Source organism: Sceloporus occidentalis, unplaced genomic scaffold (genome assembly GCF_023333645.1).
Source record: "Sceloporus occidentalis isolate IW3139 unplaced genomic scaffold, rSceOcc1.0.p SCAF_35, whole genome shotgun sequence".
In the NCBI taxonomy this organism is placed as follows: Eukaryota; Metazoa; Chordata; class Lepidosauria; order Squamata; family Phrynosomatidae; genus Sceloporus; species Sceloporus occidentalis.
In genome coordinates, this window is record NW_028317015.1 from 8,472,286 (window position 1) to 8,590,056 (window position 117,771).

General features: G+C 41.8%; 7 protein-coding genes across 7 annotated transcripts in view; 6 read left to right on the top strand and 1 right to left on the bottom strand.

Annotated features, from left to right (window-relative positions):
- The window catches only part of LOC149298065 (phospholipid transfer protein C2CD2L-like), an 8,278-nt gene extending 5,744 nt beyond the window's left edge, over nucleotides 1–2,534 (top strand). The window contains exons 10-13 of the mRNA XM_089487914.1: nucleotides 755–853; nucleotides 1,599–1,732; nucleotides 1,830–2,094; nucleotides 2,335–2,534. Coding sequence (XP_089344040.1) covers nucleotides 755–853; nucleotides 1,599–1,732; nucleotides 1,830–2,094; nucleotides 2,335–2,534 — 698 coding nt within the window. The remainder of the gene's footprint in view (nucleotides 1–754; nucleotides 854–1,598; nucleotides 1,733–1,829; nucleotides 2,095–2,334) is intronic.
- Nucleotides 2,535–5,116: 2,582 nt separating this feature from the next.
- Nucleotides 5,117–12,236, top strand: LOC149298066 (histone H4 transcription factor-like). Its single transcript, XM_089487915.1, has 9 exons — nucleotides 5,117–5,273; nucleotides 6,237–6,463; nucleotides 7,581–7,680; nucleotides 7,849–8,001; nucleotides 8,142–8,219; nucleotides 8,382–8,502; nucleotides 9,009–9,147; nucleotides 9,644–9,768; nucleotides 12,011–12,236. Exons 1-9 carry the CDS (start codon nucleotides 5,117–5,119, stop codon nucleotides 12,234–12,236), a joined length of 1,326 nt encoding a protein of 441 aa, XP_089344041.1.
- A 9,390-nt stretch (nucleotides 12,237–21,626) lies between these two features.
- On the top strand, nucleotides 21,627–39,211 carry LOC149298067 (ATP-binding cassette sub-family G member 4-like). Its single transcript, XM_089487916.1, has 14 exons — nucleotides 21,627–21,849; nucleotides 25,500–25,617; nucleotides 28,644–28,776; nucleotides 29,252–29,302; nucleotides 33,397–33,542; nucleotides 34,742–34,865; nucleotides 34,977–35,091; nucleotides 35,182–35,312; nucleotides 35,951–36,052; nucleotides 36,383–36,551; nucleotides 37,676–37,776; nucleotides 38,355–38,513; nucleotides 38,672–38,790; nucleotides 38,986–39,211. The coding sequence occupies exons 1-14, from the start codon at nucleotides 21,627–21,629 to the stop codon at nucleotides 39,209–39,211; spliced, it is 1,917 nt and encodes a 638-aa protein (XP_089344042.1).
- Nucleotides 39,212–46,783: 7,572 nt separating this feature from the next.
- Nucleotides 46,784–56,421, top strand: LOC149298068 (NLR family member X1-like). Its single transcript, XM_089487917.1, has 9 exons — nucleotides 46,784–47,084; nucleotides 48,188–48,259; nucleotides 48,368–48,422; nucleotides 48,542–48,600; nucleotides 49,132–49,736; nucleotides 50,811–52,204; nucleotides 53,689–53,775; nucleotides 54,369–54,620; nucleotides 56,068–56,421. The coding sequence occupies exons 1-9, from the start codon at nucleotides 46,784–46,786 to the stop codon at nucleotides 56,372–56,374; spliced, it is 3,132 nt and encodes a 1,043-aa protein (XP_089344043.1). The 3' UTR covers nucleotides 56,375–56,421.
- Nucleotides 56,422–61,709: 5,288 nt separating this feature from the next.
- LOC149298069 (Na(+)/H(+) exchange regulatory cofactor NHE-RF4-like) lies at nucleotides 61,710–76,541 on the top strand. Its single transcript, XM_089487918.1, has 9 exons — nucleotides 61,710–61,801; nucleotides 66,419–66,483; nucleotides 67,997–68,208; nucleotides 72,031–72,232; nucleotides 72,706–72,842; nucleotides 73,206–73,407; nucleotides 73,805–74,001; nucleotides 74,578–74,673; nucleotides 76,464–76,541. Exons 1-9 carry the CDS (start codon nucleotides 61,710–61,712, stop codon nucleotides 76,539–76,541), a joined length of 1,281 nt encoding a protein of 426 aa, XP_089344044.1.
- An 849-nt stretch (nucleotides 76,542–77,390) lies between these two features.
- LOC149298070 (dynein regulatory complex protein 12-like) lies at nucleotides 77,391–81,048 on the bottom strand. Its single transcript, XM_089487919.1, has 6 exons — nucleotides 80,982–81,048; nucleotides 80,463–80,525; nucleotides 80,177–80,296; nucleotides 79,244–79,336; nucleotides 78,390–78,520; nucleotides 77,391–77,519 (listed from the first exon to the last, which is right to left on the bottom strand). The coding sequence occupies exons 1-6, from the start codon at nucleotides 81,046–81,048 to the stop codon at nucleotides 77,391–77,393; spliced, it is 603 nt and encodes a 200-aa protein (XP_089344045.1).
- Nucleotides 81,049–86,534: 5,486 nt separating this feature from the next.
- Nucleotides 86,535–108,817, top strand: LOC149298071 (E3 ubiquitin-protein ligase CBL-like). Its single transcript, XM_089487820.1, has 16 exons — nucleotides 86,535–86,672; nucleotides 91,573–91,820; nucleotides 98,369–98,515; nucleotides 99,693–99,849; nucleotides 100,734–100,855; nucleotides 101,442–101,579; nucleotides 101,824–101,911; nucleotides 102,325–102,456; nucleotides 102,602–102,802; nucleotides 103,256–103,387; nucleotides 103,573–103,938; nucleotides 104,288–104,382; nucleotides 105,458–105,607; nucleotides 105,753–105,850; nucleotides 106,886–107,053; nucleotides 108,558–108,817. Exons 1-16 carry the CDS (start codon nucleotides 86,535–86,537, stop codon nucleotides 108,815–108,817), a joined length of 2,640 nt encoding a protein of 879 aa, XP_089343946.1.
- Nucleotides 108,818–117,771: the final 8,954 nt, after the last annotated feature.

Sequence of the window (117,771 nt, forward strand, 5' to 3'; positions counted from 1 at the left end):
GGGAGTCCAAGATATGAGGGACTATAACTGCTTATTAAGGGCAATGCCTAGTTAAACCCTCAGTATTATAACCGCTTACTGAAGAAGGCATTACCAAGCTACTGATTTTTCTCCTTGCATTTTTAAAACAGTGGCCGAAATGTATATGGCATAAAATAATTCATTACTATACACTTAGACACTTTGTAAAGATAGAATGATGGCCCTTTCTTCGCTATTGTCAGATCTCTCTCTTAGCCCCTGTGTTTCATTGTAATGCATCTGCCCTCTTCAGCCTGCTGGGCAATCATAGGGGAGTTGGGTCAGTGAAAGCGACTAGAGGTCCGGCTATGGCGGTTGGGCTTAAATGAAAGGTCCTGTCGCATCACACTGATTGCACCGTGCATCGCCGAGCGTGAGCGACAGTCCCCGCGGTCACAAGGCTTTTACATATAAAGATTATTACATTTGATTTAACTTGCGCCCGTTGAGTTTGTATCACAACGCTCGTGTGAAGCTTACCTTTAAAATCGGGGGCAAACGCTGAGCTGCGGAGTCGATATAAATAAATAATTACAATATCCGAAGTGACTTAACAATGCGTGCTGCCAGAACATCAATCAAATGTAACTCATTCATTCAATATGATGGCTAGGAGAGCAAGGAGAACCTCTTGTGTTGTGGTTGGAACTCATTTGTATTAACATTATTTTCTATAATTGTCTCCCCCAAATGTATTATCACGGCTTCCCATACGGCTCATTCTCTGGCCTAGACTCTCCATCCAGGTCCCCGTCAAAGGTTGAAGTGACTGAAAACAAGCCCGTTGTCCTGCGGCGCACATGCTCCATTGGCTCCTCGCCGAGTGGAAGCGGTAAGTGCTTCTGCTCATCCTCACGGAATTGTAAGATGAGTGAAAACATCTGATGTTAGAAAGCTGGTTATCCATGTTAAGAGTAGGAAATGTTTTATAAATGGCAGAAGGAAAATCCATGCTTGGGACGTGCATCGGCTCGATCTTGTATAAAAATTAAGGCTTCTGTGTCCCTGAAAACATATAATTTGAATGAAAATGATTATGGGGCATTCTGGTGGAACACATATGGTGAAAATCCCGTGCTTTAATTATCTATGAGAAACGTTTGACTACAGGTTTTTGGATCTGAAGGGGTGATGACTTTTTCTCCCCAGGCATGAAAATTTATGTGGTAATCTGCAGTAATCAGATACAGTTGCCTGTCTTTATTTAAAATGCATTCTTATAAATAATAAAACCCTTCCCAGGCCTAGACGTTGCAGCCCTATTTCTGCAGCTGCCCTCCTCCTTTGTAATCCGACCTTTCTTGCCACTGTTTGGCGCATGCACAAGGGAAATGCGTAATCCCTTGAATCCAAAAGGGACACCGACAATATGAATCAGTGATGTCTGCCCCACTACCTTTATTTTGTGATGCCATATGGACCTACTTTTGTGCTTTCTCAAAGTAGAAAATGTGTACAACGCTTCATCACCTTCTGCCATTTACAGTTAAACTGCACGTGTCATGCATTCTAAGCACATACGTGCACATGTGTATGAGACGCTTTGTGTATATTCAGTTTTTGTTGTCTTTCTGCAGGTGGTTCTCCAACTTCTCTCAAGTTGGATCCAGTGGCTGAGACTGCTATTAGGCAACTGACAGAACCAAGTAATAAGCCGACCAAGAAGACGCCCACAAAACGCAGTACTCTGATTATTTCTGGGGTCTCCAAGGTGAAGCGGCGTCCATAAATAAAGGGCTTGTGCTTCTGGCAGATTCTAGACCCGGATCTCTACATTCACTGACACTGCGCCTTCCCTCTCTTTCCAGGTCCCGATCGGGCAGGATGAGATGGCGCTCTCTCTTGGGTACGCAGCCTCTATGGATGCTTCATTGCAAGAATATCCGGTAAGTTCCAATGATCCTGTCTTGGAGGCATCTGATCAACTGCCTTCTGAGGTGACACCACCTTTTGGGCCAGACACTGATGACACCACACGATCAGATATCTCAGATCGACCTTCTGTAGAGGACCTCGAGTCTGAAACGGGATCTACCGGGGCTTTGGAGACACGAAGCTTAAAGGATCATAAAGGTGAGATGTTTGGAGCATGTGTCTTAAGGGAGCAGTGCATGATGGTTCACCTGTCTTTCATTCTGCCTATTGTCTGGGTTTTTGTTTTTTTTGTAGTATCCTGATTTAGGATTATACTTAGGAAATGTATTTGGGGTAAATCTGCCCTTATGTGATGTCTGTGGTAGACTGTCTCAAGTTCCTCCCAGATCTCTCCATTGTTTACTGGGAAACTTCAAAGTGTGATCTGTTCTGTTTCAGTGGGATTCCTCCGCAGTGGTACAAAAATGCTCTTCCGTCGGCGCCATCGTGAACCGGGCCTTAGTCAGTCACATGATGACCTGACAGATGCTGCCTCTCGCAAAAAAATGAACAGCTTTCCCCGGCGATTGCTTAAACGATTTTCTTTGAAGACCAAGTCCAAGCCTACTGTGAATGGAAGCGCCCAAGGGGCGGAATAATGATAGGTGCCAACCCAGAATTGAGGTTTCTCCTGTCTACCTCTAGCCCGACCCAGCATGAACAGGTGTACCCACTTTCCAAAACTGATGCTGGACTCTGTGTCTGTGAGTGACGTGGACAGAAAGCAAATGTGGCCAGGAGTCTAAACCAAGGGTGCATGAAGGAAGTTAACTCTTTGAAGCTGAACTTTGATGTAGGAATATGTAAGGTGCTAGTATGTGAGACATTCAGGGATGGTTTGATCCTTAAACTTGAGATAGATATGGAATTCTTCTTCTTCTGTATGTGACTTTTGCTGTATAGACAGAACAGCACCTATTTAAATATGAAATCTTCTGTCTTTTTTCATTAATTGCTTAGAACCTTCTACAGCTCTGCTTCCCAAAGCGTGTGTTTACTTTTAGGAAAGCTGCTAAATTACTTCTTTGTTTTTTTTCTTTCTTCTTAAAGACCGTCATGGGAAATTCCGCTATATCTACATTTCTGATAAGCGTTTTAATATCTCTGGAAGTGGATGAGTTAAGAAGTGTTATTTATTTATGAAGGCATTTTGTTATTTAAGAGATGACTGTGAGATGTGTCCTTTATGCGACATCTCCCATATCTGGTTTCTATACGGATATATAAAAATTAGGTGTTAAAACAATTACTCCTGGTATGTAATGCTTTATAGCTAAATCAAAAGTGAAAATGTCATTTATTTAAAGTTGCTGAGGGGAGAACAAATACTTCATGTACCAAGAAACTTGATTTGTCTTTCGTTTTTTTGACTGGGAAACTATTGCATTGAGGATAACGGGTAGAAAGGTGATGAGTGATGTCATGGCCACAAGTTTGATGCCGCTAAGGATCGATCGAAGCAATGTAACTCTTTATAGACCATGCTTGTAAATATGTAAATGACCCTCTATTTATAAACCTGATCCCACTTGTTTACAAACCAAAAGTGGAGGCGGCTGTCCTCCTCCTGTCCTTACATGCCTTTCGTGAGGTTAATTGCACAGTTTTTCCCTTGAAAATATGTTTAGCAGCCTAATTACATCTGGATGCTTGGACTAAAAACGTTATATATATATTATTTATAGTCCGAGACATTAAAATGAAATGCTCTTGGTACATGAAGACTCTGTGTGCACAAAAAATGAAGTAAAGAAATATATTCAGCATTAATAAAATGATGTGCTGATCATGTTTTAACTTATTAAAATACAAGAACATACCGATGTGTCTCATTCTTTTTCTAGTCTAGTGAGGTGATAAATGAAAAGCTAAACAAACAAAGGAATTGGTCTGGCACTCATACTTTCCTTTATTCCATCAAATAATCCATCGGTTGGAGATAAAACCAACTTAAAAGCACTGCATCGTTGTGTAAAATGTAATACAGCCATGAAATTTTTTTTTTTAAAAAAAAAGCTTTTTTTCATGTTTATCCGTACCTTATTCTCTGATATCTGTTACCATAATGACCGTGTTAAATGTTTATTGTACGGTGTTGTGCTGGGCAAAGTGACGGCATTGTGCTTCCAAACTCTCTGTTCAAAGAATCCTCTACATGTCACTAACTGCATTAAATACACCGTTATTCCAATCGCATCCTTAGGACAAACTATTCCTCCCCATACATGCATCCTGAGGATTTGGCATTGGTGGGGAGATATACGGTAACTGCCGACACACTGGAGATCAGGATGATGACTGCCTAGACTCTTCCCATTAGCAGGGCCCAGTGCTACTCGGTCAGGGTGACTGATCATGTGACACGGACATTAATAAAATATAGTAATAAAAAAGCGTTACATGGACCACACTAATGCCATGACATCATGGCGGGGGCAGTCTGGTTACAAAAGATACCCCAGACTTCTGTTAAAACTCCAAAAAGATCTCAAGATTAAAAATAGTTAAAGAGTAACAAAGCAACAACATTTTTTAAAACTTTTAGCCTCCAACTGGTATTCGAAAAAGGCCATTAGCTGCCTACCAACCCAAACATATAATAATATTATACTATTTTATATATATATATTATCATATAAGGTAGATTGTTTTACCAGCAGTGCAATTAAACCGGCGGATGTTTTTATATTTTACTGCTAGCAAATGTTATGTGGAAATGTTGTTTAAACCAAAATAAACAATTCTTATAATATAATTTAAAATAAATAAATAATAATACAAAAAAGCCTCTTTCAGGTAAGCTAGACATGGACAGAATAGGGCCGAACGCACTAGAACACCTGTTGTCTGTTTCCGGGGGTACATTTAAGACACTGCACAACTTCCTTGGAGAGGAGCTGTACACTTCCGTTTTGGATTCCGCTAATTTACTAAAGCAATGTGATGGGCGTGGCTTTTCAACGCGACTGTTATGACTGGTCTGCTTGTTCCGGAAGAAGTATTCTAATTGGTTGTCTAGCGAAGGCTTTTTGAGCAGAGTGAAGGGCTCCGGAATTCTATGTACATCTAGCGTTAGGCAGTTGGTTATAAACCGGCCCCGGTAATACGAGTTAGCGGGAAAAGTTATTGTAGATTAGGCCCGTGATCAGATCCGTTAGCTGAGTCTAACAAGTGCTGTAGCATGACCGGGAAAGGCGTGAAGCGCAGCGTGAATCTCTCGTTACAGTGTGAATGGGGGTCCTGCAATTACGTCTCTTCCATGATGGAGGATTTCTGCTCTCACGTCTCCGGTCACCTCCGTCTGCACCATCTCCCGAAACAAGAGGAGGGCGGCGAAGGTGAGTGGGGTCCTCCGAGCCGCATGACGTCTGGCTCGGGAAAGCGTCAGGGATCGCAGCGCTTACAGAGAAACGCGGGAAATCCTACATTAAAATGAACGTACTTACCCCCGATTAATAGGGAGGGGCTAAACCGTGATATCATCACGGGAGAGAGCGGCCCGTAATAACTAACATGGAGCTGGCTGCCAAGCCCTTTATATGCGCTGCGCGGTAGTGTCACGGCAGCTGCTGGGCGTAGCGAGCGCTCCGTCCTGAGACTCTCCGTCTAGAGGCATTGCTCTGCAGGGAGAGTACTTCATTATACTCTACGAAGGGCCAAGGCGGTGAGCTTCTGCAGCAGGCTGACCTCCGATAGTCCTGTGTCATGCATAGTAAACAGCAGTCGACCTCTTCCAACTATCGGTTATACATTGTACAGGGCCAGCAGAGCCCTTCCTGCCCTTGGTAAATAATAGCGAGAGAGGGACATGAAACCACAACTCCCCTTTATTGAATAACCTTAAAGGGCGATGTATCGCAAACCGAGAGCAACGGGGCTTTCTCTACAGTTACTAATTTTTTTATTTTTTGTTGTTGACATTTTAATTCATTAAGTTCTAAGAAGAGACCGTGGTGGTGTCTTTCTCCTCTCGTTTTTTTAAGTTTGGGCACCGCTGCAGGCGTGCGCGCATGGAGCCGAGAGCCGCTAGTGTTCCCCTGTCACCGGCTCATTCATTGCTTTGCCTCCAAAGCCCTTTAATTCCGCAGAGCGATCCCAATGATCTGCCGGCAATAGATAACTGATACGTTCTATGAGGTGCGTCTGATAATATCGAGGATAATATCCGTGTTCTGACGATTTTCCGAGAATTGCGGGGTTCTTATGGATTATAAGGAATGGATTTATTTATCTCTTGGCCGATTCCGAATGCGTTGTCTGTATAGAAGCGACCCGCCTCACTGTCTCTCTCTCCTTTCTAGATGAGTTTTGCTGCTTGTGGCAGGGCTGCGGCTTCTTCTCTCCGGATAACCCGTTGGATCTCGCCCGCCATGTATTCTTCCACTGCTATCATACGAAGCTGAAGCAGATCGGGCTCCAGGCCCTGCAAGGTCAGCCAGACGTCAGCCCGTGCCAGCTGGACACTCAGACCCGCAACATGATCCCTGAAGTACACGACAGCTTTGTGTGTATGTGGGACCAATGTGAGGTGAGGACTTACAGGCATGTCACACGCATGTCCGTTAACATGACTTACATGTAACTAAACTGTACAAGTCTCACAAGTTACCGCGTGGATGTGATACAAGAGGGAAGCTTATACTTGCGGAAGGAATTCAATGAAACATGGTGGTTCTTCTGAGATCCTCACCGTCATTAATTAAAAATAATTTATTATTATTATTTATTGTTTAATATAGCGCCATCAAATTCTGTAGCGCTGTACAATGGGTAGACAAGACATAACAAGTAGTCCATAACAAAACAAATTGACAACAGGTGAGGATCAGTTTAAACCAGTAGTCAGGACTCAATTTAAATCATGATTTTTTAAATGTAAAGACTCATTCTTGCATGTTTAATATTGAAGATTTCATATTTAGAACAACCTGTCAGATTAGTAAAACCGCTAAATCAGAATATCAAATTTGGAGAGCTACTTAAATTGAATTATTTAACTGAAAAAATAACTATTTCATGCTGAATAACGACTTAACTATAATATATCTGAAACAGAAAACTATCTTAAATAACATTTTCATCCAGAAGCATTTCATTAAAACATATTTGATTAAAATCAATTTAATTATTATCATTGATTTTAATCCCTCCTGGTACAATGTCATTTGAACACTGCTTCTCTTATCAGAGATAAAGAACACAGTTTCCGGGGTGTTGTATAAACGCTTCTGTGTGACCCTAATAAATCCTGCTGGTATTCAAAGATTCTGATCTCATCGTCAAAGATTTGGATATAGTGGGTCTGTCGTTTTTACAATTCTTTATACTCATCTAACCCCTATAAAAACATGATATTAAAAACCCACCTTATGTATATCAGACCAGCTGTCTCAACTGTGAGTGATTTATTCTTCCTAATCAAGAAGTCTCCTCTCTATGGCTGCGAATTGGGTCAGGAAGCGGATGAAGGGTGATAAGTCTGGCGCAGTAAATTGATTAGATGAAGCTAGATGTTACATTAAACCGTAGATCTCGTCTTTCACTGCCTGAAAAACCGGAATTCTAGCAAGTATTCCGTACGTTTGGTTCCACGGCTGGACAGTCCCTCGGTTGTAATAATTCCTTTTCATGTATCTTTCTCGTAGAGCTCCTTTGACAACGCTGAGTGGTATTACAGGCACGTGGACTCTCACGGGCTGGGTGCAGAATATGAAGAGAACAGGGTGCTGCTTTGCAGCTGGAAAGGTAAAAGCTTGAGCTGCTTATGTAGCGGCATCAGGTCCTCCCCAATAATCTGCTCCGCCTCTCAGATGGAGGTGATTTAGATACAAGGGGTCTCATTATGGTAATGTCGCTAAAGTAATTTATATAGCAGCATTAGTTGATGTTTTTTTCTTAACCCCTCTTGTTCAGACTGTGACTGCTCCTGCAAGAGTCGATGCAAGCTGAGGGAGCACCTGCGGAGTCATACACAAGAGAAAGTCGTGTCCTGCCCCAACTGCGGGGGGATGTTTTCTAACAACACCAAGTTCTATGACCACCTCAGACGCCAAACATCGTTGGACCGTAAGGCTCGCCTTGTCATGCTTTTTCAGTAAATGTTGTAGGAATCATGGTCCCGAATCGATGTTGGCTACACTCTATGTATGAGACATTCACTTCCGTCTCCATGATTGTGTGCTGTTCTTTTATCTCCCTATCTAAAGAGCATCGATTTCAATGTTCTCATTGTTCCAAGAGATTTGCGACTGAGCGGCTTTTGCGGGATCACATGCGCAACCACGGTGAGCTTCCTAACTTTTTTCACTTGGTTTTTCTCCAAGTGGGAAAAGTGGCTTCTTCTTTAGTGTCTAACGATATTAAATTGGAAAATAAACTATAAGATATGGCTTTTCGCATTGATTGTTTCCATGTTGTTTAATTTGATTAACGATCTGTTATGACAGTGAATCACTACAAGTGCCCTCTGTGTGATATGACGTGCCCGCTTCCTTCAACCCTGCGCACTCACATCCGATTTCGACACAGCGACGAGCGGCCGTACAAGTGTCAGCACTGTGACTACAGGTAAGAGATGGCATTCAGAAACGTTTCTGTACTTGTGGGTTCTCTTGCTCAAACCATATCAGAAATGAAGGCTTTCCAGAATGTCCTCGGAGGAGTGCGGGTCAATCACCCATATTGTCTGTGTTCTGTGTCCCCTCCCCTGTGACTTGTAGTCATGGCACAACTCCATGTGGCATGCAAGATATTTAGGGTTAAAGTCAGCGGGCGCTCCTATGGATCCTATAGACACTAACCAGTTTCAGAGTAGTACGGCTAAGACCCAGTCAGGCGTGGGGTAGGGGAAACGGGGATCCAACGGGGCTGGTAACATAAAGGTGTGATTATGTAGGAAGGGGAAACGGGAAAAACAACTCCAAATCAAGGCAAACCATCATCTGCAGCACAAGTTCTGTGACGGTTCTATTAACGCATCACAACTTTATTTCTAAGCATTTAGTTTTGTATTATTTTGCATGTAATTCTTCCTTATTACCTCCATTATCACCCCACTTTTTATCCCCCGCTAGCTGCAAGAATCTAGTGGACCTACGGAAGCATCTAGACACGCATAGCAAAATGCCAGCGTACTGCTGCGATTATGAAGATTGCACTTTCAGCGCTCGCTCCCTCTGCTCCATCAAGGCTCACTACAAGAAGGTACACGAGGTGAGTGAACATTTCCTTATAATAATCACCAGAACTGCACAAAGTGTTGTCATGTGTAGAGATCTTAGCTCAGTGTGTACTTCTACTCCCATGATTTTTCTGTATTGATGCAGAGTTTATTCGCTAAAGCTTGCAGGAGTGTTATGGGTTAAGCCTCCTAACTCCAACATTCATTATGAAAAGGCAAACACTGGTAGATTTCTTCCATAAGAATGACTGAGCTGGCCCTGCATAATGTGCGTTAATAAGTAAGGAGACTGGGAAAAAAATCCTGATTTAACAATACATGATACAGGGGTTGGACCTTTATATGATGTATTGGGAAGTCACAACATTACTGCAAACTCTCCCTGTAGTGGATAGACCCTGGCGGGTTCTTTCTCAGTCCGTTTGAGAAAAACGTAATAACATAACTAAACTGCAAAGACAATCTCAAAGCCTTTAGCCTTGTGTTCCAAAGTGATTTAACCTCTACGTTTTCTTATTTACTATACAGGGGGATTCAGAGCCCAGATACAAGTGTCATGTGTGTGAAAAATGCTTTACCCGTGGCAACAATCTGACTGTTCATCTGCGCAAGAAGCATCAGTTCAAATGGCCATCTGGGCACCCGCGCTTCAGGTGCTCGCCTCTACTTTTGTTGCACGCTTAGGCGCCTATGAGAATATTTTACTAAAATATGCTGTAGTGTCATGATACAGGACTTACTTATTTATTTTTTACTAAAGGAACAGTCAACCCCACCACCCAAAAATGTTATTCTTGTTTTATGGATGTGCGTTATACTGCATGGAAATTGAAACATGCATTTTTAGTTACTAAAAATCTAAAGAATGGATATCTTAATAGGGGTTTGGAATCTTTGTATATAGCGATGTCATGTGTGTATTGTCTAGCATTATTGGCGCCATTATGCCGACATACACTATTGTAAATAATTTGTATAGTGATTGTGAAATAAAAGTAAGCTGAAGTGTTGCACAAGCCACGCAGGGAATGTCGCACCCATAATAATAACTTCCTTCAGAGAAAACCAGTACTAATTATATTGAGTTAGTACATAAATTGCCCTTATTGATGAGAAATTGCTTATATGAATGACTATAGCAACTTGAACAATATTTTTAAGGTTTTTGAATGCATCTAAATTGCCTTCTGGAAGCAAAGATTCTGCTGAGCAGAGACTGATTGGGAGTTTTAGTGTTGTAATTATTCTCCACAATCAATTCTGTCCATTTTCCTGATGTAGAGACATTAATCAGTCCTTGGTCTTGTCTTAGGTGTGGAATAGCTTTATGCCTATCCCATGCGTGTTTAATTTCCCTCAGTGTATATGCTTTTCGCATGTCTGCTGGGAGGCTGTTCCATTTATCTACCACCCTTTAGGCAGGAACATGCTGCCTGCCTTTATGGGTCACCTCACAGGTTGGTCTATATTAGACTTGTGTGTGCAGAATTGTTTAAATTGCAGATTTACTGTGTCACGGTAACTCCCTGAGACTGAGGACGCATGGGGGGAGTGCAGATTTCTGTTTGTCTCGATATCTATTTTTGAAAATTAACCACATTTTCTCATAGTCCCCAAATATTTTACGGATCAGAGGCCTTATGGGGGCTCAAAGTTTTAGCAGACCAAGGCTGATTTGCGATCTGCCCGAGAGTTCTAGGTGATTCCGGTCAAACGGAAGTTACAGCGTTCTGCAATTCCCAACACCACCAGCAGGTGGAGCCAGAATTACAGCAAGCAGGAATTGGGGACCAGGGCCGTCTCGTAACAGCCCTCATAGCGGGTTAGTCTGTAGAAGTCTAGATTGGGCAAACCAGACGGGGTTCCCTGGTCACCCTGTGCCCCCCCCGTACGCACAGGGCAATTTACACATAAAGGGGGGCTCAGAAGTTGAGAAAGAAGCTTCCCCATGAATCTGCCACGGCTCCATTCCTAAACTCAAACCAGCGCCCGTGTGTCCTCAGTCTCAAAGAGTTACTCTGACCTTTGGCGATTCATACGAAGCAACAAAAACAAAGCAAAAACCGCAGAATTTTGGTCTGAAATTCGCAAGCCCTTTCTAACACTCGTTCACTCAAAGAGAAGGTAGGCTTTTCTACATTCTCTGCGACCGCTTCTGCTTCCACTTTGCATTACATTTATATAGTGCCAGGAGATTCTATAGCGCTTGCACATCTTCTTGTTCTTCACCTTCTTTTATCTTCTTCCTCTGCATCTACACGGACATAAACTTTTGCCAAAATGGTGGTGTTTTCTGTGATGCCCTCTTACCCAGTTGGAGGATTGGGACTTAACTTGGCGCAAACTTTCGCCAAAATGTCGGTGCTTCCAGTGACCACCTTTCCATCGGGGCAGAAGACATCACCAGAAGATCCATCGGTTGGGTGAAAGGACGTCACTGGAAGCTCCACCATTTGCCCTGAGGTGAACTTCCACCATGATGGCAGGGCTTCGATGATTTCCTCCTCCAGAGAGGACATCACCAGAAGCGCTGCCGTTTTGGCAAAAGTTTTGCTCCAGGTTATGTCTGCGAACATAGAAGATGCAGAAGTTTTCGTCAGAGAAGTTAGGGGAGAATGTGGTTCTCGTAATTTTGTCCGAAATAAATTTGGCAGAGAACGTAATTTTGTTGCCAGAACATGAATGGGCCAAAAATGGCAAAAGATGTGAGTTGGTCCTTTATTGTGTATAGAGAAATCTGTTAATTGAAACTGCAACTCCCACTTTTAGTGAATAAACTCCATTGTCTTGCTTACATTTGCGCTTGAGATACTGTACCCGTATTTACTATTTTATCCTTCTTACAATTTGTATAAACGTAACTTCACAAAGTTCTTTTTTGTGTTTTCAATTAAGGTACAAGGAGCATGATGATGGCTTTTTGCGCCTGCAGTTGGTGAGATACGAAAGCGTGGAGTTGACCGAGCAGTTGATGAAGGAACGTGAGAAGCAATGGGCACCCCTGGATTCTGTTTCTACATGCCTGGTGCTGAGCCCAGAGGGAAGCACTGGATCTGACGGAGAGGGTTACGAGAGGACTGATGCAGAGAGAGACCCAGGTCCGTTGCCAGGGTGCACATGAACCACGCACATTAAAGACTACTGTGCAAGTTTCACTTGGATCTGCCAGACCATCTAACTAACGAGGGTAGCCTGATATCAAAACTCGGTCTCAAATTGGAGTGAATTGTCTGCAAACAAACAGACCCGTCTTACCAATGAGATGTTTCCTGCAAGGACTCTCAAGCCAGCTCTATTCAGACGAAACATCAATGTTGTTTTGTGCATCAAGAAGACCATGTCTTATGTGAAATATATAGACTGCCTTACAGCATGGTGTATACAAACACATACATGTACATATATGTATAGCCTGAACATAACAGTCCAAGGACCAGATCATGTTTGGGGTTTTACAGCAAGTAGTAAGTAGACTAATAATACATTTCCAAGGTGTTTTTTTCCCTTGTATTGTTGGCTTGCCTCTGCAACACTTGTTGGAAGGCTGTTTCACTTATTCTAGTTTTACTCTATTGTACATAACATGGGGTGGATTTTATGAACTTGAGCCAATCAGTAAATGCTTTTAATAGTTCAGGCTGGATTTTTTTTATTATATATCCCAAAATTTTAGACTCACTGGCGATTGTACAAACTGTGGGGTGGAAGTCTGTTATCTGCATCAACAAGTCCATGTTTTTGTGGGTTTTAGTGCGTCACTTTCGCACTTTAAAAATGAAACAAACTTCTGAAGGTATTCACAAACTAGCCACTAAACAAGCCTAATAAGCACCCAAGTATACTTCCAAAACATCTACTCAATGCTGACTGGTTCAGGATAGAAAATTTACATTTCTTCTTATTTATTATCAGTTGAAAGTAAAATGGTTGTCTTTTGTTATTTTTTTTTAATTGCATTGTGTTTTTCTCCCTATTTAATGATGATCAATTTTATTTTGTTTCAACGCACATTTTCACCTTTTGAGAATGTTTCTAATTTCTTATGTAATAATGATTCTGTCTTAGTATGATTTGTATTCCTATTTGTAATTTATTGAGTTAGAAGTCTGTTTTAGCATGTATTGTGGAAAACCTCTTTTTTTTTTTTTTTTTTTATTTCCTTGCTCTGTCATCGTATAACTCTACTGATTGTGTTATAAAATGTAACGGCGCACAACATCTCGCCCGTTCTCGATTTATGGGACAATCAGCGGCCAATCGCAGCGATCGCATGACTGTTATTCCAGATGCTTTGCCTCTCCCCATATTTGATCTAGATGTGAAAGAAAAAAAATGTTGATTTAAATTGTATTAAAAATAGATTCCAGCTGTTACACACTATATATATATTATTATTTTTTTTAAGTTTAGGTTAGTTGGGTAGAGGGAATTGGGCTTAGTGTGGAGGGTTTTAAGGAGGGAGAAAACAAAATGCAAATTTCTTTTCCTTGTAATTTCTTGGTACCCTATGGCAGGAGGTAGCACTGCCTATCCAGGTAGGGTTAGAAATTATAAAACTCCCAAAACAAACACACACACACACACACACACACACCCTCTCCCTCTCCCATTAGGGTGGGTACTGTGCTGTCGGGAAATGATAAAGAAAGGATTTTCTGGTTCAGAAACATCGAACGCGTAGAGGCTGAATTCCTTCTCGTTCCATTGATACAATACTGGCAGGCAAGAAGCAGGGAGAGAGAAGCGGGCCAGTCCAGGCAAGAGGGCTGGAGAGATAAGTGGGTAAGCTCAGGACGGAGGCCTGGCAAAATAGGCAGGCAAGACCAGGCTGGCAGTAAGCAGGCAAGTTCAGGCAGGCGGCCTGGCAAAATAGGCTGAGCTCCCATCATCACCAACTGTGTCCACACCATTGCCAGAGTGGACACAGGGCTCCGGCAAACATTAAGTAATCAGCCTGCGCAAAAGGCTGTAACCTCTAAAGATCCCAAGCATCCGGGTAGTTGACAGGTCCTCCCAAGTACCCAACCAGGGCTTCACACAAGACTCCCCAAACCAACCGAGGCAGGGTACAGAGCCTGAGAAAAGAGCTCCCCCATGACTGCAATAAAACAACAAATGGGAGGAAGATATCCCACCTACCCAAAAGAGGCGGGAAAAAAACACGGGAAGGGGAAGGTTCCGTGATTACCTGCCTTACCTGGATAGCCGGCGTTCCCTTCTGCTACTGGGAATGACATGGAAAATGTTTTCTCCCCAATTTAAAATGAAACACCCTCCCAGCGCAGAAGCAGCATGTACTATTCTGTATATCCTGATAGTCTGAGTCAGTATTTGAAGTGCCAGATGAAGCTGATCCCGTCCCTGACCACTGTTGGGTGACCCCAAATACCTTCAAGCCGGAAAATCCTATTTATTGCGACTCCTGCCTTCACATGTAGTATTGATGGCAGGGAGCCAATTAATTTTTTTTGTTTTCCCAGTTCTTTTTTGAGCTGGTAACAACTCAAATTAACATTTGTAACCCCTATAATCTGCCACTCACTAATACGCAACAACAAACTTCAACATCCTAAGTGGTGGTATCGCCTCTGCCACACGCCGTTCCTCATACATATCTATATAGGATGACGGTTCTGGTTAAAAATACCCTATATAATCACAGACGTGTTTGTGGAAAAAGGTGCAGGAAAATGTTCCTGATGAAATACTCTGGATTTGTTATGTTTACAGAAATATATTTTTTGTGGGTGTTTTTTTTTTAACTTCTTTGTTCAAAATTCCAGTTACAAACCAGCATCCTAAAAGTAGAAAAACAAGCACTTTCACCGTAATGTACACCTTATAATATGTGCCCTATAACCGTTGGGAAATTATAGAAATTCAATTTATCTCAGTTAAAATCCACCTTGAATTGATACATTTTGAGGGTCTTGTCTGTGAATTTAACCAATTTAGTGAGGATTCAGAGAAGAAAATGTGTTTTTACTAACTTACTCATGCTAAATGTTCAACTAAACGTAACTTTAGTTGAAAAAAAAAAAAGCTATCTCCTCTTAGAAATAATATACTTTACACGTGTACACATTGAATTCCCACGAGGCTCAGCCACACATACTACTTCCATGATGCTGGCTGAGCATCATGGGAATTTGATGTGTTCTTTATTTTTAATATGCATGACTGTGCTGGCAAAAATGAAGCGTGTTTTAAGTAGCGATGCAAGCGCAGCATTGTAAAGTGCAATTGTATTGACGAGTTCCCCGAGAGCAATTTAAAAAAAGTGTCCCTCTTTTACATTTTGAAATGTTGGGAGGTACGTTATTGTAAGTGATCTGGAGGTACATCTTGTGTACCCGTCGTTCTGCTCCTCACCATTTAGTCCCGGTGGAGTAACATTGTAGGGTTACAATGTGTGCAGTAATTCTGATTGGCCGGCAATGAGGGGTGAGAGTATGTCCTGAATGAAGCTTTTGGTGGGAGTTTAATTCTCTGCGCGGGGCCTGTGCAGCACATCTCAGCCCCTTCCACCCCCCAATAAACACATGGGCACCCCCTGCATTCATTCATTCGCTCTCCGCTGCATGCTCTTCTCTTAAAGCTCTGCCCAGTACAGTAAAACCACTAGGACTGGTTTGACAACAGCCCTTTGGATTAGAGATGGCTCTCATCATGTTACAGAAAACAAACCATGAACTAGACTGAAAGCAGATCCATGCAGATTATTTTGGATTGTGTATTAATCTGTAAATCCCAAGATTTGGTTGATATGGAGATATAATATTACGGTATTGTCTTTTCTATACGCCGTACCGGCTATTCCGGTTTCTCTGCAGCATTGCCTGACCCGGAGTTACCTCACTGCAGCAGAGGCAGCAAGGAGAGTTAAAGAAACAGCACAGCAATACACGGCTCATTTAGTGGCTCGTTGACTTATTTGTTTATTTCAATGGTTTTATTATTTTCCGAGTATAAACTAAAAATAACTGACATTAGATTTGTATTTTTAAAATAAAATCCTTGCATATTCTCATGCAGTGATAAGAGGTAAAATATGTAGAGAGACAGAACGTAGAGGTAATAAAGCTCTGTGAATGTAAAGGAATTACTATGTAGGTAGTAGATCCCTCAAACCCAATAAATACATAGATAAAGCTTTCATAGAGAGGGAACCTTACTGGGCATCTACAAGTAGATCCACTGGATCTACAAATGATCAGAGGAGAACGACTTGATACTCTGTAGCGCCTGACACATGCGAGGTAATGTCAGGTTGAATCTAAGGTTTGCATGTGTGTATTAAAGGGGAACTATTCTAATTTATTAAAATGTATGCTTATGTTCTGGTTTGAGAAAGTAAGGCACTTCTGCTAATTGCATTTAAACATGGCTATTCTCAATCTAAGACAAATCTTTACATCAGGAAAAATGGTCAGATTACATGGGCTGAATGGTTCTCATTTGCTGTCAAATTCTATGTTTCTGTGGAAGCAGATATGCGGCAAAAGGTGGCAGAGCTAGCAGGTCTATCACCTGTCCCGTTATCTCCCATCTCATACAAAGACGGCCAGAACAATTCAGATACCACCAAAGAGTGATTGTAACTTAATTTCATTGAGAGGGATACTCACCCAACTGCTGTAAAGGAACACGACTGCTCTCTGGTATATACAGAATACAGGTTTCTACCACGTCTATGTGAATCAGTAAAACACCATTGCATGGTTCATTTGGTGTCTAAAATCTCAACATTGTATTTATTCATTAATTTTGACTGATTGATTTATCCACATTAAATGTCCGCCCCATTTGTAAATTAAAAAATCTTTACGTATGTTATTAATATAACATACACAATTATCAAAAGTAATAAAATGTAACACCCTGAAATGTGTTCCACCTTAATAAACCACTTCAAAGCACCACACGTGTTAATGGCTCCTTAGGCCTTCCTTCACATCAAATAGATAGCATTGTAAATTATTATAGGCATATACACTACAGTACATGGACAAAAGTATTGGGAAACACCTCTTAATTATCGAATTCAGGTGTTTCAATTAGACCCATTGGCAGATGCCAGGAGAGCGTTAGCTGCCTGTCTGCATTGTGCCAACTGTAAAGTCTGGTGAAGGAGAGATAATTCTATGGGGCTGTTTTTTAGGGGTTGGGTCCCTTACTACCAGTAAAGGGGAATCTTAATCCTTCAGCATACCAAGACGTTTTGGACAATGCTATGCTTCCACCTTTGTGGGAACAGTTTGGGGAAGGCCCTTTTCTATCCCAGCATGACTGCTCCCCACTGCACAAAGAAAGGTCCATAAAGACATGGTTGGAAGAACTTGACCGGCTGCACAGAGCCCTGACCTCAACCCCATCGAGCACCTTTGGGATGAACTGGAACGGAGATTGCGAGCCGGGCCTTCTTATCCAACATCAATGCCTGACTTCACAAATGCTCTACTGGATAAATGGGCAACAAGTCCCACAGAAAGCCTTCCCAGAAGAATGGAAGCTTTTATAGCTGCAAAGGGGGACCAACTACATTTAGAATGCAATGTCATGAAGGTCCATGGTGGTATGATGGTCAGATGTCCCAATACTTTCTTACATATAATGTATCTTCTCGTCTTTCACGGTGAACGTCAACTTCCAATGCTTAATATATTTTGGTCACTATTTTTTTGCCAAACCACCTAAAAATATGACTTTGAGGTAAAATTTTAGGTCAAACCTCTGCCCAATCAAACTGTATTTATATAATATTCAGATGTGTCAAAAAAAGGATGGAAACAAAATTGAAGACATTCACAACTGTACTTTTTCATTGTAGCCTTAGATTCGTTTTTGTTCTAATGTTAACCACTCACCCCTAAATCACCTCCATTCTAATCATGAAACTATACATCCAAGTAGGACATTCAAAAATCCCGCCGTCATATGCACATTATGTATAGAATCGTTCAGCAGTGTAAAATAGACTAATAATTCCAATGTTATTAGAAAGCACAACACCTATAGTATGCATTATGGGATCAGACAGATGCTTATATAGTAGTATTCAATAAGTACGGACCAGTTTAGTGCGCCAACGGCTAATTAGCAGGGGAAGCACAGTGGAGGTTTGAATTGTCAACCAGGGAATGTATTAGGTGTTTAATTGTGGTGTAATACTCACATGGGTTTATTTTTACTGTATACATATCCACCAGATTGTAATTAGTTCTCATTAATGTTTGTACATTGAATTCCCATGCAAAGCGTTCAACAAAAATCTTGTGAGATGAACTAGTTTTTCATTGAGTGGCAGAATTAAAGATGGCCGCTTATCTGACTTTCAACATTGGAAAGCAACAGCTCTATTATTGTTTATTGATCTGTCCCAATCTTCATTTTTTAAAGCCAATTTGTAAGCTGATATCGGTAACAAGGCAGGGTGTCAAAACATGGACATTGCCTTCTGTACCAAAGCTCTTATTTTGATAGAGCAGTATTGCTATTTATTTCGGATGGGGGGGGGGGGTAGCAGCTGACACATCCTCCATATCAGATTGTTGCAGTATTAGAATTAATTAGTATTAACTTCCGAAATGTCTCTCTCCAGCTCCGGAGCCATTCATGCCCCAGCTCCAGCTCTTTAAGCTATTTAGTACTTGACCGGAAAGGATGTGGAGTGCTCCTAGTATTCTAATGGTTCTATAGACTTACGGCCCAGGGCCCTGGAAAAACTATCCAGCTCTGGATGACATAGTCTTTGGGCAAGTTCCCTAGGTGCTGCAAGGCAAGGGACGCTCTTAAGCCACCCAGCGGCAATGGCCCTGTGCCACCTTCAGCCTCCAAAAGTGTGGCATCGCCGTGGGCTTCTGATCACGCCCTGGGCACCAAAATCCCTACTTATGGCTCTGGTCTTAAAGACAAACGACTACGGCAATTCCGCAGCAGACAGAGCAGGTCAGCCATCAGAAAATTTGAGGCCAAATTTTTACCTAGGGGCCCTGCTCCATCACAGTCAATGATGTTAATCGTGAAGGTGCCCTCCATATAAAAAAATGCCCTTTCCCCAGACTCCCCCACGTTACAAGCCCCTACCTTGGAAATGATGCATTGATAAGTAAGGTAAGGGTGCAGGGTGGGGGTATATGTGTGGGACTGGTGGGGGGGGGGTAAGGGCCCGGGGGGTGGGGCTTCATTCGGGTGGATTAGCTGCACACCTCTGACGGCTACCACCGCTTTGCTGGGAAGTGATCACATTTAGTTGGAGAATGATGTATAAACTGTTTGTCACGTGATTAAAGAGTAACGCTAGCGGGAGATAATATACACTAAAGATCTGTCCAATCAGCGCGCACACTCCTCTGTTCCCCAGCAGTTAAATGGTTAAAAACACTGAATGGAGGTAAGAGGGAGCCACTGCTTTTGCTGCGTTTGTCTGCGACCAACAACACGGCAAGCCTGCAATTCTAATGCTAGCCTCATGTAAAAGTCTGCATGCTGTTAAGACCCCCATAGCGTATATACAGTATGACTGCATAGCGCTGTGTTAAAGGGGCTCAGTATGTCTGTGCTGTGTCTTTAAGAGATGCTGCGAGAAGCCCAGCCTCTCCGCCGTCTGCCAGAAGATGGATCTGCATCAGTACCGAGGAGCTGCGAGCGCTGGATGTCTGCATCAGAACCGCGCATTCCCAGGCCGCCCATCCCCAGCATGAAGCCGCAGGAGAATTCCTTCATACGGGCCGCTGGTTCTTCTCCTCTGTCCTGAGAAACCCTCCGCCGATCCCCGGAGGTGGCTGCCCCGGGTAAGGAATAGAAGCGGGGGAAGCGCTGACCTCCCGCATCCTCGGAAGGTGAGACGCGGTGGCCGAGGGTGCTGGGTGGGGGCAATGTATGGATGAGGGTGCTGTGCAGTGTATGCATGAGGGTGCTGGGTGGGGGCAATGTATGGATGAGGGTGCTGTGCAGTGTATGCATGAGGGTGGGGGTCAGTGTATGGATGAGGGTGGGGGGCCGTGTATGCATGAGGGTGCTGGGTGGGGGGCCGTGTATGGATGAGGGTGCTGTGCAGTGTATGGATGAGGGTGGGGGGCAGGGGGTGCGGAATATGGCACGGTGTAGAACGCGTTGGTTTAGCCCAAGTCCGCACATATCGGACGGATCGGCGGGGATCGGCGTTCCTGTAAACGGCCCGAGGCGGCAGGGGAGGGGCAGCTGCTGGACAGACACCTGTTCGGGGCACAATGCGAGGGGCAGATATAGGGGCCGGGCGGGGCTCATTCCAATGGAGAGGACAATGCCTGGCACAGGTCTGGCAAATCCGAACACCAAGGATGGGAAACATTAAATAGGTTTATTCTTTCTGATCTGGTTATCTAAATGTGTTCCAGTATTAGGCTTGTGTGCAGCTCTGTTCTTGCTTTTAAATTGTGGGTGATGTCATAGGTGTGAATCATAGCCTAACAAGGCCAGCTGTGTCATCAACCTTGAGTGCCAGGGGGTGGCACCTAAAAGGTTAATTTGCACATATACATTACTTCCGTCGCCGTCATCAGCGTTTGTATATTCTGGATGATTAGACTGTATGTTCATCAGCGCAGTCACTGGAAAAGGTTCCTGCCTCTGGCTTTAGTGAAACGACAGGATAGACAGACATTGGAATTCTACATATTAGAGGCTGATTGCTATGATCTATCCACTGATACTATGCTGCATTATAATAATGATATGACAGATCATCGGTGCTTAAGCAATTTGTGTAGAGTGTATGTATAGATATATATATATATATATATATATATATATACAGGGAGAGAGATTATCATATTATCTGTTATGAACACAAAGGTTTAAACCGATGCTGTTAATCTATCCGTTTGGGGGTCCAGGTGAATCTATAGTTTCTTTTCTATAGCCGGCGATATAATTGCTTTGTAATACTATCGTCGTGTGATCAGACACGGCTCCGGTACTTTGATTGCAATCCAAAGCAAAAATCCAGGGCAGAATAAAGAGCTTCTCTGTACTGTTAGTGAATAGCAATCCACAGAATGAGAGCCATTCACTTGATAAGAGGTGCCGGTGGAACTGAAGCTTGAAAACAGTTTTTAGCTACATACATTTCTAGTTTTCTGCGCTGCGTTCGCTTTATTATAAACATAGGATGATTAATAAATAAAAAAATACTGAGAAGGGGTAAATAATGTTTTCTACAACTGGCGGTGAGTTCTTCTGTGCAAAAGGAAATTATTTGCTATGCTGGTTTAGACACGTTGTACCATATATTTCTCCTTCCCCAATGTAAAATACTCCATTAGAAACCAAATATCGCCACAACTATTACACTTACTGAAAGATAAAAAAAATAGCTAAAATATTTATCATAAATTCAGTTTGGTAACAGTTCCCGTTGTTCTTGTATTTTTACACAAACAAGAAGTTAGTCAGTATGATGACGTTGGGTTTCTCTGTTCATAGACCACTTGGATATCTGTGTACCGGCGCTGTCCTCCTCCTCGTGCAAATGGCAGAAAAGGGGCTTCCCGCACAGACCACAAGCACAGCTGAAGATGGATCCTGCCACCATCTTCAAGACACAACACTTCTCGCCACTCACTTGAAGAAAGTGGAGAATCACATCACGGATGCGCGACGTTTTTCCCACCTTCCAAAACGATCCGCCGTGGACATTGAGTTTAAGGATCTTTCTTACTCGGTGAGAGAGGGGCCATGCTGGAAGAAAAGAGGTGAGCAGGGGCAACATACTGGGAAGAGGGAGGGAGGGCAGGAGCAAGGCACAAACACGTGGGTTTCAGACTGAGTAGGAGGTGCATCAGTTAGGATTAAAGATAAAGAGCAGATGTTACAGAGTGCAATGAGGATAAATAGTTACGCTTTCATTTTCCTTTTTTGATAGCTCATTAACTATGTAGTAGGAAGGCTAGTAAGAAGGATACTGAGGTGCCTTATCAGACGTGTACTTGCTGCTGAGCCTCTCCTAGATAAGTAGGCATGCGCTCTCCAGTAAAAGCCCCAGAGTAATCTCCTTAGTGCATATGGATGATTGCTGATAAAGGACTTCGTCCTAGAACGGAAACTCACAAGAGTCTCTAACATCCTCAGATACTGCAGGCATGCATTGAGAGCTTTCATGAGTGTTTCCTCTTGTTGCAGTGTGTCACGGTAACTCCCTGAGGACATATGGGGGTAGGTTTGAGTTTGAGAGGGGGCCGTGGCAGATTCATAGGGCAGCTCGTTTCTCAGCTTTCCAGTCCCTTTGTACGTCTAACTTGCTATGCGTGCTCCATGGGCCTGACTGGGATAAACAGAGAAATTCTACGGAGCTGCCGAGCACATAGGAACTTTGCCCCTGTATGTTATTTAATTCTTCCCACAGGCTTAGTTTCACCACACTGTCCTTATCCCTATTTCCCGTTCCCTGCAACTCTTGCTCTACCTGCTGGCGGCATTGGGAATTGTGGAACACCGGCACTTACGCCTGACCGGGAGGACAGCAGGATTCCCCCGGAACTCTCGGGCTCATTGCAAATCTGCTGTGGTCTTCTAAAACCTTAATCAGTTTTCCCTCCCCTATGAAGCTCTCCATTGGTATGCTATGTGGGGACAAGGGAGGCAATTGTTAAAGACATCCAAAGATATACAGGGTTTGGGGTCACCCCATAAGGGGATCCTGATGCACCATGTTTTCCATACACCAGCGTATTTCACAGCAGGGGCCAGGGAGAAGGGCGCCAGGCCGACGGCTGAAATGTGGCACGACAGTGGAGTGGAGGATATTTAAAGGACTTGTTGGAGGCTCGAGGGTGAGGGGAAAGCGACAACTCCAAATCTGCGACCATCTTAGAGCTCATGGAGAGCGATCGTCCTTCAAAAGGACATGCGAAAGAGACAATCCCTGTTGGGTCCCAACCAGAGATAATACTTCAAGTTATGGCACAAGCTACTGAGGCGATAAAAAGCAGATTGGACCCTCAGCAGGAGGGATCACATCATTGCAAGGTTCGGCAGAAGGAGGTTGGGAAAATTGCCCTACTCCGCGTTCAAGATCTTTGTAGATGGAGAGGACAATATTGTTGGCTACCTCCAGGAATTTGAGAGGCAGCGTGCCTGGACCTGGATACGGCAGGCTCGGTAACAGTAGCAGCCAATTAACTGGACGGGCCGTGTGGTTCCCGACATGGACATTACAAACTACGAGAGGGCTAAAGGGAAACTTTTAGCTCAGTACGCCATAACCACCAAAGCCTACAGGATAAAGTTATGAGGCCTGCAAAAGTGGGGCAAAGACTCGCATGCAGAATGGGCATACTGCATGCCACGGGCAGCCCAGACTTGGATGCCGGAGACACTGGCACAGCTCGATGAACTTGGTTCAACAAAGGACAAGCTAGTTGGTACCTTCCAGGAGCTGTGGTGGGAGGCTTTCCAATGGGAGTAGGACTACCATGGAGAGTTCCTCCCAACCCCTAAGGGAAGGTAGTGGCTCCAGCTGGACTTGCGAATGCTGTTCCTTGGACAGCAGGGCAAGGAGGAAAGGGTATCCGAGTTGGAGGAGCTGATCCAGGCAGAAATGATGGTGGATGACAGATACAGGGCTCTGGGGTGGTACACAGCCCAGGTATGTTTGTGGCTGGGGAATGATGATCCAACAGAGGACTGTCACTGTTATTATTTGAAAGTCTTCAAGGAGATCCTGACTTTGGTAACACAGCGGAGTGGTGGAGGGAGGACATCCAGAGTTTCAGGGAGCTGGATATCCCAGACGAACATGGGCTGAGGGCTTATTTGGACTTTTAAATTACTCAAGAATAGGAGCTGGAAAAGTCATACAGAAAAGAGTTAGACCTCGCTGAATAGCATGCCCCAGAGATGCTATAACTCCAGCTGAAGTGATGGCAACAGGGCAGCTGGTCTCTGCCATGACGCAGCAAAAGGAAATTTTCCTGGAGAAGTGGATGGGACTGTGGTCTCCACTGGCACAGCCCCAGCAGGAGTGCTGGGATTGGGACAGAGCACTGCTTATCTCTGCCCCTCCTACCTATGGCCCTAGAGCCCAATTGGGTAGATCCAGAGCGTCCAGTCCGGCAGCCCCAAGCAAAGCACTGACATCAGGGTAGAATACCGCTGATCTCTGCCCCTCCTATTTGTCGCTCTAGAGCCTGACCAGCATACCTGGGAACTCTCTAAGTTTGACCCGGAGATCTCTGTGTGAAGCACCGGTTCTCTGGGTCAAGACCCGAATCCTCTGGGTTGCTGGAACGGGGCCTTGCCCCCCCTGCTCCCTGCCAATTTTTCCTTTAAATGGGGGTAGTTTAATGCTGATGTCAGCAGGAACGCCCCCAACATCAGCAGGAGCTCCCACCGACGAAAGTGGTGCCACCCACTGGCTTCAGCGGGAGCGCCCACTGACGTCAGCCCTGGGCTGTGTCCCGCAAGCGAAAGTGGAGCTCAGAAGTTCCCAGGTATGCTGACCAGCCCTGCAGAGTCTGGTCCAGCAGCCCCAACCAATGCCTGGCCTAGTGCCAGAGTCCCTCCCAGCATCTGGCCCCAACCACCAGCGACACCAGAACTCAGGATCAGAAAGTACATCTCTCCAGTGCCCTCCCTTATTGGGGGCCCTAGAGCCAGAGGATGTTATAAACCCAGCGGGAGCGCTAGCAGCTGGACTGAAGGATGTCGAGCTCTCTCCACCAGCCCTGGGGGATTTCTATCTAATACAGGTGGATGGGACTACGGCCTCCACCTGTGGTCCCCGGGAATGCCAGGCAGTCCGCCAAGATCCCCAACTCTGTGTCTGTGACCCCAGCTGCCCTGCCTTCTCTCCAGCGGCTGAAAGCACTCTGCATATGAGGGGGCACAGGGTGACCAGGAAACCCAGTCTGGTTTGCCCAATCCAGCCGTTTACCAACTAACCTGCTATGATAGCTCCGTGCGCATTAATGGGACAAACCAAGAAACTCTACGGAGCTGCCGAGCGCATAGGAACTTTGACCCATATGTTAGTTAATTCTCCTAACTGGTCCTGGGGGTACCATGTTTTCCATACCCCTAGTTTCTATTTCACCTAGTGCTGTGTGTATAAATACAAGTGTCCTGTTCAAAAACCTTGTTTTCCCCCTTCACCAAGTTTTAACGTTTGGGTGCGGAGCTATATATCACTGAACACTTAGCAAAAAATCTTGAGATACTCTGGTCAAATACAGTGCATTCATTCAGTCAAACATGGCATATTGGAAAAGTCATACAGAAAAGAGTTAGACCTCGCTGAATAGCATGCCCCATTTCCAGGATAAGGCAAGTTCGGTGTATAGGAAATTATAAAGACATGTGGGATGTTTGAGCTGTGGCTGTTATTCAACCTGTTTACCAATTTTAGGTTACAAAACTCTGCTAAAGTGCTTGTCGGGCATGTTCTGCAGTCGAGAACTTATTGGGATCATGGGACCATCTGGAGCTGGGAAGTCCACCCTAATGAATATTCTCGCAGGATACAGGTAAAATATTCAACATAATATATTACAAATGGGTATAAGTGAGTTTTGTGTTCTGTAAAATTATAATTTGTGCGACCTAATATACCTTTACATTATATGGGTAGCCAATCAGGAAGGGGAGGGAGCTGTGTGCGCAGATACAGAATATTCTCAATAGAACATGGAAGGTATCCTTTTATAGCAAATATCTCAAAACTTTCCTTGCAGTGATTTAAATGTTTATGCTGATGTGATAATGCAAACAATCTATTTTTCTGAAATTGGTTCTCGGGCCGTTGTCACTGGTTTTCTTCTCTCGGTAGGGCAGGAGAGTGCTGCTGCTTGCCAGTGCGCTGGAGGGTCCAGAAGTAGCTGATGGAATATAGGATAGTTCTGCAACTTTTAGGGCTGTAATGCGCTGTGATACATTCATGCTTAGTGATCATTCTGTACTCCAAGAGAGAGGTAAAAGAAGTGGTACAAAGAAGGATATGTGCAGTGGCGTATCCCGGCCTAGGCCGGATCCAGATCCAGGGGGACTTATCTCTCTCGAGCGAACAACCTCCCCAGTGTCTTATCACACAATGGGCTGGTTACAGGGAGATCTGCAGAGCCTCCATAGGCTTAATTAGAAGGCACTGTGTGCACCTTTAAGATACACTGCGACAGGATGGGATATATGGCAGCCCCAAAGATAAATAACAGCACTGGATACATGGCTGTAGATCATGCTGACATACTTATATACACCAAACATTCTAAGCACATAGAAAAGAGGGACATTGGGGGAAGAAAGGGGGACATAAAGATGGTCCCAAGAAAGGACAGTATCTCCTAAAGAGGGACATACCAGAGGTAAGGTTTGGGCCTATCGTTTAAAGATATAGAAAATGTTAACAATGGGAACTATGATCCAATCTACCCAGATATTCTTGGCACCGCTGGGATAGTCTGCCATGACTGTACATCTTACCTCACTGACAATAAGATGAATCGCATAGAGCAGAAACGCAATGTCGGCTCTGGGTGTTTACATATTTTTCCCATATCATGGAAGGATTACCTATTTGTGTAAATCCATTTTGTGCCTATATTATATACTTCATCATCATGATGTTTTTCTCTTTTTATAGTTTAATACATTTTTTATCAAAATAATATCTGGTTTTATGGACATTGTAGCTATTATTACACAACTTTTATGTAGCAGATAATATAATACTGTGATTAGTATCTCAGTACTGTGTGCATAAGGCTATATTTGCGTTAGAACTGGGTTGAATGCACACTTCTCTGTAAATAAGCTCTTATAGGCACCACCTTGTCCTTGGACTCTGGAAAATACTTAGGGAGTCTAGTCCACTAATAGACAGACAAAGTTAATTTTAGCTTTGTACATTTTTTGGCACGGCCCCAAAGACTCACATAGCATTCATGTCGTACGCCAGTCAAAGCATAATCTTCTCTCTGCTAGTGCGCAAGATGTATAATGTACGATCATGAAGTCGGTTGCCTATAGAAATGTTTCGAATAGTTGTCTATGAGGATGCAAATGTGTTTTACATCAAAACGTTTACTTTTCATTAATGATACATTAACTTGTACTGTAGCCCTGTTGTTGGAAGGGGCATCTTTAATATGGAATTGTGAAAAGGAGTACATAAATAGATACATACAAGTAGATACTATAGCGTCAAAAACTCTCTTTGTTCACGAATGTTTACAAATGTAAAATACATTAAACGTCTTTGAGCTTCTTTATTTTTGCTGTTATATGTAGTTCTAAAAGTTAAACCCCTACCTGGTTCACACACAGGCAGAATCAGAGATAGAACTGTGCTTGTGTTTTCCTAACCTCCATTTTGGCTTCTAGATTGCTATTTGTGGCATGTATGGTGTGAGATGTGACCTTACTGTCATTATTTAATATGTTCTTCTGTTGGGTGTATTTACCATATCAAGTAGAATGCTCTATTCCTTTAATCCAGAAGAAGAGAGCTTGTAGCTCCTCAGCTGCTACTGAACAAGTGCAGGACCATAGCTTTAACACTCTTACTGCCTAGATGTGGCTTTACTTGGGAAAAACAGAATGCTCGCCATATAGTGCATTATTCCAGAACATTTATTCCAGGGAATTAGAATATCCTTTCTATGGGTCACATGACACAGGAGGACCTTACCTGGGTACTGAGCACAGCTTCTGTCTTTCTACCTTTTATTGCTTTTAAGAAACCTTGCCCAGGCAAACTGGTTCCTATTCAATTACAAAGCGAATGCTATTTATTGAGTTGATGCAGATGGGGTAAAAAAGAATAGATAATTTGCACACGGGGATAGTGCTACATAATGCTGCTCATCTCGTAGGCCTGGCTGCGGTGAGATAGGTTTTTTTAACATGACTAAAGCCATAGTTATTATGATACCACATACCTCCCACAATTGCAAACGGCTAGGTTGTGGCTAGCAGCATGGCTAATGGCGAGGCGTTACTAAGACATTTTATCTGAATTTTTGGTTATTGAATAACTATTTATGTACTAAGGCATTTACTAGAATAATTATATATTTCGCACAATTTAAGTATCAGTTTCTATGGTTTCATTTAACATTAATGTGAACAGATTGTTCCTCATACGTAAGGAAACACTGATAGGTCTGATATGATGTGGCTCTTTTCTTCCCTTTTGTGCTTATCTTATTCAGTGTGAACAATTTTAATCTTATACAGATTCATATTTTCATATCTTTTCATCAAGATTTCACACTACATTGAATTATTACTGTATACGGATGAATGCTCCTTTGATAAGGAACGTAGATCAAGCTAACATTCCAGTGGGTGTTGGAACTAACAGGAGTTCATGCAGACTTTCAGAATTGAATATCATTCAATAAGGCAAAAGGAGCGCAAAAAGTTCAGAATCACAAAACAAATGTGCCTCTCTGTATACTGGACAATCTGCAGTACTACCTCATTGCTTCATATCATATAAGATGGCTCCTGAGTTTTAAATGAGTGATTTTAAAAGGTTCCGTGTATATTACAGGGAAAGTGGGATGACCGGACAAGTTCTGGTGAATGGGAAGCAACGTGAACTCCGCACTTTCAGGAAGATGTCATGCTATATCATGCAGGATGACATGTTATTACCACATCTCACTGTCAAGGAGGCAATGATGGTGAGAAGAGAAAATTGAGTAGATAAGTATTAATACTAATATGGATACTGAAACCAGCAACAATAGGTTGTTCCTAATAAGAAAAATGATTACATCACTCAGCGATATATATTTTTTAAAAGTACAGGAGAGGTGATAAAAGTAAAGTCAATTCTCGTCTTGTCATACCCCTTCAATATATGTAATAAGTTCTGCGTAAATTGTTGGTGCTATATCAATAAAAGATAATAATAAAGACTGGAATTTTGGCGTGGATTAACCATGGGGCAAGGACCCTGCTAGGAAAGGGGACAGCTTCTGCTTTCAAGACAGCATTATTTTTATAAATAGATTGCAGCCTCACAATTATAGGTGAAATACCTTCTTGGATACTTAGAGCTTAATTAATTAATATTAATATGTATTTTTGGTATAAGTGCCTGATGTGGAAAATGCTGGCTAAGTAGCTGATCTCATGAAATGTAATTTCCCCCAGGTCTCAACTAACCTGAAGCTCAACGAGAAGATGGATGTTAAGAGGGAACTGGTGAGTAAACATTTTACGGGCGCAGATGCAGAACTATTATTGCCCTTATTTACAGCATGTGGAATAAGTTTGGACCTTAATATTTGCGTGTAGTCAACCATTTAGGTCATACTGGGAACAAAACAATAAGGCTAAGGTAAAAAAAAAATTTATTACTAGTATCACATTAAATAAGGGCTTTTTCTTAATGTGGAGCTAATTTGACAATTCTTACCAAACTCATGGAAGGTAAATAGTCTTAGATTGTTACAATTTCAAAAGAGTTGGGGAAGCTACAAATGATAGCTTTGTCAACCAATATAGGCAACAATATGATTTAAGATGCAAACAGTGAAATTCACAATAGCAAATCACTTTCCCAAATTGGTATTTACCAAAGGCTTTATGGTTGCCTATTTTCATAATCCAATCTATCCAGCTCTTCAGAAATTCCTCACGGTACCCAACTCTTCTGGATTAGCCAAAATATCACTCAAAGGGGGGGGTGTTACCTACCTAGTTGTCAGGAACTGGGTCCATACAGACGACTGTAATGACCCAGAGTGCCCAAAGATGGTGTTCAGGAGTTATCGCGCTGTAGAGGAGATGGACAGGGCCTGGTGCAGGGCGACTGCACTTACCCGGGTGTTCAGCTCCTAGTGTTGTGCAGCCACATACCAGCGCCCTGACATAGCAGCCAATGTTGTCCAGAACAAAACAAAGTGATATCCTGCAGGCACCCTGAAGCAGGCATGAGACATAGTACTAGAATCATGTGCGGGATCCTGCAGGCTGGGAGTATGGAAGCTAACCAGAGCAACAGCTGAAACATAGCGAGCAAGGGGGACAGAGTGAATAAGGGACAGGGAGACACAACCAAGAAACATAGCCAGACAAGACATACATGGCACAACAAAGGACAGGGAACAAGGCAAGGAACACAGGGGATGGAGTGAGGAGCCAGAATCCTTGGATGCTTCTCCTTTAAGCAAGGATAGGATATCTTAACTGGGACATGGGGAGAGGAGAGAGGAACCAAACTTCAGGGAAAAGAGGACAAAGGTGCATAAGAGACAGACAAACATGAACACAGGAACTAGCCTAGGACTATGTGATAACAATTGGAGATTCTGTCACATCATATGGCCATAGTATGCTTAGCCCACCACTATGCCAAAGTACTCCAATATTTCAGTGGGTCCTAACAATAAACCCTGCCTACTGAATTACTAATAAACTGGAACAAAACATTGAATCTAAACACAAAGACCAGAACTGGAATCAAGGAATCAGAAGCACAGAACAGAGCATATGGAAATCCAGAAATGGATGACAGCAAGGGGGGAACTCTAGCGAGACGGGGGAAACTCTAGCGAGATGGGGGGAAACTCTAGCAAGACAGGGGGGGAACTCTACCGACACGGGGGGAACAAGAGAGAAGCAGCTCCGCAGCCTGGATGGAGTCTGACACTAGTTGATTGGCTACTCATAGCCTCCAGCCCAAGTTCTGCTGAGCCATATCTCTATTACCCCAGGGATCTTTCTATATTCTGAGCTTGGGAAAATCATGCCAGATGCCATGGCACAGACTAGAGTTCCTTAGTCTAATTCTTGTCTGCAAACTGGAGAAGATGTTTTTCCCTGCAGACATAAAGGTAATACTAAAATATATCTTCTTCTTGAAAAGCAGCAAGGCATCTTTCCGAAACGTTATAAGAACAACGGAGTGAGGGCTTAAACTATGTTCCTTGGCGACTTACAGTCGCTCAAATAATATTGACTGGAAACATGGGACAGAAACCCTTACTCTCTGGAAAATGTAGTTGTGCTTCCACGATATATAAAAGCTTCAATGATTTTGTTGCAAAAAGAGAATTATTTCAGAAAAAGACCCCCTTGGAGACTTTCTGTGGACATATCAGTTACAAAGATGCCAGCACTTAGGAAGAACATAATTCTGTTCAAGTGCCTGGAAATACAACCATTAGAAGCACTCTTCGACCTACAATGAGCTCCTGGCATGAAAAGTTATCAGCACAGGAGGATCAAATAAAAGAATGTCAAGATCCACTTCGGCAGTACGGCAGTGTTGATTTACATCAACAAAGAAGAACCAAAAGCCACAATCTTGGTGCATAGACAAAGTGTGCTCTTTTGCTCAAGGGCTGAATGGTCCCTAGAAAGTTGGACAGCAGTCTACAAGCCACCACAAGACATTACCTGGAGAAATGGATCTTGGTGTTTTTTCTGATTTGCCACACATTAGGCTAACTGGAGACTGATTTAATGCAGCTCAATGCAATGTGAAGCAGCTAAAACCTTATTTTCTGTGCCTGACAATAAACTATTCCTGGGATTATTAACTAGATTATGCTGTTATTTTGTATTGATTTCACAGAGAAGGAGCTTTAGTGGTCCTTATTGCTGGAAACTGTGGTATTCATAACTGGTGGAGATGCCAGGAGTGACGCCAGTCCTTTTAGGACCTGTAGTCTGTCCAGTTGCCCTTGGGTTGAAATTAACTGTGTGGTACTTGAAAGGGTGCTCTTAATTCAAAAAGTGCAATCTGAAAAGCTAGTTACCATCTGCTTGAAAGCTGGCCTGGTGTGAAGCTTGAGGATTCCTCTGTCCAATCTTAAATTCACTCTCTGCTGAAGTTTCCCCAGGAGGGTTTCAGTAAAGTTATGCAAAGTTACCTTCAAGCCTTTGGTCTTCATATAAGACGTTGTCTGGTCATCCCTGGATTTCCCAGATGATTAAATTAAATACTTAATAACCTGATGGAAATTACCTTTGTGCCATTAGGCAAGTCTCTTTGCTGCTTTTGACTTTAAAGTCTGTGTTACTTGTGGCAGTAAACTCAATGAGACAATGAGAGTTACAAGCCCTCTGCATGAATGTATTAACTTATTCCAAAGGTGGTCTCTAGATTCCATAGGCAACAGGAGATACATTTGTCTACATTTTGAGCAAACTCCGTAATGGAGATTGTAAAGTCTCCATACTGCATGGACTACACCTTGGAGAAAGGATCTCAGTCACTGGACCTATGGTCACTAGATTGATGACATAGGACATCTCCAAGACTTACATGGCTATAGGGAAAAAAACAACTCTGATATTGAGGGCCCATAGAACAAGCTGAGTTGCTATTTCTCAGACAGGAAGCTCATAAGTATGGCAACAAACCTACACATAATGTCCACATTTACACTGTAGATGTCTTATCATTAAAAAGAGGCAGTGTTTAGAACGAAGGTTCTTTGGGCAGTGACATTCTGATTCCACTCAATTTCTCCATATTCCTCACCTGATAAAATTAATTGCATTCTGTATTGGTGGTATGTCTCTTCAGTTACACATGGTTGAATAAGGAGAGGAGGGGGGTCTTGTATAATTTGTCTCTCTAAAATAATTGCTGCCACGAAATGAGCAAGGAAAAGGGATTTTTTTATTTTCCTAAAGGATTTTACTGCTGAGAAAAAGCAAAACCTGAGGCGGCGAAACAAAGGAAACGGTGCAAAGAAACCTTTTATTCTAAGAATTCTGTTCATGAGCCTCTAAAAATAACTAGATTTTCCACTAGTCAACAAGAATCCAGCAGCCAGTGAAATCGCAGAAGTAAAGGGCTTCGTTAAAAAGACTATCGAGTCAAACTCATATTGCTTTTTACTTGTGTACTGCTATAAGAGTGCAATTGGCACCCCCTTCATATGCAGTATGAAACCAACTAACTAGTAAAAGATTACCATAGATGTTTAGGCAGATGAGTATTACTATGAAATGACCTTTTAGCAGTTCTCCAATAAATTTCAGTATTCATAAGGAATTTTATAACATTATAAATTAATGAAGTATAATGTTCATACAAAATAATGTGAAATGCGTCTCTTCTGAAAAACATAATCTATTCACCGCTTGTAATAAATTATTTATTTGATAAAATATTAAAATCGTCTTTTCTGTTGCCTATTTTCTGCTGAACTGTCCTTCTGTCTGTCGCACACTGCATGTGTTATCACATAAATGTTTTATGTTTGTTATCTTCTACAACTAATGCACGAGACCCGTTCACTTTTGTAAAAATGATGCGTATTGTGGTATTTACTATGCAGGTGAATGAAATCTTAACAGCACTGGGTCTTCTGGAGTGCTCAGGAACACGCACTATATGTCTTTCTGGGGGGCAACGCAAGAGACTGGCTATTGCTTTGGAGTTGGTCAACAATCCACCTGTTATGTTCTTTGATGAGCCAACTAGGTGGGAAAGATGGAGTTTCAATTTCCTCCTATACAGATCACTTCTCTATTTCTATTTCTACACAATGAAAAATATATCTATCTAATCCTTCAATACCTGTACATCTACTTGTTTCCAGTTCAGGGGCAAAGGCACAACCATAAGATTAAAAACATTACTGGATTTATGTCCCAAGTACCCCTGGGCATAACTGCTACAGAAGCAAATATTTGACATTGACAAAAAGTGAGCCTGGGCCTGGACCGGCCATCGGGAAAGACGGGCAAATATTTTGTGAGCTGGTGCTCAATGAAGTCCCCGCATCCCTGTATTGCCGGTAGTGCAGCAGGTCCCGTTTTTCTAGTGTGTGCCCATTGACGGGAATGCATGCGGCTGCCCAATGCAATGTGTAGGGAGCACAGAGCATGTCTGCTGGCTGTAAAGTTCCAGGGGTTATTTTATTTCCGAGTCTATCCATAAGAAAGTTCACATGCAGAAAAAAACACAATAACTCTGCCTTAAAGTGGATCTGTCACTTTTCCTAAATCCAACATTTTACAGTTTAGTACCCGTGTAATGGTGTTTGAAGATAAGAATAAACACCCACTTTATGTTGTTTTAGATCTCAGTTCCCACAAGCTGCTTGATTTTTCCTCCACATGTAATTATTTCTAAAATGATCATCGCTGTTTATTCATTCTGGCAGCCTTTATATAATGAGAAGCGAGATAACTTCAGGACAGGATATCGTTTACATTATGCCAGCTGTGCCACATGTAGACACTGATCGCATGTTTAAAGAGACATCCAGCCATAATATGCACATTTAGTGAATGCCTAAGCCCTCCCTGTGCATTAGCCCTGCTAGCCTATGTGCACATGCACTCCAACACTGGCTCGCTCTAGAGATCCGGGGGTATAATGAGCTACAGCTTCTACTTCCTTACAGTTAAAGAGTGAATATTAAACACTCGCAATACGCTATAATATGCATTATTTATTGATGGGGCTGCATGGTGGCACTAAACCATCACTTAGCAAAGTAAGTAAATATCACTAAAACAATTACTCAATATCACAAACTATACATTGTTTCGATAAATAAATGTAGTTATTTACGTATCATTAGGTGCTGATACATTTTTATATTCTTGCCATATTTCTTATTGTTTATGTCTTAACCCTTATTCTTCTTTCTCTTCATTCACACTGTTTCACAGTGGCCTGGATAGTGCATCCTGCTTCCAGGTGGTCTCTCTATTAAATTCTCTAGCTCAAGGAGGACGTACTATTATTTGTACCATACACCAACCTAGTGCAAAGCTCTTTGAGATGTTTGACAAGGTCTGTATGATTACGCAACTGCTGGTTTATTTCATATATATTTGTGACAATGTGTAACATGTAGCAGGCATGTTTTACATAAAGGATTGTGTTTGTTTTGTCTGATTTCAGCTATATATTCTCAGTCAGGGGCAGTGTATATATCGGGGGGCTGTGACTCACCTCATTCCATACCTGAAGAAGCTGGGACTCCACTGTCCCACCTACCACAACCCAGCTGACTTCAGTGAGTCTTGTGGAATCTATTGCACATAATGCCTGTACGTTTTGCCATTCAAAGTAAATGCAAACCGTAACTACTTTTCTACCGCTACAGTTATCGAGCTGGCTTCAGGAGAGTATGGGGATCTGAACCCAGTGTTGTTCCGTGCAGTGGAAGATGGTATGTTACCCATTTCCAGAGAAAAGAGCAAGCCAGCCAAGAGAGACCTTGACCTCTGCCCAAATGTGAGTAACAATGACCTCAAGCAACTCCCAGCTTTAGTAATTAGTGTATGTTAACCCATCCTTCTGTTTATACCTACACATTATTCCAGTGTGGTTATAGCGCTCTCACTTTGGTATTGATTACGAATGGCCAACACTAGAATGTTTCTCCAATGTGAAGGGCTGAGCTGACCCTGTATAATGCATAATTCAGTGTGGGTCGGCAAGCTCTTGTTGAAGCAGAAGTTAACTGGAGTTGGCTCTTCATACTGTATAGAGAAGGACAGCTGATTATTAATATAGCAAACTGTAGAATCATTGGTGTCCATAAGGTAGTACTCTCTACTGTTCATAATTCAAGAGCACATCTCTGACGGCATCTGCAAAAGCTTCTAAGATACTTTAAATAATGCATATATAAAAGATACAGTAAGAGTTAGTTCAACATTTTACATGGCAAATTATGCACAATGTCCGTTGGGATTTCAATGAGATTATATGTTACAAAAACTCACCATGTGCAATCCTGGTGACTTTTGAGAAATGCTTGGAAGGAAATAAAACAGTTAAATAAATGTATGAATGTTATACACACAGTCATTATTTGTATGTGAGACATACACAGATACATCTACAGATAAATGTCACTGTTTCAACAGGATGTCTCCGGTCATGTTGAGAGCCACACGTTTGCTACCAGCTCATGGAACCAGTTCTGCATCCTTTTCAAACGAACATTCATCTCAATCTTCCGAGATACGGTATAAATGGAGGGAGTACCAATAAGTGGCCATCAGACGGACTAAATATTTAGTGGGGTTGAGAGACCTCATCTATATGGTTTGAAAACCCATTTGGGGGGGCAAGGCATCTTTACATAAAGCTATGCCCACTGTACTGGTTTCCAGGTCTGCTAGTCTACTTCACAGGGTCTAATATGTGATATTTGTCACCTTACAAAGCCATTCCCTTTTGTGTTTGATATGCCATTCTCCTCGTGGTATTTGGTGACTAACCCATACTGCTCCAGTTGAAGACCTCTTTATATATATATATAAAATAATGTTACCTTATCTTATTCTTTACCTCAGGTCCTGACCCACCTGCGCTTCATGTCTCACCTGTGTATCGGTGTTCTGATCGGGTTGCTTTACCTGCACATTGGAGATGATGCCAGCAAAGTGTTCAATAATACTGGCTTTCTTTTCTTCTCCATGCTCTTTCTGATGTTTGCAGCACTTATGCCCACCGTGCTGACCTGTAAGCAGATCTACTACCTTCCTGTCTTTGTTATTCCAATATTCTGATTTCTTCACATTACACCATATCCCCCATCTATATAAAACCAATCTATATGTAGTTTCATCGCTTTTCATTTTTTTTTTGGTTATGTGAGTTCGTTTCTTTTCTTTATCTCTTGTTTCTTTGTTATCTTTCACCTACTCTTGTTCCTTAAACATTCCTATCACGTATAATCTTAACCCCACATTGTGTGTGTGTGTGTGTGGGGGCATATTTAAATAGTATATCACGTAATCAGTATATCCTATAATTATCCTACCAACAGGGGTATAACAAAAGAACCTCAAGCTCAGGGGCACCCAAGGTTCCGTGTGCAGAACTGGGCCTAAAACTGTCCCTTATATGCTGTAATATTTAATTATCAAGCATACACAATGTGTTTGTTAACATACCACTGGCTCATATTTAGAGACTTTGCTTCATAATATATATTTCATATGTTCAATAACATGTTCCAAGCCACAGACATTAAGATCCAAAACAGGATATATATGGGGGCAGGTTTTTTTAGAGTGGGTTTTAGAGATGGTTCAAGGAGCCTATACATTTTAAGATACCTGTGTTTTCAAGATACAGCACGCAATAAGCACCTCCTGGTACACAACATCGGGAGAACTGTATAGGATAGGTACCAGTGACCGGTATTGGGTCATGTCCTGAGTATGTTTCACTTCCATAAGCAAAAATGTTTGTAAGCAACATCTATAGGTAATGGGCCTGCACATTCTGTATATAGTTTTTTATTCTTATTGTTGGTCTCAGAGGTCTGGCGCATACTTTTTGCCTTAACTTGTGGTTCCTGGAAATACCTGCGAAACAGCTACTTTTGCTAAATGAGAGAACACATCAGAAAATGTAAAACTACTTATATGTCTGTTGTTTGTCTGGCGGTACTTGCATCTCCCGCAGATAGTTGCGTAATCCAACATCAGTCATGGGCTGGTCCCACAAACTCCAATTATACTGCCATTTTTTCTCATTGCTTACCTTTCCCTTTCACATTTTCTCCCATTTTATTCCTCTCGTTTGTCTAACTACCTACCTGATTTTACCGTCCTACACTTTTCATTATTCTCCTACAGTTCCCCTGGAGATGTCTGTCTTTCTCAGAGAGCACCTTAATTACTGGTACAGTCTGAAAGCATATTATCTTGCCAAAACTATGGCAGATGTGCCCTTCCAGGTAATTGACATTAAAAATGTAATTTATGGTAACAGGGAATACACCTATGTGTTCATTACAGGGGAACTGTCGCTGTCACAGCTTTTAGGAAAACTAGATTCATGGCTACCCATAGCTTGTTGTTTTGTTTTTCTACCAGTGTAATTGTTTTGGAGATGTTTTGCTTAAACGCTAAGGTCATGGGAGCCGAGGTCAGTGGCAGCCTGTGTTCTTTCCCTTCTCCTCATCCAACCACTACAAATGTTGTATGAACCAATTAACAACAATTAGAAAATTAACAAGAGATAACCCAATGGGCAGGAATAACCATGTAGGTCTTCAGACAAGGATTTAAAGATGTTTCCTCATAGTATATACTGTAGCTAAGATGGTTTAATATATACATCCCTTAAAATTGCATATTTTTTGTAAACACAGTTACATGAGTTTATTTAGTATATGAAATCTTGTATGCCGACTGTGAACACCTATGCCCAACACTATGTCCTCGCCCCACTTCAGTGCACTCTTGGTATATACTGGCATTTCAAATTCATGACCTCTCAGGTGTGCTGACACTGTTTGTTTCCCTCTTGCAGATTGTTTGCCCGATGGCATATTGCAGTATTGTTTATTGGATGACTGGTCAACCCCCTGAAGCCACTCGTTTTCTCCTTTTCTCTGCTCTTGCCACTTCCACTGCTCTCGTGGCACAATCTCTGGGGCTCCTTATTGGTGCAGCATCCAACTCATTACAGGTAGAGCAGCCTGTTCAACTTTATTTATATATATATATATATATATATATATATATATATATATATATATATATATATATATATATATATATACATGGCTGTGTGTGTGCAGAATGGCCTCTTAATCACACATCATGGCTTTTTTTCTCTCTGGAAAGGTTGCAACTTTTGTTGGTCCAGTGACTGCAATCCCTGTACTGCTATTCTCAGGTTTCTTCGTCAGCTTTAAAACCATCCCAACATACCTCCAGTGGAGCTCTTACATCTCATATGTCAGGTAAAGATGAAAGGAATTATGTGCAGAAAAAAATGTACCACAAGATATTATTTATATATGAATTCTGTAGGTTTGTAAAAAAGACATAAAACAGAACGTCCTAGAAAGTAGGACAGACAATTGCATACTTGTGAGGATACGAAAATATAAATGTTACATTTGTTTTGTTTCTTTCCTGCTTATTTATGTTGTCAGATATGGCTTCGAAGGTGTTATCCTGGCAATCTACGGCATGGACCGTGCTCCCTTACAGTGCCGCGAGCCACCTTGTAACTTTCAGCTGCCTCAACAGGTCTTACAAGAACTGGATGTTGAGGAAGCCAAGCTGTATGTTGACTTCTTGGTGCTTGGAGGCTTCTTTATTGGATTACGTCTTCTTGCATATCTAGTGCTGCGTTATCGTGTCAAATCTGAAAGGTAGAGGACAAAAAAGGGGATAGAAAGGTGCCATTACTAGGACACTAATTTCAAACTTGCCACTGGAGGAAAAACTTGAGAAACAAAAACCATCAGGAAGAGGTCCATGTATGTTTAACATTCCTTGTCCAATTTACTATCATCATAGTAAATTTTGCTCTTAAAATGATTTACAAGATTTTTTTTTTCTTTTATTATTATGAATTTATTTTCATTTGTGTTTGTCATATCTCCAAATGTCTTTCCAAATAATTGACATTGTATTTACACTGAATGACCATTATTCTATCATTTTGTTCAGTCTTTCTGATATTTGTTTCTTCCCATTTTCGACTTCTAATTCTTACTTTATGTTTTGGTACAGCCTCAACATTTTCTGTGTATCTTTTCCTCTTTTTTTTCTCTTGATCATTCTATCTCTTTACGATTTGCACACTCTTGAGTGGATGTAAGCAATATTAAACCAAAATTCCTCTCTGCACCAGACACTCTCAAAAGACAAAAACATACAAAAATGGACAAGAAACCTACTGCCATGTTGTTAAGAATTACAGTTGAAATATAACCTTATCTTTATAATGCTTCTGCAGCGGTGTACACATGCTGTGTTTCGCAGTACTCAACACTTCTCAAGTGCTCAACTGGCAAAATACAACCGTTCAGATCTTCTAATCTAAAATTTGATGCCTGAAAGCCATGGATTTAATGCATCTGGATGCTTTTTTCTAGGACTCTGTGTCCAATATACTCAAATGGAGAATCTCACAATCTTTCTTCAAAGCACGTTCTTGATAAGTTCCCCTTTCCAACTGCTGCTAATATTTGCCTTCAAATCTTTGCTATGGATTGCTGCAATCCCAACCGATGGTGCTGCAGCTCGGCTCCAATTCTTTCTCATGCCATGTGTTATACGCAAGACAATTTTTAAGCTTCATGGTTGTCTTCTCACTATCATATTATGAAACAGGGTTTGTTATTATTTTATGAATGGTAATATTTTTCCAAATATACCACTGTATTTATGTCAGCTGCCTGTCATTACTTTTTTTGTCTGTACATGTTAGCTTTCACTGTTAATTTATACTAGAAGAGTAAAATGTTTTCTCTAGTAATCCTCTAAAATATTAAATGAAAAAATGCATTGGAGGCAGAGCATGCTTTAAATGATGTGGGGGAGAATGAAGATTTGGAGGCTCGGTAATCCATCATCCATTAAGTGTTTGGAAAACCAATTCCTGGGTAAAAGTAGAAATAATTTCAAGCCTCACAGTACATGCGATGTACATAATCATAACAGAAATAGAGACACAAATTTCAATTCCAGTAAAGGATTTCCCGTTTGTATGTTCCCATTCTGTTTAACACTGACAAGCACATCCTGCATATTCCATCCCATGGATGCATTATCACCGCCACTGAAAAAGGTAAAGGGGAATGGCAGGCCTTACATGTACGGTCATTTTCGGTCTTAAACACTTTTCATGTTCTCCTACCCCTTCACAGCTTGAGAGATATAAAGATATCTTTAAATGTATTAAATAAAATATATCTATATATCCAAGCTTCTGAATCCTAAGTCATTTGGAAAGGTGCTGGAACCTATGCATGTATATTTACTTTTATTGATTTAGTGCTTACAGGTGTACTTAGTATACAGTTTACAGTTTAATAAGGGGGCTGTAATAAGTGTAGTCATGTAATAAGTACAGTAGTCTACCGTATATACAGTTTGATCGGGGGAAGGTAGGTATGAATATATTAGGAAAGGAGGTCCCTGCCCCATAGAGCTTACAGTCTATCAAGTAGTAGGGAATGGGTTGTCCTAAAGATACTATCAGGAGAGGAGGTAAGTGCAATCTGTCTTGTCATTTCAAGTCAAAGTATGTGGGTTGCTGTGGTGCTACAATAAAAGTGTGTTTTACTTTTAATATTGTGGAGAGCTGAAGCTTGGTGAAATAAGGTGGTGGGAAGTTTTTAAAATATGGGGAAGGCATTTAGTCCAGACAGAGCAGTAGCTGTTAAAGGAGCAAAGATGCCCACTAGGCATGTAGGTAGATGGCAGGATATCAAAGATGATGAGAATGAGGGCAAGCGTTGAAGAGTCTATAAGGTACGAAAGGGGATTTTGAAGGTAATGCACTGATTTATAGAAATCCAATGTATCCATTTGTATGTGGGCTTGATTGGTGTTTAGGAGTGAGTGAGTGGATGAATACGTCTTAAAGGCAGAAATTGGACATGCAGGCTGCTAAAGGGGCTGAAATGGCACAGCCAGGTTGTTTCAGGGCAGGGGTGGCACTGGCAGGCTGTTTAGGGGACAGAGATCACACAGGCAGGCTCTTTAGGGGACATGGCACAGACAAGCTGCTTAGGGGCAAAGATGGCACAGACAAGCTAGGACAAAGGTAGCACTGTGGGGCATATTGCTTGTGAAGTAGGGGGGCCCTGTGGTTTATAATTAAACCCCTGATGTGGTGTTTGGGCAAATGAGCTTAACCACGCTTTAAAATATGTGGAGCTGATGTTCAAGTATTTCCAGAACGGCCTTTCATTCCCAATAGGGATTATACTGTCTGCTGCTAGAAGCCTACCACGTCAATGTCTGGCTTTAGTATACAGTATAGTGATGGAGGTTATGCTGCACTACTGTCAATGTCCTGCTCAGTGTATACTGATAAGAGTTACGCTGTACCACCATCAATGTCTTGCTCCTTATATAGTGATAGGAGTTATGCTGTACCATATGTGTTCAGTAAATGTTATTTATAAGTTAATCATTTACATTTTCCATTTGACATAGTGTTTACAGATTTGTGAAATAAATATTCTTGTCAACATTAATTTTTTCGGGGTGTCTTTACGTTTTAAAGTTTGTTAGGGAGTTCCAAAGACAGGATCTGCCCCAGGTGCCAAATACTGTAGGTATGCCCCTGCACGGAGGAAATAGATATAAGGAGGGGACAGCTGGGGCGCTGCCCTAGGCTGCACCACATTCCTGGTTCATACACTCTAACACTATTCGCTCAACACCATACACACCACATTGTATACTAACACACATAGTCTAACACTGTACATTGACAGCACACACAGTCTAGCATTGTACACTAACACACCTACACTCATTGTAGCACTGTACCCTGATGTTCTAACACCGCACACTGACACTCCCCTCACGCACACAAACAACATGCATTGTCACACGCAGTCTAACACTACACTGACACCTACAGAGTTGCACTTGTACACTGTCAACCCCCCCCACAAATTTTGGCAAAGGGAAAGGTTAATATCCAAGCATTTGAAATATCTTGGGGTGTCTAGTTTTCAAAAATATATGGTGGGGGTAAATTGCATTGGCCAGCTTCAAAGATGTCGCAAATAACACATGAGGCAGAATGACCAGATTTGGGGGGGAAATGGTTTTGAAATAGCAAAACGCTACTTGTACTTATTGCCCTATAACTTGCAAAAAGAAGCAAAAAAACATTGGGTATTTATAAACTCGGCACAAATAGTTGAATCTATTTAGCAGGTTTGTTCTTTAGTTTTTGTAGACGAGTAAAATATTTTTCGAGAAAAAGTGCTTTTTTTAAAAAACTTTCATCATAGTTTTTTTTGTTGTAGAAAATAAGATGATAGGGATCAAATATATGATCAACTTGTGTGGGTACACTAAATGGGAGAGGAGAAAATTACCGCTAGCCACGAGCACTGCAAAAGTTTTAAAACAGCCTTGGCCACGAAGGGCACAAAAAATAAAAAACAACCTGGTCTTTAACCCCTTAATGACAATTGCCGGTCCTGGCACGGCACGGAAAAGCATGTGCTTTACGACAATTGACGTGCCAGGACCGGCACGTCTTTAAACGGGTGCAGAAAGCGATCTACTATCGCTTTCTGCACCCAAAAAGCGTTGCTGAATGCCTCGACCTCGAGGCATTCAGCAACGCCGCGATCGGCACAAAGGGGCCATCTCTGGCTCCTCCACGGGGCGTCAACATCCGCCATACTTTGTATGGCGGCGGACGCCCGTTTTAAAAGCGTTTAGGAGGCGATCGACGATCGCCTCCTAAACTTAAATGGTGTCGCTGGAATGCCTCGATCAGGAGGCATCCAGCGACACCAAACACTAACCTTTTGATGGGCTGTGACCGCTCCGGAGAGCGGTCACAGCCGCAGCTGCCGGCAATCTTCGCCATCAAGGAAGATGGCCGCCGTCCTGTAACAGGAACCACAAATTTTAAAAGTTCGCTAGATAGTCCAGACCATCTAGAGAACTTTGGCTCCACTTGCAGGTTGAATACAGGTACTGCATTCACCATGCAAGTCAATGGAGCCCAGCTTTCTAATCACAGTGTGATTAGTAAAAATAAATTAAAAAATAAAATAAAATTAATAATAATTAGAAAAAAATAGTAAAAAAACAGTAAAATGTAAAAATCATTTCCCACTGATGTCACTATCAGGGGAACCTCCAAGTTGAAAAAAAATGTTAAATTTTTTTTTAAAAAAAATAAAAAAAAAATATATATATATATAAAAAATATATTTTTGTGAGCAAGTCCTAAAATTAGCATATTAGCTTAAAACAATTCTCGCATGGAAAGAGTTAAAATACTGGCATATTAAATGCCCGTGGGGTGTCTACTTTTAAAAAATGTATGATTTGATGGGGTAAATTGAATGGACCAGGTTCAACAACGTCCCAATTAACACGGGGGGAAGGATGGCCACACATCTAATTTCCAATTAGAAAAATGCACACGTACCAAATGTGGCCTTTTAGTTCCCCCAAAAAATGACACACCCATGCATGTGGGGTATCACTGCACTCAGGAGATGTTGCTGAACACATTATGGGGTGTCGTGTGACAGCGGCATATACCAGGAGCTGTAAATTCATACATAAAGTAGGTGTGTGTGGGAAAAATACACACACAAAAATATTACTGCAAACTTTGAAAAAATGCTGGTGGTAAAATATGTGAATGCAAAGAGTTAAAATACCAGCATTTAAAATACCCTGTGGTGTCTAGTTTTGAAAAATATATGGTTTTGTTGGGCACACTGAAATGGCCTGGCTCAAAGATGTACCAAATAGGGCATGGGCAGTGGATCCCCAAATGCCAAAGTTCAACATTGAAAAATGCGCATGCCCCAAATGTGGCCCTTTTGCCCCAAAACAGCCAGGCAAAATCATTCATGTGGGGTATCGCTGCGCTCAGGAGATGTTGCTGAACACATATTGGGGTGTTTTGTGGTTATTGGGGTGATAGTGACATAAACTAGAACATTTTAATTCATACCTGAAGTAAAATGTGTATGACAAAACAAATGCAAAAAAATGACTACCATAAAGTTTGACAAAGACTGGTGGTAGATATGGTGCATGGAAAGAGTTAAAATACTAGCATTTGGAATACCCTGGGCTGTCTAGTTTTCAAAAATATATGACTTGATGGGGTAAATTGCATTGGCCGGGTTCAAAGATACCCGAAATGGCACATGGGGGGAAGAATTACCAGATTTGGAAAAAATGGCTTTGAAATAGCAAAACGCTACCTGTACTTATTGCCCCATAATGGGTAGAAAAAAGCAAAAAAACATAAAAACATTGGGTATTTCTAAACTCAGGACAAATAGTAGAATCTATTTAGCAGGTTTTTTCATTACCTTTTATAGATGAGTAAAAGATTTTTCAACTAAAAGTTAGAAACAGTCATTTTTTTCTACATTTTTCACCATATTTTATAATTTTTTTAATAGTAAATAATATGATACAATCAAAACAATGTCATCTAAAGAAAGCCCTTCTTGTCCTGAAAAAAAAAATATCTAATGTGTGTGGGTTCAGTAAACGGGAAAGAAGAAAATTACAGCTAAACACAAGCAGCGCAGAAATGTTAAAAAGGCCATTGTCACAAAGGGTACAAAAAGTAAAATCAGCCTTTGTCTCGAAGGGGTTAAGGACTTCAATTCAAAACTATTCTAAACAGTGCCCCTGGGTTAAACGTGTATTAGAGTGAATCAGTCTATCTCCTTTAGGCCCAAAATATACAGTGCACACTGCCCTTACACGAGAGCTCGACAACCTCAAGAGGAGCTAGTTGCTAACAAAACATAAATGATATTTTGATCATAAAACACAGCGCTGTATACAGTAATGTAGGCTAGCACTAGCAAAAATCTAGTTTTATCTAATTTTGTTTCAGCCTTGGGCCTGCCATTGTTTTCAGTCATGTCAGATTTTGGGTGACCTTCTCTGCTCAAACACCACATTGAGGTGACTGTTTATGATAATTCTAATGAAGTTCCTCCATAGATTTTCAGAGTGTCCATGGTGAATAGGTCCTATTGCCCCCCTGAGATCTGACCAGAGCTTTTATTACCGAACCATATATTGCCACTAGAAGTTATAAAACGACTCATTGTTTTCTTACTACCGATTTCTATTTCAAGCCCTACTATGGTGTTTTCAAGATGGATGTAATAATCTAGCACCACTTCAACTTTTGGAAGACTAACAATGGTGACTAACTTCCATCGGGGCGGCAGGTCTGGAGGGGTATCAGCCCTCTTGCCGCAAGACTGGGGAGCAGAACGCCACCTTGCTGTGCCGCTGCTCAATGGGCCAGTTACAAGGGATATCTCCCCACCAGGGCAGTTTACACTATGACTGCTTTAAAGGCAGGTCTTCAAGTCAAGGAGCCCCATGGCAGCCATGGGGGGGCGGCTGGACGCACTGTCCTGGGTCAGACCAAGGGCAGCAAACAAGATAAATGTCATAAAAAGTTGTGTCAGCCCTAATTGGGTAAAAAAATGTGTTATTGGGATCGGCATTTGGTTGCTGAAGGCAGTAAGGGTTGAGCATGGCTGCCTGTACCGATCTGCATAGAATAACATGGCTGTCCTCTCCCCCCCATTAGGATCCACCTAATGTATCGGTTTGTCTTAGTCTGTCAGTTCTCGTCTTGTCAGACCCCTTGAATATATGTATTGTATTAAGCGCTGCGTAAACTGTTGGTGCTATATAAATAAAAGATAATAATAATAATTTGGGATGTTTTTGGTGGGAAAGCCATGATATTACGTCATGATATTTTTTACGCGTTTCCCTCATGAATATGCGGTTTTCTGTGCATCTGGCTGAATTTTTGTATTTAATATTTTTATGCAATACCAAAAAAACAACGTCATGGACACGGAACATGGACATTTTGATTTTGTGGATGCCACCCGAAGTGGCTCATTGTAGCGGGAGGGGTGGTGGTGATTCAGGCCTCCAACTCTCCTAAAAGACTTTAGTGGTCGCCCTCATTCCCCTTACGAAGCCGTCACCGTTCCCCGGGTTATCCCCGGCTCTGGCCCGGCACTTTAGTTTTGAGAGTTGTTCTTTATTCAGTAATACAGACAGCCATGTTTGGTGTGGACTTGCCTGTTAACTTTTTAATAACATCACCCCTGGCTGCAGCTTTAGTCTGTCTTTCGATCGGTGAATGCAGTTCTTTGACACTGGTTTTCGGGTTGTTTGCGGTACCGAGCTCTTCCTGTCTTCCGCATTCAGTCCGCACTGATGCCCGGCAGCCATGCCCTGCCCTGCCGCATCACTTCGCCTCGCCTCCCTGGCAGAGAACCTTTCCGTTCGCGTGAGGGGCGGGATCTCCCGAAGTTACACAGTCGGTTCTTCCCGATCCGGGCTGTAACCTCCCGCAAGTGCACGGAGGAGCTCCCGCCACAGCAGCAGATGGTAACGCAGCGCCGGCTCGTTGTCTCACCCCACCTGCCGCCTCCCTGCGTGTCACCGCTCGGCAGGTGGCGGCCACAAACATCGCGCTGCCGAGTCCGGCTACTGGTGGATAGTGCCGCCCGGCCTTGTGATGGGGGATAAGCAGTTGGTGCACAGGGCGCGCAGTGTATGTAAGGGGAGTGTTACTCTGTTGATCGCATCGGGGTGTTTATGGAAGAGAATATTGGGGTAATAGATGATCAGGACCCCCGGGCACATCCAGTGGTCGCTATGCAACCGCTGCATCTCAGCAGCTGTTGGACTGCAACTCATATCACCCTAAGCAGGGTTGGCTGAAGGAAGGAGTTTACCTGTGGCAGTAAAGTTTGGGTGCCGGTGAATTATTGTAGAGCTGTAGCTGTCTGGCTGGTAGCGCTTGTGACTGTTTGACTCTTTAGTATGATGCTCAGCCCCTAGTTGTCTATTTCCGAAGAGCCAGAGCTTGTAAAAACTGCAGACACCAAAAATATTTTTGGCTTCCCCTCCCATGTAGCAGACGCCTCCATCTCCCCTGTCATTCATCCTCGCCAAAACCGTCTGTTCTTACGTGAACGCTTTCGTTTTAACCCCAAAACAGTAATTATTATTCCTCGTCTTGTGGGACCAGTATGGTTTTTGTCTTCCCATCTGGGAGTGGTAGTAAGCGACGTGCATATACCTCGCCTGTCTCCTGCTGGGTGTTTCCCTTTAAGCCCAAAACAATGTGATCACCGCACCCATACACGTCTGACCTAATAGGCGTGAAGAATCCCTGAATTGCAGTACGTCCGTGTTACAGGGAAAGACTCCCGGTCCAGTGTGAAAGATAGAACGGCGGGGTTCCTTCCTTCTGTTTATGGACCAGTATCTAAAGAGCGATACCTTCTCCAGGTAACCTAACTTACATGTCACATGCCAGGTAACCTAACTTACATGTCACAGAGACATGTTTGACAATGATAGCTACGAGTTCTCCCAGCACACGGTACTACAGGGCTGGGAATCCGTTATATTCAGCTGTATGTGAAGAAAATACTGGTCACATCATCTTTTGGTTTGTGTGTAATTGTAAGAAATTGTATAATTTTCTGATAATAGCAGAGTCTCGCAAGTATGTATTTAAGAGCCACTGATAGATTATAGTCTGCTGCGGCACGCTAGATTTCCGGGGTCACCTGTAAAGTTTACGTGTATTTTGTGTTTTATATTTAGATCTACCATTGTTACCTTCTTTGTGGGGCTACCATGCAGTGTCCTCGTTCTTTGTCCCCGGTGAGGATATGGGTAAGGAAGAAGGGTCTGCTCCCCCAAACAGGTAGGACATGTTGGTTGTGTTGTCAGTCCGTCTCTTTTCCTTTCTGTCTGTCTCTCACATTCTGTTTTTTGCTCTAGACGGATTCCTTAAGAAACGTACGTACCATTCTCTGCACAGCAAATCCTCTTGCACGTGAGTTCTAGATTTCTTCTGTAGATATGTTTGCCCGGCGAAGAGTGCGTTTTTTGGGGGGCACCGTCTTGGCTCTTAATCTTTTTCACACGTCAGTTCCATGGTTTCCTTATTTCCAGGTCTCGTGGATTTTTTGAGCGGTTTACATCCCGGCGTTGTATGAGTGAGGCAGCAAAAGGTAGCAATCCCTCAACATTCTGTTCTATGCTTTCATAGGGAAATAATGTGAATTAATAAGATACTATAATATGTAAAGCACACTTTCCCACAAGTCACCTTTTTAAACGTTGCATGAGTACTAATTTCATTTACAGTAGTTTAAGAACTTGCCGCAGTTGAGACGTGTTCACTCAACTGCACAGTTGGTGAGTTGATTTATCTTAAACCATTTACTGCTCATTGTGAAGTGTAAACTTGGGCTTTCATAACTTAGTGAATGCAGCGAGGTGGAAAACACAAATTCTGTGTAAATGCTATAAAATCATCATCGACAAAATGATACACTTGGAAAAGAGAGCTGTGCCTGCAAGCTTTCTAGACAACATTATGGGGCAAGATTACCTTGTCTCTCTTAGCAAGTGGAAGCATAACCTGAGAAGGATGTTTTACAAGTGAATAAGAACATGGTCATTGATGAATGGATGAGCCCTTTGACACATTTGTATTATGTGACCTTAGTTAATATATCAAATCTGCTATCCTTTTGCAGATCCAATTCAGCAGCACCGTCAGCGTCTGTCTGCGTGGTTCAGCTGTTTACCCAATGAGGAGCGCCATTTTGGACCTTCTTTTGCACTGGATTCCATCCATGTGGACCCAGTTATCCGTGAAAGCACCTTGGATGAGATTCTGCGCCCTCAGTCTGATATCTCCTTGCGGAGCCCTCTGTGCCGAAGTAGTTTTTCTGTCTCACAGTTGTTTCAGGCAGATGCCTCTGGGCAGCCTGTCCGCAATGTGGTGCTGTATGGCACTGTGGGCACAGGTAAAAGTACCTTAATCCGGAAGCTGGTTCTAGACTGGTGCAATGGACGGAGGAATGAGTTCCAGCTGATAATCCCTTTGTCGTGTGAGGATCTGTCTCAGGTTACTGTACCGGTATCATTGTCCCGTCTAATCTCAAAGAAATACCACCACCTGCGGGAAATGTTACCGTCGCTTTCTCTGTATCCTGGTGTGCTGTTCATACTGAACAGTCTGGAGTGGATGAACTTAGATTTCAGGATGGCCAGTACAGAGCTGTGTAGTGACCCAAACGAACCTCTTCCGCCTTCAGCTATCTTGGTGAATTTGCTGAGAGGGTACCTCCTTCCAGAGGTGAGAGTTAGGTGGGGGTTATTATTTTTTTTTAAAAAAAGAGTGGAAGATGGGGAGAATCTTATCCACATTCAGATTTGATACGTTGCCGCTGCTCATGTCCACTGCTGGTCTTGTTGTACCTAGCCTACTAAAATATTTTCAATTTTCTTTGAATATTCCTGCTTCCTCCCTGTAAAATGTGGCCTTGATGGAGAACTCATACGACCTTCAAAATCCAAATCGTCGTTATACTACTGCTTAATTGAGGGTTTCTCCTCCAGCTCTGGGAGTAAACGTAACTTCAGTCCCTTCTCGCTTCCGTGTTTAACATTCTCCTTCCTAAAGGGACGGTAATGTCCTGTTTTATTGCTGGTATCATTGAGAGGAGCACTGTCTGCAGCCTGTTCATTATACTGGGTTGCCAGCCTAGACACGTTCTGGAGCGTGTGTGAGCGGGCTGTCCAAATGAATGCAGAAAAATGATAAATCTGTAAGCCCATACAAGTTAAAAGTATTCATTCTGTATTATGCCGGATCGGGCTGCTGTATTACGTGGAATCTGCTATGTTTTTTAGGTTGCTGACCCGATATCCTTTAATGATTTCATTATTTCATTGATTGCACGGCGTGAGGAGCAGCAACCTTCATCTCCTCTGTGTTTTCTCCATTCTGTTGGTTGTTGTTCAGGCCTCCTTTGTTAGAGCGGCGTAAGCAGATACATTCAGGACAGGACATTGATTAAATATGATATTATTGCCACCTATTTCCACCGATGCCAATTTAACTGAAGTAAAAGTCTCTCACTGTCACAGCAACGAGTGTGCTGTAAATAAAGAGCTAGAAAATGTTTTTTTAAGACAGGAAAACATAACAGCGGCTGAAGAGAACTGGCAGCAGTGTTGTGAAATAAGTTGGACTTTATATGTGGAAGATTGCAAGATACCCTCGTTACAATACTTTCTATATTTTGTAATATATTTATTGTTGACTATTTTAAGTGTCAAAATGTTTGTGTGTGTGTGTGTGCATTGTAGTATTCAGTCTTGGCATTTGCATTTTTAAATGAACATAACACTATTTTTCTTTTGCAAGGCTTGTGTACTAGTTACCACTCGACCTTCTGCATTGAATCGCATCCCTGGAAAGTACGTAGGACGCTATGCAGAGATTTGCGGCTTTTTAGACACGGAGCTACAGAAGATGTACTTCCATGTACGACTGGGACGCGGTGATGCAGATCCACGGGAGACGGAGAACTTGGCCGAAATGTTATCTCGCAACTTAGAACACCACAGTCAGCTATCTGCAGCCTGTTTCTTACCTTCCTATTGCTGGTTAACCTGTGCCACGTTACATCTGCTCTACTATACTAAGCCTGGCGAGCCTGTAAGGACTTTGACTAGTATATACACCAGCTTCCTGCGTCTGAACTTTGCAGGTGAGGTCCTGGACATCACGCACCCCACTAAGATCTCCCTTATGCGCTATGTCGCGCGCACTGTGGGAAAGCTGGCCTACGAGGGTTGCCGCTCCCGTCGTATTCGCTTCACAGAAGCAGACCTTGCCCGCTGTTTTCATGTGGAATTGAATAGCGAGGAGGAAGTAAATCTTCTCAATGTCTTCCGCTCTGACGCTTTCCGTTTCTTTATAACGCCTTGTGTCCAGCCAGGCCATGAGAACTTTTTTGTGTTCACAATACCTGCGATGCAGGAATATCTTGCTGCACTCTATGTAGTGCTGGGAGAGAACAAAACAACTCTGCAACGTCTCGGGAAAGAGGTCTCTGAGATAATTAGCAAGGCCGGAGAGGATGTGGTCGCGGTTGTCAATGTCCTGTCAAAGTTCCTCCCTCTGCGAGTGTTTGCACTTTTCAATTTATTACGCGTTGTTCCGAGGCTGTTTGGCAGAGTTACCGGGCAAAGCCGAGAGAACATTGCCCAAACAATGACCGTGGAAATGTTCAGGGAGGAGGATTCTTATAATGATGATGTACTAGATCAAATAAATTCTAGCATCCTAGGTGTGGAGGGTCCATCACCACTCTTTGTCGAAGAAGAAGTTGGCAAGCCGGAGGCATTTGAGTTGTTCCCTATTTTTATGGCTGGATTGCTGTCTCGTCAGAATCGAGCCTTGTTAGATCAGCTGGGCTGTTCCATCATGAACCTGTCGGCACTTGAGATTACACGGGCTCTCAAAAAGCATCTTTTACGCTGCAGTTTAAAGAGGCTCCCTCCCTCTGAGCTCATGGACTTCCTGTTCTTCTTGTATGAGTTTCAGAACGAGGGGTTCACTGCCGGATTGGTAACTTCGCTGCAGGATCTTGACCTTTCCACCGTGCGTATGACGCCCCTTAAGTGCACTGTTGTAGCTACAGTAATGGGTGGCATCAAAAAGCCTCTGTTTGAGGCAAACCTCAGTTCATGCCACCTTGATCCAGATGCCATCCACACGTTGACCACTGTACTACGAAAGTGCCAGACTGTAAAGTGAGTAGGACTTAATGAAATCACTTTATTTAGAGGTTCAGAAACACAACGTTTCAGGTAATCCTTGTCAAAATGTGAGCCAAAAGTTTTCTGTAAAGGCGACCCTAACATCCTCCTTTGAGAGAGTTGGCCCAAAAAAGTTAATGGCACAATTGTATTTATTTTAGATTTTTCGGTTTCACATTTAAAAAGAATATAGAGTAAATGCCTGCTTAAAGGAGCACCCCAACCTTATTTAAAAGGACACTCCAGCCATCATTTGCACTTCAATGCATGTGAGTTGCATGGTCCCTTTTAAATTGTCGTGTTCCATTTTGCAAATACATTTGCCCTTTCCCCACCCCACAGCTTAATGCTACTCTTCAAGTCAGCTCATATGCAAAGTCTTCCCAGTGATTTTAATGCAAGCACTGCCTGTCTTATTGAACCTGTGTTTCTTGCACATGTTCAGTAGGACTCCGCATCTGAACTCTGAGGATTTGCTAACGTACTCCTTACATTTAGTTGCATTGTTATGTTATTTACTTCTTGTTATGTCCTGTTTACTCATTGTACAGCGCTCTGGAATATGATGGCGCTGTATGAAACACATGTGATTGGCTGCAATAAAAGCTGTTACTGAGCATGCGCGGGGAGGTAATAACACTCCCTGGTTTCAGTAAAGGCAGTCAGTGGAGGAGGGATGCGAAACTCGTCTCTTTCTAATTCCAGTAGCTAAACAATGCATGCTGTAATATCCATTCAGTTACCCACTAACTGTATGTCCCGAAACAGGGAAAAATTGGTAGTTATACATGAGATTTAACAGAATCTTACAGAATAAAGTATAATATGGCACCTTCCTGAATAACAGTCATACGTGTTGAAACATTAATGAAATTACTGTGAAAATTCTCTTTAAATTGTTACTGAGAAGTTTTTCATCTGACATTGGTTTGTCTCTGAATGTTGTATATTCTGCAGTTTTTCAAGCATTTTTAGTTTGCACATATTACACCTTGAGGACATTACTAAGGTTTTCCTCCCTATATTGCGCTCCTTTTTAGCTTGATTTATGTAGCGTTTGCATGATCGATTAGCAGTTCAATTGCTGACATTGTATTGTTTGTGAAGGGCCATCCCTGGTGAGCTAATTCTGCTGTGTTGTATTGGCCCTGCACATGGCATAGTTAATATGTAAATATTTCTTGAAAATCATGGCCAGCTCAGATCCTCCTAAGGGTGCAGTTCGCAGTGGCTTGCAAATCCATCATTTAGTGAATTACTAATCTTGTCCTCTAATAATTTGGACTTCAATTTTGGAGAAATACTTTCTATGTTCTGGTCTTGTACTTTGAGGATTGGGCTAAACCACTACTTTTCTGATTTATAAGTTAACAATATCAAGAGCATTATTTTAACAAAATTGAGTGACTATAGTCAGCATTTATATGGTTAAAGAGCATGTATCTAAACGATATTGTGATCTTTCTTCATTCTTCCAGTTTGCAGATGAACTCGTTGGGACCAGACTCCTGCAGGGAATTAAAAGAGGTTCTGTTACATCCAGACTGCGCTATTACCAATCTGCGGTGAGGAGTAGGACGAGGGGCTGCACGGGGCTGGCACTGATCAGCATGTTCAATAATACCACATTTGCTGGATTATAAGACGACTTTGGCTCTTAAGAAAAAAAGAAAAGGCCTCAATATAAGACGACCCCATCAGAAAAAGTTCAAAACCACCGTGTTTGCTTTCGTTACTCTCATTCCCTCTCTCACACACTCACGCTCTGTCAATGTCTCCCTACCTTCTCTGCCGACCGCATCTGTTTCTTCTTGTTTTCCAAAGCTCAACTTCTTTTCTTGCCTCTCCTAGTTCTTCTGCCTTCTTTCTTCTTCCACTTTACCCCAGTATCAGCTGTGGGTTCTTCAGTTGGGTTTAATGCTGAGTAGTTGGTGAGCATATAAATATATTTCTGTTCTGTTACCCTGGTGCGGTCAATATAATTTATAGAAAAACAGGATATAGCTCTCTGACACAGTGACACAGCTACTCTTCTTCTCAGGATATGTTGTATTTACCTCTACTATTCTTTTTTATCATTAAGATTTTGCTATTCTATATGATTTTTCTTCCAAATATATCTCCCTCCTGCGTTTAACATAATTGTTCATACCCCTAGATTGTGTAATAATCCTCTAAAACCCGAGGGCGCTCGCTTGCTGGCAGAGGCACTAGCAGGAAACCGTTCTCTCACACACCTATCCCTTCTGCACACGGATTTGGGGGATGAAGGGGCAGAGGTGCTGGCTTCACACCTGGGGGAAAACCAACACCTGCAGGAACTGAACCTGGCCTACAATGGGATCCATGACAAGGCTGCTCTGAGGCTCGGGGAGGAAGCTGCACGCCACCCTACACTCGGCAGAGTCCAGTGAGTCTCTCGTCTGTATAACATGACTATTCAGGCAATAAAGTAATGGAGTTTTCAAAGTGACCCCAATATAAATCATAAGTAAGCATTAGAAACATAGAGATTGATGGTAGATAACTATTTGTGTCTCTCATGCATGTTTAAATTCCCTTACTTTATTAGCCTTTACCACCTCTGATGGAAGGTGGCTCCATTTTTCTACCACCCTCTCGGTAAAGTAAAGCTCGCTTACATGAAACCCTGGGCTCTCTAGTTTTAGACTATAACATGTCTCCCCTGGAATAAACTTTCCTCCCGTACTTTGTTCAATCCCTTTAAGTATTTAAATGTTTCTATCTCATCTCCTCTCTCTCTTCTTTCCTCCAAACTACATGTTGATATCCCGTAGTCTTTCTTTATAATTTCCTTATAACACAACCAATACTAATAGATAGAAGTGTAAAGGTGTTGCACAAACAACTCATCTAACAATATTCCAAAAGTCCCACTGGATTTGAATCAGCATAAAGACGTGAAAAAAAAATGAAACAAATAAAATAAGTGTGTAAATCTGTTTTCAATAATATAAATCCAGTGGTCTTGCACTCAAAAAAAGTACACACATTTTTTCATGTCTTTACGTCAATTCAAGTGCAGTTGGACTTCTGTAACATTTTCTATTCCCTCTATAAAAATGGGAGCGAACATACTGGAGTCCATACAAAATTTGTTTTAAAAAAATAAAATAAAAAAATCAGGGACTGGAGTGTCTTTTCAACAACGCGTAGCATAATAGTCAGGGTTTAGTATACGCTTGTGTAATATTCATGAACATGTCACCTAGAGGGCAGGATTTTTTTTGAACCCGTGTATAATATTCATAATTTTACAATTAACTGTTTTTGTTTCATTTTTTCCATAATCCCGAACATTTAACTTTAGAGTGTGTGGGAGAATTTTTGATTACAAGACAATAATGTGTAACCGAGGAACATTCAATATTTAAACGTACAACAAAGTAAAATAATATTATCAAAGATACACCGCAAGTCCTTTGCATTGAAATTAACAAAAGAATGACAATGTGCTTCTGAAAGTGATTGTTTATTCTGTCACTTTTCAGGTTTCTGTGACCTCATATGGATTCTTTAGGCGATTATCTTCTGGTAACATTTGCATAATATGCAATGGTCTATCACAAAATTGTAGACCATATATCTAACTAAATATGATTTTGCGATTTTGCCAAATATCTGCAGGTTTATGAAGGCATAGGGTGATATTTTGTAGCATAGTTTAAGCAGTCAAGGCAAGCGATACCAACCTTCATAATGGTGTATCCGCAAAGTGCGTACGATTGTGTGTGCTTCGGATCAGTATTGTTTGTCCTTGGTTGTGATTAGAACAATGTATTTTAAAGTGTGGTTTCAGTTCAGATATAGTATATTATGTGCTTATCTCTCGACAGCCTGTATTTTAATGAGCTGTCGGACAGCGGACTCCGTGATCTGCAGTCTCTTGGCGATGTTCGGGTGCTGGTTTCTCTCACAGAAGGGGCTGATGCCTCCCGTCACTGGGCTCTGATTCTACGAGAACTACGGGCCAATGCGGGTGGATGGAACCATGAGAAAATCAGTGCTCACCTCACTCTGCTCCTGCGAGACCTCCAGAGCAGCCGGGCGCTGACGGGAAACCTGTTCCGCAAGGCACGCATCCTGCGCGTCGAGAGAAAAGTCAAAAGCATGCTAAGTCGCATTCAGCAAGGCCTGCTCTGATGATATTTCTTTTGGAGTCTTTTCATAACACGGTTTTGATGGCACTTTTCTATTGTCCGTGCTCTAGTTGTACACGCACAAAGCTGTTATTGCACTACAGTAATTATGCTTTTTGGAAACTACTACACCCTTTGTTTACAAGTGCAAGAGGTCATCTCCTGCATGGAGCTAGAACTGAGGTACGGGAGAACACAGTGTGGTTCCGTGCCTCATGTGCACATATTCTGAAGAAATAAAAAGACCTTTTTTTTATTGCATAAAAGAGACACCTTTGGGCATTCATTGTTCTGCTTTATTCCTGGGGTTTGTAACTAATAGCTAGGTAAAAGTACATTTGACTTCTACTTCTTGCAGTACCTTCGGCAAACAAGATATAATTAAGATGACTCTTCAACGGCAAGTTGGCTGAGCTACTTTGAGAAGCTGGAATTACTTACCCAAACACAATAGTACATGTATGAAATATACACATTCATAATTAACTGGAGATATCTTAACAGACACACATAGTAAATAAGAATAAGGCTGACTTTCTCCTAAGAAGCAGTGGAAGCGTTCAGATCCTGGCAGATATATTGAGCTGTATTTTTCCCTCCATTACAGTTGAGTCATTAAATAGTATGGGTCAGCTGAGGTGAACGAAACATCTCAACAGACTAATTTACAAAAGTAAAAATGAAATGAGTCCGATCTTGTGTATTGGAAAAAGGACCTTTCTACCAGGAAGCTGTACTCTTCGGCAGTTTTATTATTAGCGTTATCTCAGTAGCTGTGGTTTTACTTGAGACATTTTGGTGAATGAGTGACAATTGTTTTGCATCTTCATAATTGTATGGTTACGATGTAACTTTAACTCTGCTTCTGACTAAAAATATGCAAAGACCCACTAACTTTTAAAAGAACGGTAATTTTTTTTTATAGGCACTGCAGTCTTGCAGATATGTTAGTTTAATATATTCTGGTCTGTGGAAAGAAATATGTTTTGGTATCCATATTTGCTACAAAACCATCTGCACTCCTCTTCAACCTCTCGTCCTCCCCCTGTCTGATGGACTGCTGGCCAGACCGAGCTCCCTGTTTTCCTGGAAGGTGTGGACATTTTATACATGTATTTGCCCTTTATGTTAATTCTCACAGGTTTATTTTAAAGAGAAACTCTTATCCATAACATCTGAGTCTTTCAGGAGAAAGTTCAGAGGCCTGCGGCATACCTCATTCAGTGGGCAACCCAGAATTGAATGCAGGGCTGCCAGGCCACCACCCTGACGGATGCTTTACTACAAATCCTCTGGGAGCATCTCTACCACCACGCTGCTCCGGAAGTCGGAGATTGAGTGAGAGACAGGCAACCTCTGATGGTGGAAGAAGTGGCCAGGCTGACGGACGAGTATCAAGACGGCAGAAGGGTAAAGCAGCAAAAAAGCTGCCACCACGTCAGCTGCTCCGACACAGCAAACCTCTACAGCGGAAAAGTGTCTCCAAACAAATATAGATCAGTCAACCAACCAGCCTACGGTGACTTATTTTTGTCTACATGGTCACCCAAGCTGCCCCACAACAAGGAATGATGGAGGAACCCGAGGAACGATGGATGGTCCTCCACGAAGCGGAACCTATACAAGCTGCCTGAGACAACCGACTGGTCAAGCTGAAAGGTTGGAACGCCCAAGGTCTGACACACACAGGGGCCACCCTAACTCTGGTACAGCCCCACAGGATTAGCGGCTTTGAACGACCTGGTCATACTGTGGCAGTAAGGGTAGCCGGAGGGACTATACACAGGCTCCCCACTGCCTTGGTTCATCTTGACTGGGGTACTGGATCCAGCTATCTGGAAGTAGGAGACACCTCCAAGAAAGGGAGCTCAGGCTGAGATGTTAAAGAGGGGTGCAGATCATATTTGGCAAGAGAGTGTAGTATTCTATTCTTTTTATGCAGGTGTGCTGGTTTTACCAGAGACTGCCGCAAAAAGCCACTTTCATGCAACATTCTAGAATTGTTCTGAATTAAAAATATACATACCCCCCCCCATCACCAAGCAGCTGACGTTAACTCACAGACTGTGTGAAGGTGTCACCTCCCTCCCCACTTAACTGGCACTCCCTGCGAGGTGAAGGGGGGGTAGTGGGTGCATTGTGTGCAGATAACAGGCGGAGAAGAGACTAATAAGAGAAGAGATTAAACATTAAGCTGGCTGTCTTGATGTAAAAAGGAGGAGTTGTAGGAGGTGTTATAAGAGGGGAGATGCACTTTGCACCTTTCAAAAGAACATCGCAGAAATTTGCAGACAGAATGAAGAAGCACTCAGGTACAGACCACCAAAAACTACTCTTGTGGTAGATTGACAAGCTTAATAAATGGGGCAAATGGGGAGGTACATATAGGATAAGTGGATTATCTGGGGAAAATGGCCATTATATGGAGGAAAAGGGGCAATTAGAGGAGGCATATAGGGGATCTTTAACAGTACAAGATGTTTTATCACTACCACTGATTTCAGGAGCTTGTGATTGATGAAATAAAGGTTTGTTGGCAATATTAACACTATAGAACACCCTATATTCTATTCCTAGCGTAAATCATACCTCGTTACCTCCGCATCAAATCAGTCCTTTTGGGTAAATATATGTGCTAGTTCTTGTTAATGCACTGTGTCTGCTGGTTTTGGTTGTAGACATTGGATATGCACTATATAACACTATATATTGTATATATAATATATTCGGACTCTGCATCTTTCACTGTTTAGTGCTGAAGAACATTCATAGCAGGAATAGTAGAGTTAATATGTTGAGTATACATGTGCTCTGTGAGCAAAATCACCTCGGACCAAATTTCCCTTTCTTTTTTGCTAAAGTTGTTTTCGTGCAACAAATTTTGTTTTCTTGCCATTTGGCTCGGATGAAACTTCGGTGCCTTTTTTTAATGACATTTGGGGGGCATTGGGGGGGTACCCAACAGTACATTTTCTGCACCAAAGTAAACAATTAACTTGCAGTATTGTATATGAGTAATGAGCATCACTCTCAGCCTCTGCTGACCCAACTGTCACTTTCTCACACTCAAACTCTCATCAGTCTGTAACTGCTGCTACTGACAAGTTAAAATGGCGTCAGCTCACTTATATATCTACCTCTTGTCCCTCCTTGTAAACGCTGATTGGTCAGAGTGAAAAAAGTAAGGAAGAACTCCCACAGGTTTTGGGGCCCATCAATCACAGCCATAACCATCAATGAAACACCCCCCCCCCTGTTTTTTTGGCTACTTCCACCTATCAGTCATTGATATGTACCCTCCTACACACAGCCCCTCCCACTTTACCTCATCAACGAGCGCCAAAACGGCTTGTAATGGCAGCGGCTAGACATGGCGAATCATGACGAACTTTCAGATCTTTCCCACTTTGTCTTCCTAACTTTGGCCTGAGATAAACCTCGTTTTCGTTGATTTGTTCGAACGCAATTTCATTAAAAATTAAAGTTCATACGAAAACAAATGCACAAGTCTAGTGTAGAGTGGGGGGTAGATGCTCTGGTTTACAGGACAGTGACCGAAAGTCATTGTAAACACCAAAATATGAATCTACGAAAGCACCATCGTCTACGGGCCCTCAAACCCTGAAGATCCCCGTCTTTCTTCTCACCAGTGTTACAGCCCTCTATGGGGCAATGTGTGCAGTTTCTTGTGAAAGCTACATTAAACAGCAAAAGTCTTGGGCAGTTTGGATTAGTCTTTAAGTGTAAATTTAGTTTTTTTGTAGCTTGAGAGCTGCACTGACTATTTTACTGGTGTGTGTAATGGAGCCATAACTTTACGGACTCCATGCAGTACACTAAGGCATCTTTGCTTTCTTATTGCTGTAAATGCTTTCTGAATGTAACTGCTGATCTTGCAAGTTCAAAGAACCATCCAATGAGTTTATATTGTGGAAGTACCACTCCCAGATTCTATATTATATAGTTCAACATCCTTGTTTAACCCTTGGAATAACATTTAGGTAAACTGGAAATGATTTAGCGATGTACCTTATTTGTATGCAGACGCAGACAGCGATTCTACCTTCCTGTTTTTGGAATTCACACGATTGTCCCTCCCCATTAAGTTATTCATACATCTTTGCTGAGTCTGGTTGTTAAGGTAACCTTGGAAAGTAAAAGGAGTACCGTTCTAAACAGAGAAAGTTTATATATTTGTTTACACCTAGTACCTCTGAACTGAGCTTTTTCGAAAAGTAGAATTTTAGTAAGTTCACTTAATGATATGAAAGGCTGAGTTGTTGACAGTTTCCTTTTAAAATATTTACTATATGGACAAAAGTATTGGAAGACCTGACCATTACACAGACAGGGACTTTTATGACATTGCCAGAGTCGTAACTACAAACCCTGCCCCCCCAACTTCAACAACTGGTCTGTGCCATCATTGCCCCTTGCCCCCCTTCCAACATATGTAACCACTTATTGGCCATTCATCCATTAGGGCATTTGTAAGGTAAGTTGGATGAGAAGGTCTCTATTGACCTTACATTTTGCACTGGGGCACAGTCATGCTGCTAACAAAAGAGCCTTCCCAAAATGCCTTGGTGCACTGAAGTGAATATGTGTACAGGGCTCATATTAAACCCCCAGTGTCATTTGCCGTGACAGCGCTGGTGCTGGTGGCATATCATTGTCCAAAATGTCTTGACATGCCCCCTTCAGCATACCAAGACCTTTTGGACAATTCCATGCTTCCAACTTTGTTGGAACAGTTTAAGAAAGCATGACTGTTTGTATTCCAGCATGACTGTGCCCCAATCCAAAAAGCAAGGTCCATAAAGACATGGTTGGATGATTTTGGTGTGGAAGAACTCAACTTGCCCCACAGAGCCCTGACCTCAACTTCATCGAACACCTTTGAGATTAACTGGTATGGAGATTGCAAGACAGGTCTTATTATCGCTCTACTAGGTGAATGGGCAAAAAATCTTGTGGAAAGCCTTCCCAGAAGAGTGACAGCTGTTATAGCTGCAAAAAGGGGGACCAACTACATATTAATGCATTTATAAAGCAATGTCATAAAAGTCCTTGTAGTTGTAATGGTCAGGTATCACAATACTTTTGTCCATATAGTGTATGTGTATACATAATTGTTCAAACTAGTAATCTTAAGTATAGAGTTCTCAGAAAATATATGATAAAGGAGAGTTAGTCGGCAGGTAAAGGAACAGTTTAGTATCGCAGGCACTCTTGCCAAAGAAGAGTGCATATTACATTGAAAGTACATATTTTACTACTTTAGGGGAAGCTGCAGCTCCCCATTTCCTCTGTGTTCTGATGAACTTTGTCAGTGATTAATGGCTCGTATTACACCCCCAAATGTCATTTGCTGTGTCAGTGCTGGTGCTGACTGCCGGGAAGTATATCACTTGTTTGGCCGACTATACCGGTATCTCCTGCACAAAAAATGGCTAGAGGACGGGGTAATCCCCAATGCATTTGCAAGGGGAATGCTACAGGCATACAAAGGGCGTTCTTAACTATTATATACGCATGCAGCAATCTATTATAAGTGCATATGTTGGCTGGAGTATAAGGAAGATATATTTAAGATCTCAGTTTGGTGATTTGCAGTTCTTGTTTTTTCAAATATAGAGTATAGTACTGGTATATACATAGGCCGCACAACCTGTATTTTTTTTAATTATGTAGCATTTGATAAAATGTAACAGTAATTGATTAACTTTCAACACTGTTACTACACCACCAACAAGTACCTGTTTTATGGCATTGTGGGCAAGGTTCAAGCAACTCAATCCTATATAAGAGGTGGAGCGCGCTACTCTACATTTTACTGCAACTATGATAAGGCCATTTCATATATTGTGATCTGTTTGCTCTGTCTGAAAAATATGTTTTTTTTTTATAGCGTGCCACATTTATAAATGACAAATCAGCCAATGTAATATGGCGGCCTTGTGTTACTTGAGTATTTTCGAATACTAGAAATGTGTTGCAAATGGGCACCAAAATGCAGAACCTAGGAATTCTTAATGATCTTTTACAACACTATAGTATTGACAATATCTCACTACATTGGGGTACAGAGTGTAATGTGAAATATGACATTATTTAGGGAAAGTCGTCGTATTCCTTTGAATACATAGAAACTGAGGAGTCCTGATAGGAAGGCATCTGCCATCTTTATTATTTTGATTGAAAATTATTTAAAATAACTTACAACAGCATTTTGTCCTGGCATTAGAGGATGAGACTTAAATCGTGGCTGCATTCTTTATGTGTAGTAGTGATTGTGAGTTTGTGTTGGTTATGTTATAGTCAACTATATAACTTGGATTACATCTTTTGTTTTTGATACATAACATACAAATGCCTTTCTTGGACAGCCTTAAGACTTAAGAAACTCCCCTTGGTATACACACACATCTCAGTTGGGTGGTATGCTTCATATATAAAAAGTGTACTTCGCAGATGAAGGCCAAAGTGAAAATATGCTGGGGTCCTTAATACTGTATGGATTGCTGAGTTTAGCTACATGTATTTTTAACCCCTTAAGGACAATGGGCGGTCCCTAAACCCATTGAAAACAATGCATTTTGAGCCCGTGCATGTACAGGCTTTGTCATTAAGGGGTTAATAAGTTCCGTGTTGGATGTAATGCTATTCCCTGATGAAGTATTGTCTAGATTAGAAACTGATATTGTGAGACAGACGACCCGCAGGTAACTGAGGTTCTACAACTGTTTGAAACTATGTTCTGCAATGGATCTAGCCTCACAGACGTAGTCATTTGTGCAAGGGGTGAGCCGTCGAGTAGTAATTTTGTGAAAAGGGTTGTGGCATCTGTGAATTACATAGGGGCGGTTTTAGATGTAGTCAGTGATTTTCCGCTTCTCTGATTTCTTTACTTTCTCTCTCTCCTCAAAATGCCTGAAGAAGACCTAGCTTGCAATCCAGTGGCGGAACTACCGGGGTCGCAGGGGTTGCGACTGCGACCGGGCCCCGGCGGCAGGGGGGCCCAAGCCAAGGGGCCGCCCGAAATCTTTTTTTTTTTTAAATAAGGCAGGGGCGTCCAACATGCGTCCCGCGGGCCAAATGCGGCCCGCGAGACCTCGAGGTGCGGCCCGCGTAAGATCGGCAGCCAGGGCAACCGATCTTACGCGAGCCGCACCTCAAGCCCTGCTACTTACTTGTGGGAGGGTCTTCTGGACTGCACAGAGGAAGCAGAGTTCACGTGACATCCTACTTCCTCTGTGCTTTAGCAGAGAAGGCAGAGGGAGGCCGCGCCCCCTGCTGAAGTCTGTGAGCGGCATCGAGGAGCTGCAGTGCAGGTAAGGGGGTGGAGAGGGTGTTTGAATGAGTGTGTGTGATTGAGGGAATGAATCTGTGAATGAATGATTATATGAATAAATGAGTGTGTGTGTGTGTGTGTGTGTGATAGCATGGATGTGTATGTGCTGGAACCTAGGCATGATGGGACTGTGTGCTGTTAGCAATCACACTCCTATCATGCCAAGTCAGCCAGTACATGCTGAAACCTGGCCAGCTGCCCCCCTTGTGTAGTGATGCTGCCAGCAGTATGGGGTCTGCACTTACAGCCACCCTGTACCAGCATGTACGGGCTGACTTGGCATGATAGGAGTGTGATTGCTAACAGCAATCACAGTCCCATAATGCCTAGGTTCCAGCATTTACTGGATGGATGTGTAAGTGCTGGAACCTAGGCATGATGGGACTGTGATTGCTGTTAGCAATCACACTCCTATCATGCCAAGTCAGCCAGTACATGCTGAAACCTGGCTAGCTGCCCCCCTTGTGTATTGATGCTGCCAGCAGTATGGGGTCTGCACATCACTTACAGCCACCCTGTACCAGCATGTACTGGCTGACTTGGCATGATAGGAGTGTGATTGCTAACAGCAATCGCAGCGAGCACAGTCCCATCATGCCTAGGTACCAGCATTTACTGGATGGATGTGTAAGTGCTGGAACCTAGGCATGATGGGACTGTGACTACTGTTAGCAATCACACTCCTATCATGCCAAGTCAGCCAGTACATGCTGAAACCTAGCTAGCTGCCCCCCTTGTGTAGTGATGCTGCCAGCAGTATGGGGTCTGCACATCACTTACAGCCACCCTGTACCAGCATGTACTGGCTGACTTGGCATGATAGGAGTGTGATTGCTAACAGCAATCACAGCGAGCACAGTCCCATCATGCCTAGGTACCAGCATTTACTGGTTGCCTGGGTATGATAGGAGTGTGATTGCTGTTAGCAATCACACTCCTATCATGCCAAGTCATATTGCTAATTTTGTCCAATTGTGTGTTACCTACTTTTATTAAACATGTGAGTTTTTATTATTATTTTTAAAGGTGGGGGTCATTTTCGGTTTTGGCTAAGTGAACCCTGAATGTTTTGGTCCAGAATTTTCATTTTAGTTCATCCCTAGAATAAATCTAGGGAATCCTGAATTTGTATTTGCAAAACTTTCAAGGCCCAGAAATCAGTGAGAGGAAGAGTAAAGGTTTTGTGTCATTTTACTTTATTTTAATCTGCATATTTTATTAAAGGCCATATTTTTTGTCACAGTGAAAAATGAGTGCGGCCCGCGCACGTATACAATTCTGATGAAGTGGCCCACTGCAGAAAAGACTTGGACACCCCTGGATTATGCCCTTTGTACATGCGCCCCTTTTTCTTTGATTTTTTTACAGATATGATTCAATATGTAAATTGAATTTGTTGAATTTGTTGAAAAAAAATTGTTGGGTAAAAATCATGGTTTTTTTTGGGGGGGGGTGAGGGGGTGGGGAGGCCCTTAACAGTTTCTCGCACCCGGGCCCTGAGGCGCCTAGTTATGCCCCAGTTGCAATCCATTATACGTCAGTTAGCTAGTTAAGATATCATCTTCAAATTCAGTTTAGTTTAGCAAATTCTTCCTGAACCAATCAGACACACAGGGCATATATTGGGCTATAGGAAGGAATAATCATGCACGTGCATTGAACAGATGCTTAACATACCGTAGATGTTTCCATGCTATACATATAATATGTTTTTGAATACATATACGTTACTTATTATCTGTAAACCCTATAATATAGGGTTATTTAGAGTATTGTACTGTAAAATTTAGGATTTGGGGAAAGTCACATGCACTTTCAAATTTTAATGGCATTGCTAATTGGAGTGATCTGTAAAACGTTTATTTTGTCTTGTAGGAACCGGCGAGGACTTTGCATTAACCATGTACGTATCACACTGAATAGAGGCGATATAGAGAGAGTACTTTAGCTGAAAACTAATATGTGCATTGAGCTATGTAATAAGGAGCTGTATGAAGACTGTTCAAATATAAAATCTCATATTACTACATTTCACATGAACTGAATGCTCATTTCCAGATTGAGTCATTAAGCCATTTAAATCTACAACATTGTAATGCAGTGTGATCCATAATTTACTACATTATTCATTTAAATCTCACATAAATATATGTCACGGTTAAGAATTAGTTTTTATATAGTACATATAGTGCGCATGCTCTGAAATGACTAAGTAGTGGCCGCCATTCACATGTCTGCTAGCAAAACATCTGTGTTTGGCTTCTGGAACTGGGCATCGCCATTTGTTTTCTCTAATAGTTTGTGCCGTCAGTGATGATGGACCCCTGGCTAATGCCCACGTTCTCCATTTGATGAGCGGCCCAGCATGTGAAAGAGTTAATTTACATCAAACAGTTACTGTATGCTTTACATCCCGAGGCCTGGCTCCGGAGAACACTTAGTCCTACGAGGAAGAAGTGCAGCAGCCCCACCAGACAGGTGTGTGGTCAGTGGAAGTTCTCTACAGGACAAAATTGTATGATGTCCTGGCTCCCAATCCCTGTCACGCTGAGCATTTCTAAAGGATAATATTTTTACAGAAATACAGAACACTGTCGTCAACCTGTCCGAAATGTGTTGAAATAAGCTGTACTATCTATAATCAGACACATACATTTTGTTTCTAAATATGTTTTTTTTATTTATTTTTCTAAGGAAATTCCCATTTAATCCCAAATTGGGAATCGATAATCCTGCTTTGTGCCTTGGAGAGGATACAGGTATGTTGAAGCACCTGCCTCTATATTGTGACACTATCCACGTGTAGTAAATGAAGAAACAGATTGCTGTTCCCACATTACTACTACTTTTCTACGTAGTAATGAAATTAAAGTGAATCTCTATATTAAATAATTTTACATTCAAACAGAATATTTTTTGGTAAGTCTCTTGTTGTAATTGTTTAGCACTTCTTATTTAAAATATATGATATGACCAAAAGTATTTTGTGTAAACCAGTGGTCTCTGCCGGCCAAGTTGCTGGACCAGGATTTTAAAAGTCTATACGAGCGACCCTATTGGTCGCCATAAGGGGGCTCGTCTGCCATCAACCAATGAAGTACAGGTGTTGGCAGTAGAAGGGTCGTACTGAAGAAGTCAGTGACTTTAAGCATGGAACTGTCATAGGATGCCACCTTTGCCACTAGACACGTCATGAAATATCTGCCCCCGGTCCACTGCAGGTGCTATTATTGTGAAGTGGATATGTCTAGTAGTGACAACAGCTCAGCCACCAAGTGAAGACCCCAGGCACTTACAGGGTTGCTGACTGCTGGAGGTAAAAAAAAAAATAGCCTGTCCATAATTGCTTGAATATCACTCACTACTATTTCCAAACTGTATGTAATGGCTGAGCAGCTGTACACAAGGCGAAGATCTGGAGCAGTGGAATTGTGTTCTCTGGAATGATGAATCAAATTTCATTTTCTGGACGTCTGATGGGTGAATCTGGGTTTGGAGGATGCCAGGAGAACATTTCCTATCAGAATACATTGTGCCTACTATAAACTTTGCTGGAGGAGGAGGAGGGCTAATGGTCTTGGACTGTTTTTTCCAGGTTTGGGCCCTTTAGTTCCATTGAAGGGTAATGTTAATGCAAATGCATACAAAGACATGTTGGTCAACTGTATGCTTCTAGCTTTGTGGTGCAAATGCTCTTTTTCTGAATGGGCACAAATTTCCACAAATGCAACCCAAAATCTTGTGTAAAGCATTTTCAGAAGAGTGGAGGCTGTTAGAACTACAAATGGGGGGTCAACTCCATATCAATGACTATGGTTTTAGAATGGGATGTCCAACAACACCATATATTTGCGATGATGAGGTATCCATATACTTTTGGTCATATAGGGTACTAGTGTAATATGTTTGTGCTTACGTTCCCTGCCCCTATTTATTTGGTGACAGGAGTGCTTTCATCTCTTCCTTTATAATTTTATATCACCATATACCTTGCATTAGTCATACCTTGCATTTTATAAATAGCACTTTATAAAGAAGACATTTTGTATCCTTCATTTTTCAAACCTCTTTGTTTACTTTTATTTGCTTTACCCCTTAAGGACAATGGGCGGTCCCTAAACCCATTGAAAACAATGCATTTTGAGCCCGTACATGTACGGGCTTTGTCATTAAGGGGTTAAACCAAGTACTTGATTATACCTAATGCACCATGGGATGACAAGAAGCCAATATTAATAATAATTTCTCTCCAATTATATGTTACCTTACCAGGCTCTGATCCGGAACCTGAGGCCCGATTCTGTGTCCTGAGGAAAGATCCTGGTGGCTCTTTTGGGTTCAGCTTGCAGATAGTGCAAGGAAGAGAAGGACATGTTATATATAAAGTGGTCCCTGGTGGTCCAGCTCATCTTGGAGGCCTGAGAGATGGAGATCTACTTCTCCAGATCAATGGAGAATATGTCCACGAACAGGAACACCTGAGGGTGAGATGAAAACTGTAGCATCATTTAATACAATAAACCAATACCTGAGTTGTCATATACAGTACAACAGTTTTAAGAATGAGAAAAAAATGCTGTAGAGTAAAAAATTGACATGTTTATTTCTATTATTTAAAAAAATACAAAGTGAGTGAACAGACGAAAGATCTAAATAAAATAAACAGCATTAATTCTTCTAGGCACACAAACACACAGGGATTTTGTAGGCATGTAGTTAGATGTATGATTATACCAAACAGGATCTAATGATCATCAATTTAATATGTAGGTTCAAACACAATCATTTACTTAAACAGAAACAGCTGTGAAGGAGGAATAACAATGGGAACAGCCAAACTTACTAACAAGGGAAGCTTGTTGAAGACAGTTTAAAGTCATACACCATGGCAAGACTGAGACAGCAAATGTACTGCATCAGCAAGGTCGTTTACAGGCAGAAATGTCAAGGCAGACAGGGGTTTCCAGATTTCTGACCAAGCTCTTTTGAAGAAGCACAAAGAAATGGGCAACGTTGAGGACCGTAGATGCGGTGGCCAGCCAATGAAACTTGCAGCAAATGAAAGACAAATCATGCTTACTTCGCTTTGCAATCAAAAGATGTCCAGCAGTGCCATCAGCTCAGGCTTGGCAGAAAACAGTGGGACCCTGGTACACCCATCTACTGTCTGGTGAGAAGTGGCCTTCATGGAAGTCTTGCGGCCAAAAAAAACCATACCTCCGAAGTGAAAACAAAGCCAAGTGACTCAGCTCTTCACATAAACACAGAAACTGGAGAAATATTTGGCTGTAGCAAAAGGCAGTTTGTTCGCCAAAGTGCCAGAGAGTGGTACAAGAATGAGTGTTTGCAGGCAACAGTGAAGCATGTTGGAGGTTCCTTGCAAATTTGGGGCTGCTGTTCTGCAAATAAGGTTGGGGAGGCACCTGAATGGTCCCAAATTTATTCTGTAGCATCACAACCTCAAACATAGAGCCAAAGTGATTAAGATATATCTTCAGTGTAAAGGAGAACAAGGAGTCCTGGAAGTCATGGCATGGCTCCCACAAAGCCCTGATCTCAACATCATTAAGTCTGACTGCCTAAATCCACAGAAGAACTGTGGTTGGTTCTCCAAGGTGTTTGGAACAACCAGGCCGGCCCAAAATTGTTTACAAAGGGCTGGTTTTAGAATGGGTGTATATTTGTAAGTGTGTGTGTGTTAGCATGAATGTTGTAGTGAGTCTGATTAAATATGTGTTAGGGTAAATATGCGTAAGCATGTGTATGTGTGCTAGCATGAGTATGTACGTTTGTGTAAGTGTGTTCCAGTGAACATGTTGGGGGGCAAGGGGCCAACTTGGCTTTACTTGCCCCCCACCTGGTGCCAGAAGGTGTCAACCCTCCCCTGGGGGCAACCTACTTGCCCAGTTCCTTAAAAAACTGTGTGCATCTTTATTCTGTTCACTCACTTTGCATTTTGTTAAATGCTAAAACTAAACTATCGACTATTTTTGAAAGCATTCTTACCTTACAGCATTTTTTCACACCTGCCTTACACGTTTACACAGTACTGTGTGTATACGGAGGTGTATTCAAGGCAGGGCTCATTATGGTGCCAGGAACCATAACACTAATGCAGAGGACAGCACTGGCACACAACAGGTAGCCCTCTGGATGGGGCGCACACAACAGGTAGCCCTCTGGATGGGGCGCACACAACAGGTAGCCCTCTGGATGGGGCGCACACAACAGGTAGCCCTCTGGATGGGCTCAAGGCAGAAACAAGTCAGGATCAGGAACTCAGGAAACCAAATAGTAATTCAGGAATCAGGATAACAGGGCCAAAGCAAACCGGTTCACTAACTACAATGCAAAGGCCCTGACTGCAGAGCTGGGCAGGTTTACATAGGCAGGCTTGATCAGGTAACATGGTGCAGCTGTACATGATGATGGTCTGAGTGGTTCAGAGTGACAAGGGTGGGCACTAGTGGTAGAGAAACAACATGAGCAGCACAAGGTTGTGTGTATTCCAGGCTGAGAAGGGTGGAATGTTACAGCACCTCAGTTGCAAAACACTTTAATTTAAGCTCTACAGTTTTATATTCAGCATAGTAATTTAAACAAATGAAAAATAAATAACTTTAGCAGATTTAACTTTAGATCACCTTATGTCCTGGGGAAATATTACCTCCCGAGAACCTTTTTCATATATCTCAGTTAAAAACCTTTTGAGTTGAAACCCTATAGGCCCACATTCTATTTTGGACAATTTGTTCAGGAACACCATAAATATCCAGACTAATGAAGCTATTATATTACACTTTCTGGGGGAGTAGGGGCCCCCACGAAACAAATTTAAATAAAACAAAGAGCTTAGAATTTTAGTTTGGATTTTGGTGGTTTTGTCGCTCTCACTCATTCTTAGTCACACTCTATCACTCTCATTCACACTCAACCTCATTTTCTCACCCGTCTCTTTTAATGTCTCCTTACCTTCTCAGTTGACTGCTTCCATATCCCTGTCTCCTTTCCCACATCTACACTTCTCTTGACTCTTCTTTTTCCTCATCCACTTCTTTCTGTATTGAAGATTCTTCATCCACTCTAATTCTTTCTCGGCTCCCAGTTAACTTCCGTAAAAGGGACACCCTTTCCCTGGTTGGAGGAACGGGGGGAGGCTGCCCCGATGGCTCCATCCATTTGGGGGGAGGGCACCGTAAGGCCAAAATAAGGCGGAAAGAATTGTGGAGAGAAGAGTTTCTGCACCTTTCTCTCCGTGAATCTATCTGACTTATTCTGGCCTTTGGTGCACTTCTGCAAAAGGGATGAACCACATGGACATCCTCTCCCCTGTTCCACCAATCAGGGGAAAGGGTGGCCAGACATTCTCCCCTTTTGTGGAAGTTCACTGGGAGACCAGATTCATGTAGAAGTGATGAATAAAGAAGACAGAAGAAAAAAGACAGAAGAACAAGAAAAGGGACCTGGAAGCAGTCGGCGGAGAAAGTAGGGAGACATTCAGAGAAAGAGTGAATGAGGGTGAGTGACAAAACATTTATTTTCCGTACGTAAAAAGTCCTGAATTTTGTCTCAGCCAAAAGGTCAGGAAACTAAATTTGTTGTGCGAAATGATTGGACCAAAAATGAAACAAAACATTTGTCCAAATCGGTTTTGGTCTATTTGCATAATTCTATTATGTAAAGGAGCTAGACAGTAGCTTTTACCACCCGTAAGGAAGAAATTGGAAAAAGGATTTTGACTCCTGGACTAAAGTCAGGAAAGCTGTGGTCCGGCGTGGTCTGAAACTACTAATTAACTTTCTTATTAGTGTAATTTGGAAAGGTACTTTTATTCCCTGCTTTCTAATGTATTAGTTTATAATATTATTCATTATTATTTAATAGATAATGTTATACCATACTATATGTTGTTGCCTTACCTGATGCATGCAGACAGATTTCCTACTATTTTACAACGTTCTGGCCCGTACCTACAACTGTCTCTGTGTGCCATTACTTGACCAGCCATCTTTGAAGCATCCTTTGAGCTTGGTTGAGTATATGTGCTTTGAAAGGCATGGCAGCAAAGGATATTTAAACAACTCAACCCCTTCAAACAATGGGAAGGACGAATTGTGATGATTTTTATGTATTACATATGCAGGTTTTTTTGTTTGATAAATATCTGGTGTATTTTCCAGCTGTGTAACATATCATTAAGTTTTAATGCCCTAGTTATAGTTGATGTTTTTTTCCAATATTTATGTACCATATTTGATGATGCTGCATGTTTTGTGCATGTATTGATGTATCGAATATCTTAACAGGTGGTACAAAAAGTGAAGTCCAGTGGCTCCCGTCTGTCACTTGCTGTTTTGGATGAGGCATCTTATGCAAAAGTGCACTCCAGTCACAAGACGCCAGCTTCAGTTCTTCCCAAGGGTCTCCCTGATTCTTGCCCACGCCCGCGGCTTTGTCTTATACGAAATGAAGGTCGAGGCTTTGGGTTCACTGCTAGTGCCACAGGTGGTAAGTGATCTGACAAGGTGACGCCCTCCATTAAATGCTATCACAAAATCTCATCTACTTATATTAAGCTCAAAGCTGCGACCCCTCTAAACCTTAACTAGGTTCAATGATGGTGACTAATAGATGGTTTCCAATTTAATGACCTTTCTAAACTAAATTGTCAAGTATCCAAACCAAACTGCTAAAAAATGCTACAATTAAAGTCAATGGAAATGTCTGCACTTAAGTGATTCAATGGGGTCCGTGGAAAAGTAGTTTCAGTTAAAAAAAGGCATTTTAAACAGATTTTGTAGACAAATAGCAGATCTAGAAATCCGGAGACAGGTCTTAACTCAATTAAAACAGCGTTAAAAGACTCCCTTCTATGCCCTTGCCCTCATTCTCAGACCCCCAATTCCTTGGCTTGCAAGGGGTGCATTCGGCCAAACAAGAACTCTTGTCACATTGCCGCTTTGATTTGATTTTTTTGCTAGGTGTACGAGGAACATTTTTGCTAACAGTAGAAGATGGGGGTCCGGCACATAAGGCTGGCGTTCCCCCTGGTGCCCGACTCCTGGAGGTGAATGCAGAGAGTGTGATCAGCATCACTCTGAGCCAGCTCACTAAGAAGGTAACATTGCTATGCGAGCCTACAACAGATATTTTTATTACACGTTGTGTAAAGCTGTCCATGTACATAGGGAACAGTGTTCCAGCATAAATTATCAAGTAATATAAACTAAGTTAAAAATAAAACTTTATGCAATGTGCATTATTTGCTGCAGACATTGCACACTTATGATTCAGACACAATAACATTTTCTCTCATTATTATATGCTTGACTACAATCATCTTGTAATTCCTCATCTCTTTTTAAACGGACAGTGCAGACCACTGAGTATAGTATGTAAATGTATTAATTGACACATACATTCATCTATAACTGTTTATATCCACGTTACAGCTCTGGTATCTTTTCCTCATCTCTTATAGTTGCAGAGCAATAATTCTCGAGTGGTCCTTCTAGTATTGGAAGCTTCTGCATGGGATGTATATGAATATCATGGCATTACCCCAAGTTCAGCACTTGCAGACACTTCTTTCCTTCCTTACCGAACACGCAAATTGCATCTAGTACGGGGTCCAGAAGGATATGGCTTTCTCTTAAGGCAAGAGAAGTGTCTAGGAGAATCAGGTGGGAATTAGGAAACATTTTAAATTGGCTCATAAGACAGAGGGCCTGCTTTCTCCAATTAAGAAAGAAACCCTTGGTAGATTACTTTTGATTATTCCTCCGAAGGGTTAAGCACATAACAGCACAGAAATGCCTTTTTTAAGAAGCCTTTTTCGGTTTCTTTGGCAACAACTTATACATGCCTGGTTTTGTGTCACATGATAATCGTCCCCACACCTTTAAAGTGAGGAGATACTAATATGTTTGTCTATCCACGCATTAGAAAATGTACCTGACATGATTAAATATGTCGATAATCATAATAATTATAATTAATTAAACCGGGAGTTGCTGGCCTTGGAGATATTCTGAAGTGCTCGACATTTGTAGGCCAAATGGACATCATGATTTCTTTTAGGTCAATACCTGCGTGAACTGGACCCAGGGCTACCTGCAGAGGTGGCTGGAATGCGAGAGGGAGATTGTTTATTGGGAGTCAATGGACACAACGTAGAAGGATTAGAACATGAAGACATTGTGTGTTTAATACAGGCTAGTGGCAAGCAAGTCACACTGATTGTCATCAGCAACGAAGGAGACAGGTTTTACAGAGAGGTGAGACATGCTAAAGACTATGGCAAAGTAAAGACTTAAAAGTTTGGTTTCGTGTTTTTTCAACAAACTTTATCTGCCGATCTTAAAGTATCCATTGTAGGCACAAATGTGATATTTTGATTACATTCCAAACTCAAAATACCACATTGATTGCATTCTTTATAACTGTTACGAAATCCTGCTTACGTTTTTAAATGCCCTTCCCCTTAAAGTTGTATTAGTCAATAGGTCCCTCTGGGTGATTAAAACCCATCTCCAGTGTTTACCACAGGAGAGTATGAGAAGAACATCGGGTGTTTGTCTAGATGTGTAGATGATTGGGCGAATAGAATAGACCTAAAAACATGGAGAAAAGAGAGATTTCCAGTGCACAAGAAGCCTAAGCCTGTGGAATTACATTCAAGAGACTTGAAATCTGATGAAGAACACAAATATTTGAGTTCTATAGTTATTTCAGGAGGACAAGGGGCTAGGGCTGTCCATCCATTGCCCCAACAGCTTATGCAGAAATGTGATGTATATAAAATTCTATACCAAGGTGTGGAACTTTCAATCTTTCTTGGTTCTTTACATTAGATTGGAATTTCCCCTCTGCTGTTCTATGAAGGTAATACCGATAATGGCGGCATGAAATTAGCTATTCCTGCACAGTCTGCATCTACAGATCCACAGGTGAGGTGATTTATTTTGTAGTACATTGTTAATAGCACAAGTATCGTGTATCTACTAACATTCAGGTAGTACTGCACTGAAGAATTCTGCCAAATTTACAGGACTTGGCCTTAGCGCTATAGCAAACTGTGATTTTATGTATAATTCAATTTATCTGGTATAATTTCTGCCAAAACGGTTGATTTTGCCAAACAGGTAGTCTACTAAAGAGAAACGTCACTTTGACCAAAATTCATAGAAAATGTAAACAAATCCTCCCCTCTTCTGCTGATTTGTTGACTTTTCAAGGAGCCAGAACTAAGATAGTTGAAAATTATATATCATCTTGAGTATACCGTTATGCTGTAGGGAATGTTTAACTATAAAATTCCCACTTTGTTAAAGATTAAATCGGATTTGTTACTTTTCCAAGATCCTTCTTCATTTCCTAAAGTTCAATAAAGCAATTTAGAATCGTTGATTGACATGGGACCAATATTTGCAACTTTCCTTGCTATTTGTATAAACTATTTAGCCCATTAAAACACTTCTCCCTTCTTGTTGAGCTTCTGATCGCCTTTGTAAGAGAGGGTGAGGAGATAATTTAAGCATAGAAAAAAATATTTAAATATTGTGTTCTTTGAAACAAGATCTCGGCTAACTAAAATTTTAAACTCTCCAACATGATTACACTCACTGACAAACCAAATGCACAAGCCATAGGACGTTTCAATAAATGTATTTTATTATTATTTATTGTTTTATATAGCGCCATCAAATTCTGTAGCGCTGTACAATGAATGGACAGGACAAAACAAGTAGTATGTAACATAACAATTTGACTTACAGAGACAACAGGTGAGGAGGGCCCTGCTCAAAAGGAGCTTACAATCTAGTTCATTATTGTAAAATTGTGAAAGTTCTCCTACACTCTTAAAGTGTTTATGAAATAGCTCACTGATTGCGTTTGGATAAAAGGTATGAAACCTAATATAGAACAATACACCTAATACAGAACAATACAATGACACTGAATATAGTGGCGCTATCCAAAATAGGAAATATTCTTGTATTATATACACTATTGTTTTCAGTTATATAGTACATATAGTTTTCACATTATTAAGATGTAATTTATCTGCGGATCATGTGGAATCCATTGTCCAATTTGAAAACACCACATAGAGGATTTTTTCCTTTCCTAGACAGTGTGTACCCGTGTCTGATAAAGACCTAGGCCTTCTATTGTTTACAATGCAGTATGATGAGACTTATGTGTGTTTATCTAGTTAATTGGGCCAAGATAACAGCCGTGCTCGTGACGCTCCGTCGTTTATCCAGCCCAGTATAGAGAAAGAAACGTGGTTAGCATTGTCATAAATGATCTGCTTGCTATGTTTCTGCAGGTAAAGTCACCCAAAATATCATTTAACTATCAACAATGGCAGCCACTAGGCTGGCAGATAAAGGACCTTTATTGGAACAAAAATGAGATTAAACTAGGTTTTTGTCAATGCTACAAAAAAGCAGGATATGAAAAAAAAAAACATATCCGAGGGGGATCACTAAGAGATCACACAATCCATGGATGGCCCCTCTCAGACATATTGTTGGCTATTTACTTGGAAGTTTGTTGGAGTTTATATGTCAGTTGGCTTTTATTCTTCACATGTTTTCTTTTAATATATAAGCAGGCACCTCCTCTTTGGGGTGCCCCCTTTAACTATGATAAATAAACTACAATGTTACCGTGGATATGGTAATGGCATTCATAAGAAACTATTCTTTTTTTTTTTTCTCCCCACCAACAGATGAAAGTAGATGCTTTACCTGAGAGAGACCATAAAGCTCAAATGATGCATACAGAAGTGCAAAGAAGTGAAGAATGACGAGTAACCAAAATAATCATAAAACTGCTAAAAAGATGACAGTCACCAAGAAAAACCCCATGGGCACTAATTGCAGCAACAATTGTATCCTCTAATTGTACATTTCAGAATGCCATGTGCACATCTGGGAATCAGCACTTTAATGGAATTATATTTTTATGAAGAGTATCTGCCCTACTAGTTGGGCTAACTGAATATATTAACTCAGAAATGAATGGCAAACAACATTTTTAATTAAGGTCCTAGACCAGATGGGACCCCGTGTGAAGTCTTCATGGCTTTTTTTCTCGTTTGCAGCAATATCGGTCAGATACATTTGGCTACATCGTGGAGGGCAGCGCTTAATGTTACGTAACCTCCGCACCACAATAACGAGCATGTTCAATGCATAAGAAAACCTAGGAAATAAGTACCAACGGGGCTCGCCCCAGGCAACTGGCTGGGATTCCTGGTACTAAAACTGGCCCTCATTTGCCAGCACAACAGCCCCACGTTCTCCCTGGTTGCTCACTTTGGCAGTTTTAGACCAATTTTATATCGGATGCAGCAATTATAAGAGGAATATAACTTAATAGTAATTAAATCGGAGTCCATTATGTCCATTAAATCCATTATGAAAAATATCTTAAAAGCTACTGACCAGTAGTTTGTAATAGCAAATTTACACCATCACTTGCTGTATTGACCGTGCAAGAGGGGAAGGGAATTAATCGAGTGTAAATATCTAAAATATACCCATGTCATTAAATCCACAGCCCATAAGATATGTAGGTACCACCAAATCAAGAATTTTACCAATGTTTGATACTCTTTAAAATATACCAAAACCCCTGTGTGTCATTCCGTTGCTTAAATATCTAGGGGGTTGAGGCCACAGTTCTGAAGCATCCCTTTGTACTGTTGATGGATGGAGAGGGCCTGCTTCTTCCAGCCGAATTCAGCCATATTGAGCTTATCAATCAGTTTATCTAGACAGGCCTGGAAAACAGGGAGAGTAATTTAGAGAGTACGTGCAAGCCTTGGGAGGTATAGTAAGGGGATACCAAGTACGGTTCAAGTATAAGCTTTCAAGACAACTTAGGTCATTGTTCAGTCATGTCACAAAATCATATCTGAAGTGTGTCTTTAAATACATTACATGGGAATACAAACATAGGATCAGATCAGTATTTGATGAGGCATTAGCAGTTGTGATTTAATGTGCATTTAGAGTTAAGGGAAAACAAAATATTGAGTATGAAAGCTTTAAACACAGAGATACAGAAGAGATTTGACCATAAAAGGATAATCATAATAATAAAACTGTGAGAAAGGGGAGGGAAATATAAAACAAAATTAAGAGTATCTTGGAAGAAAAATAAAACAGAAACGTTATATATATATACATACATATATATATATATATATATATATATATATCATGCTTTAAACTGAGTTTAAACGGACCTCAGCCAGCATATGCCACAGGAGTGTAAGGACATAAACAAAAAGCTAGTTGACCTGCATACAACTAAAATGACATAATTGGAGTAATTATATGCTAAAATGTTTAATTTAAAAAGTATTGGGGTGAAAGAAAAAAAAAATAAGCTACTATATTATAATGTATTCTCTGAATATGCCATATGGTAAAAGAATATTATGCAAAATACGTAAATTATACCAGAAAAGAAAAAAAAAAATGTGTTCACTTTTTGTCTGGTACTTTTTCTAAGACAAAAACAATTTATAAAATGTATATTACAAATGTGACAGGTGCTGTGCATCGCAGCTACTGTATCTAATGAGCTACAGTGAGTGATTATGTACAGGAGGCATATGCTCCCATGTAATGAAGTAGCCACTTACATGCAATAAAGTCTCATATTCTTTCTCCATATTCTCCATCTGAGCCCGGAGATCCATAATCTCTGCCTCTTTCTCTGCTGCCTTGCGCTCGGATTCCTCTTGAAGCTTTTGCAGTGCATTCTGGGAGTATGCTGTATGTGCATGAAAGATGACATATGTCTGACACAGTGAAGCATGGTGGTGGCAGCATCATGCTGCGAGGATATTTTTCATTATCAGGGACTGGGAGACTGGTCAGGATTGAAGAAATGATGGATGGCGCTAAATACAGGGAAATTCTTGAGGGAAACCTGTTTCAGTCTTTCAAAGATTTGGGACTGGGACGGAGGTTCACCTTCCACCAGGGCAATGACCCCCAGGCATACTGCTAAAGCAACACTCAAGTGGTTTAAGAGGAAACATTTAAATGGTCAAGTCAAAGCCTAGACCTCAATCCAATTGAGAATCTGTGGTATGACAGATTGCTGTACACCAGCAGAACCCATCCAACTTGAAGGAGCTGGAGCAGTTTTGCCTTGAAGAATGGGCAAAAATTCCAGCGGCTAGATGTATCTAAGCTTATAGAGAGGACTCCCAAGAAACGTGGAGCTGTAATTGCTGCAAAAGGTGGTTCTATAAAGTATTGACTTTGGGGGCGTGAATGCACGCTTACATTTTCTGCATCTTCAAAGTGGTAGGCATGTTGTGTAAATCAAATGATACAAACCCCCAACAAATCCATTTTAATTCCAGGTTTTAATGCAAAAACATAGGAAAAATGGCAAGGGGAGTGAATACATTTGCAAGGCACTGTACCTGTGGCATTAGAGCAAAACGCTCTACAGTCCTACAGATCCAAACATACATTCACCCACCAAGTTTTATTTTCAGTTCTGTCACCTCTTCCTCAAGGGATCTAATACGAGCCGAGCTTTCCTGTTCCAGGCTCCGATGCTGACGTGTCATTTCTGGGGAATTAATAGACATATATGTTACATGAGGGAAGAAAGGGATTTTTCCTTTATTCGTCACACCAAGTTTTACAATCTGAGGGTATCTTTTAAATGATACTTCTGTCACATTTTGGCATCATAGCTTCCAGTAGGCCCTTCTAAACAAAAGATATCATAGACAATCAAGTTAGTTATAAGTAAATGTACTTATGCTAAAAGCTTTGACAATTGCAGTTCCCAGTTAAGCACAGGTTAAGTTCCTTACCCAACAGGGAAAGTTTCTTGGAAGTTCTAATTTGTGAAATTGCTGCACCGGTTACATATAGTACATACACGGTAGGGTATTGTCCCAGTTCTACCTCATTACATGCACAGTGCTAGAAAAACCATAGGTTAAATTTGATATTGATTAGATAATGCCCACATAGTCTTTCTGAGACAGATCTCAGATTAAAGCCACGCTCTGGTAATTCTAATGCAAATCAGTACATGGTGTTCTTTGCTATTAGAGTAAGATCTGCGACCTCCACCTGCTCCTCTCTATTGAATGCAGGGAAGAACACTTAATACACATTTAGTGATTAAATCAATGTGGCCTCAGCTAGCAGCTAGGATGTGTACGCAAGTAGACATCCTACTTTCAGTAGAGAGAGACAGGAATACTAAAATAAGAATTCTAATTTTCTGGATTCAAATGCAAAGGAAAGCATGTAGTCAAATGCATTGGAGTCCGAGGAAAGCAGACTCTAGTTTGCATTTTACTTCAATTTATGAAGCGGGTAGCATTGATTAAAAAAAAATAAAAAAAATAAAAATTAAAAGTTGAGGCAGCAATCGTTCAACCATAAGACTTACCGCTGTATATAGCTTGTTTATCATCTCTCTCGCCTTGCAGATCTCCTTCGAGCTCTTGTAGTTTCTCTCTAAGTTCTTTTTTAAGCCCCTGTGCCTGACGGGCTATCTGTCTGCGAAGAGCTGTTGATGAATGGAAGTAGAAGGGATTCACATTATACACAACACAGCAATGAGGGGCACATAATTAAAATAGCAGTTCAATAATAACCAAACAGCATGTATAATTACATAAATAGCAGTGAGAAACACCAGTATAAATGGGCTTCTTTCTGTGTTTTCTACTTACCCAAATGGTCCTGCAAAACATCCACCTCCAGCACTGCCCTCCGATACTGTTCTTCAACCAACCCTAGAAAAAGACAAACAAGGTTTGGATTACTATTATTCTTTATTGATTAAGCGCCAACGTATTACAATGGAAAGATGGGGTGGTTAACAAATACAACAGGAGATGAGGTCCCAACCCATGAGCTGTCCATCTAGCCTTATAGGACTTTCATAAAAGGTTACTGAGAAGAATAGCGGTCCTATGAGGGCCCCGCTTGTGAACTTACAATCAAAAATGAATTTTACAGGTAATTGTATAAGATAATATCCTGGTACTAAATCCCAATAAAAAGATTACAAGACCACTTATAAAAGACCAATAAAATGTGGTCCTTGCGGTTTGAGTAGGTTTGCTGGTAAGTAAAGCGTGCTGCTGTGAGCTCCATGATCTCCTGGCCGTGTTATAGCACCAAATTTAGGTAGTAAATCGAGATTAGCAATATTTCTTCTCAGTGACCCCATCTAAAGCTTGTCTCACCTGATTCATCCTTTGACCTTTTTATTTTCTTCTTCTTCTGAGGCTTTCCCTTCAGCTTGGGAGGCATCCCTTAAAGACAGACACCGTGAGTTAACAGGGTTCTTTGAAATTGTGTTTTTTCTTCTTCTAGGGAACATTGCAAATGAAAAGAAACCTCTGATGTCATAGTGGGCTTTACATACGTTGTCCATGTTTGTTGACATAACCATTTTAAGACTATAATTGGTAAAAGAAATACAAAATATGGGCGCTGACATTTCTCAAGAGACCAGACAGGGCCAGATTTATTCTCAATCAAGGGCTCGCACCCACAGATGTTCTGCCTCTCTCCTTTGTGATCTGGAGAAGAGAGAGAAAAAGTTTTGTGGTTGTGAGATTGTGAGTGTGCCTGCTGTTACACCCTGTGATACCTAGTCCTATTTAACCTTTCCCTCGCCCCCTTGATCTATAGGCTAGGTTAGTATGGTGGGTGGTTAGAGGGAATTGGGTATGCAGTATAGCTTAGCTTTTTTTGTGAAAAACACCGACAGCGTCGGATGACGCGGATGCCCACATTCCATCTCCTAAAATGATGTGTATGAAACCAGGCCATGTCCAATGATGGGTACCCGCAAATATGTTTGAGCCAGAAATCACCCCCCCCAATTTATTACGACTCCTAGCATTGATGCCAGTGAGTCTAAATGTTAAAAAAAAAAAAAGTCTTAAAACCGTAATGTACACCTTATAACACATCACCCGAAAAATATAGAAATTCTATATAACGCAGATATTTCCAAAACTGAATGATTTAGAGGGTATTTTCTGTCAACTAATTTGGTGAGGGTTCGGAGAAGAAAATATATGAAAAATGGAGGGGGGGTGTTTCTATTTTTTGCTCTCTCTCGTTTTTAACTAAATTACTAAATATTCGGCTAATCGTGTAACTATGGTATCAAAAGAAAGCGCTAGTCCTCCTTAAAAATATATATAGTTTTCGTGGGTGTGTTATTCACAGGAAAGGGGAATAAAGGGGTAAAAAGTGGAGCGATCACATCAGAGAACGCCGTACTGAAATCCAGCCGTTAAAGCATTCACTTCTCGTGTTCTCGTTATCTCCTTATTTAGAATTGTATTTTTTAGCTCTGGGAAATGCGGGGTCATTTCATGTAAACCCTCCTCCATTTGCCGTTATCCCTCGTGTCATTGGCATCCTACACTTCATGCATAAACTTCCTGTGCCCTGTGTGCACTTTGTGCGTGTTTTAGCCGTGTGTCATGAAACAGCGTCCACTGTTGGCGAAGGGCCAGTTACAAGGAAGGTCTCTCCCCGACCAACCCATTTGCACCACGAAGGACTGTGCTGAGCTGGCATAGCATCCAAAGAATGACGCGGACGGCCACTACGCATCTCTAATAGGCAGATATGACATCATAACCTTGTGCTCAGCAGTAAGGGCAACTACAGGGATGCACTGAATAGATATATGTCACCGGGTCTCTCTCCAAATCACAATTACAGCAAAGACGAGAGAGGCAAAAAACAGAGACAATCGCGATCCTTACAAGCATTCCCTTTGCCATCTGACATTAACCGTGCAACGTGATTCCCTATGGAATAGATCAGAATTGCAGGGGGATTGGCTGTAGATGGACCCCTAGGGTCACGGACCCCTAGGGTCACGGACCAGCTAGCAACAGCGATGTCCCTGCGGCAATGTATATGAGTCACTGGCCATGAATGGGTTAAACAAATCTGTGTTATTTTGTTTTCTGATCACAACACATTAGTAAATATAATATGATATATATATATATATATATATATATACACACGCATTCAATGGGGAAACCTGGTAATGTTGTCACAGGGAGCACAACTGAGCCGGACTGGAACCACGTGAAAAAGTGATCAGCACCCAATATATATATATTTATATATATTAAGTATAATGAAAGCCCACAAAATATAGGAGACGCGATCTATAGATCACACCCGCCTCGCAGGAGAATGGTAGAATGGCATTAGATGAAGGCAGTAACTACGAGGTTAGATCGGTCACCTCAATACCGATACATTAAATTCAGACAGAACTCGGCCATGTCTGGAGGGAACGCAGAATAGACACTGCTTATAACTGTAAACGCAGTGGATATCGGTATATAATACAGACACCCCAAGCGGCATGAAGTCGCAGCCCCGGCGCCCTCGGAAGCTCACCTGAAGTCCCCGGTAGAACAGCTTATTAACAACCGTGCCCGCAAGCAAGATGCCGACTTCTTCCAAACAAGGGCGTGGTAAACGAAACGATTAGCCAATCGAGAAAGAAAGCGAACTCCGGCCGTTTAATCCTGGCCCAATGTGTGTAGAGAATTGGTTGCTAGGCTACTGCTATGGGAACCGAGTCTAACACGTATTTTAATATCTAACTTTTTTTTTCACATGAACAGATATAAAAATGGCATATTCATTGTCCAGGGCTGTGCATTTTCGAGAGGCTACATGTGTAACACGCCTTCACATATATATATATATATAGAATGTACTTGGATATTTAATCTGACATCTGTGTCATGTTGTACCTTGGGTGGTGCTTGTAGGTTAGGTGTTTGATTGTTCTTTTTGGCCTACATACATCTGCCCACCAGCATGCCTTCCAAAAACACAGCCTGTGCTGTAGGTGGCAAAAGACCATAAATCTAACATGCATGTTATATGTATACCTGCCAGGCAGCCTAGATGACAGCATGATCTAAGTCCAAACTGACTAAACACACTTCAAGTTTTGCTACTGTGTGATCTTACCTACAGCCGCACTCCCACTCATCATCCTTTCTTATTAGTATTCTTGTGCCAGACTCACACAGTAATTACTGTTAAGTGATCTGACGCTACAGCATCTTCAGAAGTCAGGACAGCTGGCCGGAGAGGGCACTGCTGTATAAACACATTAAACAGCAACCCGGAGGTTTCAGGTGTGGACCCGGAGAACCGGTGCTTTACCGGGAGATCTCTGGGTCACACCCGGTGAGTTCCCAGGTACGTGTACAGTATATTCCACGATAACCGTAATCGGTGCTGGATTATAAACATTTGTAGACCTGGAGCTGGAAATTTCCACAATATGCACATCCTCACATTGTGAAAAAAAAGTGGGCACAAAATGGAACAAGTCCTCTGTTTTCCTTTTAGCATTGTTTACACATTTTACATGCAACTGCAGAGAAACGTGTATTCTGCTGCATCTCCAGATTACAGAAACACCCCATATGTATGTTTTTTTTATGAGTTTTGGAAGTTGCGGGGCACAAAATGGAACATCCCCATACTTTATATTTTCAGATTCTATTTTGTGAGACCTATGTCTCATTTGGGACTGTTTAGCAGCCCACCAGCTCGAGATACCACAAAAGTATATATATTTGTGCACAGCAGACAGCCCAGGCTATTTCATTGAGAGATCTGGACACTTATCATGCAGAAATGTTGTCCCCAATGTCTGGCAAAGGGAGATGTAACATTATTTTTGTTGCTTTTTTCACCAACTTTTCCATGTTTTTAAGATTTTTTGCAGAGTGCATGCAACTGCAGAGAAACCCACTCATTATGTATTCAGCTGTTTCCAGATAACGGGAATAACCCACATTTATGGGCTTTTGTATATTTTTTCCAAGACATGACACTTTCATTTCACTGTGTAACAGCACACAGATTAGGGCAAATTATACATAGAGAAAATAGAGTGGTTAATGTCATAATATGCTATACAAACACAGTTTAGATACATTTTCACAAGGATGCCAGCCTTTTGCTTTTTTCCCCACAACTCCCACCACTCTTATCATCAGCCTGACTGGGGGTGGTGTGTGTTTTAATATTGAGGGTCATCAGCTCATTTACACAAAACAATGTTTATAAAATGTTTAGGGATCAGACAATAATAATGCTAACAAGTAATGAGCAGCGAGACATCTAGTGTTCACATTTTTATTATTTAAATATGGCATACAGTAATATGGCAGTGGAAAAGTTAAACATGCTGTGTGTCAAATGGAATCTCTCCTGCCAGTTAGCCTTGTGATGTCATAACGGAAGCTACATATGCTACTCTGGTTCTCCACACACAGAGTGCCATTTTGAAGGACCCCTTCCAAGACAGCAGACTTCCTGGCAAAGTGAACTGCAGAGTGTCGGCTACCCGGCAAAGAGATTTGCAGAGAGTCGGGATTCCAGCAAGAGATGTATGAACTCTTGAGAAGTGGATTTTTTATACGACATCTTAAAATCAATTAACCTATATATTTTTTTAATGTAGTCAGTTAACCTCTTAGTGCCCAGAGGGAAGGGCAGTTCTTTATGCCATGGTTCCCCAGAGGTTTCCTCCAGAAGAGGTTTTTCCTCTCCTACGTGCTGAAGAATGACTCTGTGTGAGTCCAGAGGTCCACTCGCCCCCACCCATACAATGTTTCTATTATATAATAAAGCTTTGGTGGTCCCCATAATCATTGTTGTCTATTAGTAATTCTTTCAAAATCCTAAAAGGCATTAATCACCTTTAGTTACATTATATTTTTGCCATAAGTCTGCGCTGATATGTTAATGAACATTCCTTAATAATCATAATAATACCTCTCAACCAGCACTGTGTCTGGAGAGCAGTCTCTGCTGCAGCACACCCTAGCGTTTCAGACCATGACTGTTCTGCAATGTGTGGATGTGAGCGCCTGCGTGGGCTCGTTAAGGTACTGTGGAGCTTCTGGGGTTTTTCGCTAATATAGTTTTTATTGCGCAATCAAAAGTGCTGATTCAGCACTGCAAAGTAGTAGGAACTTACTAAAGTCAATCACAACATAGCGTAGCCAATGTATACAAATAATGAATTGATACCCAGCAGCCACTCAGTGGCAGAAAAACGCGCTAATTGCATGCAACAGGAGCAACTGCCGTGCATGCGCAAATCGGGCAACACGGCAGTTTAAAGGGAGCACACAGCTATCATGTGTATTTAACCCCTTAATGACAAAGCGGGCTCACAATGCATTGTTTTTGGAGTGTCCATTTACAGGGGCTGCTGATATGTATTTATTTATAAAACATGAAAAGGAGGCCAGGCCCAGCCTGTCGTCTAATCGCTATGTAACCTTACATGCCACCCACCGCACTCCCCCCAAGAGGTTCCTGCGCCGCCGTGCACACTAGCCGTTTCAGTAGCTCGTTAACATCTGGACAGCTACCGCCCACACTCTACAGGGTCGCTTCCTCTTTCTCTGCGTCTGCGTAAAAACGCTTCAAGAAACAGGCTCGCCCTTGTTTCAACCAATCGCTAGTGTGTTTCCGAGCAGCCCCGCCTTTGGTGGGCACGTCGCTGTAAATACATGCAAGCTGCGTCGAGCGACCACCCTGCGCGCTCACGGCCGGTGAAAGGCGGAAGTGACGGCGACGAAGCGGTTCTCGGACTCGGGAGACCCTGCTCCCCCCTCCCCTCCCCGCCCGGCGCACATAGGGAGGGTAGTGCCCGGGGGCTGCCGCGCTCTCGGTACCAGTGAGAACCCTGCAGCTGTAACCCGGTCTCCATGGCGACCAATCTGCGGAAGGGCGGCGGGCTGATCGGGCTGGTGAAAGACGCTTTCCAGCCGCATCACCACCCGGCCGCACAGCCGGGGGCCGTGGACAGAAAGACGGTGGAAAAATGCTGGAAGCTGATGGACAAGGTACTGTATTTTTTACACGTTAACCGACACCGAGCTCAGAACGTGAATCTCTGCGACGTTCTCTTTATCCCTATGTGTGCTCTGCAGCCCCGTGCTCACCCCGCATCACCCGACAATCCCTGATTCTCGTTACCTACAGCACTGTCTCGCGTTAATGGAGTCATAGCTGTAGGTAAGACTTGCACATCCATCCTGACGTGTCCATACCTGTCAGTTTATTAATCCATGCTGCCCGGCATCTACTGCCCGAGATCACGGAGCAGTCTCCGGCACACGCCCTGCCCAACGGGCCGGAACCTTTCCCACAGACCCTTAATGACATCAGTGCTGCAGCTCTGTCCTCACAGGCTTCGTGACGTCACATGACGTCTAATGCCTCTGTTTTATTGACATTGGATGGACACTCTTAAAAGGGGGCCATGCTGGACAGCGCCCAGGTTACCACGCGATGTCGCAAAACTCAGGACAGCGTTCTTCAAGAAAAACCGTTTAACGTAAAATAAACAATCAATTTCCCAAAATATCAGGATGTTTAGTAACTTCCGTGTTCTGTTAGGTAATGGAGCAGAATATGCAGCGCGGTTATGTTTTATTTATACAGCGCCCACAATTTAGGCAGCGCTTTATACCATGCATACATTCATGGATATGACGTAACTGGAACGGACAGACAGACTGACGGACCGATGGGTAGAGAGGACTCGGCAGGCTTCGGCTCTAGAGATCAGTGCTGTGTGCGGATCTCTCCACGCTCCCGTACTCCGCAAAACTGCACGCAAACTGTGAGAAGCATGTTTCACGTTTCAGGGCGTTCGTCTATAGAATATATAACGTGTACCGCAGGACTGCTCCGTAATGAGCATTCATCTCCTAGAAACATCCTTAAAGGAATGGTCTTTTGTTACTTTCATTATATAAGCTCCGGACCATCCTCGTTGCGGAGACTGTTGTGCGGGGAGCATGTGTGAGAGCGCTGCTTGCGTACTAGTAAGAAGTCTCAGGGAAAGGAACACGAACACGATGCAGACAGAGGAGTCTCATAGTGAGAGACAAACAGACCGGTTCCTAGATTTAGGCTGTGATGGTCCCTTCAAAGCTTCCATTTGTTGCTATATGTACAGCTGAAACATTAAATGGCACATGCTGTCATTTAAAGGGACAATGGCCCCCATCCTTCCAGCTTTTTATTGCAGGGCAACAGAGGGGAAAGGCCATTGTAGCCCCCTGTGCTCGTACAGGACCATGGAGATAACTCAGCGAAACGCTGCTCGAATAGCACGGAAAGGGCAATCCGTGAAATGGTCGTAGTTTGTTTTAGTGAATCGTGAAAGAAAAGGACGCAGCTCCCCATAAGAAATACACTGTTGGAGGTGATCTGTGACTCTCCGCGCAGCCAGCACTTGGCTTGGTGGCTCAGTTGTTGTTCTTGTGTGATAACGGGCGGCACAGTGATGATCACTTTAGTTTGTAATGCCCGTTTGTGGGAGCTCGTTATTAAAATGGTATAAAAATGATATTTCTAATCAACCCACGAGCTCTGTAGTTTGTGTCTAAACCCGAAACAAAGGCCATCAAAGTCGTGATAGTGTGAGTGAGGATGCATGGTAGGCCGGATGTATCCGTGTTTTTACACAGTACTGTCACACAGTCATATTTAGTCCTCCTCGCCTTGTATCTTCAGTGCTTTGTGTTGCGTTCAGACCACAGTTACTCGCTAGAGGGTGATCGGTGAAACTCATGCTGACGGCTGTGGCTTTAATACAGTCTACGGTGCTAGAGAAAACCTCAAGCGTTCTACGTGGAGGCGCAGTTACTAGCTTAAAAATCGTGCCAGGGAGTTACACATTTTAATGCTATTTAGTAAAATGATGAAAGTGAAGATGCTCTCTGGATACTTTCTTTCCGTTTTCATTATTATCTGTGGAAGTAGCGTGTGGTCTATTAATTTAGTTTGAGTCTTACCGGGATCTTGATAGCCACCCCTCTGTTTTCTAGCATGTGAGTGAAATTTTAATATGAGCTATTCTGGCGTATCAGCACAGAAGTCTCAGGGTGTCTGTGAGGTCCAAACTACCTATATTTTCCATATGCACCTATATACTAATCCGCCTGGCTTAATTGTGAAGGTAAGAGACCTGTAGAATGTCAGTGGTTATCCTTTCTCACCGCATCACAGAGTAGTCTCACATTTCAGTGACATTTGTACATCTATCTATCTATCTATCTATCTATCTATATTAGTGGTCTTGAGATTGCTCTCCATGCTTGTTTATGCATGCACACTTCATTCAATTAACCCATGCCATTACCAAAGCTTGTATTTGGGAAATATTGTGATATTGCTTATCTAAATGAACCTTCTGGAATTACCAGCATGTTATCTATAAATGCGTCCTAAATATGATACAATCCTTATCGAAGTTGCAATAATGAACAAACACAATCCGTTTCAACTAATAACACACGCATTATTGCATTCTTGTCCATATTGAATACATCGTTCAAAAATTCACAGTGTGGGTTTGAGAAAGTTTGTGAATCCCTGGGCTAATCACTTCAACAAGTGAGTTAACAAACCTGTTAACCAATCAATGAAATGAGTGTAGAGGTGTTTTTTAAAGCTACTTTAAACAAATAAAATAAAAAAACACAAAGGTTTTGAGTGTGCAATTCAACAGAAGCATCTGCTGATGTGAACCATGCTTCACTGTCAGCCTGAAGTTTGCCGAAGAGCACTTCGATGATTCACAGGGAAAATGTTTAGTGGATGAAACTAAGGTTGAATTGTTCAGGAAGAACACACAGCACAACGTATGGCATAAAAGGCACCGCGTAGCCGCATGAAAATCATCTCAACGGTGGGGAGAAAATCTTTAGGGCTGCTTTTATGCCTCAGGTCCTGGACAGCTTGCCATCATTGATGGGGCAAATAATTTCCAGGTTTTCCAAGTTTATCCCAGAGTTATACAGAATAATGTCAGGGTGGCTGTTAGCCAGCTGAAGCTCAGTAGAAGTTGTGTAATGCAGCAGGACAGCGACCCTAAACATCAAAGTAAAAATCCTAAGGAAGAATGGCCTAAAACACCCGCTGAACGCTGTGCCGGTCTGATCCGCAGCTACCAGAAGTGCTTGTTTGAGGTTATTGCTGCCAAAGGAGGTTCGATCGCTTATCCAAGGGTTCACTTACTTTTTTCACCAGTGCTGTGAATGTTTCATGGGTGCGTTCAAGAAAGACACGACAGGTTATCATTGTGTGTTTGTTACTAGCTTAAGTACATTGTGTTTGTCTATACTTGTGGCTTAGATGTAGACCAGATCACATATTATGAACAATTTAATACCGAAAACCAGGTAATTCCAAAGGGTTCATTTACTTTTTCTTCGTTCTGTGTGGATGATAATCAATTCTTTGAGCCATTCATGATAGAGAGGGAGTGTTGTGGCCAAACAGGAACTGGCATGCCAAGTGAAATTGCATCCTTTTAACCAGCTGAAAACCACATCAACGATTGCGAGTCTTTTTTAAGAAGGAAATGTTTACAACACATTTCTGCTGTCTTGTCTGAATATTCTTTCTAGTGTTGTGCATATTTGTGTTCAGTGTTGTGTAGGTAGAATGGCGAGCTCTGTCTGCGAGTCTGGCGTGCAGACGGGGGAATACAAAATACGTTTTGAGCGTGCCGACTTCTATACACACACACACACACACACACACACACACACACACACGGGGAACTGCGGGCAACCTCAAAATGTTGTATGCAAGAAAAAAGGGGTCACTTTTTTGTTCTAGCATTGAAAAAAGTTATTCTATAGGGTATATTGGTACCGAATGGAAGGTATGCTTGGTTTCTCTTACATTAGCTTACCTGGAGGTTATCGCGTGATATTTGTAGCTCCAGTATGCCAAACCTGACTTTATGTCTAGACACCAGAATCACATTAACTTGTAGACACAGAGCTATTGCGTGCCTTAATACCCCATGTCCACTCCAACTCCTTGGCTTCCAGTATAATCGCTGTTGACCGGATAGAGCACTAAGTTGTGTCAAAGTTGTCCACATTTGCAGTGATCAGGAAAGTAGTGCGGCAGGGCTTGGTTGCTGGATCATTGTGCTATCTACCGAGTGTGTGATCAGAATGATTTACCTGTTATAAATTGTACACAGCTAATTCAAATAGCTCAAACATTTTTAATTATTTGGCCGTCATATGAGAAACATGAAAACCATTACGTAAAAGTATATGTTTCTGAAAAGTGGAGAAGCATACAGAAGCCCCTTGGGGGGGGGGGGGGTCTGCTTAGGGTCTCTTGCCCAGGTTATGTGCACCTGAAGAAACAAAACAAGAAAATGAACTTTTATAGCGAGGGGCGGTATTTGTTTTGGTATTAAGGTTTTTGTGTAATGTTAAACAATTCAAGATAAGACAATGTACAAAAGTGTCCTTTTAACATAGACACAAAAAAGGAAATTATGGTAAAACAAACATGGTTAAAATTGCAAAAAAAAAAAGTCTCTAGAAACATAGAATGTGTCTGCAGATAAGAACCGATCGGCCCTTTTCGTCTATCCATTATTCTGTCCTCCGTCTTGTGTTGTGTTCAGGATGGCTGAATCTCTATACTGTGCACGTCTTTACGGTATGAAATGCCCTTTGTCATGAGACAACAAATCTATGTATTTATCACAAGACTTCCCTTGTAAGTTACAGGTATATAGTTGGGCAGCATTTTTTATGTAGTTTACTGAAGAAGCAGGAAGACTGCAGGTTTATAGAGAAATTATGAAATGGGTCATTTTTAATTTGGTCTTTAGGAGGGTGTGTGTGTGTTTTTGTGTGTGGTTTGTTCTCCTCCACCTGCTTTCATTCACATTACCTGATCTCTTGTTTTGCATAGGTGGTCCGTCTGTGCCAGAATCAAAGGTTGGCTCTGAAAAACAGCCCCCCGTATATTCTGGACCTGCTTCCCGACACCTACCAACATCTTCGCACAATTATGTCTCGCTATGAGGGGAAAATGGAGACGCTGGGAGAAAATGAATATTTCCGGGTTTTCATGGAAAATCTCTTAAAGAAGACAAAGCAGACAATTAGTTTATTCAAGGAGGGGAAGGAGCGCATGTACGAGGAGAACTCTCAGCCTAGGTTAGTCCTGGATACGTTTTCATATTGTGGCTAATGAATGAAGTCTTTGGGGTATAAATCTCTTTGGGAACGTGACTTTTTTTGCCTCACCTTATTTTTATATGCTACATCTCCAGACTGTACGGGCTGTAGAATGGTGTTTCTTTACACTAGTGATATAAAACAATCCTACAGCTGCATATGTTGCTGAAGTATATGGAGTACAGTGCTAACCTTCCAATGACTTTATATATTCCACCTTCCTCTAACTCCTTCATCTAAAATACTTCTTTACACGTCTTACAATTCATGGAGCTAGTTATGTAGCTTAGGCTACCTTTTCTGACTGCTGCACTTGGTAAATGCTAAAGTACTATTAGGGACAAAGTTTATATTCCTCTTTTGGCTTCAGAGAAACTCGGATACACAAAGCTTATGGTGTAAAAAATAGGAAGTTTGTTGAAGACAGAGCGGCAAGTTACAGAAAAGAGGAAGTATGTAACGGCAGGAAGACGCAGTCAGCACGATGGTTATCGTTGCCAAGAGTAGCCTTAATTTTCTAAACTAAAGCACAAAGAAAACCAGCAGATTAACAGGTTGTTTTGCGTTGGTATCCAAGCTTAAAGCCAAAATGGAGTAGCTCAGAAAGCAGTAGAGAAATGTACTTAATTACCGTATTTGCTCGATAAGACAAGGTTTTATTTCAGAGCAAATGCGCTGCAAAATATCCCTCGTCTTATATTCGGGGTTGTCTTCTGATTGGACCTTTTAAATAGAGGTCTGACTCAAATGCAGATCCCCCGCAGCGGATCCTCCTCTCTGGCAGCCGGTGGGTGTCTTTGCGATGTGTTCAGACAACCTCCGCTGCTGCTGGCACTTCCGCCGGGGCATCTATGACAGAGCACCAGTGTCACATGACCTTCCGGTGCTCAGTCATAGAAGCCCTGGCGGAAGTACCGGCTTTCTGGAGGCAGAGTGGCATATATATGGGTGTATAACGCATATCTGGGGGCAGAATGGCAAATAGGGGGTTAAAGGCATCTCTGGGGCATTTTCTCAATCATAGCTTTTATTAAAAAACAAATTTCCCCTATAAGGTAGTCTTATATTTAGGCTTTTTCTCTTTTTCCTAAATAGTTATTCAAATTTTGGGGGGTCCTCTTATAATCGAGCAAATACGGCATATGACAGATCCTATATCATGTTTGTACGTAATAAAAAAAAAAAAAAACACAATAAAGAGCTGTACTGTATGAATAGAGCATTCACTGCCAAAGCCAAATGAGTGAGTGTATTATATATATTTTAATCTCAAAATAGGCTATATGTAATAGGATAAACATTTAGGCGAACATCATGGGGACAGCTGTTCCTTCTGTCATGATTATTCCTCGCTTCCCGCCCTGCTATCTGAATTGTGGTTAGTTATGGTAGCCTTTGAATAGGTGGGGTGAGGAGAACAGGTCATTTATTAGATGAGTTGCCTTGTTGTGGAGGTAAACCTGTAAACATCTTCCAAAAACCGAAACCTACGAGCTATAAATAGGTTGGATAAGCTGTAAAGGCAGCCGTTCCTCGTCTTTCCTGTTCCTTGGTTCAGATTGTTAATGGTATCTTACAAACAGGAAGGTAAAATGAGTCGGCCGTGTATCTTCCCACATTACACCTATCACATCTCTGAGAGATATACAAATACCCCAGGGATATAGAAATGTCTGCTGCGCTTCCCAAATCCTGTGTTACAGTGTAGTGCACAAAAGTTGTAGTAGACTATTGAAAATAAACCATAATATGGGTATATTTACAACAGCATATCGTGATATTTTTTAATGCTAGTATCTCAGTTTCTGTATCTATTCCCCCCCCCCCCAAAAAAAAAAACCTTTTTCAAGGTGCTGATACTCCAGGAGCATAGCCTTTTAGCATTTAAACATCAATCTTTCAGTTAGTTTTACTAATGGCAATTACATATTCTCAAGGCTTTGTGACCCCACTTTCTTTCCCACGGTGCCCTTATATTTGCATAATATTCCTTTTTTTATAACATCCCTCATGCATGAGACTGCAAGTTAATAGAGAGAGGGCAGCTGTGCATGCAGAATGCATTTTTATGTTAAATCAATCAAACATTACGTCTGTTTTGCATAATTGTCTATTGACCTACCTAATTACCTGTGTATGAGGCTTAAATCCTGTGTAATTCCATAATTCACTGGCCTTATGTCCAACACTGTAGCCTTAACTTCCATCGGAAACTGCTTTTGGGCCATGGAGCGGATATCTACTGTTATAAATGTCATGAAAACCGCCGCTTTGTGCTAGGGCTTTCCCGCTTCTAGTATTTTTTGTCGTATGACTTTTCTCATAGGATGGAATAGAAGAAAATTATGTTCCGCACTATTAACGGCTTACATTGATTCAGTTCATTCTGAAGATGAGCGTCACTCATGTCCTACCTTGATTACTGGAAGCCCCTTAATTTTTTATATGGTCCTGAAAAAATGTCAGGGCAAATACTTATTTGCCTCTCCTCGGTGATGCGCCACTCAAAGCATGCTACGTCACACTCTTTTACACACCGGAACTTTTCTGCTCGCTCTTCAGTGTGTTGTTTTTGCATTTATTTATTATCATTATCTTCCCAAATCACTTTCCATTCCTGTCCCAAAAAGAGCTCAAACATTACCATTATTAATGTATTAATTGAAAGAAAGGGGTTCACATGTTACAGGTTTTATATATGAATACAGATAGGAATTGTTATCTTTTTTGGCAACTATTGCCTTTTAGAGCCTAGTAAGTGCTGACAATTAGTTACTCGGTATCCTTTCACTGGTCATCAGCTGATTGTGTTGAAATCCGGCAGACTGTCAAAACTTGAAACTGTAACAACGAAACAATTACAAGATACTTCTCGGGCCAACAAAACTGCTTTACAGACTACTGAAAGAAGGCCTCGGAGCCGCGTGGGAGATGTCCGGCTTACGGCTTGGTTTTTTTCTTGGCGCAGATGAGTGGCTTTTTCCAGCGCTGCTATGGTGATAAGGGGTGCTTAGGCAATGTTTTCACACACACAGTAATATCAGAATTAATTTATTTTTTACGCACGTACTCGCCCACACATGACCCTTTGCTAGTTCTTGCAACCTGAAGGCTGCTTGTTGTTGGTAACTTAAGAGCAATTGTCACGTGTGTCGCCTACTGTGGCTGCCTGCCACCGTGCCATCAAACCCCATTCAAGTGTGCCCGATGAGATAGTAAAAACTATGCCTCAGACCCCCCCCCTCCACATGTACACTTTCTATACTATATTATGCCATTTAACTCTTTATTTTCTGTTCAAAACGCGGGCCACTTAAACCCTCCATGACAAAGCCCATACATTGTTTTTAATGGGTTTAAGGACAACTCATTGTCCTTAAGGGGTTAAAGTGGCATTATCACTATTGTATGATGGCATAATTTTCCATAAATGCATTTTTACTGTTTATCATACCAAATGTTTTATTTTTTTTTAAAATGATGCTTAATTTTTGTGAGCTCGGTAAAAGTGAAAAGAGCAATCACTGCTAAACAATGTCATTTTTCCAGGTTATACAGTCTGGGATTAATCTTAATTTGCTATTCTGTGTGGGAATTCCTCCCCTCCGTCCCTATATATTGGTTTGTGGTTGAGGAGAGGGGTTTATAATTTTAGGACAGGTAATGGTGGGTGTGCCACATCTCCCTTTTGATTTTAAAATGAAATATCTTAGAAACTGTTACACTGATGTGACAACAAGTACACCGTTACAACATAGTTATCCCGAAAGCTGCGGCTGCATCACTTCCCCTTTCCAGAGTCGCCTTTCGGCCATTAAGGTTGCTAAACCGTTATTTGAAAAAAGCAATTACTGCGTCGATACTTTGCGATACTAGTATCCTCTTACCTCCGCAATATGTACAAGGATGTAAATAAGGCCAGTCTTCCCTGTTACATGTGTATGCGTGTGTATTTCTCCTGTGCCAGTGCTGGAAAATACAGCAAACACACCTGATTGCGTAGAATTTTATTAACTGTTGCTTTCAAATGGTTACTGGTGCTGTTTATTTTCGTTTAGTGGCAGAGGAAGCAAACTAGGCAACCCCCCCATGTTTTTTCATCTCACGGATACACATTCTGCGACTTCCTTATTTATTCAGGTATCTGCTGATCATAATACAGCTCGCTGTGACGGCCACAACCGGAGTGATACATTGTGTTACCGTGAGTGCAAAGAATGCTTGTCACCTGTTTAACGCTGGCTACATATGAGTACGTGTGGTTAAAAACACTTTTAATCCAACATCGTACACTTCATGTTACTCCCTTATGCTGAATTAGTCAAAATAGCCATCAATTAATAATTAAGAGGAGAAGCCTTGTAGCTTCATGGGACCCTTTAACTTACCAGATCCTTGCATGGTTCCAGTACGAATCTAATTTTTTTTTGGGGGGGGGGCAACACAGCATCTGAAACATATTTATTATTTATTACATAACCAATGCAATCCAAATCCTTCTCCTTTTTGAAATACTTGGTGTACTTTCTCTTCTTTAATCTTTAAAGCAAAAGTCCAGATCCTATATTTTTTATTAATACAATAAACTAATTGTTAGATTGCGCACTATATGTGAATGAGTAACCCAGCCATCTAAACGTTAACTTCCTGTTCTACATTATTCTACTTCTGTATTTAAGTTGTTCCTCCCCTTTTTGTTTAAATCGGATACCATTGATGGCTGATTCATGAATCTTCCGTAAGGGTGGGGTGAGGAGAGAGGAGGACAGGAAATTGATTACAGATGCTAGTTAGGCACATTTTGCTGCAGATCTTAATTCCCTTGAGGTAAAGTAGACCCTTATAACATACAAGTAGTTTTAATGCTATTAAGGTAATGATTCCCCTTTAAGTTATTGAACAGCGTCCGCAAAAGTCGGTATCGGATTGCTCTGCAACATCTGTTAACAGATCATGATTGACTAAACTCCTTTCTTGATCTTAAGCTCTGTTAACTTTGTGATGGGTGACCTGACTTGTCAACGTTCTAATGCTGCCTGGAAACGGAGTTGGTGATTTGGTCAGAACTAGTGGACTCCTTGATGCTGAGAAGTACAGGCAGATACTTATCCATCATGCGATACCATCGGGGGGGCATCTGATTGGCCTCAAATTTATTTTGCAACATTACGATGACCCCAAACATACAAAGTCATTAAGAGCTATCTTAAGCGTAAAGACGTACAAGGAGTCCTGAAAGTAATGGTTTGTCCGCAACAGAGCCTGATCTCAACATCATCCAGTCTGTCTGGGATTACACGGAGAGGGAAGCAACTAAAGATGTCTAAAGCCACAGAAGGACTGTGATTAGTTCTCCATGATGTTTGGAACAACCTACTTTTTTTTCCATAAAAATAGAAAAACTGTGCCAGTGTACCTAGGAGAATTGATGCGGTTTTGAAGGCAATAGGTTTTCACGCCAAATATTCATTTGATTTTTCTTCACTTTCATGTTTTTGAAAGCAATATTATTTTACAGCATTCTCTCACACCTGCCTAAAATGTTCCACAGTACTGTTTATCTGGAGGCTGACATTGTCATGATATATTTTTGGGTGACTTTCCCTACTAATTGACCACATTGAATAGACTCTTGGCGAAGCTAATGTAGTCTGTTCCTCCGTAGACTTTCATTAGTCAGACTGGCAGACTAAGCATGAGCTTTTGTATTGTTTACCACAAGGTTTTTTCCAGCTATAGTTATATTTTCTTTTGGGGGGATTTTATATTTTCTGTATAAACTAGGGGGGGAAGTTGATGAGGGAAGTTGATGAGGCTGCCTTAGTTCCCATGGACTGGATGTTGGTGTTCCTGCCACCCTTATCCTTTTGCTTCCCCCTCCGCTGTCTTGGCCTGTTAATATTGTGGAATTGTCTTTTTAACTTTTTAACAAATTAACATTTTATTGTTGATCTGATGAACACAGGTGAAGAAATTGGTAGTGTACTTGTGTTTTTTTGCATGGGTCATAACTCCCGATTCCCGAGGCAAGTGGGTAACTGTTGCTGATTGTAAAAAAAAAAAAAACCCAAATGAAACATAGTTTGACAATGCGGTCCCGCGGGACCCGCCAAAAAACTTGCAGGCGGTCTTGCTGGTGCTGCGGGCGGCCAGGCACTGTACCTGCGGGTCCCGGTAATCCTGCGCAGTCCCGCAAGGCTGCCTTCTCGCTGCTCCCTTACAGTGTCTCCTCTCTTGCTCCGCCCAGGAACAAAACGGAGTCACGTGATGTGACGTCACTTCCCGTGACTCCGCCTTGTTCCCGGGGGAAGAGAAGAGACGCTGTGAGGGAGCAGCGAGAAGGCAGCCTTGCGGGAAATCTGCAGTTCAGGTAAGGAGGTGGGCGTGATTGGCCACAAATGTGGCGGGAGCGGGATTAAAAAAGCCGTCCCGCGCAGGGCTCTAATGCAGAGCATGTTTTGTATAACTTTTGTGAATGTATCTAAAATTCTGTTTCTCTCTCTCACTCTCTCTCACTCTCCCCGCAGGAGAAATCTGACCAAACTGTCCCTCATCTTCAGCCACATGCTGGCAGAGTTAAAAGGGATATTCCCCAGTGGTCTGTTCCAGGGAGATACCTTCCGGATAACGAAGGCAGATGCTGCTGAATTTTGGAGGAAAGCTTTTGGAGAGAAGTAAGGACCTGGAATTCTATAATTCTATAATATTTTTTTTATGTGTACGTTCTTCTGCCAGTAGTCGGGGTCTGTGCTTTGACATTTTTATTTTTAACAGTACTTGGGCACTTTTTAACTGAAATATGAAAATGACTTATTGTGGATGTCGCTTTCCCTGAATCTTACATGTTTACATCCTGTTTGCAAAACAAACCTAATGCCGTGGTTACAAATGAAAATGAACATTATATATGTATTTGGAAACCGAACGTTTAGGTGTACCGTGGAGATCTTTAACTTCCTTTTCTGTTTAGTTGGATTATGATTCCACTCTATCAAGGTATTGCCCCGATATTGTTGATTCAGTCAGGCTTTGTAACTGTGAATGCAGCGAAGGGAGATAACCTGGCTTTAGAGGTCAACTTTTCAACTACATACCCCGCAAAACAACAAGGGTATAGGCAGTTTTAATAAATTCTGCTAAAAGCTGTGATAACAGATCCCCTTTAAAACACATGTAAATGATCTTTTCTGCAATTTCCCTCTTCTGATCGTCAAGTATAGTCTGCTACAGAGTCTCAATGAAAATAATTGTTTTGAAATTTTCTTCATGACCTGAATCTCCTAGTTAAGAAAAGGACTTAAGCTGGTGCGCAGGATCCTCTTTACCTAATGTATCGGTTTGTCTTAGTCTTCCAAATCTAGTTTTGCTATACCCTTTAATGTATGTATTGTAAGAAGCGCTGTGTAAATCTTGGGCACTTTATAAATAAAACATAATAGGTGTACTCCTGCACCCCCTTTATAGAGCAGCTTGCGCTTTCCTCACGCTGTTTGTTCATCTAATAATTAAGAGCATATGGATTGCTTTAGGTATCCCTTTTAATAATGAACCATATAGTTCTGCCTCTTTAAAACCATATTTTCTTTTTTAAATTAATCTGTCTTTTTAAAACCGAAAAAAACATGCAAGGTTTCCGTTCGGTATCCTACTTCACCAGTACGTAATACACTACCCTGCACCTCTTATATTCTTTTTCAAGAAACTAGAGTCTTTTTAAGCTTGAATTTAAAGTGCACGTAAAAATCTTTATAAATTATCCAGCAATATTTCTTTAGCGATTGGCAATCAAAGAGCATTTTTGATGAAACTGTTTGTAGTAATTTTGCGTTTTACATCTTCTTCCTTTCTAAGAACGATTGTACCTTGGAAGATTTTCCGTCACGCTTTGCATGATGTCCATCCTATCTCATCTGGACTGGAAGCTATGGCTTTGAAGTCTACTATTGACCTTTCTTGTAACGATTACATCTCTGTTTTTGAGTTTGACATCTTTACACGTCTTTTTCAGGTAAGATGTTCAGGTGCATCTCCATTCACAGTTTCTGCAAGATGTATTAGGCCGCCGCTAGCTGATTGCCTTAGGTTGAAAATGCTATTAGACCCGTTTTTGAAAATTACTTTTTTGAAAAGAAAGGCACAGTTATGAATGTGATGTTTTTTTGCCTGAAATGAAAAGAGTTTGAGAGTTTATTTGGTGAGAGACTTATGGGTGTCTTTCAGAAGGATGTGTTATGGCATAGACATGAAAAGAGGTGGTTGCTACTGAAACAATTAAAGCACACCGTGTAATACATTACAGAGCCAGCATTCACTTTTTCAATGAGCTAAAGTAGCTAGTCTGTTGGATTTTACAACATGGGCCAGCTCCCCCCCCCCCCCCCCGCATGTACATCTGTGAGCCTTGGCCGCCCATGGCCCTATTGCCAGTTCACCACTCTTCCTTACTTGGACCACTTTTGATACTAACTCACTATTGTAGATGGGGAACAGCCCATAAGAGCTGCAGTAGTGCCAAAAAGTAGTGGTCTGTTAACTTTTGCAGGGGGTAACTCTCATAAATCAGCCAGAAAAGAAACCCCGCTAATTTGTAGAGGAAAACAGGGTCTGATTACATATTTCAGGATTAAATCAAAACTGGGTTGTAGATTGAGGAGAAATGTCGTATGGGACAGGGCTTGGCATGAAAAGGATTTAACGTAGGGAGAAAAATTAAGTCTGGATTTGTGTTAAATGGAACATTGTATACATTGATACTGGAATAACAATGTATGCTTGAGCCTGTCCTAAAACAGAACATTGAACTTCTGTTATGCCGCATGCTCCAATTGTTGGTTTTTGAATCGGATGATCTGCTTTCCATCTTAACCTTGATACCCATCTCAATTCTGGCAGCCATGGTCTTCCCTCCTGAGGAACTGGAACAGTCTAGCCGTGACACATCCTGGTTACATGGCGTTCCTGACCTATGATGAAGTCAAAGCTCGACTTCAGAAGTTCATCCACAAACCTGGCAGGTGATTACTTGTTGGAATTATTATTATTATTTCGAGAACTTATAATGTTAGTGTTGTGGAAAGCTGATCTGTTGTGTTCCTGGATCTCCATTTAGCAGCTCTATACATTAATTTAACACTGTTTACAAATTAAAATGTGTATTCTATACATATTGGGAAGCTACCTTGTGCATATCACTGGAGCTTTTGTTTTGGGATTAAAAGTGAGGATTTCGAAGACATTAATATTCTAGTTTTGCTACATTTTGAGAACATAATTCCACATCCCTCTCTTTTAAACGAAGACATACATGCATGTAAATATATTTTACCTAGTCTGCCGGTTAATTCTGCTATCAGAGTTCAAGCTTTAACTGGTCCTTGTTCTTGTCTTATGTTTAAGATAACTATATGCATATCCCATGCACTGTATTAACCTGTACCAGCCTCCCAGTACAGTAAAACTTCCTTATATCGAAGCCTCTGATCCTCCAGTTTACATATTTAACATTAAAATGTTTATAAGTCAACTGAAATGTCTAGATAGATAGTACAGTGCGGACAGAATTGTGTATTATTCTCGTCTAATGTTTTTCCTCCTGCGCAGTTATATTTTCCGTCTGAGTTGCACACGGCTGGGCCAGTGGGCGATTGGATATGTTACAGGTGATGGAAATATTCTACAAACCATTCCTCACAATAAACCACTTTTCCAGGCTCTGATCGATGGATTCCGAGAAGGCTTGTAAGTTGTTTTCTAGCGTTTGTTTTGTATGTGAGCGCGATGTATTATGTGGTGGAGTGTTTTATTATTGGAAGTTGTTGATGGGGATGGTTGATGTTCAGTTGTTAGCCGTAGCAGAGGTGGGTGATTAATGGACTATTGGTGATTCTCTGATATATCTGGTGTGTGGCAGCCCGGTGGCTTGGCGATTGTTGGCTTCTGACAGTGGCTCGCTGTGTTACTGATTACACTTTCCCTTTCTTAGTTATCTCTTTCCCGATGGCCGCAATCAGAATCCAGATCTTACAGGCCTTTGTGAGCCCACTCCTCAGGATCACATCAAAGTCACTCAGGTAACTTTTTCCAGAGTCGCTAGGAAAACCCAAATCTTCTTCGGCAAATGTCACTCCAGCACTGGTTGAATTCAAGCAATAATTAAGGACAGTGTAACTTTATGGGCTCCTTCCCTGCATAGTCATCGTTCCTTCAGCTGACACTTTTCATTATTAAATATCCTTTTATTTTCAACATTCAGCGATGATTTTCCGATTGTTTTTCGATGCTCTAGCCAGCCATTCATTTCACTTCATTCCCCTACAATCTGATATTTTTCATAGCTTTAGGATGGTGTCTATGCCAACTTATCATGATCTAGCAACGAATGACAGTAAATGTGGCTTACTACTGTGACATTAAATACCAGAAGTTTGTTGAAATTTGCAGACTGAGTCAAAATTACTAATGTATTTTGTTCTTGTGTATGCAGGAGCAATATGAGCTGTACTGTGAGATGGGCTCCACGTTCCAGCTCTGCAAGATATGTGCGGAGAATGACAAGGATGTTAAGATTGAACCCTGCGGACACCTTATGTGCACTTCATGCCTCACCTCTTGGCAGGTTAAAAAAAACAAAACAAAAAAACCTTTTTTAAATATTTTGGTTAACAATAATTGCAACTGCTAATTGAATTCCTTACAACAAATGTTTGTTTTGCATGTTGTGAAAACTGCTCCTGAGGTACAAATCACTTTCTTCCTCGTAGGAATCGGAAGGCCAAGGTTGCCCCTTTTGCCGGTGTGAAATCAAAGGAACTGAGCCGATTGTGGTGGATCCGTTTGATCCAAGAGGAGGTGGCATGGCTGAAATGTTGCGACACTGTTTAGATGGAGCTCCCTCCCCTTGCTATGATGATGATGATGATGACAGTGGGAATGACTCTCTCTTCATGCTTGCGGGAGCCAAGGTGCAATGAGGGTGCAATTGTTGGTTAGCTTGATATATTTTAGAGAGAAGCTTCCACAATTTAATAGTATATCAGATTTTTCATTGATTCGTTGAAGCTGTATAATAGCTGTTTGTATGTTTACTAGCTCTGCTATATAAGCCTATTATACAAGACAAGCAACTTGACTCCAACTTACCACCAGCAAGCAAACAGAATGGCTTACCCAGACAGACACTGAAAATCTTCATTAGAATTCATATTAGTCACCCAAAATATCACATGCCTGACAACAATGGCAGCCTCCTGGTTTTTGTCAATACTGTGTATACCGCTGCATTTTGTGATTGGATATTTTAACGTTTAATCAGTGGTTTTCAATCAGAAATATTGTAAAAGCGTTATGAATTCTGTACAGCACCTGTATGTTCTTTAGAGCTATTTAGCTAACGTTTTCAGCATTCTTGTACACAGGTGGAGAGGCCTCCCTCTCCTTTGTCTGTTGCTCCACAAGCGTCCCTGCCTCCTGTGCCACCTCGTCTAGACCTGCTACAGCAGAGACCCCCCAATCCCTCCGGAGCCTGCAGCCCTGCAGCCACCTCTAAGGTAAGACGCAGCATTACCATGTTCGTGGCTTCACGCTGCAGGAGAAAATGTCTCTAGCTTTGTTGCCTCCATCCACGGGCCAAATTGGTTGACAAAGAGACTGTCTGCTCTAGTTTTTGGCCTAGCGTGACTGTTATTAGATATGTCACTCTAATGGGATTTGTCGTTTTTCTGTAATTTTGCAGGTTCCCAGCAGCATACATCACAAGGACAAACCACTGCCCATCCCACCAACTCTTAGGGACCTTCCTCCGCCTCCTCCTCCTGACAGACCTCATTCTATGGTGGGTGACAGCAGACCTCAGAGGAGACCTCTCCCTTCCACACCTGCAGACAAGCCCCTTCCAGCTCCCTCAGCCCGTCCTGCAGACCCCTGGAATCCCCGGTCTGTGCCCAAGGCTCCCACACCCTGCGTGCCACCAGTGGGGGACTCCTGGGCAGGGGGGAAAGAATTATCCAACCGTCACTCCCTGCCTTTTACACTGCTATCGCATGTTGATGACAGAAGGGATCGGCATGGGAGCACTCAGAGTTTGGATAACACTGGCATAGTGAGTAAAGTTTATGGGCTTGAAAGAAAAGCCTGGGAGTGGTTGCCTAACTAGGGAATATAATATAGCACTGTGTTCAAGGTGTGGATGGGACTGCACTGTTGGATGGTGCAATGGGGAAGTTGACGTTCCACGTGTTCTGGGCTGGGTTTGATGGGCAGTATGTGGCTACAGCATGTACAGTATATGAACAAAAAGTATACATATGTTGTTTGTTGCATAACACCGTTACCGGTCATTGTCTCTCCTATACTCTTCTGCTTTGTAAATACAACCTGTTCTTTCTTTAACTTACTATTGCGCTGCATACTCAGGCATTGTCTTAATCTTTTTTTGTCGTTTCCCGTAGAATTTATGTGCGGATTTGATGGCAGGAATCGATCTGGATGACCCCAAAGTGAAGCAGTCGTCTTCTGCCAATGCCATCTATTCTCTTGCCTCCAGGTATATGTTGCTTATGAGATAACCATGTGAAATGGTAGATAACCTTCTTAACCTGCACAATGTTTGTTCAGTCATCAAAACAATCACAGCTGCAATTTACATAGAATATAGAATTTGATAGTAGATAAGAACCATTCAGCCCATCTAATCTACCCATTTTTCCTGATGTAAGACTCAGACCTTAATCAGTCCTTGGGCTTCTTTTAGATTCAGGGTAGCTATATGCCTGTCCCATTCCCTTACTGTATTAGCCTCTACCACTTCTGATTGCAGACTGTTCCATTTATCTATCACCCTCTCAATAAAGTAAAGCTTTCTTACAAGATCAAGAAACTAATACACAATGTTGCTTTAGGCAAAGTGTAAATAAATTGGGATTTTAATTGTAAAAGTTTGTGTCTTTGTCAGTGCCGTATCTCTCTTCTGCGCTGCCCTCATTATAATGCAGAGTGCTGGGATATGACATCATCTACATGTGTCCAGCATGAATGATGCAAAGTGCATAGCGGAAGCAAACTGTGCGAGCTGCGCCAAATTGGCAGAGACCTCCATAGTGTTAATGGGCCAGTTGGATAAATTGGAGATCTCCCTTTCTAACCGGCGCATTTACTCCTTGATATGCAACAAAAGGGGCTGCTGCACTAAGCCTAGTCTTTGTATGGCTGCTGCATTGTCTGATAAAGGGATACACATATGTGCACCTATGTTATGGCTAGATACAGAGGTGTATTAAAATGTAGGCACTGTAGGGGTTGAAGGCAGGTGTTACCAAAAAGGGATTCTTTGCAGTACAGATCACTATTTTCTGTTCCGTCAAGTCTCTGTATGTATGATCTGCAGCTATGCACTGTGTGGCCACTAAAAAAAAACTGCAACATCAATCCAAGTGAAAACCCGGTAATAAGCCAAAAATGCCCAATTCATCCGTATCTTGTCAGATTGACGAAGATACTATTTAATTGAAATACGATCTTGAAGACTTGGTAACTGGTTTTGTGTTTTTTTTGACTGAAACAAAGTTTGGTTAAATACGTTGCTTTGACTCCTCATTCTTTTTTTTTTTTTTCCCCATTAGGCCGCTTCTGGTACCAAAGCCTCCAGCAGGGGACCATTCAGATAGTGGTGAAGACTCTGAGTACATGTGCCCGTCATCACGACCCGTAAATCCGACCGTGGTACCAAAACCTGAAATAAGGAGGCCAATGGATTCACTGCCTGGCATGCGGTTTGTGAATTTTATAATTCAGTTTTTCTCCCCAGTTGGTGAAGGTACATCTTCACTAGTGTGGGTGCATCTTAGAGCCGGTATGGTGGTGTGTTGGCTAGATGGGCATCCTCACTAGAATTTGTTTTGCTTCTATCCCGCACAGTCTGCCTGAGCATTTGATGGAAAGAGATTCCTATGAAACGATGTACAACATTCAGTGCCAAGCTACACCTCTTCTTCTGGAGCCAGAGAGAGAGGAAGGTAAGGTGGTATATTTTTGAGGTCTCAGGAAACTGGATAGATGTTTTAGGGCTAACGAGACATGCTGTTTTTTATTTACATCAGGTTGCAAAGTTCTAAATCATGCAACGCTTTCAAAAAGTCACTTTTTAAACAAATGATGATATGCTATCTTGAGTGACAAGGACTCTCTGGCACTTGGTTATGTTCTTTGATCTTAATTAGAATATTGTTAGCTGGAAATGCAAGCCGTCCATGACTGATTTAAAATATCATTTTATCTGCGATGACAGGTTGACCTAACATGTATGACAAACCTGACCTTTGAAGAGAGCAAAGCGTGACCGCTTACCAAACAGCGGAAGATAATCTTAAAACATGCATTTGATATTCATTACTGCTTGGATTTTTTGCCAGACTAATGATAAGCCATTTATCTAAATAACCTTACGTTAAAATCTCAAAGACACAAAAAGAGAACCTATAGTTAAAATCCAATAGAGATAAATGCATGGAGATGCTATGGCATGATAGTTTAAATGCCATAAGGGGTGAAAAGAGACAGGCATAGAGGTGTCTTGCCTCCTTTTAAGGATATAAATGAGGTTTCCCAAAAGGACAAGGCACCCCAGATTCAAAGCTTGTTCCGTAAGGTCAGCTGTAGTGTAATAAAGCTCCAGGAGTCTAAAAACATGGAGAAGGGATAGTCTTTTGGGTTTTTGGACACTATCAGAGGGACTGCAAATGCAGAGCTATAAAAGGGAGTACAGTAACACTCATTGGAAGTGTTTAGAACAAATAAAGGATTGGCGTAGGACGTTAATCTTTATTATACTGTTTTCTATTTTTGGAAGTACTTTTAGTGATGGAGGAGTTTGGAATTAAGAAAAATAACTTTAGCCCTTCGTATTTCGCTTCGTTGCTGGTGTAGAGGCACTATTTGGTAATTGGTCGCTCTATAGCTTGTCAGGGGTGTTGCTTCTATGACTTGCACTAAACAAAATTTGTACCGGATCGAGTCTAGTAATGCTTATGTATTTGCATTTGTCGCAGCAGAGGAGTGTCCTATAACTACCAACAATGGGCCAGAGGCCGATGAGGACAATGGATACGACATACCAAAGCCCCCTTTGCCTATGGCTCCTGCTCGCCGGACCCTCTCTGATATCTCTAATGCCACACCTGCCTTCAGCCCCTCAGCAATGGGCATGGATCCTGGAGCAGGTGAGAATTCGCAAGGCATACGTTGTACTAAACTGTGTGATTCATTATGTTTGGATACTGGATCAAGTAAGACTTCCACTTGATGACAGGTCTAGTTGTGTGCGTACAAAGTGCTTTTTCCAAGTATTTATCATCTTAAATGTCTTATATTAAAATGGTTTTATGTAGGATTCTCTTTCCATTAATCTACACAAAACACTTCATAGGGTCCATAAGAAAATGCTAAACTATTTACACGTATATACTGCATTCCACTGGGCTGTCAAAGCAAGTTGGGTGGTTCTGGAGAACTAGAGCTATGTTCTATATAGTGCCATCATAGTCCGCATCTCTGTACAGTAAGTATAAACAGGGCATAACAAATAGTGCATAACTTAACAATTTTGCTTGAGGCAACAAAACATAAGGAGGGTGTCATGATTAACTCATATAACGTAGTGGATGCATGGAAGGGTAACCCAGCAGAAGTGGTTAGTTTCTTTGTTTAGGCATTCAATGAGTTAATCTGAGGTTGATGTAAATGTGTTTTTGTACATGCCCTCTGTATCTGTTCTGGCTAGAGGTGTCATCTTCCCAAAGGACCCCTGTGGTGATTCATGGCCTAACAGATAAGGACCCTGAGTTATAGGAATGCCATTCCTATCTTAAGTGGAGGGGTTATAACTTATTGGCACATCAAAGATGGGACCCGATTCTTGGGGATGGTGTCATATAATCAGTCATGTGGTCAGAGGGGCGTTTGCTTGCAAAAGTCTGATTTAGGGACAATGCAGCGACCTCAAAGCAGAACTCCATGATATACTCTGATCGGAACAACATCGTAAGAATCCATCTGGACTTAAGGAGTTCCCACATGCCTACTTATTGGAGAAACTCGTGAGTGAGGGTCCTGTGTTTAAGTCCCTTTGTTTTTAAGAACTGTTTGCTGTTTTATTTTTATTTTGTATGTCTTGTTTTTGTGATTCTGGCACTGTGTAATCTTTGTCGTTTTGTTATTAAAATATTCATAATCCAAGTCTGTCTTTGGGCTCTAGTATCGATATCCACAAACCCTAAGAGAGCATAACACGTTACCATATTGTTATTAAGTTTTACAGGATATATATATATATATATGTTAGTTGCCTGGGGTGGGTTGATATATATATATATAGAGATAAAGGTTCTAATTCGGATTTCTCACGAATCCGGTATCAAAATCGTGAGTGGTGGCAGACTACCTGGGGGGATACAGGCAGGATTTGGGGGTTAATTTGGTGTAATTTATGCCTTGTTAAGGGGTGAAGTTAGTAAATCCAGAGGCCTGGTACCCCTTCATGCCCACGCCCTCCACACAGTCACGGCTTGGCAAGTAGTCCTGACCGTGACAGAGGGTCGTCCTCAAACAAGCTTACAATTTGTGTAAACTCTTTGCTTTCATTTTTTATTTTTTTATTATAAATGTCAAAGGTTCACTAAATTTGGCATAAGGGTTCACTCGGATTGTTTTTTGTTTGTTTTTTAGGGCTCCTGGAGTTTTCTCAGGTTCCTGAACGTCCCCCTAAACCCTTCCCCAGACGGATGAACTCTGAGCGCAGACCTGCAGCAGGTGGGGATGTCGTGCCAGGTCCACTTTCCAGCGAGATTGAGAGTTTGTTAAACCAGGGCTATTCCCAACAAGATGTAAACAAGGCCCTGCTGATTGCCCATAACAACATCGAGATGGCCCGCAACATCCTTCGTGAGTTTGTGGCCATCCCTTCCCCTCCTCACGTGGCCACATAACGATAACCGTTCAAGAGCACTCCCATCCCAATTAAAAGAAGAGGAGTGAACGAGAAAGTACCTCTGTCCCCGACGTTCAGAAGTAACAGAGGGACAATTGGGACCACTGGGGGTAGTTGTGGGTACAAGGAAATAAAAGTTAAAGGAAAATACCCACCCCCTAGCTGGAAGAATACAGGGTACGGGTGCCAGTCTACCCATTGTCAATAAGCATTACCAGTCAGGTCATCCGTAAAAACAATCCAAACTCTGCTATGTAAAGCAGTTTTCCCCCGCGCGTCCTCTAGCGGTGGGCTACCTTGACACGGAGGACTCTCGGGCTGTAATATTCATGGATACACTGAAGCTATTTACCCCGTCTGACTTTTCAGTAGGTTGTAGGAATGTTAGATTTGCCAGTTTTTCACAGGGTGAGAAATTGGAGATGAACTGATTTTGATTTATCACACATTTCTTTACTGTAATAGTTTTATTTTTACAATCCCATTTAACTTAATGCTGTCTGTTGGTACTTCCTCTAGTGCAACGCGGCGTGGCGTTCTTATGGTGTGGGACATAAGTCTGTTACATTTGTCAGCTGGCGGTTGGGGGTGAATGAAGAAGATGTAAAGTACAAAAGCTTTTTGCTTCCTCAGGCAGCCAGGGATGAAGAAAACTTTTTGAGGGCAATAGTTGTCCACACTGGTGTTTGGCCCTAGTGCAATAAAAGTTGACCTCGCTGACTCAGTTAAGTTGCCTTAGTGTGAGACTCGCTGGTATCAGAACAGGCTCATCTTGCCCTATAAAATGGCATTATTGGGGCTAGGAGAACCTTTTTGACCCAAACGTTCTCTTACCTGCTGTGTTTTTTTGTTTTTTTTTGTTTGTTTTTGTTTTGTTGTGTTTAGTTTTGTTTTTCCCCTCCTTTGTTCTAACATGTGACTCAAGGCAATAAGACACTGCAGGGGTTGGGCTATCCCACTCTCCAATTTGCAGGGGTGTTTTAATGCCATAAAACTCAGGGTGAAAGAGGAGGTGTTGGGCTGCTCCTTCCAGGATGAGGGGGACATAAGAGATGCATTTAGTGACGGTTTAAACTGTCCGGCTCATGTGGCTGCATTATTCAGCGGCAGGGATGGATGCTGCGTGGAAATCACTTAATCTGTGTGTTGATATAATACGCAGCACATTCGCCTGTGAAACTGGAAGCTCTGATCTTTGCTTTTAGTGGATGCACCTCTTGATGGTGGGGGGGCGGGGGGGTAGTGGTCTCTTGCTGTGAAAAAAGGGTGAGATGTGGCAGTTTAAATTGGACCGTTATTAGGGGCCGTGCATTCTGCTACATGATCTGCGTTCTGTCTGTCTCACTGTCCCCACACACAACATTCAGCAATGTACATGTACAGAGAATAAATTTCCAATATTGTTTGTGTGTAACCTAAATAATTTTATTTTTGCATATGAGTGTGTATGTATATTGTATACAAGCACTCGCGCATATCCTCGTATATAAGGGCATCTGTGTTCTAAGAGTATTGGTGAGGTGCTAAATGGACGAGAGCGAGGAGTAAGATAAGCCGAGACACTCGGCAGTGTATGATTCCATTAACACAGATGATCCGGTATGAATATCGCACACATTATTGCCCAAGGCTTCTCGGACTCCATCCCGGTGCCTCGATGTTAAATTCATGGGAATGTATTGTTTGTTATACTCTGGTATAAGACCTTGGTTTAGATGCCAGGGCGTGCAGGCTTTATAGCTGAATACGTGGATACCTGTGTGTTTACTCGCACATATAATTAATTATACTCAGATGTAGCAAGTTCTTCTGCGCCATATGTTCTGTGCTACCAGGATATTCTTAATATTCAGCCAGTATTAACAGTGTTGAGTGGATGCGACAACCAACCAAAAGGTCTTACACACAATTGTGATTTCTTTTATGCATTTGTACTCTGTCATGTTAACGACCTTTGTGCCACCAACCGAAAACTCCATAAAAGGTCTCTGGGAGAAGGCATTAACTGATGTCATTAGTTGTAAGTGTACCTCAGTGGTGTTTTTGTGTGTGTATGTATATATATACGCATACACACAACAAATTTATTTTTTTGTTAATCCTATATTACAATCATACCCCGCTCTGTTTGCACGTGACTTCAGGAGTCTGTACACCTTGCACGTCTGTTCCGGTGGTGGCTTTTCCCACCCGTCAGAGATACGTTTGGACATTAAAAATCTTTTCCCTTCCACATGGCAAGGCGTAGGCCATCCCTTGTTCTGCTTTCAGAGTTTGATTTCATCGTGAATACCAAGTGTTCCAGATGTGTCTGTGCCTATCTCTGCATATACAAGTCGGTTGGGCTTGGTGTGCAGACCTGCAGTACAGCTTCATTTTACAGATGTGTCCTGATCCCGATGAGTCTACTTGGGTTTTCTCAGCTTCTGTGGAGCCATCCCGTGATCAGTTTTCTGCCATATTTGTGTGCCTATGTGTTAATATTTCCTAATCTGCGTGGATGTGTTACTGGCAAAGAATGCAATTCAGGTACTACAGAGCTCCTACTGGTGTCAAAAGCAGTGCTTTCATACTCCCATATTCCTGGCACAATGTTGTAGACAAACCCAACTAGATAATTAACGTGGGATCAGAGTCCGCTGCTTGACTTCTATTCCAGCCTATAGTCATCCAGTGCTAGATCCAGATAAAAACTGCCAGGTAGCCGCGGCTCCTATAATGTTCCTGCAGACCCCTGACTTTTTGTGCCTTCTTATATTTATTTTTATGGATGCATCTGTTCCTGGCTCCTCAAAATCAAGCTGGCCTCTAATATATTATGTAGGGCTTATACGTGTTATACATTTGTTTACCCCTGGTATATATATATATATGTCTGTATGTATTTATTTTGTAACACATCATGGATACAGAATTAAGAGTCTTGGTAGGGTCACCTAAGGAAACGTCAGAGGATGAGTGCATTTTAATATTGCCTGAATTTTCCGTGTCTTCTCTGGAGCGTAGGGGGCATCTTCACGCGAAATGTTTTAATTTGCTTCTGACTTTCCTCCCTGCATCTAATTGTGAAGCGGTTACTCAATGCTCACAGTGCTGTCATACATCCCTTTTTGTAGGATCTGTTTAGGGGTAGGGGAGTGGTGACCCCCTACATGCCCTGTTTTTAGCAGTGTTAAAAAGCTTGAAGGTGTCTGGACAATAAATCTAACCGTTTTAATCACCTGAGTATTTAATCATAACCGCTACAAGCGAGGGCCCCTCGTGAAATCCCCTCGTTCAGGTTTTGTTTGTATTTTAAGCCTGTGTTCTTTTAACTATTGTAGATTATACTAAAAAAAAAAAGTTATTTATTTAATGACTTTTCTTCTTTTGACTAAAGAGCTTTTCTTTTATTTCAGTTTTGTTTTTCTGTACCAGTTGCGGAAAAAAAATATTTTTAAAATAAAATGTTTTGTCTGTTTTAAGCTTTGTGTTCAGACCATTACTTTTAGGATATCGCCTAAATCATAAATTAATTTCAGAGGTTGCAGCTTAATGTTGCACGATTGTTTTGCCTGTATTCACATACAGCTCCATCAACAAAGAATGTATATCAAAATTAGGTACTTAACTATGCATTCTTTTACCGGTGTAAGAATATATTAAAAAAAAAACCTGCTTTCTACATTTTCAAGCCTGACTTGGCAGCGTGACCTATAGGATCTCTTGCGGGAGCCAGCGGCGACGCTGCATTTTTGGCAGCAAGTATATGGAGGTGCAACCAAATGTACCTCCAACAATGCACACAAAAAATATAACGTAAAGCTGCATATGATGACTGGCATGTCCTTTTTAATAGATTTTGAATGTACATTTTGGGAACAGATAATCATGTACCTAATTCAGCATCAGATCTGGATTTTCTAGGGTCTGTAAACAATAAAGGGCTGTCATGGACATGTTTTTACCAGCTGTGTAGGTTGCACCCAGGGCATGATGAGAGTACTCATTGCGAGTACTGGTTCTAGCTTCAGTATCTCTGTGTGTTTGCCAAGTAATCTGTGTTTTTACAAACCGTGGCGACATGTTGTTCCAGAGTACTAATCATACTGACCCGCTCCTTAAATGGCTTCCATTAATCTCCTTCATCAATAAACACAAGTTTAAAGGGAAGTGTTTCCATCACAGCATTTATCATAAATTCATTCTTTAAAACTATCTTTATCTTGTGCTTTTTCAGAACCAGTGTAATGATTTTGGAGACTTTTTACTTAAAAATTAACTTTAGTCTGTGGTCAGAATTTTCCTTCTCCCTACCCCTGTCCCTATAAAGACTATATTAACCAAGTAACAATGATCAGAAGCATAATAGCTTGGCAATTTATCCAAAGAATAATCCTATAAATACTGAGAAGGAAATCAAGATTGCTTCCCAATGCAATATACATAAAGTGGGTTTTATGGCAAATGCCATTTTCATGGATTTATTTAGTGTATAAAGCTCTAAAATATAGATGTAATGAATGCTCCCAGTTTTTTTAGGAAGATTATTGGGACTGCAATTTTATATTTACTTTATATTAGTTCTTTGACCACTTTTCTGCCTGTGTCCTTTTCTTCCTCTCTCCTAATATCCCCTGTCTTATTATGGGTGACTTTACTATTCCTCTAGATATATCTAACAACTCTGCTAGCTCCAAACTCCTCTGACATCCTCTTCTGGTCTCTCTCAGTGGACTAATTCCCCTACGCACACTGAAGGACACTCACTTGATCTGGTTTTCTCCAGATCATGCCCCCTTTCAGATTTCTCCATCTCCCCCTTCCCTCTGTCTGACCACCACCTTCTATCCTTTTCTCCGGTGCTAACCCCTAACAAAACAAACTTACAGCGCTCACCTCATATTTGTAGGCCATTAACAGATAATACCATTACCCAATTGTCGGCCTCACCGTCCATTTTTACCCTTTCCTGCCCAGACTCAGCAGCCTCTTTTTATAACCACACACTTGCTTCATCTCTCGACAGCATAGCTTCAATTAAATGTTACCCCCGACAATTGAAACGCCAACAGTGGCACACCAAAACCACACGGTTTCTTCAGGAGTGCTGCCGCACCGCTGAACACTTCTTCAGAAAATCCGAATCCAGTGAAGACTTTACTCACTATAAATTCATGCTTCTCACCTACAACTCTGCCCTCTTATGCTAAACAGCTCTACTTTTGCACATGCGCTAATCACACCCATTCTAAAAAAAAAAAATCCTTCCTCGCATCTCATCTGTCTGACTAACTACCGCCCTATCTCTTTGCTTCCTTTTACCTCTAAGTTGCTTTAATGGATTCTGTACAATCGCCTTACTAACTTCCTCTCCTCTAATTCCCTCCTTGACCCTCTACAGTCTGGTTTCAAACCCCTTCACTCTACTGAAACAGCTCTAACAAAAGTCTCCAATGACTTTCTCTCTGCCAAAGCAAAAGGTCACTACTCTATTCTAATTCTAATGGATCTCTCTGCTGCTTTTGATACTGTTGATCACCACTTTCTTCTTGACTTCCTTCTACAGGCATTCCACAAGGCTCTGTCCTTGGCCTACTGCTGTTCTCTCTTTATAATTTATCTCTTGGCAAACGAATCAACTAATTTGGCCTCCAGTATCATCTGTATGCAGATGATACCCAAATCTACCTGTCTTCTCCTGATCTTTCTCCATCTCTCATGTCCCGTATTACTAACTGCTTGTCTGCTATTTCTTCACAACGCTACCTGAAACTTAATCTTTCTAAAACTGAACTCATTATCTTCCCTCCTTCCATCTCCACTCCACTACCTGAATTATCTATCACCATTAAAAACACGACTATCTCTCCTAGTAACCAGGGCCCTCCATAACACTGCCCCTCCATACACTTCTGCTCTCATAAGCAAATACTCTCCTACTCGATCCTTACGTTCTTCCCATGGGCTAAGGCTCCATATCTCTGGAATCTACTTCCACCGAACCGTCAGCATTCCCCGCCCCCAACATTCAAGAAACATCTCAAAACTCACTTCTTCAGAGAAGCCGCACCATCTTAGCTGCTAGAACCTCATTGTTGTTGATACAACCACCACACTACCTCTCACCTTTTCTCTGTGCCTTATGTTTGTCACCCCATTCTCTCAAGATTGTAAACTTGCGAGCCGAGCCTCTCCACCTAATGTATCAGTTTGTCTTAGTCTTGTCTTGTCATACCCCTTGAATATATGTATTGTATTAAGCGCTGCGTAAATTGTTGGCGCTAAATAAATAAAAGATAATAATATTTAGTTTTCCCCCTGTATGTGTATTGAGAATGACTTGCCATCTAATCGTTGTGTTACTTCCCTAATCCCTTTACCTGTTTGCCATTGTTTCTGACATTAGTCTGGTGCTGATGTTGTCTGCATAATCCCCTTGCCTTTGTGTTATGTGTTACTTATGTTAATCCTTTCCAGCCCGGTCTCGCATCCCGGTGTGTCGCATAGTGACTGCTGGTACAGTTCTTTCCCCAGAGGAACACCTCGCCGAGACGGACACTGAGTGTCGGCTTTCCCTGCAAGGAAACCGGCGGAGACGTCCCACTAAACCCCCTGGTTTCGGTTACAATAGAATTTGTTTTAACTCAAATAAGTTTGGTTTGTGAAGGGGTAATTTATGTAAATGCACGAACAGTAGCTTTTATACATAAAGGTGGTACTGGTCAATTAGCAGGTACATTTTTTTTTTTCTGTGAATAATATATGGAAAGGGGGGAGCGCACAACTTAAAAAAAGAGGCATACGCATTCAGATTGTTGGGTGAATAAAACAAAGCAAGAATTTTGCGTGTACCCTGGGAATACCATTCAAAAACAAACATTGGGGATTTCATCACACAAATGGCCATGTATTGCTTAGCCTGTCACTACGTAAAAGTACCCCAAGTTTGCTGAGTGGTGGACTAAGCAATATGTGGCCATATACTGTGATGGGATCCCAAAATGATATGTCTTATATTTTGCAGCTAGAACAATGCTTTTGCAAACACCTTTTCTTTTGATGTGCAGGAGTTTTACATTTGTTCTGAGCAGTCACTAGATTTGCCTGTTCTCTCTATTTTTCACTTTTTTCACTCATTACTTTATCTTATGTCCTCTCAACCTCTGGGGTGGTTTACAGGGAGATAATAAATAAATATATGCCATGCCATGTGTGACCCACCACTGTTTTCTCTGGAGTATCATGTTCATACCTGGGAACTTCTGGGCTCCGGCTACACGGAGCCTTCCCTTGCGGGATGCGGCCAGGACTGCACACTGATGTCAGCAGACGGTCCCGCTGACGTTGGTGGGCGGTCCTGTTGACGTTACTGGGAGTTCCCATTGATGGCGGGGGCGTTTCCAATGACGGCAGCGGGAAACACCCCCGTGTAAAGGAAAAATGGGCGGGGAGCGGGGCGTGTCAAGACCCCACTCCCGCGACCCAGAGGATTCAGGTCTTGACCCGGAGAAGCAGTGTTCCCCCGGCAATCTCCAGGTCAAACTCGGAGAGTTCCCAGGTATGATCATGTCCCTCACTGCCTTTTCATTAGTATTCTGCCCTGAAGGAAATTTCTTAGTACATTCGCTCCAGAGAGACTGGCTCTTCACGCAATTAATAGAACCGCCCTTACGGTGCCATGCAATCCTGATGACACACTGGAGACGCCACATGAGAATAGAGCGCAAAACTCTCACTCTGCGTCCCAGCTGTGGTCGTCTACGTCATCAGAATTGGACCATCTCATAGCAGGTGTGCAGGGGCAAGTGAGTCAAGAGACTGCAGGTCAGCAGGGGGTGCAAGTGTGGCTGCGGGTGTGCAGGAACAAGTCTGGCATGTGCCCTAGGTTGCTGGCCCGTGCTGAGCTGCTGCTCCCAGGCTACATATGAGCAGGCAATATTTAAATACAAGAATGGATGATCTTACGTCCTGCTTTCACTAGGTGCGGTGAGGATTTTCCTTAAAATAGGCCCTGCAATGATGTATAAAAGCGAAGGGGGTTTTAGTCATTGAAGCAGAAGCATGAATGAATGGCTGTTTCAATGCCTTGACATCACTGTGCATTAATGAGGACCAATCATAGTAACACCACGTATCATTTTTAAATAGGATGTATAAGACTTCAGCCCCGGTATACTGAACATGTATAGTGTGCGTATAGGTGAATTGAGCTTGCATGTGTGAAGGGCTGCTGGGTGGTTCGCAAACCAGCATATACAAGCACACTGTTTGCTAATGTCTTAAGCTTGTTGCTGACATTAAACGTAAAATAAAATCCTGTCATCCTGCTATAGGCTGTTAAACCTAGTAAACATTAACATTTTCTATCAATAAGAAATGTGCTACTCGTTACCCCCGATCTGTGTAGTTATTGAGAACTGTTACTTAACATCTAGGATTCAAACAACAAGGAAACAGACACAAACTCTTTATTTTTACATACTTAAAAAAGTAGGCAACGCATAATTAGATACTTTAAATTTACAGACCCAAACATATTTATATATGCATATATACTTTATATAGAGACATTTCATTGGTATGTGCTGTTGAAAGGGTGTATCCTGCAGGGTTCTGTTCAAGAGAGAAGAAGCTATGCCGGCCCTTCTATAGATGTAACAATGAAATCAGATTATATCATTTTACATTCAAATAACAATAAAACAGTGCATGGAAGCGGACCTAAGGCCACACAGTAGGATGGAAGAGAGTAGCAATAGGGATTGTCAGTGCTTGCTTTCAGTCTGTTTTATCTATTCTGTTTTGTGCTTAGTCTGATAGGGGCCACAACTCTACCTTTTACCTTTCAAGTAACCAGAATACCCCTTGCCCTGCTATCAATGCAATGGAGGCACCCCGGGCAGTGTAACACATTAGAAAGATAAAGTTGCAGGCCATAAAGGTCACTTAAGAATAAATTAAGTCTTGGGC

What these genes read in the sequence shown, in the direction of transcription:
- LOC149298066 (XM_089487915.1), top strand. Translation starts at nt 5,117, where the DNA reads ATGACCGGGAAAGGCGTGAAGCGCAGCGTGAATCTCTCGTTACAGTGT. An exon ending in TGTCAGCACTGTGACTACAG is followed by an intron (nt 8,503 to 9,008) that starts GTAAGAGATGGC and finishes ATCCCCCGCTAG; the next exon opens with CTGCAAGAATCTAGTGGACC. An exon ending in ACTACAAGAAGGTACACGAG is followed by an intron (nt 9,148 to 9,643) that starts GTGAGTGAACAT and finishes TTTACTATACAG; the next exon opens with GGGGATTCAGAGCCCAGATA.
- LOC149298067 (XM_089487916.1), top strand. Translation starts at nt 21,627, where the DNA reads ATGGCAGAAAAGGGGCTTCCCGCACAGACCACAAGCACAGCTGAAGAT. An exon ending in CCACAACCCAGCTGACTTCA is followed by an intron (nt 35,092 to 35,181) that starts GTGAGTCTTGTG and finishes CTACCGCTACAG; the next exon opens with TTATCGAGCTGGCTTCAGGA. An exon ending in TCTCAATCTTCCGAGATACG is followed by an intron (nt 36,053 to 36,382) that starts GTATAAATGGAG and finishes TCTTTACCTCAG; the next exon opens with GTCCTGACCCACCTGCGCTT.
- LOC149298068 (XM_089487917.1), top strand. Translation starts at nt 46,784, where the DNA reads ATGCCCGGCAGCCATGCCCTGCCCTGCCGCATCACTTCGCCTCGCCTC. An exon ending in GGATAGTGCCGCCCGGCCTT is followed by an intron (nt 47,085 to 48,187) that starts GTGATGGGGGAT and finishes TTTTATATTTAG; the next exon opens with ATCTACCATTGTTACCTTCT. An exon ending in CACAGCAAATCCTCTTGCAC is followed by an intron (nt 48,423 to 48,541) that starts GTGAGTTCTAGA and finishes CCTTATTTCCAG; the next exon opens with GTCTCGTGGATTTTTTGAGC.
- LOC149298069 (XM_089487918.1), top strand. Translation starts at nt 61,710, where the DNA reads ATGGCTCGTATTACACCCCCAAATGTCATTTGCTGTGTCAGTGCTGGT. An exon ending in TGAGCCAGCTCACTAAGAAG is followed by an intron (nt 72,843 to 73,205) that starts GTAACATTGCTA and finishes CATCTCTTATAG; the next exon opens with TTGCAGAGCAATAATTCTCG. An exon ending in GAAGTGTCTAGGAGAATCAG is followed by an intron (nt 73,408 to 73,804) that starts GTGGGAATTAGG and finishes GATTTCTTTTAG; the next exon opens with GTCAATACCTGCGTGAACTG.
- LOC149298070 (XM_089487919.1), bottom strand. Translation starts at nt 81,048, where the DNA reads ATGCCTCCCAAGCTGAAGGGAAAGCCTCAGAAGAAGAAGAAAATAAAA. An exon ending in AAGGTCAAAGGATGAATCAG is followed by an intron (nt 80,526 to 80,981) that starts GTGAGACAAGCT and finishes GTCTTTTTCTAG; the next exon opens with GGTTGGTTGAAGAACAGTAT. An exon ending in AATATGAGACTTTATTGCAT is followed by an intron (nt 77,520 to 78,389) that starts GTAAGTGGCTAC and finishes CCTGTTTTCCAG; the next exon opens with GCCTGTCTAGATAAACTGAT.
- LOC149298071 (XM_089487820.1), top strand. Translation starts at nt 86,535, where the DNA reads ATGGCGACCAATCTGCGGAAGGGCGGCGGGCTGATCGGGCTGGTGAAA. An exon ending in ATCTATTCTCTTGCCTCCAG is followed by an intron (nt 104,383 to 105,457) that starts GTATATGTTGCT and finishes TTTCCCCATTAG; the next exon opens with GCCGCTTCTGGTACCAAAGC. An exon ending in GGGCATGGATCCTGGAGCAG is followed by an intron (nt 107,054 to 108,557) that starts GTGAGAATTCGC and finishes TTTGTTTTTTAG; the next exon opens with GGCTCCTGGAGTTTTCTCAG.